This window comes from Notechis scutatus, chromosome Z (genome assembly GCF_049901735.1).
Source record: "Notechis scutatus isolate UNSWTSFEM ecotype Mainland chromosome Z, rNotScu1.2, whole genome shotgun sequence".
Taxonomy (NCBI): domain Eukaryota; kingdom Metazoa; phylum Chordata; class Lepidosauria; order Squamata; family Elapidae; genus Notechis; species Notechis scutatus.
The window spans coordinates 91,391,028-91,535,206 of NC_142025.1; the positions used below are offsets into that span (position 1 = coordinate 91,391,028).

General features: G+C 37.5%; 2 protein-coding genes and 1 long non-coding RNA gene across 13 annotated transcripts; 2 read left to right on the plus strand and 1 right to left on the minus strand.

Annotated features, from left to right (window-relative positions):
* Positions 1 to 1,554: 1,554 nt before the first annotated feature.
* Positions 1,555 to 36,923, minus strand: MED1 (mediator complex subunit 1). Its single transcript, XM_026679738.2, has 17 exons — positions 36,605 to 36,923; positions 32,119 to 32,228; positions 31,655 to 31,733; positions 30,311 to 30,365; positions 29,198 to 29,330; positions 28,867 to 28,895; positions 26,570 to 26,641; positions 26,083 to 26,157; positions 25,016 to 25,089; positions 19,949 to 20,038; positions 16,527 to 16,638; positions 16,183 to 16,307; positions 15,158 to 15,282; positions 12,029 to 12,230; positions 9,615 to 9,710; positions 9,179 to 9,284; positions 1,555 to 7,445 (listed from the first exon to the last, which is right to left on the minus strand). Exons 1-17 carry the CDS (start codon positions 36,630 to 36,632, stop codon positions 4,184 to 4,186), a joined length of 4,773 nt encoding a protein of 1,590 aa, XP_026535523.1. The 5' UTR covers positions 36,633 to 36,923; the 3' UTR covers positions 1,555 to 4,183.
* A 731-nt stretch (positions 36,924 to 37,654) lies between these two features.
* CDK12 (cyclin dependent kinase 12) lies at positions 37,655 to 116,597 on the plus strand. 11 transcript variants are annotated; one of them, XR_015745672.1, is made up of 17 exons: positions 37,655 to 39,810; positions 48,475 to 49,344; positions 51,565 to 51,741; positions 54,851 to 54,990; positions 57,167 to 57,337; positions 57,886 to 58,075; positions 59,127 to 59,183; positions 59,904 to 60,005; positions 60,517 to 60,594; positions 62,276 to 62,392; positions 64,661 to 64,792; positions 65,418 to 65,632; positions 68,389 to 68,850; positions 78,910 to 78,992; positions 79,171 to 79,263; positions 114,107 to 114,229; positions 116,466 to 116,597. XR_015745672.1 is itself a non-coding variant. In XM_087945716.1 (16 exons), the coding sequence occupies exons 1-16, from the start codon at positions 38,759 to 38,761 to the stop codon at positions 100,250 to 100,252; spliced, it is 3,990 nt and encodes a 1,329-aa protein (XP_087801842.1). In that variant the 5' UTR covers positions 37,655 to 38,758; the 3' UTR covers positions 100,253 to 100,339. The 11 variants fall into 11 exon arrangements, 8 of the variants coding, with proteins under 8 accessions (XP_087801842.1, XP_026535489.2, XP_087801839.1 ...); XR_015745673.1 differs by lacking the exon at positions 78,910 to 78,992; XM_087945716.1 differs by lacking the exons at positions 114,107 to 114,229; positions 116,466 to 116,597 and adding an exon at positions 100,202 to 100,339.
* Positions 116,598 to 127,866: 11,269 nt separating this feature from the next.
* Positions 127,867 to 135,220, plus strand: LOC148128991 (uncharacterized). The gene is made up of 3 exons (XR_015745675.1): positions 127,867 to 128,063; positions 131,662 to 132,843; positions 133,977 to 135,220. It is a non-coding gene; the product is annotated as an uncharacterized LOC148128991 (long non-coding RNA).
* Positions 135,221 to 144,179: the final 8,959 nt, after the last annotated feature.

Genomic DNA, 144,179 nt, shown 5'->3' on the forward strand with positions numbered 1-144,179 from the left:
ATGAATCTAGGCACTAAATTAGAAAATATCATAACAACAATTTACAACACACAGCAGGCTAACATCTTAACAAATGGGGAACACACAGGTCCAATAAAAATAGAAAAAGGTGTTAGACAGGGCTGCCCTCTCTCACCTCTTCTCTTTATATTCGCTCTAGAAACACTTTTAACACGTATTAGGCAAAATCCCGAAATTAAAGGATTGAAAATTAAAACAGAAGAATACAAATTACAAGCGTTTGACGATGATATGGTCTTCTTTTTGGAAGAACCAATAGAAAAAAGGATACAAATTGATAAAAGAATTAGAACAATTCAGCACAGTAGCAGGACTTAAAATCAATAGAAAAAAAACAAAATTAATGACCAAAAACTTAACAGAAGACCAGAAAAAAGAATGAGGTAAGTATGGGAATACAGGTAACAAAGAAAGTCAAATATTTAGGAATATGGCTAACACCACAATGTAAAACACTCAAAGAGAATAACTATGACAAATTGTTGCAACAAGTAAAGAAAGATTTAGAATCTTGGAGCAGGTTGCAACTTTCACTATTGGGCAGGATTGCTTCTATCAAAATGAATATTTTGCCAAAATTCTTATACCTATTTCAGACAATTCCAATTAAATTGCATAAATTTTTTTCCGAAGAACTAAATAAGATAACACTCAAATTCATTTGGTAAGGAAAGAAAGCTAGAATTAACGTAAAGGCATTACAGGATCTGAAGAGCAGAGGGGGATTAGCACTTCCAAACTGGGAACTATATTATACGGCAGCTACTTTATTATGGTTAAAAGATTGGGTGAACTTACTTAACAAAAGAACACTATTATTAGAAGGTCACGATTTGCAGAGAGGTTGGCACGCCTTCTTGTGGGATGTGGGGAAACCCAATCAGTCATATTTTCATAGACACCTAATTAGAGATTCACTACTAACCAATTGGAAAAAAGTACGGAAAAAACACTACTTAAAAGTACCGATTTGGCTGTCGACAATGGAGGCAATGGTTCATCCCAACAATTTGGACATCACAAAAATGATTAAATACAAAGACTTATTAGATTCACAAGGAAAACTGAAAACATGACAAGAATTACAAGAGCGAGGATTTAAAATTGACCAGTGGGTATACCTCCAAATCCATAGTAGATATAAAAAAGATAACAAGCGGACAAATCAAATAAATAAATAAAAATAAATAAAACTAATAATGAAGTCTTCAGGAACAAAAGAGCAAAAATGAAGGAACAAAAAAAGGATAGACAAATGGTTTTTACTGCATTAAATCTTATGTTATTGCCATGAAACCCCCCCCCCCCCAAAATAATCAAAGGAAGTAGCATTTGCAATTATATTGTGTACAATTATTGATGGGGATAAGAATTATTACACTATTACACTACAATTATTTACACTTTCCAGTTAATTTTAGATATTATAGTTATGTCAGGATTTCAAGACTTTCCAAAATAGCATTTAATAATCAGAATTTCCTCCGCATAGAAAATGATATTAAAAATGCAATAATCAAAACGAGGCAAATATTTCTACCAAACAAATTTATTTATATGTAAAACCCAACATATAGTTTAAAATACTTTTCAAGAAGCTAAAACATTACTATACAATATATTCCTTAACCACCTGTCATGGGAAGCAGGCTTTATACAAATTGTTCATACAGTGAAAGTAAAAGTCATATATTTACATGAAAAAAAAGCAATCTGTAAGATGCTGCAATTGAGATTTAAACATGTAGCTCTCCTCTTAATTTCTTAATGTTTGGTTTGACAATACTGAGGGATTTGAAATATTGTGAATAAGTAAATTCTTTTGAAAATTATTCTTTTTAATCATGTGATAGCAAACTCTAGAGTTAACACATTGGTTCAATCTAACATATACAAAAGAAAAAAAGAAAATCCTATTATGTGCCACATGTTTGGGCAACTCAATATATAAGGGGAATATATGACTCTGACAGCATACTGGTTTTAATGCCAACTGATAAAATGGATCTAGAGCCAATACTGTTATATCTTCACTGAAAGACAGACACAATAATATTTAAAGCACTGGTCCCCAACCTTTCTGGCTTTGAGGACAGGCAGTGGCGACAATGTTTCTCTGCAAGCAGCGCAGCAAGTGCACTTGTGTGCAGGTCCACCACTTGTGCATGTGGAGCTGGTCTTGCTTGCACACTGCTTGTGAAGCCCAGTTACAAACAGGCTGGGGGCCGGGGGTTGGAGATCCTGATTTAAAGAACCGGTGTATTTATGTTTGCTTATTACCATTGATATTTTCAAAAATTCTTGCAAATGACAGAGAATCTCTATTCTCTATATATGATACTATGTCTGGAATTATAGCAAGCTTTTCATGAAGCTTTGCTTTTGAAAATCCTATGCTGCTGTTATTTAGAACTTTGCATTTCAATTAAAAATACTATAGAAATTGAACACATGACAACCTGACCAATAAAAAATTGCATGTCTGTAATATGGTGCTATATAAGGAATATCAGTTAAATAATTCTTACTATTTCATAGATTTTGTGTGCAATTCAATTAACCACCTGTAAGGACACAATAATGTAACTTGCTCTAAATTTGAAAAACAAGAAAGCAAGAATGCAATACAAAGAAAGTACAGTTAGTGTTATCTCCATTGTATCTTAGAGCAGCATTATCCAAGCTGGCACTGCCAGAAGTGTAAGGCTAAGCTATCAGATTTCTTAATTAGCTGACTGGAAATGTAAGGATTTATATTTTGTAGGATACCAGATTAAATGAAAGCTGCCTCATATTTCATTAATAAACAGAATCCAAGAATAGATAGACTAACCAGATAATACCTTGTAAAAAAAACAATTTATTTAGAATGCATAGTCCTAAGGCCACAGTTTAATCTATCAGTACAGATATGGCCATATACTGCCATTGCCTAATCCAGATGCATATAGAGTGCTGAGCTGTGCAATTTTTCAAAATACTGGGCAAATGTTAGTGTTAAAATATAAAAGACAGGAAGTATTGATTGGTAAACAGATGCATATGTAATATTGGAAGTCTATGGAGTCTCAGTTCATTTCCTATGACAAAATATAACAGTGCAAACAAGGGTGCTTTTCCTAGATGCTTTCAATGTTATTCCGCTAACATGAAAGGAGGTAATGAGCTGGCCAAACTCTTGGGAACTAACACAACTCTTTAAAATACTGTACTATTGACTCCTGTTATATGATCAAGAACATTACATTTCTAGAGTGGCTTATACATCAAAGAGGACTCATATTATCTCAGTATATGTTAAAAAAATATACTCATTGAAGCAAACGGACATGATGCTTACTATTAGAAGTCTCTCCTTTGTAGTTTGTATATACATACAAAATTAAACAGACCAGAAGTATTTAAATTCTGTGTTCAAGAGTTTCTAAAACCATCCCTTTCTGCTTCTCATCAAATGATAATCTTTACTGTGTAACTGTTACACAGAAAACAGACATAAAATTCAACACAGATACTCTTTAAAAATTCAGTTTTATAATACGAAGAGAAAGTCAAATTACCTTATAGGTATAACACACACATATATATCAAAATACTTCACCCTTTTGGATGAGTGCCAAAGTTGGTGCTATCTGTAAATTTTTATCAGATTGGGTGTTTTTTTTCTTAAAAAGAAATGTATCAGCACCTAAAAGAACTAGAGAAATATCAGGCACTAAATTCCTTCCAATAATCTGTTAATGAAAATCTCTACCCAATATGAATAATAAAAACCAAGCTCTAAATATTTAAAAAAGGATTAAAATTAAGCACCAAATAGAAATATAAAAAGTGGTGCAATGAAGATCTATTTCTACTAAAAAGGTAATGTTCATCCTCTGCCTAAAGGAATGCAATCTTGTGAACAAGTGACAGATTTATAACCAAACAGGGTTTTTTTTTGTGGCAGAGGCTCTTGGTAGACAGGTTTCCAATATAGATAGATGTGTCTCTCTCTCTCCGTGTATCTCTCTCTCTCTCTCTCTCATACACATACACACACACACACCTCATTAGCTGTCCAAATCAGGTTTGATTTACTTGAACCCATGCTCACATTTTAAATTTATTAAAAAAAAAAACATAAATTAAAGATATCACACGACACAATTTACAAATATTCTCAATTCCTTATCAGGGCAACATCCATGAGATCATCATCTTCTTCCCCAATTAAGAAATCAGGGCTGGGCCTAGATGGTCTATCTGATGTAAGGATGGCACTGCTTGTCATAGACAGGGACTGTTCTGAAGAGATGGGAGATTTAGACCAGCTTTCTGGCTTTATGTTGTGAGATTTCTTTTTGTCTCTCTCTTTGTCACGATCCCTGTCACGGTCTTTATCTTTCAGTTTCTTCTTTTCCTTTTTGTGTTTTTTATGCTTTTCTGAGCTATATTCTGGAAGAGGCCTAACTCCATCATCAGAGCTGGGGCTATTCTGATAGGATTTTTCTGCTATAGATGATCCAGATTCACTCTCACTGTCAATATTTTGGGGTGTATATGCAGGTGACTTACTGTGGCTAGGAGAACAGCGCTCATGTTTTGGAGTTGATCCACTTATCAGGGGTGATCCATAATTTTTGGAAGATGACATCTGAGGCCTTAAGCCATCCCCACTTCCTTCCCCAGGTTTCTGCAAGGTAACTTTGGCTTTAATACTAGGAGAACCGCCATCATGTTTACTGATGATGATTTTGGCCACTCCAGTGCTTCCAACACTCTTTGAATCAGATGCTTTCTTGGAAGATTCAGTGGAACCTCCTGAAGCAGGGACTTTGGATTTCTCCTTGTCACTTCGTTCTCGTTTCCCCTGCAATTCATTTCCTGACAGATTGTGCTTAGAGGACATGGAGTGGCCTGATGAACTGGAATTCTGGACCATCTGTCCATCCACTGAATCTTCCCCTGTGGGGCCACTAGTGACAACCCCATGTTTGAGTTTGTCAATGACAGCAGTCAGAGATGGCTTTTTGTTTCGGCTTGGAGACTTGCCTTTGGAACTCCCATGTTGATTCTGAGATGAAGACATGGAAGAGCTGCCAGATGAAAAGGAAGATGAAGATCCCATTGAAGAATTTGAAGGAGGAGGCTTCTGGGATATGGAACTGGAAGATCCCATCCCTGAAGATGACTTCATGCTTGAACTTGATCCTGTCCCAGGAATGTGTGAACCTCCAGAACCGGAACTAATAGGGGACTTTGCTTTAGATGACGGGGGAGTACCTGGAACAGGTTTCATCGGAGAGGCCAGCTTGTCAGAACCGCCCGAGGGTCTAGAATGAGAAGGAGAAATGTTTGGTTTACTCATGGAAGGGTTCATAAGCGATGAAGGCTTCCCTTGAGGTTTGATCTTGGTACCTCCAGAGCCGCTGCTGAGGCCGTGTTTTGAGATGGGGGAGGACCCGGGCTTGCCCACTGATTGGGTGGAGCTTTTGGACTGACCTGAACCAGAGCTGCCTTGGCCTGAGTAGAGGCTGCCGCTCATCTTGGACCCCGAAGACCCATCCGACTTGCTGCTCTTTATTTTGCCTGACGTCGAGGAGGAAGACGAAGAGGATGACGATGACGAGGAGGACGAAGAAGAGGAGGAGGAATGACTGTGATGACTTTTGCTGCTCAAAGAAGAGACTGAGCCACTGCTTGTGTACTGCCCATGGGAAGGTTTGCCAACAGTCACTGTTCCCTTGGGAATCTGGATGGTGATTTTAGGGATGGGAGGAGTAGCTACCCCAGGGGGTGTTTGAGACCTGCCTGAACTTCCAGGAGATTTTGAGCCACCTGTGCTTGCTGGTGGGGTGAAAGGTCTGGTGGATGTACTATGAGAAGGAGATTTGCCTTCTGGCTCTACCTTCCTCCGCTTCTGGACCTTTTCTTTACTCTTTCCATCACTGGATGGGGTGCGATTGCGTTTTCCACCCTTGCCATCCAGCCCAGGGCCCATTAAAGAACTCCCAGTTCCATTACCCTCTTTGACCCGCTTCTGTGATTTTTCTTTCCCCAATTCTCCCATACTCAGTAAGGGGCTCTGGCTTCCACTATGATGTTCCAATACATCAGAGGCTCCCAGAGCCTTGCTGGTAGCAGTGATAATACTAAAGTCGACTGTGTCCGCTTGGCTGCTTGCCTTGAACTTACTCTCCCCTCCATCTCCCCCCAGTACTTGCACACCCAGAGTACTTATCGTTTGTGGTGCAAAGCCCTTGAAGTCATCAGCGTCTCCGCTCTGGCTGCTATCATCAAAATAGTCTTCTCCAAAACCGCTTTGGCTCTGGCTGTTCAGGAGATCAGGATTGAAGTCAACTCCATCTGGGAAGAACTGATTTGAAGAGTCACTATTTGGGCTCACAGTAGCATCAGCAATCAAATCAGCTGGATCAGTGTATGGGTTTTCACTGTTATTTGACTGAAAAACATCTGGATCAAAAAGGGCACTTTGTGAATGCCCAGAACTGGATGAGTCCCTTATTGGTGTCCCAATAGGAGGACAATCTTCATTGGTATTCGGCAGTTTGGATGCTTCTTCTGCTATGTCAGAAAGAATATCTGTAACATCAGCACCAATGCTGTCTGAACTGGAGAGCCGGACCATTCTCTGAATACTGGGTTGGGCATGAGGTATAGATTGTGGATAAGTTGTTGGAGGGGTGCTGCACTGACTGGGTGCTGGAGTAATATGAGGAGTATCTAAAGTGTCAGTGGTCATATTGACATCAAATATGGGGTTCTGGGAATCAACATCCATAGAAAACAGCTCTCTCTGAAAGTCATCTTCAGTTTGATGCTTTGGTTTATCCACTAGCACACGTGATTTTTTCTTTTTTTGCTTATTGCCCCCTGGTCCCATTTCCATCCTTGGAGAGCCAGAAGAAGAGTTCTGTCTCTCAAGTGGACTGCTTCCATAAAGAGTTGAGAAATCTTGAGCAGCATTGTCCTTCAAAAGATTCATAAGCATTGGATGATTTTTGGTGTTGCTTGCAGGAGATGACACAGGGGGAGGTGTGTGGTGTGGAGGAGTGGGACTGGAGCCAATAGTAGAGCCTACATTTCCTGTGATTTGTAGCAAACTTGTAAGAATGGGGTTCTGAGACACTTTGCTGAAGTCCTCCCCATGTCCCACTGAATCATGCCGATCTTTGATGCCCATGCTCATACTGAATAAAGTGGAGATGGGGCCACCAGGGAAAGTACTGGTTGGGGTGGTGGTGCCACTCATTGGGTTGTTGCCAGTAGTCATGCCATATCCTGGGCTGCTTGCAGGAGGCAGATTCTTCTTCACCATGTCTTCAACTGTCTCAGCAATGAGGGACAAAGCTGGTGTGTCTGCTTGGATTGTCTCTGCCTTCCTCCTTATCGCTCTCATAGTCACAGGAATTGACATGCACCTGCAAGATACAATGTTGTAAAAAGCACATTTAGTCCTACTATTTAATAATTTTCTCAGAAAAGCACAACTACTCTTATCACAAAAGATGTCAACAACGGTAGGTCTAACTATACATTTTTTAACCAAATATAATTCAAGTTCAGATGCTTTATGAATAGTATACACACTTAACTTTTTCTTCTTTAGAACATGGTTGCCAATTGCCCAAATTTTGATCATGTGATTGTAGGGTTACTACGATAGTCATAAATGTGAAAACTGATTGTAGGTCATTTATTTCTATGCTGTTGAATATAGAATTGTCACTAAATGAATGGTTGTAAAGAACTATATGTACTTTAACTCTCCATATTGTTTCTGATTCAAAGAAAGATGTAAATCTTCCAGCCTTATCCCTACGGGGAATATAACAACATAATTGCCACAATTCTTGGTTCTCGCAGGCAATTAGACAAAAATATAATAAATGTATTCCCTAGCTTTAAAATAAGTTGGCTAATCCTGAATGAGAAAAAAATATGGGATATCAAGATCTCATGGGTTATACGCATTTTCTTCTACATAAAAGTGATTATATCTGATTAGGTTCATAGGTATGTTATAGGCAGTCTTCAACTTACAACCATTCATTTGGTGATTGTTCAAAGTTCCAATGGCACTAAAAATATGACTTATGACCATTTTTCACATTTATGACCTATGTAGCATTCCCATGGTCATGTGATCAAAATTCGGACACTTGGCAACTGGTTCATATTGGTTGGTTGCAGTGTCCTAGGGTCATGTGATCATCTTTTGCGACCTTCTGACAAGTTAAGTCAAAGAAAGATAGATTCATTTTATAATCATGTTACTAACTTAACTGCAATGATTCACTTAACAATTGTGGCAAGAAAGGTCGTAAAATGGAACAAAACTCACTTAACAACTATATCACTTAGCAACAGAAATTTTGGGCTCAGTTGTGTTCGTAAGTCAAGGACTACCTGTACACTATCATATACTGGACAAGCTAGTGGCCCAATTCATACATACTTTGAAGCCATAAACTACTGCTTGCAAACTATGTTGCCTGGATTTACTATGTGAAGCCATAACAAAATGAAGTACATTATATCTTAATATATATGAATTTAGCCAATCTTGTTATACAGCTGTGATGGCGAACCTATGGCACAAGTGCCGGAAGTAGCACGCAGAACCACTTCTGCTGCCGCCACGCGAGAGGTTACCCGGAAGAGCCCCACTGTGCATGCGTATGTGCGCCGCCGCCCAATAGCTGATTGTCGGGTATCTGGCGCGCATGCGTGGGGAGCAGGGGGTGCGCGGAAGACACACATACATGCAGAGACGCATGGCACGTAGGGAGATCGCACTTGCATATGCAGAGATACACGGCGTGTGTGGGGTGTGTGTGTGTCGTGTGCATGCACGGGGGAGCATGCATTGCCTTCTGGTCGCGCATGCGCAATTTTCGGCACAGGAACCGAAAAAGGTTAGCCACCACTGTTATATAGCTTTGAAAAAATTAGGCAAAGTAAATTCAGAATAATGTTGCATAGAGGGAAGCTTTTTTGCTATTGGAGTAGCATCGAAAAATAGCAGTGTATCAAACAGGAAAATAATAAAGAAGGATTTATGGAGAAAGCTATTTGAATATATCTCTGAATAATCACTTTTATATTTTACTGGTTTCAAGTCTTCAGTTTTCTTTTGTTTAAGCAGACATACCTTTGAACAACCTTTGCAATGAAATCATCTGTACAGATGAGTGCATCAGAAAGCCCTTTATACAATTTGCAGTTCACATGGGTAGAATCTTGTACATCCATTACCACTGAAAGACAGAATTCATAAACAGAATGTTACTGAAAATAATTCAATTTTCAACCAATGCCAGTTTATTTTTTTATTTGTATCCTGCCTTTATTATTTTTTCAAGTAACTCAAGGCAGCAAACATATCCAACATACCTTCCTCCTCCAATTTCTCCCTTAACAACCTTGTGAGATGAGTTGAGCCCAGTTACCCAGTTGGCTTTTATAGCTAAGGTGGAACTAGAACTCACGGCCACTGCTTTCTAGTCTAGTGCTTTAGCCACTAGACCAAACTGACTCTCAGTTTATACATATATTTTGCCCCAAACCTCCTCCTTCCTGCAACTCACCACAAACTAAGGAGTCATTAACAGGATGCTGAAAAGATACACTGAAGCAGGAGTCAGAAAGGGGGCAGACCTCAAACTGCAGGATGCCAGGGGAATCTGAAAAAAGGACACAACTTTGTAATATAGCCAAAAGAAAAATATTTGTTTTAAGTAGGGATATCAATAAGCCTTTGAAGGTCTAGAGAACACTATTCACTTATAATGGAAGTCAAGGAACTAAGAGACATTAATGTTTTTATTTGCAACTTATTTATGACATGGGAAAATTGATTTGAAGGCAAGGTCAGATAATTTGTTGTCCCCATTAAAAAAACATAGAGAGGTAAACCGGGAGCCTTTAAATTTGATTTAATAAAAGATCTTCCCAAATAGAATTTGTGTTAGGGAATGACAGAACCATATTGCTGACAGAACTTTAACTGGTGTTAACTGTTGTTTGCTTGTTGAGATCTGAAAAACTGAAAATCTTTGCACTGTTTATTATTTTAATTGACCCTACAATGATTTTTTTTCCTCCCGTAGACAGAACTCAGCTAACTAGGATTTAGTGATTTATTCAGGCTCACTTATTCCAATGGAACTTATTTCTGAGCATCCACTTTTAGAATTAAATGCTTTTTTTTTTTTTTTCAAATGCTCCTTTCTTTAGAGGTTTGCACATTTATTTATCTCCCTTTCTGATAGGCTGCTTTGTCCCTGGCATAGAACAAAACTGCTTAGTTCATTGATTCATCATAGCTGCCTAAATCATATTTGTTATGTGTTTATAAACTACTATATATTTTATTGCCATTTTTAGGCTTTTATTACTTTGTACTCTGCCTGTTCCTATTGAATTTAGTTGCTCTTGGAAACAATATGCAAATGAAAGTGAAATATATATTTAATCTTGATAGAAGAAACATTCCTGATGATAAAGAGACAGCTAGTATTTTTAAAAACAATTCTGAAATGAAGTCTCTTTGAGAATGAAAGAGGTATCTGTAGGAGTATTGCAACTGTTTTTTCTGCTGTTTGCTCTTACCTGAGATTCTCATTTATATATTAGCCAAGATCAAGGTCAATGTGAGACTGACAAGAGTTGCAGTGTAAAAATATCCTAACCACCACATGTTGCCATTTGTAACTTAACCTATCTCACAGATTTGCTGCAAGTCTATAGTGAAAAAAAATCTTACATTCACCAATCTGGATTCCTTGGAGGAGACATAACAAATTCTCCTAATTGTAATCTGATTTCGTTTATCTTACTTTTAATATTTCCTCAAAGTATCTAACATATTCTGTACTCGTTTCATGCCTCTAGCAAAGACATAAACATACTATGTTGGGAGAATACTAATATATTAAATTTAATAGAAAATTAGTTTTAAATTCAACATGGCTGAATTCAAAATCATGACTGAAATTCCTTCTAATAATATTGTCTAAAGGCACGATGTCAATACTGTTCTGATCTTACCCAATTTTTTGTAAAAAAGAAATTTTTAGCTACAAAATATATTTAGTTTCATCTGGAAAAAAATAAGTCTAAAAATCGAATTTATGTCTGCTTGTACTAATCCTGTACTTTAAAATTTTCAAGTACTTTTGAGTTGCATGTTGCCAAATCAAATCAAACAACCAAATAAAGTCTATAAATCCAATATTGGAACTTGTCTTTCTTTCAGATAGATATACAACCTACTATAATTCTTGAGACGAAAGATGCGCAATAGCATGTAAATACAGATAATACATTACAGGTAGTCCTTGACTTATGCCCACAAGTTAACTAAAATTTCTGTTGTTAAGCAAAACAGTTAAGTGAGTTCCCCCCCATTTTATGATCTTTCGACAGACGTTTTAGGTGAATCACTGCATTTGTTAGTAACATGGTTAAATGTACTTGACTTCCCCAGATTGACTTTGCTTGTCAGGAGGGCACAAAAGGTGATCACATGACCTTGGGACACTGCAACTGTCATAAATGTGAATCAGGTGCCTGTGTCTGAATTTTGATCAAGTGACCATGGGGATGCTGCAACAGTTGTAAGTGTGAAAAATGGTCATAAGTCACTTTCTTCAGTGTAGTTATACCTTTGAATTGTTACTAAATGAACTGAAGTAAGTTGAGGACTATCTGTACTGGATATAACAGCATCACAACATGTTTATTAGAAATGTATGTTGACTAGCAGAATGACAGATGCAGAAGTAAAGCATACTTGCATCTTCTATTTTTCTGGAACAATCTGTAAAATAAGCAGGCATGATTTTTTAAAGTGGCTTATTAAACAAAAATAATATTTATGTTTAAATCAGTGTGTGTGTGTGTGTGTGTGTGTGTGTTCGTAACTTGACAATGCCAGTAACAAAGGTGCCTTTTAAAAGCTCTTTGGATGCTTCCTTTTTAAAGAAGCAGTAGTACTCACCTTCTTTTAAAACAGTTCGCTTGACACAGCTGCCTATTAGTGTATTGTAGGCCACCTGATGCCTGATCATACTGAGAATGAGAGGCACTCGACTAGGATGGTGGAAAGCAATCTTATTAAGCAGTGTTCCTTGAAGGCTTCGTCCATCTGGCAATGGGGCATCTTTGTTGAGGAAATAACAATGCTGTTGTCCTGGCAAGGCCTGGAATTTGAAATACATGAACACATATACATAAAGCAGGGGGGAATATTACAAAGCAAATGCCTTTATAAGGAGTAGCCTTACAAAGGTGAACTGAATCACCTTTTAAGGCAAAAGTTTATTGATTATGTGACACAAAGTTGTTTCAATTCCTAGTGACAATATAGATACGGTAGATTTTATCCAGGGGAAAGTTATACTTTTAAAAATATTTATACTGTTTCCCAAAATTCAAAGTATCTTACGAAGAAAATATACCAAACTAATCATATTGGGACCATTCAGATACTTAGCATGCATCGTTTACAATATCTAATATCTGTATGTGTTTACTGGAGTAAAGGAGATGTGTTCCAATAGTGAACTACCTAATCCTGGAATGTATATAGTAACAAACTTTTTTTCCTTTTAATAACATGGGACAAAATAATAACAGTGAAAGCATCCTTTCTAAATTCAGCAAATATTCCACTCATATCAATCTTAGATATCAGTATCAATTATTGGGGATGATTACAAAAATTCTAATTTAAAATTACCTGCAAAAGATGGCAAAAGACTGCTTTAATCCACATTTGACCACTTTGTTTAGGCAACCTTACAGAGTTTACTTATGGTATGTTCTTATACAGTACAAGGATAACATTCTGATTTATTACTTTTTATAGACATTTAAAAATAAAATTAACACCTAATATATTAAATGTTAACAGACTCTTCCGGGAAAAAATTGATATAGATATAATGCTTTAAATCCAACAGAGTTAAGAAAATGTTTTTTTCTAGGTTTGCCCATGACATAAAGGAATTATTACCCTTTAATTTCCATCCCAGGTAAATAATGTGACATCAAAAAATGATATACTTTTTAATTGTAATTTAGATTGTATACTACTTATCTGGCAAGAAAAAGGCTTATTAAAAAATAAGGTTCAACTAAGTATTGTAAACAGAATTTGGCACATTATAAATGAAGAACCAAACTTTTTTTTTTAATCTTAAAAGACATCTAAGAGTTACAAGCTTTCAAAATGGCTGTTGACAGAAGTGACAAAGAGAGGACGTTAGAATAAAACCCCCTAAAACAGAAAGTGGAAGATGGTTTATAGAATCCCTTGGAAATTTATAGAAATACAACATAAAAATGCATGGCTTGAATTAAAAAAAAAAAGATATTGTAGGATAAGTTTTCTTATCTTCGTTATGTCAATGTTATATCATAGTATTATAACAAGAAAATGTTATGTCAACAAGAATGTGATGAAGGAAGAAAAAAAAATGTCCTTAACGGTTTCTATTTTCTTGTAACTATTCCCATTTGGAAAGCATATTTTCTCTATATTGCTTGAGCACTGAAGGTCTTTAAAATGCAGAAATATGTTACAGACCTACTGATCTTTGTTCCCTGGAATAGAAAACCTAACTGGTAACATCTGTAATAGTATGAAATTGAAACTACCATTCAAAGAGGGTAGTGTATATAATGCTCTCTAGATACTTCCCAGGTACATAAAATAGATAATTCTGTGGATTAAGAAAAAAGCAAATAAAATACAAAACAAACTATCACAAAGGTACTTTTTAAAGAGACAACTGGACTTTCTGGTTTTTCTTTGAAGACATTTCCCTTCTCATCCAAGAAGCTTCTTCAAAGAAGTGAAACGTCTTCAAAGAAAAACTAGAAAGTCCAGTTGCCTTTTTGAAAAAGCATCTTTGGGACAACCATGACCTGGATGACTGAGAATCTCCATAGACACAAAACAAACTCTTATCTTAAAAAAAAAAAGGATTTTTCAGATATGCTCTGAACCACCAAAATGGAGGCATTATTATTCTTTCACATAAAAATGGACAGTATAGAGAAATTCACAATTAGCCCCATATACATCAATGAGAAGAAACCCTACTGAATTCTATGGAGCTTACTCCAAGGGAAGGATAATATATGTGGGTATATGCATATTTATTTATTTATTTATATTTATGTAGTGTATATTGGAATGTATATTGGAGGTGGTGTCCCTCTGAGTGCTGTAAAGAACAAAATTTCATTTTAATTTATGCTGATTAGTGTGTATTTAAAGTGACAATAAAGTTATTCTAACACTACTTCTAAATAGGCATATTTAGAATAACTTAAGAAGATTAATTCACAGAATGGTGAAAATAAAAGGAAAAAAGAAAAAGAGAGAAGATAGGAAAAGAAATTAGCCTACAGGCAGTCCCTGGGTTATGTCCATTTGTTTAACATCATTCAAAATGATGACTGCACTGAAAGAATGGACTTACAACAGGTCATCAAAGTTATGGCCACTGCAGCATTCCTAGTCATGTGATCAAAACTGAGTGCTTAGTGACTGATCCACATTTAAAATTATTGCAGCATCCTGTGGTCACGTTTTCTTGCCCTGTGCAAAATGCCTACATTTCAACTCCCCCTCCCATCAGCCTACTCCCCCAATCTATGACCTTGGCCTGCAAGCATGGTCAAGATAAGAGGCTGCTGTATTCTGCTGCTGTACACCCATCCACCCCAATGCTATGAAAGGTGGCCAAAAGGGCAGACAGTTTGAAGTCCTAGCTAGCCTAACAACTGCATGGTCCTAGCCTAACAATCACAAGCTGAATTGGCAGAGCTGCCTTTGCTAAGTGCCATAGTTATGTGATGTTTTCCTTAACTTTGCTTAGTGGTGGAAATTCTGGTCCCAATTAGGATTGTAACCTGTAGATTGACTGTACTTGAATCTCAAATCAAAATATGATTTATCAGTTAAATAGTAAGGAAATTCTCAGTTTAAAGTTAAAGACATTACATAATAAAACACAACTATATTTATAGCACTATGTATTAACATTGTTCTGGTTTTCAGAAAATTCTATACTTAGAACTTGCCTAGTTCATATGTTACTCTCTCTTGATAACTTACAGCATAAAAGCGCATGGTGTGGTGCAATGGACAAGGATCTTCCTCCTCCTCCTTGGATAGCTCAAACTGTGTGATGAGCTCATATAATGGGACATATGTTGGAGGAGTGTCAAACAGCGGGATGCCTAGAAATAATAAGAAAATATTATCAGCCCCAGAGATTTAACTAAAGAACAGCTGTTATTACATTGCAGTTGAGGGAATATTGCATTGTTTAGTGCAATTCTGCAGTTTCTCCAAGGAGGGAGACTGCATTATGGAATTGCCATAATTATCTTCCCAGACACCACAAATATTTAATACACAAATACATTCCCATTTGGCAACTGGAAGTCAAGGATTGTATCATTACTTACATAATAAAGCCAACCTAAAAATTAACATGGTCCACAGAGAGAGTACCACTCTTGGGAGATAAAAAGGTATAATCATCAAAACCTGTGCCTTTCCCCAATCAAATTTTTCCTCATTCATCTCCCAACATGTTAATTAAGTATTTTAGAATAATATCTCTGGTTTGAATTGGAGGCTGAAGGTGTACTTGTAGAACTACAGGAGAGCTAAAATAGTTGTGAATAATCAAATTTATATTTTAAAATATATATAAATTTTGTTTTGTCCGCATAGGAGGAAGAAAAAGGGATAAAGTATTGAAAGTAGCTATGGGTAACTTGCAAGGGCAGGGGAAAATGAGTGGGGAGAGCAAAGAAAAAGATGAAGCATATTTATTACCACAAAACTCTGTGCAACCTTACTCTGAGATGCTACCCTTTCCCAGACTATGATATATTTCCATGTTTATTTATAATGACAAATATACAACATTTGCTTGGCTTAAAAAAATAGAATTTCAGCAGCAGAAATTAGGATTGCTTCTAATTAGGTTCATGGAAAAGTCTTGTGAAAAAGAATAAGAATGCATTTTTAAAAAGCTACTTTGCTGCCATCTAATGACAGAAGGTACCACTGAAAAAAATACATTAATGTCCACAAAATTCTTGCAAGAATTTATCAAACGTTATTACCAGTGCAGTTCTGAAGTTTCTGAATGAAAGCCTGTGAAACAGGAACAGGTTTTGGAAATTTCAAAAAGAAGCAAGCTGGAAAATCAACACTATTGGCACTGGTAACTGAGGAGAATGAGGGCGTCCTGAAAAAAAAGAAAAGAAAAAAATATTTGATAATCAGATTGTTTTTAGTGACCGAAGACCACAGAAGAGATGATTGATTACATGTGTAGGGAAAGAGCATCTTAACTCACTATTTTATTCATTAAAAAGAATATAATGGGAAATGTGCAAAAAAAGGGACCAAAATGACCTTGTCCTATAGAACATTAATGAGCATTCAAGTGTTGCTTTTTTCTTACCCTTTGTTATCAACAGGGTGAGTCCCCATAATCAGAGGGGCAATTGGAAGTTTATTCATAGTTAAGGTTCCCTCAATTGTAACACATACATTCATGCCTAGGTAACGAGGAACTGAAAGGAAAGGAGAAAAAGGTACAATTTTTCAAACAGTTTAATGCTAGACACTACATAACTTGTGATCAACATAATGCACTGTTATACAGAAAACAGATTTGTGATCGATGTTCTTTTGATAATGGAGGGCATTCTTGAGTGAGTAATGACTTTTAACATCCCAAAGGCTGCTGTATACAAATTAAGACCTGCCCACTGCAGGCAAGCTTTAAATCCTGTGTTCTCCCATGAACTGGAAGTACAATTTCTTTTTATGGCAGATTCTTGATATATGTTCTTTTACTGGAAGTCAGGAGCCTGTACATTTAATAAATAATGCCTTTTTCCTACTTATTCTCAAAGTTTTAAGCATCATTGGCAAATTTGTAAGGTTGTATGGGATTCTCCAAGCCTGCTCTCACAACCCAAGAGTTTATTTAAAACCAAACATTCCAGCTATGTCCTTTCTAGGGTTCTTACCCTGTCAACGATGTCATTTAAAGATATCTATTAGGCTCTGAAAATAGGAACAAATGTCACTGACGCACTCCTTCCAGTTTTCAGAGTTTAAGAAAGGGACTCTAACCACAGAACAGTTTCTCATATATTAAAGCATATACATTCTTTTTGCTTTAGTATCTGTAATGGAATCAACAATCTACTTGAAGGGAATATGGGCATGAGTAGCAAGAGATGGTGGCAAAATGAAGGGCAATGATTTATGTTTGGGCCTTGGCCATTTACTCTTTAATAACTGTCCAAATTAACTTGAAAATTAACTGGCAGCAATTTAACATGTAAGATTATCTCACCTAAGACTTTCTTGAATGCCAGTATTGTGCTTCATCCAGAGGTGGGATTCAAAAAATTTAGCAACCAGTTCTCTGCCGAGTTGCTGGGTGGGCATGGCCAATGGTGGGCATAGCTTAGCCAGGCTCCTACACCATGGCGGAGGTGGGGGTGCATTTTCACCCTCCCCGGGCTCCGGAGGCTTTCCTCGAGTCTCTGGGAGGGCAAAAACAGCCTCCCTGGGCTCTGGAGGCCCTCTTCCGTAAGACTGTTTTTCGCCCTCCCTGAGCCTCTGTGCGGGCCCTGTACTTACCTGGGATCCAAAACAGGCTGCTTGGGGACTCCTGGGAGGGGAGGGGCCAGCCAGGGATGGGATTTCACTGAAACTGCCTTAAAATTAGCTACCAGTTCAGTATGGGTTCACCCAAATTGAGGCAAACTGGTAGCAGCCCACCCCGGCTCCATCTCAATATAAATCATGCATTTGACACTGAATGAAGAAATTCAAGATCATTTTTAACTTTTAAAGAGGTATCTCTGATTCAAAGTCCTCTCTGGGATTCTGTGTAAAAGATATATTTCAGAAGTTCAGTGCATTTGTTTGGTAAGGCAATAACTTGCATTGCAAAGGGGGAAAGATTTTCACAATCTTTGTTCCCCAAATATTTTGGGAGGTGTAATACTGTTTAAGAGATCAATGCATCCCACAGGAGCCTCTATGATTGTTGGTTCAACCTCTGCTTTTGGTGAAAGGTGATTGTGTTTGCATATCCTTCTCATCTTGAATTATGTATTCTTATGTGTCTGCATGTTTTTTTCCAAATAACTAAACATTTTCTCTATCACTTCAATTTAATCCTTTCTCACTTTGTTTATATATTTTTCATTCTCTTTTTCCATCCTCCATGTCACATTTTTTGTTGGAAGACAATGATTTTTCATTTGTACGTACATTTTACTTAATCATTAATAATTTCTCCAGAATAATCCCTGTAGAAAATAATTCATTGCTTACTACTTTTTTGCTCCGTAAACTATTTTAAACGAAATATCAATTTTATATCTGCCTTCTTCTTGGCTTTTATCTATTTCAATGCTCCTCCAATTTTATTTTGTGTGTGTGTGTGTGTGTGTTTGTGTGTTATTCAGCTTTGTTTGGGTATTTTCCTACGTCATTATAGTTGTGCTTTTAAAGTTGTAGCAACGTTTCGGCAGAATCTCATCTGCCATCATCAGGCTTCTGTATTGTGTTTGTCTGTGAGTCAGGCTTTCACAGCTGTTTCTGTTTTAAATTTGGTGCTAGCCTATTGCTGTACCAGAATGGTTTTTTCTTCATCCTGATTGGTTGGGAGTCTTGGTCTGTGTTTATTGGTCTTGGAGTTTGCTGTGTTCTGCTTGATTGGTGTTTCTAATATCTTCTGTCTGTTTTGTAGCCTTTTTTTGTCTTGATTGGCTGGCAACATTGTGTTTCCTGTATTGGAGGCTTTTAGTGTGACTTGGCTTCAGGTAAACAGACGGCTATCATTTATTAGGAAGCTAGGTTTCATCTGGGTGCCAGCAGTAGGCTAGCACCAAATTTAAAACAGAAAGGGCTGTGAAAGCTTGACTCACAGACAAACACAATACACAAGCCCGATGATGGCAGATGAGATTCTGCCGAAATGTCGCTACAACTTTAAAAGCACAACTGTAATGATGTGGGAAAATACCCGAACAAAGCTGAATACCATACATATAAATACTTGTGAAAACTTAAGATATATGGATGTGTCCTCTTGTCAAATTGCATTGGCAAAGGGTTACAATATGGTTATTGGGTTAGTTATTGGGTTGCTGCAATCAAAACACCATGGAACTCATAAATCCTGGAAGTTCTATTAAATTTTGTACACTTTATAAATGTGATTAAATATTTATGTTTTTTCTTTGCTAGACTATGAGCAAGCAGAGTTATTCTAGTTATTCTGAAAATCAGAAATGAGTTGGAACAAGTTATCTCTATGAAGAGAGCACAGCACTTCAGGCTATTTCTCAGGTTGAGGATATATCTGTGATCCAGGTAGCACAGTCATTTCACAGTCCCATCACTTAGACCAGGTGTGTCCAACCCATCTCCCATGGCCCAAGTGCAACCCTGGTCAGCTAGCAATGTGGCCCCACAAGATCATAAACTATATGGTTTATATACATTAACTATATTATAGACTGTATATGTGGCCCAAGACAATTCCTCTTCACCCAGTGTGGCCCAGGCAAATCAAAAGATTGGACACCCATGATTTAAACTTTGAGTTTCATAATGCATTAATTTTATCAATAATTATCACATAATGGCTGCAAGAGGCCTCTACAAGTTTTTTTATTTGAGTTCTTTACTTTAGCTATCTTTATTAAATATGAATACTGCATACCTAAGTGTTAATCTGCCTTACTGCTATTAAGGATATTCAAAGAGAAGATTTAAAACAATCCAGCATCCTAGAATGCCCAATTCAGAAAATCAGTGCATGATGGCCAATACTATGCAAGAATAACATACCATTATTCTCATTCAGAATGATGGGAGCTCCAGTGCCTTCTTCAAATAAATCATAAGGAGAAACATAATACTTCAGATTCATCAGGTGACCTGAAATAAGCAGGTTTTTTTTAATGGAAAAACAAGAATAGAAGAGTAAAAAAACAAGTAAGAAGAGTAAAAAAAATCAAGTCTAAATGTTGATCTGAATATATAAGTTAATCTGTTCAATTAGAACAAGAATCTCCAAACTGGCTGGGGAATTCTGGGAGTTGAAGTCCATATGTCTTAAAGTGGCCAGATTTGAAGACCCCAGAATTAAAGTTATTTATTAAATTTCCATCTCAATTAATGACTCAATTCCAAAAACTATAAAAACAATAAAAATAAAAAGCATTTAAAACAATAAGTTATTATTTTATTTATTTAAAATATGATTTGATTTATGCATTTAGCTTACCCAGCAGTTATTCAATACTTTGGAACTAAAGGTGAAAAAATGATTTGAAAATTGAAACGTAATACTGCCTGTCTTTCTTTGAGAGTTGGGTTGCATGCATGTTTAATAGTATTAATATTACTATGGTTATTCTTGCAGTTAGCCAGATGTGTACAGTTGGATTTGGGATTTCCCAAGGACTGGGTTAGGCAGATGTTGTTTGATGATGTTAAAGATATTGTCGCAGGATGCAAGCTGTTTCAAGTAAAACTATCTTTTGCAATTGGCTGGTAGTGATTTTGCCAATGCTGTTGGTGTTCAAGTAGTGTTCCAGTTAATTTTATTACTTTCTTCTTCATTTTACTTCTATTTGCAGATCTTTGTATTATTTTAGGATTTTTTGCAGTTCTTTCTTTCTCTTCTGTTCTGCTGTCTCCAGGTACTGCTCTGCCCATTATCCAGATTACTATTATTGTTAATCCTACGATCCTGCAGCTGCTGGAATCCCAAAAACCAGTGTATTTGGCTGTAGGCAGGAATTACATTTGTACCAGATTGAAAGTTTTTTATTGTTGTCAGAAAAGGAATTTGTTCTGGGGAAGAAATTAGCAAGCTAAAGATGGCTCCATGTAAAGGAGAACTGAAAATCAGGACAGAATGAAGAGGCCGTGACTAGACCAGGTCTTTGATAGTATTTTCCATATAAGGGAGAGGATTTGAGATTGCTCACAAGTCAGCTGCTTCTTGTGAGAAGACCAAAAGATAGTGGACTCTGGCAGATTTTGAGGTCTCAGAATGAGGGAATAAGCATCTCAGTAAAACTCAGTTAATACCTCGAAAGGACAAGTTCATATACTTCCTTTTCTAATCACTTTTGAAAATTGCTTGTTAACTAATTTGCATCTATTAGCAACCTTGGGATAAATACATTTCATTATACTGGGTAAGTTTACTGCAATCCTTGACAATAGAAATTTTAACCATAAGTTTATTTTTCTTTGAATAAATAGCAAAAGAATAATTAGACTATTATTTTGGAAAGTGACAAATGTATTAAAAGTCCAGATAAATTTGAAAATAAGATTTTGGAATTAATTATAAAGAATCCTTCCTGTGGAAAAATGCTTTGGTTTGATTTGTTTTTACAAAAAAAGCATAATAGTTTATAAATTAGACACCAGAGGAAAATAAATACTATAATTAAAGGACCAAACCTCTAAAACTTAACTTACGATTACAGAATTAAACAACTATTTTAAAATTGGACATACTGAAGGATATGTTTGAACAATGGACTCACAATTTAATTTTAATAGTGTCTTCAACTATAGCTAGATCAGTGGTGGCAAACCTTTTTTGGCTCCCGTCCCGATAATTGCGTGTGCGCGCTCGTGCGCTCACGTGCCAGCACCCAGAAGGCAATGTGTGCTGGCCCCACCCCACCTTCGCATGCCGCACGTCTGCACATACGCATGTGATCCCCTTGCCGCGCGCCTGCGTGCTCGATTCCCCCGCTGTGCACCATGCATCTCTGTGCCTGCGTGCGTGATTCCCCACCATGCGCCATGTGTCTGCACATGCAATCACCCCCCACGCTCTGCTCATCTCTGCGCATGTGCACGTGTCTCCCGCACACGTGCACCAAATACTCAAAAATCAGCTGTCAGCCGGCAGCAGCACGCATGCATGCGCAGTGGGGCTCTTCCAGGTGAGCTCTCATGTGCCAGGGAAAATGGCTCTGCGTGCCACTTCCAGCACATGTGCCATAGGTTCGCCATCACAGAGCTAGATAGTGTTAAAAACCTTATGGAAGAGCAACAACTTCTACTTAACAAGATCAAGAATGAGTTGAAAGTGGATTAAAAAATGACATGCTGCAGGAATGACAGGGAAAAAGATGTTACACTGGATATATAAAAGAAATGAGCTAGTCTTAATAATTAAAAGAGATATACAAACACAAACCAAGAGAGTAATTTGGAGAATTTTATTATATTGTTTGTACAAAAGGCTTGTTAAAATTTTGAACTTGTGAGAAAACGTAGAGAAAAAAAATGAAAAGAAATCAAGTTGTACAACTTTATTTGAAGGGACTAAAGATCAGAGTTGTTAAAAGTAAAAGGAAATGATATAAAGTTGGTTTGTTTGATCAAGGTTAAAATAGATATGTTGTTATTTCTGGTAAACCTTAATGGACTTTTGCTGACAATAAGACTAGAATGATGAAGCTTTATGAATTCATTTAAGACTGCAAAATAATTTTCTCGAATGTACAGGTTGATTATAATATGCACTTTATGTGCATTTTCTATAGTATTTTTGCTGGCAGTTTTTGAGATCCGTATTTTACCTGTAATGCACTACGGATTCAACCGCATTGGCTGAGCTAAGCAAGGCTGGCAGTCAGAGCAGAGTCCGCAATTGTCTATGGCTTTACTCCGAGCTCCTCATTGGAGGGTCCCAATCAGGACCGGAACCATCTTGTAGGGGTGATGAAGAAAGGGGGACTGCCTGGCAGGTCAAGGGGAGCCGCATCTCCTCTCCCCAGTAAGGAAAACCCCCTCCAAAGATGAGCTGCAGCGATAGCCTAAAATGGCTACCATAAAGACGGGAGGCAGTCTGGAAAACTAAGACTGTGCTGGAGCGGAGAAGTAGTGAATGGTGTGTGGACTGGGTGATAATACTGCAAATTTTAAGGTAACCCCGTTAAACAAACAGAAAAGAATTCTCATAAAGAATTGTGTTAGCTGCGATTGGAAAGTGAGAAAACTGGAAAATGCAAGGAATTTACTTTTTTGGGAAAAGAAAAAAATTAAAACAGAAACAACTCAGAAGAAAACTTTTACAAAAAAAGAACATAAAATTGGAACTGGTGATTGGACAGGATTTGGCATGAAAAAGGCATTAATTAAAATGCTGAAATTGATTATTTAAAAAAGAAAATAACAGCTAATATTTGGAAAATTGGTGAAGTTAATAAAAGTGTAAAGAAATGGGGGGTGGGGGGGAGAGGGAAGGGTGGAAAGTGAAAACTGGATTAATATCGCCATCTGTTGACAAAAGAAAAATCCTGCAGATCCCTTTAAGCTAAAGACTTAATTAAAGTGTGAATTTAAAAGGAATTTAAAGTGTGAATTTAAAAGGAATTTAAAGTGTGAATTTAAAAGGAATTTAAAGTGTGAATTTAAAAGGAATTTAAAGTGTGAATTTAAAAGACCCCAGTAAGTTGAAATATTAAAACCAAACAGCGAAGGAATATATGAAGATATTACCCCTGGAACTATTGGTTATTTTATCTTGGAACTCTTTAAAAAGTAATAGACTTATTAAAATTGGGAAATAAAGACTTGAGAACATCGACTTTAAAAATTAAAGAAAGATGCTGGTTTAAATAAAATAAAAACTACAGGACAATCTACAGGTAATTGGATACAACAAGCAAAATAAAGATGAGTGAAATATGTAAAGAAAGAAGGTTGGAATTGCAACCTGCAAATGAAATGATGAATAGAATTTTGGACTTATGTACTAAAATACAGAGCACAGAGGAAAATCCAGAATGGCGATGCAAGCAACAGAATACAGAAGGGGGAGGAGTTAGATAAAAGAGAAACCAGCGAAACAAACCAAAGGAAACAACAAACAACACAAAAGAACAAAAAGGAAATTAAATCTAAGATGTTAATGATTGATGTAATAAAGGGGAGAACAATTTGAAAGTTAAACAACAGGAAAGGAAATTACAGAAAGAAGATCAGGAGAGGATGGGGAAAAAATTGATAACTATCAAAAAAAAAAAAAAACCCAGTAGAAAATAATAGAGGAAGGAGGAACGACTAAGAGAAAGGGCCAAAACATGATAGAGAATGGAAAGCAAGCTAAGAGATGAACTAGCATAGTAAAGAGTGTTTGAGATGATGGTTAACGATGGAAATGATGGGGATTCCACATGAAGGGGTATGTTAGTAGTTAAAATATATAAATATAGATTTTGAGGAATTTGGAATTAATAATTTCTTATAGAAATATTATTAAACATATATAAATAACAATCATAAGAATAAGGATTAACAATTTAATTGGAACAGTTATGAAAATAATATCTTAGGAGTATTATATAAGTGTCTATGGAAGATGTAAGAAATTAATATGTAATATGGGGAAGGAAATATGTGGAATCTGACAGAGAACACACACATATATTATATGACAGTATTTTTAATGGATTATATAATTTGTTACTTATCTGTATAAGATAATGAGGTATGTGAACATAGCATAGGGTAATAAAAAAAATGATTATATTGTTATTAGTTTATATAATTGGCCAAATGAAAATAAGATGGAAAATATAAAATTTGTGTAAATGTGATGAAGTTAGAGGGAAGAGTGTGCATGAAATAGATATATAATGATGGCAAAAGTAATATTAAAAGGGGGATAAAATATTTGATAATATAAGAACAAAATTAGGTAATAGTAATTTCACAATTTGTTTTAAATAATCAGGAATCAACCATTTTGGAAATTATTTACAAAAAGAATCATTGCACCATTAATTGGTTTATATTTGTCTATTTGTCTATCTGTCTATCTACCTACTTAATTTATATAAAATAGAAAATGACTAGTAAAAAAACACTTCCTACCACCACTTCTAGGAGTGAGATAGCCCACACTGCCATGGAGAATTTTGTCCAAGGGGCTTGCATTTGTGGCTTGCCTATAAGCAGATAGAAAACAAAAACAAATTTCTAGGCATTCATGATACAAAAGACATATCATAAGTATGTTCAATCAGAAATTAATTCTGTAAAATTCAACAATATAAATTTGGACAAGACTACAATCTAATCCTTTAAATGAGATCCTCTCCTCCCCTGCCATGAAATCTATGTGGATAAACAGGCAGGATCATTGGATATCTATTACTGAATTTGGGAAACACAGTTCAGTTTTGTTCCAGCAACTGTTTTCTTAATCTCACACATCCCCTATTCAAAGCTTTGGAACTCATCTTTTAAACCATGTTTAGAATCTTAGATCTATCATACATATACAGTTCTTTAAATTATTATATATATAGTAAAAATAATAACCAAAAAATTACAACTACAATAAATCTAACAAAACAGGATAAGAAACTAACATAATAAAGAAGAAAGGAAAAAGATTTGACAAAATATGTAGTATGTTGACAAACTTTCAAGTTATAGTAAACTGGCATTTGCAATCTTTCTAAGCTCAGTGCTTTCTAACAGCAATCACAATGGATGAAGTTGTGGCAGCTTTTTTGGATATTTCTATGGATTGATTTGCTAACAAAAATATTTTTTCTCTTCAGATCAATAACTCTTCAGGTTAAGAGAAGAGTTCTGGTTTAATTTAAACACTGTGTAGAGTATAAAGGTCAGCATAATAAAGACATGGGATATGATCTCTATAGCCTTGTCTAAATACAGATGTAGGCACTCCATCTTCCTCCATTACCATCAAAGGTAAAAGGCTGAAACTTTTAAAAAGTGAACACTCTCCTATGCAGAACAGAAAGAATATTGGTGAAACAACATGATGCACAAATATTTTATTTATCTATTGTTCAAATAGGATTAAAGCCAGTTCTTTCTAAGCCCACTTGCACTCCCTGGGTACTTGTTTTTCTTTTTTAAAAAAATTAGAACTAAATCCTGGGTTCATTGCGGTAAACTGTTCTTACCAATACATTCCTGCCATCTTTGAAAGATCAAGCTCCAAGGACTGTAGAGCCAAATACATTTTAGTTTTCAATTTGCTGAAAGGAAAAGAAAAAACTTGTTTTAAACATTTTATACAAAAAAAGAAATTCCCCACTCTATAAGAATTAGCTAAAGATTTTAGAATCAGACAATGCTTTCAATTCTCTGTCAAAGAGAAGATGCTCTACAATGTTTTACGTTAAAACACCTCCCATAATGTGTAATGCCATGTTTGCAATCTGTTCTTAGTTGCTTAGGTGGGATTGATGTTATAGAAATTAGATAAGTAAATCAATTTTATATCCAGTGTTCTGCAATTCTCCCTATCCTGATATTGTGTTATCCCTTGCTGCAGTCAGTCTCAGTTGACTCATGACAGAATAGGATAATTATTTATAAAACAACTTGTAATACAAAAACTGCTTTCTATTTCTCCGTTAAGAAACTATGATTTAATGGAATACTTACTTGTCACCTGGCACTTTATATAGATTGACAAGACCCTTAAGATGCTTGGAAAATTCATTGAAGTTTCTCTCTCTAGGAAAGAAGAAAATCCTTTGAAGCCAGCATTCTATTTAGAATATTTGTAAGAAGGAAGGGGAGAAGTGACAGTTTTGATATTGCTGGCTCTTAATCTTCCCGTGTAGCATCCTGCTTGGAACAATTATACCCTTAATGTGCATTGTATACTTTTCAGAGATACTCTTATATCACCCATGAATCTTTCTGGATTGTTTTTTTACCTCTGTAGCAGAGGATTCTTGATGTGTTTCTCAAAGCCTTAATTTCTAACCTTCAAAAAGAAACAAACCTTTATAAAGAATAATACAAGAAATAAAGACATTTTCATAACTCTACATCCTTGAAGGACATAATAACATCCTGTTAGAATGCAGAATTAAGATAGTCTTCAGTTTCTTCTTTCAAATGTCCCTATTTTAAATACCGAATTAATATTTCCAGCCCATACTGTACAATTATTCAGTTCTATCTATCTCATTCACAGCATAAACCTTTTTTAAGTCTACCAATTTTTCATTACAATTTCCTATTCACTCTTAATAATTCTGTGAAATACTACAGTGGAGGTCACATTTGCCTGAACAAGGCCATGGTGCCCATCATTCATAAGTACAGCTTTGGAGCCATAGGAAATCTGACTGCTGGCCAGTCTTAAAGGCAAATAAACTAGTCTGCATTAGCTAGCTCATTCTTTGATTATCTGACTGACAGGGACAAAATCACTGGTTTGCTGTTGTTAATGAGAGCAATTTGCAGAAAACTATTGGAAAGGAATGGAGACTGTTTGTGTATAAATAAAGGTTTTGAAAAGATTGCCCCAGGGGTGGGATTCTACCAGTTCGCACCTATTCACTAGAACCAGTTGTTAACATTCTAAGCCAGCGGTCGCCAACCGGTGGGCCGTGAGAAAATTTTGGTGGGCCGCAGAGAAATCTTACCCCCAGACCACCCCCACAAAGCAATTAATCCAGGCTGCACAGAAACACAAGGCTGCTCAGCCCACATGGCCCGCGGGAACCCTCCCCACCCACTCAATCCTTACCCATCAAGCTTGTCTGCTAAGTTGCTATTTTTCCTTTTTCCGATCATCATCTGTTCTGCTGTGGCGGGATATTTAGATTAGCTAGGAGGCAGGAAATGGTTGGATTTCTTGCTTTCTAGCTAAGCACAGCCGAACCTGCCTTAGGACTGAAGGTTTGCTTGCAAGCAAATTCAGTGCAGACTCATGGCAAGCAAATTTGAGAGACTGGGCTAGCCAATGGCAGATAGATAGATCTCTGAATGAATCTGTGATTCTGTGAGCAACTCAATCTGCCTGCTTTGCCTGATTTTGGGTAAAAGTTGCTCTTTTTTTAATAAAAAATTCAATATTTATATAAATATTTATAATATTTACACAAGCTATGCCCAGCCAGTCACATGACCACCAAGCCAAACCCACAAATTAGGCCACGCCCACAGAACCGGTTAGCGGTCCCTGGGATCTAAAATTATGAGTTTGGTGGTCCCTGAGGTCCAAAAGGTTGGTGACCCCTGTTCTAAGCAGTTCGGAGAACCAGTTGCTAAAAGAAATTACTGGCCTAATCCTGTAAGGAAGGCAGGAAGGAAACATTCTGATGTTGCTTACAGAAACTGCCTCTCTGTTAACTCTTATTCCATTCTTGGCAGGACTAGATTTCCTGTCTCAGGAACATCTCTGGAGTTTTTTTCCCCTCCTTTGCTGGTACTTTGCTTGTGTGGAGTGTTCATTCAAAGTTACAATGGCACTGAAAGAAGTGGCTTACGACCATTTTTCACGCTTATGACTGTTGCAGCATCCCCACAGTCATGAGAAGCCAGGTGAGGAGAATGCGTGCCTCGATGTGAGTGATATTAAGTTGGCCACACCCAGCCAATAACATGACCACCAAGCCATGTCCACCCAGTCACATGACCACCAAGCCACGCCCACCACCTAAGCTACAGCCACAGAACCAGTTGTTAAAAAATTTGAATCCCACCCCTGGATTGCCCTCATATTTAGTATAAACTGTATCACCTTTCCTTATGGTGCCCTAAAGGATTACAGCATGAACAAACCTGGGTATTTTAAAAGATTAACCCAGAAGTTGGAGAAGGCCAACTGATAAACCTGAGAGCTGAGATCAAAAAGCAGTTGATAAAACGATAATTCAGCTGTTAGAAAACATACAGCTAGGAAAGGATGATATAGCCAGTGAATAAAAGAACACAGTACTGACCTTAGATTCTGTACCAGCTCTGGACAGCTCTGGAGGGGGGGAGAAAGGATAACATATAAACTACAAATTATTGGGAATACAATAGCATTTCCTTAAAGCAAAATAAATCACATAAAGATTAACATGGGATTTGGAGACGTCCTCAAATGCATAAAAATTTCTTTTTTTAAAATGAAAATTTTGTGATTTCCATGGATATTATAAAAGAAATCTAACTCAAGGAGGGAAAAAGCCTGGCAAATACTGGCTTAGTGTAATATACGTTATATAAATGCATGTTATAAATCAACATAAATATTAAAAAATTACTTAGCCATTACACTCTACATACCACTGGGTTTTCTCCATGATGTGCCACCTTGACATCACGCAGTTGTCCTGTAGTATCCAAGTGGACTTCCACATAGAACATATCAGATGTTATATAGCATTCAGTGCCATTTGCACTAAGATGAGATCCAAGACTTTTGTAAAGGGGAAAATTATGTCAAAAAATGTATAAGATTATATAACTTTACCAAATTTCATCAAGACCTTATACATACTTATACTTGCTAGTAATTTACTCAATACTTCATCAACTCCTTGATTTATACCAAACTAGAAAAGTAGCTTCTCATATCTGAAACTAAGTGCCGCCCACCCAAATTTTCACTTTTATTTCCTCAAAACAATGTTAAACTATTATGAAAATATATAAAAATGTATAATGCCGGCCAAAGAGAGCTATGAAAGCTAAGGAGTAGTATGTCATTAGAATAGAATTATTTCAAACTTGCTTTCAAATACAGTATAATGATAAATATTTAAGAACTATTCTGCTTCTATCAATTTATGGAAAATTACATTTTAATCCACTCATAAAATAATTAATACAATTCAGATCACAGAGGTCCACAATAGCAAGCTATGCACTGCACTATGGTCCTTAATAACAGTTGAGATTTGCGCTTGGATCAAGACATTTGTTACACTCCATGTACTGCATAACCAAAGGAAACTATGTTTCCTGCAAAAGAATTGAACTTGAAACTGCTTACCAGTAGAAATGTGTGTTTTTGTAGTATATCAAAGAGACAATTAGATTAGCATCAGAGGGGGTATTCAGCAGGTTCTCTCCAGTTCTAGAGAACTGGTAGCGGAAATTTTGAGTAGTTCAGAGAACCGACAAATACCACCTCTGACTGGCCCCACCCCCATCTATTCACTGCCTCCCGGGTCCCAGCTTTTGGCTGGGTCTTCTTTTGTTGCCCTGCACAGGAAAATGGAGCTGGAAAGCAGGTTAGTGGGGTGGGGAGGGAATGGGGATTTTACAGTAACCTTTCCCTGCCATGCTCACCAAGCCACGCCACGCCCACAGAATCGGTAGTAAAAAAATTTGAGTCCCACCACTTATTCTTTTAAATTAACTAGGTAAAACCTGTAAAAGAAATAAATAACTCACCCATTTTGTCTAGCAATGGACTCTAAGCGATCTGTCATAGCAGGCAGAGATGACACTAGGAAGAGAGTTTAATTAGATCCAGTCTTCTGTCAACTTTAGTTTCTCCATATAAATGGTAAATTGAATCTTCACTTTTTAGATTAAATTTTACAATTTCTTTTGTGTGGCATTAAGTTTTTCTATTTTTCTCCTATGGTGGTTCACCCCAAAGGCTTGGGGTAAGAGGACTAAGGATTTTATTGCCCAAGAAAAATGTCTTATTTTTCTAAAGCAAAAGACTGGTAAGAGACATCAAAACATGATAACAGCAGCACTGTGTATATATTATTATTATTATTTAGCAAGAAGTAGGGAATGGTAGTATCTGTTTTAAAAACAGTAGATGAAACCATGTAGATGAAAATAGCAGAATCTTGTGTTTTTTCATTCCATTCATTTTCTGGACTGCTTTTCTCTTTAACCACATGTGAATAGCCAAAATAGTTGGAAGAAAAGCAGAGAAACATGATAAGGGAACTTTTGCATGTCTGATTCAAGTATCCTAATTCAGCATCATAACTTCTTGTTTTAAGCATTTTAATTTATTATATATCACTGTATGCTATGTAACATTGACTTCATTGCTGTTGATATGTATCATTCTAAATCAACTTCCCCATGTTAACAAATCAAGAAACAGACTCCAATTAATATGCTGCCTTGGAACTAAATCTATTTCCTCAAACAAGATTTGGATTATGACCCCACTACAGCTCTCTCAAATTGTTGGTCAAGCATTAAATCAAAAAGTGTACTTTCTTTCCAATCACAAACAGAGGAAAAATAGCTCTATTGTTTTAACTCTATGCTTCTTGATACAAAAAGTCTTTAACTCCTCTAACTGTGCTATGAAGGATAGAGTTGGGGGCAGAGGCTTAACTTTGCACCTATTAACCAGCTTAAGTTCTAACTGGCAACAGTATAGAAGCAAGAGAAACAAACATGCCTGTGCAACTGCTTGCTGGTTCTGAGTGGAGAGAAAAAGAAAAAGCACTGACACATTAGTAATGTGGCATTTTGTACATTAATATGCAAAATATGTCTGCTGATTAACCTAATAAAACATAAAGATACAGATTGCAGGAAATCATTATGTGCACAGATTTATCATCAATCTATAAGTCCTTAGGAATATGACATAAAAGTATTGTTACACAAAAAAGAGTCAATAAATACTGTGAGTTTCTTTTGAATAAATGCTGTAAACAAAGCATTAAAATATTCTTAATGATAATTCTTATAAACCAATGAGTATTTTTTAAAAATTAAATATTTAATATATATGTTTTTGACATAACCACCAACCTTTTAAAGCCTTCTGCAAAGTTTCTAAGCAAGTGATGAGATTCTGATGACCTCCAGAATTCATGACAATTCGTTTTTCCTACATTCAAAAGAAATAGGAGAAAATATTTCATGTCATATTTAATAGTAAAATGAAAGAGAATTAAGATATTAATACATTTAATATATATGTTCTATAGCTACAGAAAATGGAGATTTGAACAAGCTGTATTTTATCATCACAAAGAAAACAAGAAAAGAGAGATATGGATTATATCAACACAATGGACCAATGGTAGTTTAGAATTGTCTTATGGAATGATAGATTGTGACAATTGTTATTCAAATTTAAGTTAATTCTAATTAGTATTTTCTAAGATCTGAAATAGTTGCTCAATGAGACTATCAATAGACTATCAATTAATTCACAGGGGATGATAGCAAAAGTCTAAAAAACAAATTAATTTAAGTCTATTAATCCTTACCATAACTTGTCTAACAAGCTTCATGGTTTCTGTCCAAGGTCTACTGTTGGGATTAAACTTGACATGAAGTCTTTCCAGAAGGGAACTCATCTTATTCAGTTTCTCTGATTCTATAAGCAAAATCACAAGTCATGTGTAATTTATCTTTAATTTTCACCAAAGCTTTGGCAAGGGAGAGTAAGAACCCTTGCTTCATTACACTTGTCATCTTTTATCTTTATCTTTTAACTGATTTTAATTTCTTTGATTGCTGTGTGCTGCCCAGAGTTGTTAAAATATGGGAGGTATACACATTTGATAAGTTATTATTATTGAAACTCAGAAAATTAGATTCAGGTTTTCTGCACAGAAAAACAGCTTACAGAAGATGACCATGACCTATATTCAGTGTTCATTTTAGGTTGTGGTTATAAATACTTTTTCCCCAATTTCTGATTTACAGATTTAGAAGGGCTGACTAACAAACCACTATTCTGCAATGTTTATTTTGCAGAGCAAAGAGCATCATGTAAATAATCACCAAACCCAGGGTGGAATTCTCCCGGTTTGGGTGAACCCTTTGTTCTGACAATCAGCTGGCTCCGAACTGGTTCACTCTGACGAGCATGTGGGGGCCTGCCCACCTGCCCCTGCTATTTATGTCTTTTTATTAGAGCACAACTGATTCGCATGGCAGAGCAGTTTGCTGTGCCTCAGCTGTTTTCTTCAGCTACATTTGAAAGTTAGTATTAGCTTTTTTCAGTGTAGAGCAAAGCGCACGGTCACCGAACCAGTTGTTATACCGGTTGAATCGCACCCCTGACCAAACCTAATTGAACAGGTATACACCTGTGAAGAAAACTACCAATGCTTATTTTACCATTAATTCTCAACATTGCATTAATGAAAGATAAAATTTTCTAGGCTAATAATATAATGAAGTGGCCTCAAACAAAAGATTAGGTTGAAAGAAAAGCAAATCAAGTCTCAAAACCTTTGAAAATCCTTCCCACAGATCTATTACATCCCTAAAATATTTCAGAAGATCAGGACCTTGTTATCTATTGTTGCAGGGGAAATTTCAAAATGGTTGGTAAAGTTTTCAGAAGAATTTTCTCTTATAGACTTCATCATAATGTAATTTTTAGAGAAGATAGGAATGCATAAGTTCAGCAGACAACATCATAACTAAAACTATTCAATATGCATCATTAGTTGTACATCATTTACCTTTCTCTCTGGAAATATTTCAAATTCTGAGCAAATTCTAGAAAACAAATTTGCTAACAGCAAATTTTTAATTATTATACACAGCTGTAGAACTCTGTTTCTCTACGATCTCGTTTCTGTATACTAAAACCCTATAATCTTCAATTCCAAAATGATACATCATAGTGCATTTTTTAAATTAAGTACCTAAAATCTACTAAAGAATGTATACAAAATTCAAGACCATTATTCTCATATGACTGAATTTTAAAGGATCTTCAAGTCAGTTGTATTAGCAAACATATGGCTGCTGCAGCATTGCTAGAGTCAAGTGATCATGTTTTTTGATACTCCCTGTCAGTTTTCCATAAGGGAGCTCCTACTCCCACTGCTTTTTTGTCCATTCTGTTTCTCTGTTTAGATAAAAAAATACTTTTGAAAAGATGCCCAACAGTCATGGGTTGTTCAGTTTCTGCTAAAATTCTACATTCTAATTGTTAGATTGACTTGGATATTATATCACTTAAAATCCATTACACATATAGTTGCTGGATGCCAAATTAAAGTGTTTCTTAACCAAATAAGAAATTTGGCTGCTAATTTGATTTTGTTTGCAATCAAGCAACGGTTCATCTACTAGACATTAATTAGCACCTGCTTTCTATACAAACTGATATTGTTTCTCTCTCCAGCTTTTACCTAACTGAACTTTCCAGGTAATTCTCAATTTACAATAATTTGTTTAGTGACAAAGTTACAACAGTACTGAAAATAGTGACTTATGACTGTTTTCACACATCTGTTGAATCATTCTCATGGTGACATGATCAAAATTCAGAAGCTTAGCACCTGGGATGTATTTATGATGATTGCAGTGTCCCTGGTTCATGTAATCACCTTTTGCGATCTTCTGACAAGAAAAGTCAATGGGAAAGACAGATTCACGTAACATGTTACTACCTTAACAACTGCACTGATTCACTTAACAAGCCAGAAAGGTCATAAATTGGGGCAAAACTCATTTAACTGTGGTTTTAAGTCAAGGACTATTTGTGCAGTCTGTGCCAACCACCCCATCCAAAGAAAACAAAATCAAATCACAATACCAAGCTATGTTGTTCAGGCAAAATAGAAGATAGAAAGAGCTTCTTGTAGAAGCCACAAAAATCTAGTTTATTCAGAACAGAGGGCATAGGAAGAAATAGTAAACACTGCATTAGAATCTGCTATATATATATAGGCTTCAAAATCTGTTGACACAATGACAGATTTCCCTATTTTAATTAAGCCAACTGATTCTTTCCTTTCCTGCCTATCGGCTTAGATACTTAATATTCAATATTATGGACAGATCTGAAATATGTGGATCTTTGTCTATGGAGATTCTCAGTCATCCAGGTCATGGTTACCTCAAAGGTGCTTTTTCAAGAGGCAACCAACATCGTTTTTCTTTGAAGATATTAAGGAGCTCATCCCAGCTCCTTTAGCTCTGACTAGATGGAGAGAGAATGGAAGGATTTATATTCCTTGTAGACAGCTGGTCATTTAGGAGCCCCAGGTGGCACAGTGATTAGAGTGCAGTACTGCAAGCTACTCCTACTGCAATTTGGCAGATTGAGACCCACCAGGCTCAAGGTTGACTCAGCCTTCCATCCTTCTGAGGTGGGTAAAATGAGGACCCAGATTGTTGGGGGCAATAGGCTGACTCTGTAAACCACTCAGAGAGGGCTGTAAAAAGCACTGTGAAGCAGTATATAAGTCTAAGCGCTATTGCTATTTGCATTCTTTTAGAGAGTTGTTGAGGCCATTTGGAGGTTAATCTGTGTCCTTGGGGTCACCTGAGTAGTGCAAATGGGTATGGAGCCTCTTAGAACTAATGAAAGAACTATGTTGTAGACTGGAGATAAATGCCGTATTCCTCCCCCTCTGTTGAGAGGTCTGTTCAACTGCTCAAAACTGGCCCTATATCAAAACTGAACAGCCTTTGCTCAATAGAGGGTGTTAGGGTCCAAATGGTCTTAACAACTCTCTGAAAGAATGCAAATTCTGTCTGCAAGGAATATAAATCCTTCCATTTCCCTTCTGTCCAGTCAGTTGAAGAAGCTTTTTAGATAAGAAGCGAGACATCTTCAAAGAAAAACAAAGTCAAGTTGCCTCTTGAAAAAGACCTTTGGGCATGTGGATCTTGGATTTTTATTAATGTATAACTAACTATACATTACAAAATTCTTCACTTTATTATGTGCTATATTATGTGCTATATTCACAGCATAAGAAACAAGGAGAAAAGGAAGCAACAGGACTCCTACTGCCTCAATTTAGAAGATCTGACCACTTCATGAGAAAGTTTATTCCAATACTTGACATCTCTTTACAGCCAGGAATTTCTCCTGATATCTATTCTGAACTCCTTCTTTGAAAATGTAAGATATTGGTTGTGGTTCTGCCTTCTCAGGCAATAAGTTTGCTCTTTTTTTTTTTCCCATGGCAAGTCTTCAAATATTAGAAGTCTTCAAATATTTGAAGACTACTTTTCCATCTCCCCTAAGTCATCTTTTAAGGTAAACACACACAGATTCTCTAATATTTCTTCATAAAGCTTGGACTCCAGATTCTCACTACCTTGATAGACCTCTTCAAACTTGCTTTAATTTGTTTCAGTCTTTTTTGAATTGTACCGCCCCAAAATGGACACCAAATTCCAACCGAGGTCGCATTAGGGCAATGGCTGTTAATGTGTTACCCAACTGTCTTTTCAGCAGTTGCCCTCAGGTTGTCGCTCATGCCCAAATCGCTTTTGTAAAATGCTGCAAAACGAAACCTCCTTTCCGTTTTCTTACCCGCCCCAATACAACTACCAATTTTCTACAAAAGCATCTTCTTGGAGCTCTATCCGAAATTGACAAAAATTTCTCAGAACTCGCCTTTCTTTCCGAAACCCCCAAATCGATCCCTCCTGCACGGTTATTGCGATTACCACCGCCGCAACGGCAATCCCCTATTGAGCACTTGGTAAAGGGATCTTCCCATCTGATCAGAGGGCCTTCGTGACTCCTACATTGCAGGTTAATTCTGCCAGTTGGAGTCTCACCGGCTCAATGCTATCTCTGCCCCTCCATCCTTCCGAGGCCGGTAAAATGAGGTCCCAGTTTGGGGCAATTATGCTGACGCTTAGAGAGTGATGTAAAGCACTATGGGGTGGTACATAAGTCTTTCGTGTTATTGCTACGTCCCTAAAGATTCTGCCACGGAGGAGGAGAGCAAGCGCTTTTTGGCAGCCCGAAGCCCCATCACTCACCCTCGGTGTTGCCCTGAACTGCCTTCATCCCTCTGATGATGGTGGGGGGGTAAGGGGGTAAGCGACCCTGCTGCTTTCCCCCATGTAGAGACTCGAGTTGCCCCTGCCAGCCAGACAAGCCCTCTCCCTTGGTGAGAAAAGGGCGGGCCCAGCAAAAGCAGCCTCCCTCAGTCCCGACTACTGCAAAGCAACCGCCATCCCACCCATCCCCGCCGCGCGAGACCTCCCTGCTCCTCCTCTCCGGGCTCGAAACAGACAAATGTAGAGCAGGAAGTCATGCGAGAATCCCGCATGGCAGCCAGTGCAAAGGCAGGAAGGCTAGTAATTCTCGCGATATTTAAAATCGCCTCTATCTCCGTCTCCCTTTCCCCCGCCTGTGCTATCGAATTCCTCATTGAAGGAGCGACTTCTTTAAACATGCATAAATGGCCGCTTTTTTATTTTCATTTGTTTTTCAAGTACAGTATGCTTTTCAATAAATGTCATTCTTTTTCCCTCACGTCTGATCCTGGCAGGATGTTCTTTCCAAGTTTCTTAATAAGCATGCATTGAGAGAAAAAGGCAAGGGGGGCGCCATTTCTAAATCAAATTGTTTTTATTCCCGAGGAAATTCATCACGTTTTTGTGAAAAAACAAAAATGTCCGCAATTGACTTGTGATAAAGTTTAATATACTCCATAGCAGAAAATTAGAATGGTCTAGGATCGTATAAAAGCGTTACAACACATCTAAACTACGTTTTTTCTCCCCACTGTTGAGAGGAAAAATGACTGCCAGAAAGCAAACTCCCTCTTCTTTTTCGGTCTTCTAGGTTTTTCAAAAAGAAATGTTTAATTAATAGTGCATTTTAATCTTTAACCGTCCATGCTTTGGGGGAGGGAAACCCCAAACCCAGATCCCGCGAGATCATAGCAGCAACTCTCGTCTAAGAAACCCCCCCAGCAGGTCAGAAACCAGAATAACCTCCGTCCCATCTCTGATCTCTGGGCGGGCGTCGCGAGACTTCGCAAAACTCGGCCTGTGCGGGAGCGCCTGCGCCTGCGTGAGAATAAATACACGCGCACGCAGGCGCGTGTTCTCGCGGTATTTGGAGAAATAGGAGCTGGTAGAGAGGAGTTGGGGGAAAGGAACCTCCGAGGTATACCAAAAGAAGCCACGGCGTCGGCGGCTCAGAGGACGACAACGTGGGCGATTATTTTTTCGTATTCTCGCGAGAATTGGTGGCTAACCTTCCCTCCTCACTATCCTGCCTTCCTCTTCCCTTCCCCTCCCCCCCAATCTGGAAACAGCGCCGTTTCGGTCTGGGAAGTAGGTAAAAAAAGATGGGAATTTTAACTTGGGGAACTCACTAGAGGTTCAGGTTGAGGAAGGGGTGTCCCCTTAGTAGAGGCTCTTGGGTTGGTCACGGGCCTCCGGGATTTGCTCGGTGAGCGAGGCCCCGGGGCGGGCTGGAAGTGTATATAGTCAGCCTCTCAGGAAGTTAAGGAAATAGCAAATAAATTCAGTCCCTACTTTCATTTTGTAGGGACGTTGGGACCTTTAGTTAGTGGCAAGGCAACCTCGACCCAAGGCAGTCCGCTGTTTAAGTACTTTGAGAGACTACTCTTGGGTGGGGGGCTTTTTCAAAAACCTTGAAGTGACTGGTCTCCAGAACTTACTTACTTTTTTGGCGTTTGTAAAGTTCAGCTTCTTACCTATTTACAAACTGGGTTTTCCCTTTAACCAATCCTTTTGAACAATTAATACCCTAAAAGTGGGAGTTAATTTAGACTTGGAGTAAAGGAAGAGCATGTTCTTGCTCAGGGTTTAAAACATCGTCTCTTCCTTTCCTATATGTGAAGTGTGAGACCAGAGGATATTTTGATATTTTGGAGAATATTTCCTCCAGGTGAAAGGCAGCTCAACTCAGTTTCAGATCTATTTCCTTAAGTAGCTTCTTTAGCTTCTTTCAATTACATTCTGCGTGTAATTGCAGAATCAGGTATTCTTAGAGTAACCACATTTATCCTGATAAAGAGACCAAGGGTGGGTTGAATGTAGGACATAGCTAACAAAAGAAAAAGTAGCCCTTCCATTGTAGGGGGAGGGGCTTAAAGAGTAGAATTTGGGGTTTTTGGAGGATTCCTCCCTCTTTTCAAGCACAGTGGAGAAGGAATGCCAAACCCGGAGAGACATGGCGGCAAGAAGGATACGGGAGGTGGGGGGTCTTTGCATCAAGATGCAGTGTCCGGTAGCTCAAACAGCCGAGAAAGGCATCGACTCTCCAAGCATAAAAGACACAGATCCAGGCATTCCAAAGATTCGCCGTTGGGGTCCCAAGAAGGAGGAGCACCTCTTGGCAGCATGATCAAGCCATTGGTAGAATATGACGATATCAGCTCTGATTCTGACACTTTCTCAGATGAAGCAGTCCTCAAGTTGGAACGCAGAGAAAATGATGAGAGAAAAGGAACATCAGACAAGACTGATAGACTACATAGACATCGCCATCATCAACACAGGCGTGTCCGTGAGTTGATGAAAAGTAAGCTGGGAGACGAGAAGAAAATGGACAGAAACCAAGAGTCCTCGGGCAAGTTGAGTTCTAGTAAAGACAGACTATCTGGTACTTCCAAAAGACTACAGGAGGAGAATGATGACCACTCATCTAAATCATTCAAGAGCAGTAGCAAAGAGTCCCGTGCAGCCAAACTGCATAAGGAGAAGTCTAGAAAAGAACGGGAGGCAAAATCTGGCCACAAGGATCACAGTAAAAGTCATCGGAAAAGAGATGCCCCTAAAAGTTACAAGTCATTGGACAGTCCAAAGCGGAAATCCAGAAGCCCACACCGTAAATGGTCAGATAGTCCAAAACAAGATGACAGTCCCTCAGGTGCATCCTATTCACAGGACTATGACAACAGCCCTCCACGCTCACATACATCCAGTAACTATGATTCATATAAGAAGAGTCCTAGTGTATCCTCACGACGACCATCAGTCAGCCCTCCATATAAGGAACCTGCTGCCTACCAATCCAGTATGCGTTCTCCCAGTCCTTATGGCAAGAGACAGCGGTCGGTCAGTCCATACAACAGGAGGCGCTCATCCAGTTATGAAAGAGGAAGTGGATCATACAGTGGAAGATCTCCCAGTCCATTCAATCGAAGGCGCTCCAGCAGTCCTTTTGTTTCCAAGCGGTCTCTGAGTCGTAGTCCTGTTTCCAGGTACTGGTCTTCATACTTATATCAGAATCGTTGAGCCTCCTAAGTAAAATGTAACTAAAGGGAATAAAGTCCAAGAATTGTTATTGTCTCTTGGAACAAATTTTTTTATATTCATCTGATTCAGTAGGGTAATCTTTCTCACCATGATGCGGCCCTATGTGTTGAATTATATTATTTTAAGATAGCATGCTTATGCTCCTGAGAATGGAGTTGGAGCCTAACACATGTGGCTTAAAGCAGGATGATTTAAGGTACAAACTTGTTTTTCAGTCTTCCAAATTATTGTACCCTAAGTAATAGTTTCTATCTTATTGGAGAATGAAGTTGAAAAAAAGCCAGGACAGCCAGTATAACACTGAACTGATGGGGAATCAAGCTAAACCATGATATGAAATAGAATCATATAATATGAAAACTTAGTGCCAGTGAGCACTGGTCTTGCATATTTTTCAACATATCTTTGGTTTAATTTGTCATGTCATCAAAACTTGGCAAACTAGAATCAATGATCAAATCATGATTGGCATGAACTACAGCATTAAAGATGGATGACATTACATTATAGTTAGTGTAGATGGATAGCTTCTGTGCCAGGTGTGTAAGCAAGAAACAGCTGCCAAGATTTACTGTTAATTGCTTTCATTGTGCTATAGTCAGATGTATAAATGTAATCAGAAATTTCTGAAAACTAAAACTGCAACTTAATTCATTCTCATGATATATATTATGGTTTTTCAGTTTTTATGAAATTAAAAAACTGGAAGTGATGACAGAATGGGCTTAGTAAATACGTAAACCAGTGTTGCAAGGAACTTTCTTCTTTAGCAAATTGAACTCAATTCAAAGAAAATGAACTATATTTAATATACCATTTCAATATAGAGTTTGAATTATCAGGTTTTATCAGCCTTCATGATTTTTCATATAGTGTGATAGTTATATCACAATGATTTTACTGGACCTTTCTTAAGTAGGGATAGATATTTTGTTCATACGTGTTTAGAAAAACAACAGTTATGTGCTCAAAAATCATCTTTGATTTCATCTTCTGATATTTATGAATGCTATATAGGAATATATAGGAATTTTAGCTATATATAGTATAGCTAAAATATTCATATTATTCCTTTGAACTGTAATATTAACAACTAATTATTGAAACCTAAAAGCAGAAAGGAACTTAGAAAATAGTCCTCTTTCCTATCAACATTTATCATTGATTCTAAGCTTTATACTGATCATTTACTTTAAATAAGGCCAGGAGGGCCTTTGCACAACTGTGGGTTGTGCACTAGTTATGTCCTTTCCTGGACCAATGGTTCCTACTCAAAGTCACTTATGCCCTGGTCATTTCCTGTCTTGATTATTGCAATGTGCAATGCGCTCTACATGGGGCTGCCCTTGAAGAGCATCCGGAAGCTCCAGTTGGTGCAAACTGCAGGGGCCTGCATGGTTTTGTCCAGACCCCAATATGCACATGTTTCACCTCTCCTGTGGGAGCTGCATTGCTTGCCGATTTGCTTCTGGGTGCAATTCAAGGTGCTGGTTGTCACCTTTAAAGCCCTTCATGGCTTGGGACCAGATTATCTGAGGGAACACCTGTGGCCGGTCAAATCTACCTGACCCATTAGAACGGGGAGGCAGGGAATGCTGCGGGTCCCATCCCTGAGGGAGATATACCTGGTGGGACCCAAAAGAAGGGCCTTCTCGGTGGTGGCTCTCTCTCTCTGGAACATCATTCCCCCAGAGATTAGAATGGCCCCCTCTTCCAGAAGGCACTGAAGACCTGGTTCTGCCAGCGGGTCTGAGAAACCCAGAACGGGATGGAGCCCATTAAATGGCTTGTGTGATCTGCTGTCGTCAGGGCGGAGGGTGGGAGCTGGGTGATTTTTTATTTTTTCCAGATTTTGTTCTATTGTACTTTATTAACCTATTTGATTCCTTTTGTTAGTTTTTATTATTTTTTAATTTTAAATATCGTTTTACATTCTGTAAGCCGCCTCGAGTCACCATAAATAAATAAATAAATAAATAAATGTCTGGAGTTGGTAATACTGGTTATCACTGGGCATTACATCGTTAACATTTCCATGGATAAGATTCTATAATTTTTTGTTAACGCTTTTTAATGCAGAATCTTGGCGTTCAAGTAGGAGTATTTTCAGTGAAGCAGCTAGCATTCTAGCAGAGCTAAACAATAATCTTATCACATTATTTTGAAGATTCACAGAACTCTCCTCTTCCTGTTGTGAATTCTGGATGTGTTCTGTCCCAGCCGAAGTTTACCAAAGCAAACATAGATAAACTCCAAAACTGAAACGTTCACAGCTTTATTCCACAAATAACCCTCTTTGTAGATAACAGATGGCTTGCAGCCAATTAGTCCAATAAATCAGAGTCTGTAATCATCACACTAACTCCTTCGAACTTTTGCCTTTTGCAAAGGCAAAATCAGTTTGAAACCATACTTATATTCCCTAGAGGGAGGGGCCATTAATTAGCATTCTTACTCCCGAGTTGCCTGTGCTGTTCTTCCATGAATCATCCTGCTCTCACTCACACCCAGCACAGGCTTCTCGGGAACGTCCACCTGATTGCTGCTGGCAAACCACAACAGGATGGTCTTCATGAATTGTGTGTCTCACAGCTTCATTCTGCTCTCTATAATGAGATAGTTAATGAACATGAGAGAAAGTATATAATCATTAACATAAGGCACTTTATATGACTGAAATGTTGTCAAGCAAATATTACTAGGCAAGCTTCTCACCAAGTGTGAAAGAAAAACTGATGAACCCTATATTTGGTGGCTGCATTTTGAATCCAATATTTTTTGTTCCTATTGTTAAGATGGTCAGTACTTCAACTCTTGGCAATTACTTTTAAATAATGGACAAATGGAGCTGGTGTTTCTGTTGATTATGAGCCAAATATCAGCAAAGCATCTCCATGTCTATTGAGAAAGGATTGGTTAATATGTGTAAACATTTTGTCATCTAACTCACGTTCATAAGTTTAGAAAACTTATGAAAGTGACCTGGTTGAGTCTTTATGATATGTGGAGTAAATGGGTTTGAGCTGAACAAACAGTAAGTATTGTATATTTAAATATGTAAAACTGCAAGGAAACATCTATCTCATTCCTGTTCATTTTTTATATTCTCTTTTATTTATAAACTTTACAAAGCTTTGGTGTTCTAGTTTGCCAACTCTTTTTCCCATTCACCTACATATGTTGGGTTCTGAAATTCTTTTTTTTTTTTAAAGACAAATTTTATTAGTTTTACGAAACAATACACAAACAATCAAGGCATAATAACATAAAAGATCTTTTCTAAGAAAACCAATAGAACATACAAAATAGTTCCAAATTGTAATATTTACGTTATCTGTTCAACTTCGTATCTTATCCCAACTTCTCCTTTTCATTCTATTATCCAAATTATATTTCTTGCTAATTAGAATTTTATTGCCTTTCAAAAACAATACACAAACATACAAAACATAAAACATAAAAAACATAAAACATCTTTTCTGAAAGCTGCTTGATCCCGGGTTAAAACTCTTCGCACAGACACAAATTCAAAAATCATATTTACTTTATATATCATTCCATATCTTATTACCATTTTCAATTTTCTATATAGCTTCTTCCCTTCTTTATCTTTCTTATTTTTATTTTATTTATCTTATCTCAATTCAATTCATAATACTTATCATTCTTTGTCTGTTCTATTTCCGGCTATCCATTCATCTTTTCTCTTTAAATATACTTCTCCTGTACACTGATTGGAGTGACGCTTTGACTCTTTCCCCTAACTTAATAATACTTAATATAACACTTAATTTATATTGGGATTCTGTTTAGTACATTCTAAAATTACACAATAAATTTTATGAGAAAAACAAAAAACAAAATAAAAGCATATAAAACCACTATCAATACCATTAAAAAGCTAATCATATATATTGATACTCATTTATATCTTAAACATTTTACTCTAAATACACATATAAAAACACAATCTTATGTACCTTCCAGAATCCCTTTTTCAATTAGATTTACCCATTGTCTCTAAATAAGTTTTGTTTCTTTAAATCTTGCTTCCCACCATTAAGGCTTCTCATCCCCTCCTTTCTCTCTTGCTTATTTTTCTCCTTGCCCTTTTACCCCTTTGTCTCTCCTCCTCCCTTTTCTTCTTCTGCTTACCCCCTTTCTGTTGTTTTCTAACCTTGTATCCACCTTACATCTCATTTTTCTCTTTTTTGATTGTTTTTTCAAACCTTAAAATCCCCTTTTTCTTTTCCTCTTTCTCCTCCCCAAAAGGAACCCATTGTTCATCAAAGATGGTTTCTTCTTCTTCTTTGTCCCAGTCATCCTGCTGCGTAGTCAATTTTTCATAAGTGCATACCGCCATTTCTAGAAATTGAAAAAGAGTGGCCAAAGTATCTTTTCCATCTTCTTTTTTATATTTTTGATATTCAATTTTTAGTTCATCCACAAGCAATGCCATCGTGAGGAGAAAAACTTTTTCCAAAACAACCACCCAAGTATTTTTAATCAAGAATAATTCCAAAAAGTTCCAAAGAATCCAAATAAACTATTTCTTTTAATACTTTTTCTTTCTTTCTTGTATTTCTCTTTCTGGGGTTACTGTTTAATCAAAAAGTTCCAATTAAGATATATCTTTCTTTGAAGTTCTAGGCAATCTCCTCCTTTTTCAAATTCTGCTCCAATTTATTTATTTTTTCCTCTCCCTTCCCACTTACAACAACAATTTTCCTTTAATTGTTCAGAAATCCATACCTCCAATACAGGTTTTCCGATTTCTTAAGTTGTTAAATCCAGTGTCCAGGAATCCTTTATCCCTTGGCTTTATATGAGGTGGGAGAGTGAAGAAAAAAAAAACTTTCCCTTGACAGCTTTCTCCGCCGCTTTCCAATCTTCTTAGGGATACAATGTATCTTTCAGGCAATTCAAGCAATTCAGTTTCCAGGGTATTTAAAAGTTGTTATTCTCCCGCCTCAGCCAGCACTTTCACTTCTCCTGTTTCTTCTTTCTCCTTCTTCCTCCAGCACAATCTTATCCAGCTGCCGGCTTCTTTGTGGCAGCCATTGCTGACCGCCGCTCCACCGCCTTGAGAAAAGGAGGTTATGCCGGTGGGGAGGGGGTCTGCGATACCCCCAAACCTCTCTCCGGATCCTCCCTATCTTCGGCTGCCTCTACAGCCTTATCCTCCAGACCCGTCAGGATCGGAGGCACCAAGACGGCTAGCGCAACAGGGATCGCGCAGGATCGCGAATCCCCGCCGCCGCCGAAGCCTGGTAAACCGGAAGTCCCGGGTTCTGAAATTCTTGACCTATTTTTAACTCACTTTCTCCACTAGAGTCTTTTATAAAAAAAGATGCCCTTCCTCTAAACTTCATATTAACTGAGAATGGCTTCTTTAATGTTTGGTACAATACACTATAGAATGAGGTGTCTGTAGCAAGTTCAAGAGCAAATTCTCAAGTTGGATTCTTAAATAAGCAGGATTGGCAGACTGCTAACTTGGAGAATGGGATATGGGTCACTAGAGCTCAAATATCCTGTAAAGGATTTTGTTGCAGATTTATTTTGATGACCTCAATTTTGGGAATATTGTAGGATATTGTGATATTAGGCATAAGCAGAGAACACAACAAGCCAGGAATCTTATCTAAAAGATCCCTTTAGGGAGGTAGTTAAGAAAGAACCAAGTGTAAAGGAAAAAAATTAACTATTAACTGAAAAAGTTAGGCCAGACAAGGAAACTGAGCCTGAGTACATGGAGCATACTGCCATCTGATCTACAGCTACCATACTTGTGAATCAACAAAGCAAGGACTTTGGGGGGCTAAAAGGGGTCCTAAAATCCATTCACTTTTTGGTGCCAGACTTGGTGGCTTCTGTCCCTCTAGCTCTAGTTAGTGCCTGTCAGCCTAGTTGAAGAAAGCTTGGGTAATTGTGTATGTGTGTGTATGAGAGCAAATGTTTATGTAACTCATAAAGTTCTCTTGTTTTAAATTCACAGTCTCTCTGTATTTCAAAAAACCCTTGTGCCTCAGTATTTGGATAAAAGTGATTTGTGTGTGTGTCCCTAATTATTTCCCAGCTATTGATCAGGAATGTGTATGTTGTCTGCTTTAATTGTATCTACCTGAAAAACTCAGATAGAAAGAAAGTAAGGGGGACCTACAAGTTGTATCCTGTGAATGAGTGACCATAAGCTAAATCTGGGAGTGCTCTCTTGGAGTGTATGAAAAACCAGAGAATGCTGTATGTTGCCTTACCTGGAAGTGTGCCCTGAAGAATATTTAATATTTATTTGTGATTGGTTCACATATCACTTAACTTTGTGGTTTGGATTATAATTAATTGTACTGTGGTAAAATTAGGCCATCATAGCTTTTAAAACAAACGCTACAGCTTGATGTGTGAACTCAGCCAGTGAGTGCATTCCATGGGAGTAACCATTTTTTAGCCAAAAAAACTCTTATTATTTAACTCCTGTTGGATAATTTGTGTTTTCTAGGAATGACAAAACAATCGCAAGGAGAGAATCCCGCTTTTGGTTAGTTACATTTAAGAAATTAACTTGAATGTTATTCAAGAAAGAATATTCATTCCCCTTTGGTCTTAATAGAGATCTGCCTTTATATTTCCAGAATAACATCAGTAAAATTGCTTTACTATACCCAAGAGTACAACTACCTCTTTTCCTATTGGAAGTCATAAAAACTTTGCTTAAAGTAGCAAATAAGGACTAATTGATAGCTTATTCAAAACTTGAAAGAAAATTGGAATAATTGGCCTAAGGCTGCAGCCATATTGATTAGTGATGCTCTTTTCTCAATCATGTTTAATTAGTTACCCTTATTGGCTTTGTGGACTACTTACTGCTGTGTCTGGCCTCTTTCATGGCCTAATTTATTTTTCAGCTTAATTTAAATCAAAGGTACTTGTCATAAACAACTGTTTGTACAATCTTGCATATATAATGATCCAGGCAACTGGATTTCTAAAAATTAGTTTTCAAGTCTTGGATAGCTATATTATGTTAAAATGAACATATTAAAGATTTTAAAATAACTAAAATGTTTGAATATAAACAATATATAAATATGGACCAAATTCCACACTTTGTAGCACTGATGATGTTACCTAGTTGGGTAATGAAAAGTCTGCAAGCAAATAACCAAGCTCAGATAGTATCAGGAACTCCAAAGTTCATCCCTAACTACATGTTTCCTTTCTGGTAACTTTTAAATAATCTTAAAATAAAGGGGTAGCTTTTAATATATTTCACTGATTTTTTTTTAAAAAGTAAGGAGGCAGGTAACATTTACATTTCAAACTTACTGTATATTCTAAATTTTAGATTAGTAACCTACACTGCAAAGACCTGAAGTACTTCAGTTACACTTCAGGATTACATACATCTCAGCTTCCTATAATTAACTGCAGAAATTGCTTTCAAATCTTAGTATTTTGTTGGAGTGTTTTGGATTAGGAATGATTTAGATAAGATTACTAATCTGTTGAGATCTGATTCTTAGAACAGTTTTGTCCAGTAACATTAGAATTGAGATACCTCAATGTTAGGGAAGGATTAGGAAAAACTAAGAACCAGCATATGGATTTCTGACACTTACTGAGTTTTGGTCTTAGCAGTTCTTTTAATTTAAAAATTTTTTAATTATAACTTTTCAGAAGCTGTAGATAGGGCAATGACCTAGGTTGGACTAAAAAAAAAGCTATTAGCTCACAGTCACACAACAACCTTCTATGGCTGCACTGTAGTGGAAAACACATAGCCTATGTTGAATAACAATTGAAAATTTACTTCCTTTCTGATCTGGCCAGTGAACTCTCAGTCCTCTTGGTAGGAAAGAAAAGGTAACTTCAGTGAGGCTATTTTCTGATTACATAAATATTTAAGGGCATCTTGGGAGAGTAACCACCAATATGAGAAAGTGAAATTTGAAAGCAATGCTGACCCAAGCAAAGGCAGCTCAGCTTCCTTCCCTGCCATCTGTCAGTTAGAGCACTTTAAAGAAAAACATAGTAAATATTAAAAATGTCTGTCTTGTTTTGTGCAGGGAGTGTATATCTTTGTTTTTGCACATGCAAACGGTGATATATCATGGTTTCTAGATTCCAAGCAAAAGTTCTAAATATATGCAGGTTAAAATGTTTGGCCCCTTTTATTTTAACATGTGGTACTATAAAGATTGTTGAATTATGTTATATGTGAGTGGAAGCTGCAATTTCAGCCTATGCACATAAAGCGAGTCCAAGAAAAAAACAGAGAAACCTGTAGCAAGTTCAGGAATGTACTGGAGCTTTAAGGATCATGGTCGGTATCTATAAATAGTGTAGGTTTTGAAATAGCTAAACCATGGCCTATTTTAACCATGGTCTGATGAATAAATCAGCTGGGTTCATGTAGCATTTAAACATGGTTTACAAACTGCAGTGACACGGTTCACATATCTTGTAATCTCAAAAGAAACATTGTGTAATAGAAACACAGAACATAAATTATTGAGCTAACTTCTTGAGAGCTAGAGGTTTACTTTTATATAAAAGTATGGCAGTTGAGATGCTTTTGGATTCTGATTTATTCTATTTTGTTTTCACAGGAAGCCCAAGAAATCCCGAAGCAGAAGTCCCACTTATTCAAGGCATTCTTCATCTCATAACAAAAAGCAGAGAACTGGGTCTCGCAGTCGCCATTCCAGTATCTCACCTGCTCGGCTACCACTGACTTCCAGTTTAGGAGCTGAGCTGAGTAGGAAGAAAAAGGAGAGGGCTGCAGCCGCAGCCGCTGCAGCAAAAATTGACGGAAGGGAGATCAAGGACTCGTCTAGCTTGGTGTCTAGAAAAGAAAATAATTTAGCTGAAGTAAAAGAGTCTGTAATCGATGTCAGGAAGGCAAAAATGGCTAAGCCTGAAAAATGTCCTCATGATCTGGTGACAGTAAATACTCTACAGCACAGTACAGAGATGAAAACGACTCCTGAGCCTGTCAAAACAAAGACAGAAAATTCTGAAAAGAAACGTCCTCCTTTGGTTAAAGACTCAAAAACTGAGGGAACAAAAGATATGAAACTTGTTATAGCAAAGGAGGAAATTGTGACTCCAAAAGAAATAGAGACATCTGAGCAAGAGGTCCAACCTCCTTTGCCTTCTGTAAAGTCACTCCCTCCTTTACCCTCATCATCCCCACCTCCTCAGATTCCTCCACCTTTGCCTCCTTTGCCTCCATTGCCAGTTGTTCCCCCTCTGCCATCTGCCCAGTCATCTACTATTCAAAGCCCTGCTTTAGTTCCTCTGCCATTTTCTGCCCTTTCTAAAACATCCTTGACTTCTCAGGCTAACTCCCAGTCCACCATGCAATCTTTCTCAAAGGGACATGGTTCTGTGACCATAGCTGTTCCTCACCTGAAAACATCAACGTTGCCGCCACTCCCTTTGCCACCAATTTTGCCTGGGGAAGATGAGTTGGAAAGGTAAGGTTTGTAGACACTGCTATTCTACAGAGGCCTGTTAGCGTAATATATTATTTCACTCAGTTCTGATGGAAGATTGGTATCTGAAAACTGTTGAGCTGGTGCAGTAAATTCTGCAGTCAGTAGAATTTGCAGTAATAGTAACCTGCTTGCTGCCTTTGCAACCTTGAAGTTCTAGTAATGTCGACAGGAATGGGAATTTCTTGCAGGATATGAAAGATGTACCTTCTTAATAGAAAATAACTTGGATAGGGCTTTATCTGAAATGCAAGCAATGTATTGCTGGTCAGAATAATTTTAGACTTAAATGACTTGCTTGATAATGCTACTGTTTTCAGTATTTATTCTTGCCTTGCAGTACTTTTTATGAACATAACTCTGAATTCATGACTAGAAAATTTTTAAATGGGCGAGCAATGTGCTTTTTGACCCATTGTTCCCTCTAAATAGTCAATGTGTATTGATTTATTTTGTTACCAGTATTTGATTGCTATATTTGTAGATAGGAATGGTGATCTTAAATCAGATATTTATTTTTTGGGGTAGTGGGGGTGGTAAAGTATAACTTGGCCATCTTGGTTGCTGTCTTCATTTACCTTCTTGCTGGACATGTTACCCTGTTTTCATGTGTCTCGCATACAGAAGATGATGGGAGGATTTCAAGACCAAGATTTACTATGCCTGTGACCTAATTTTTCTCAGCTACATTATAGTTTCACATTATTTCCACTTTCTTTTAATTTGAGCCTTTTCTCCAGAGTCAAATATTCATCATGCTGTAGGGAATTTATAACTAATAAATATAATAGTGATAGCACAATATTTAGATTTCTGGGGATGCAGAGCTGGATTTTTATGTTCCTTTGTAATCTTGAATGGTGCAGCATGACTAGGTTCTGTCTGATGAACCTAAAGTAATTCTAGACAGAAATGTATATCTTGTCTGTGTATTATTAATATTATTTTAGAAATAGTGCTTAAAATAATTTTATTTTTTGCTTCAAAAGTTCTTTGGAAGAAAGACACTGTAAAAAAATAGCAAGCATAGTGAACTGTTGCACGAAAAGAGACATTGTCAATTTCTAGTATTTGGGTTTAATGCCTACTGTTTTTGTAAGTATTGTGTTGGAATATGACACAGAACCCAAATTTCCATCTAAAAAAAGGCAATTCTATCCACCAATTTACCATCTTGAGAATTATGCAGCAGAAGTTTGGAAAGCAAATAACTTTCTTCCAGCTAGGTTCCAGCTAGGTTACTTCGGAAACTATCAGTTGTTTTTAAGACTCTAGCTGGTTTGATTTCAAGGAATTTGTTTTCCTAATTTCAAATCTAGCAAACAGTTTTAATTCTCAAGTTTGTTTGTATTCTATGTTTGGCAAGGGCTGTAGACTTTGAAAGTGTATAAAGAAAAGTTATTATGAGAGTTTTGTTACATCTTTGCTGGTAGAGTTGGACATTATTGATACTATACTGCTAATTTTCCACATGTCAGTCAGCATATAGCACTATCTCTATAACTAATAATTATGGAGGCAGTACATCATAATACCCAGGAATTGTAAAAGAATGGATGACAAACACTAATCTATAGAGAGAATGCTATTTTAAAGTGTTCATTTACAAAACTGTAGTTAGTATAAATCTTACATGTAGACAGTTTTCTATGTATTTCTGGTAATCTAAGAGTGTTTTGCCATAGCAAGTCGTGGGGATATTTCAAATCCTCACTTCAGCATTAATAAAGTTAGTTAATTTTTTACTAATTAAAAGGGGCAGATAGCTGCTTTAAGGAAAAAAAAAAACATAGTCAACCTTGGCCTGGAGTTCATAGATCCTTTCAAGCAATGATGTTTGAGTAGAATGGTGGGCATGGAGGAAGAAGGTACTTAAAATGTGTGTGGCTAAGAAAAAAATAACAATTTTGATTTCAATGTAGTTAAATTAGTTATTGTGTTCTTTTATTTTTACTTCCATTGAATTAAAAGTGATACATTTTCTAAACCCCAGAATTTTGAAATTTCAGCTGTATATCAGATATTGAGCTTCAATGCTAAAATGGTGCAACATCGGTTACATTGATTCCCTCTAATACTTCTATTAGTAACTCTATAATTGTAGCAGCTGAATTATATCCATGTGTGTTAAACCTTGGAGATGTGGAACAGTGATCAGCTTCTGAATAGTTCATAACACTTTTCTTTTCTCTGGTGCTTTAGTCCAAAGGAAATTCTTCCTCTGAAGTCTGTGAAGAAAGAGAAAGAACAGAGACCACGACACTTGCTTACAGACCTCCCACTTCCTCCAGAGCTTCTTGGTGGAGACCCTTCACCGCCGGAGTCTCCAGAACCAAAGCCAGCCACACCACCTCAGCAGTCATTAAGAAAGAGACCAAAGTAAGAACTAAATATACTTTATTTGATGGCATTTGTTCAAAGTACTTTATTTCTTTAGGTTAACATTGAGGATTGGCAAAAAAGAATAAATTGGGTGGTTTATAGACCTAAGCCAAACCACCTTTCATGTTGTGCTATGACATATAGCAAAGCTAATATAATATAATATTCTCATAATTCTAGATTTAGTTTTGATTAGTACTGGTAAATATAACACTTGTATTTCCAATTGAAACACAATCCATTTTGAAAAGGATAGAAATGGAAAATTAGGGAATCTTAAAATGCAGATTCAGTTCATAGTGCATGGAAGATAAAATTTGATCTTCAGCTTGTTATCCATGGGTGCCAGTGTATCCGACAACATCTCCCTTAGAATTTGCCCGACTTCATGCCTATCTAGTTATTTTATAGTCTAAAATAAAAGTTAAGTATATTGCAAAGCATCACTTTCAAATATGATTTGTATTTCTATTAATGCATTGGATTTCACATAAATCTTAGAAATATTATTGAAAATAAAATGGCATATGGATTTAGCTAGAGCTTTGTTTCTAAATATCTCGCCAGAAAAAAAAAAAAAAGATAAAATAACTGTCCTGTTTGGATGGAAAATGGCTTATTTTTAGCATTATGGAAGCATTTTTAACTCTTGATGAACTCTGTCATTATTATAAAGGAATAATATGCTCTGTATAATTTTATACGAAAATTGCAATTGGATTTTGTTTCCCTGAGTTAAAGCCTTTACAGATCTGTAAAGCCTACACACTTGAAATTTGGCACGTATGTTCCTCTTGGCTTCTAGGTGCTCACGAAGAAAGGATTTTTCGAAATGACCATCAGAGCATTACTGCTTCGTATATTATTAATAACATGCTGTGATGCTAAAGGGTTCTATTCCCCCTCCCCACCTGAAGAGAAATCTGTTCCAAATGCAAAACACAAGCAGAGGAGAGGAGTTTCAATTTCAGTTTTAGTTTCAAGCACCAAGCAGCTTTAGTACAGAACAGTTGAGCCCATGCCCAGGCTCCTTGCTGTCTCCTTCTTGTTCAGACAGCAAATACAGCAAATTCAGTTTCCAAACAGCCCTCAACTCTCACACACAATGACAGGATATTAGCCAGATAAATACCGATGGATGCTGGTAGGCAGAGGCAGAATTTTCCCTCCTATTTTCCTCCCCAAAAGCTAAGTCTGACCACGAAGCATGGATATTAAGCTAATATATAGATAAAATTTTTAAAGAATTTTGATTATGATAAAATCTAATATAAACTAAACTTAAAGTAAGATAATAGAATAGAAAAAAGTAAAAGTTGTAAGAAAAAAGATAAATAGAAAAGTAAGAATATAATAAAGAAAAAATATAAAGAAATGACTTCCAAACAAGTGTAAACAAACTTAGTGACTTTTACCTATAAGGTGACAAACATTTATGCTTTAATTCCATATACCATCTCTTAACTGTAAACAAATCCATAAATACCATATTTTCTACTAGGAGAAAGTCCATAAATGGTTGCCAGAAGTAACAACATACCTTGTTTAACCTTGATCAAATAAAGCAACTTTATATTCCTTCCTTTTACTTCTAACAGTCTTATTCTTTAATTCATCATATTGTATGATTTGATTTCATTTCTTTTTCTGTCCCATCACCCAGGGTTTTCCAAGTCTCTAACAAGTCTCTTTTGTAAATCCAGTAGAAAAAATATATACTCAGACCACTTTCTTGTTTTGTCATTTGTATTTTTGTATGTTAAAACACCAGCCAGTTTCTAATGTAGGTCCAGTGAAACATCCTTTTCTGGGTCATTCTCTTGACCTGTTAGTTGTAAATCCATTTTTGATTCCATCTCTGTTTTGCTAGATAAAATTTGTTCTTTTCTGCATCTATCATTTACTCAATAATAATTTTTGGACATAGTCTATCCACACTATTATCAGATTCCATTCTTCAAAAGTCTTCTTCATTATTTTTATAAGGTTTTACATCATTTTACGGACTTGTAATTCTTTTCTTTATCTAAAAATTTTAGCCATATATTAAAAGTGTTTCAGTTATTAGACATCTTCAGATGCTTCAGTGATATTATAATTGCTTATATTTCTCTTCTTCCAGAGTTGCTAGCTGATGAAATGATTACTATTTTTCATTAATAAACACTGATTTTTTAAAAAAAACTAACCAAAAATATATCAATGATAATTAAAGGAATTACATATAGCAGTAATTAAAAAATAGAGAGGAAAAAAGAAAAAAATGTAGGAAAATAGAAAAAAAAATCTATATGGTAATATAAAATAAATTCAATTCTTAAATTTATTATTAAATCCATAGGAAACTAGCTTGTCATTGTTAAAGTATAAGTACATTTCAAAAATTGACAAAAACCCCATATTTCACTTCACTCCTTAACATCAGGAATATAAATGTGTCTTTCCATCTACATGAAATAATTCCATATATGTATAAGTGATAATAATACAGATGTCTATATAATTATCCATAATAGTCTTGTACTTAATTAAGCCAGAATTCTTCATAAAATATCAAATTCCATAATTTAGACTTATCTTAGGACTATGAAACATAAAATGTCTTCAAATTTTTTACAACATAGGGTGAGAAATCTGAAATTGATGACCGCTTGACAGTGCCGTTACTCAGATATTATACTGAACTGTGATGTTATGTTTTTTATTTTGATTTAGGAAAGTAAGTGAATCATTGTGGTTTGTAAACAATGGTTACTATTTAATCATGAATTAATCTTGCCAATTGTTGTTTATTTAATAAATCTGTTAAATAAGCCATTATTCCAGTCTGAATCTGGACTATACAGTTTAATACTTAATTTCATTTAGTACTGTAATCTGCCTACCTGGAAAATTAAGTTTGATCTTCTTTGAGTTTCTGAGAAAAAGAGTGGCTCATATTTATAATAAATAAGTTAGGTATTACAGCATTTCTGATATACACTTTATATGACATACACACACAGAGATCTGAGTAGGATGATCATAAAACATTTATGAAACAGTTTTGTCTTAGAATTACACATTTTAACAATTCTTCTGTTTCTCTCCCCCCAATCTCTTCCAGAATCTGTTGCCCTCGTTATGGTGAGAGGAGACAGACAGAAAGTGAATGGGGAAAGCGCTGTGTGGACAAATTTGATATTATTGGTATTATTGGTGAGGGAACATATGGGCAAGTGTACAAAGCCAAGGACAAGGATACAGGTAAATATAAAAACATGGATTATTTTTAACTTTCTTTTCCTGAGCATGTGTGTATATATATGTAGTGTGTATACATAAACATTATATATATATATATATATATATATATATATATATATATATATATGCGTGTGTGTGTGTTTTCTTAAGTTTTCGCAGGTACTTAACATGTATGCTGAATGCCATATATATATATATATATATATATATATATATATATATATATATATATATATATATATATATGTATATGTATATGTATATGTATATGTATATGTATATGTATGTATGTATGTATATATGTATATATGTATATATGTATATGTACATGTACATGTACATGTACATATATATACACACACATACACATACACACACATATACATATATAAATATATACGTATGTTATGATCCAGGTCACCTTTGCAGAGATGGACTACGATAGAGTTCTTTATTGCTCTGTTAAATTCCACAACAAACAAAAAATGGCCAGTAAGGCTTCACCCCACACTTCCCTGAAGGCAGCTACCCAGTCCAACAAACAAAAGCCAATAAGCAATGAAATCAATTTGCAAAGGCAGAGAGGAAATCCAAAGACTAGGTGCAAGGTTCAGGTCCACAAGAGTCAAAGTCCATAGAGCAAGGCAGGTCCACAAGGCAAAAGGCACAAGGCAAGAGACAAGCTGAAACAAGTCAAGGCTTTTTTTCAAAGCTGGAGGAGTGTAAGACAAAGCAAACAATTGTTCCTGACAAAGAGTCTCCCCTGGCTTCTGCTTAAGTCAACCCATGTATTCCTTGTGAGAAGGGGTGAGGTGGCCTTCTTCCAAGCAACCTTTCAGACCTTTGAACTTCCCTCCTCTCTGCTCTGTGTCCTCGGGACAAGGGGGAGACAGCTGTTTCTCATCAGAGGGGATCTGTTGCCTCTCAACATCACTTTCTGCAGTCAATCACTGGGCCATATCTGTGAGGGCAGGCAGCTCTCTGTCCCATCTACCGTCTCCCCCACTGCCTGAGGGACCTGGGACAGCATTGTACTCAGCCTGGCCTCTCCAAACATTGCAAGGAATGTCATCATGCAGGCAGTCCTGGTTCCGTCTCTCTCTCCTCTGAATAATATACCACCACCCCACACATATATATGAGTGAGAGGAGAGAGAGCTATTTATTGACACAGATGATTTTTTATTATTTTCATTATAAAAGTGTGACTTCTTCTGTAAATAGAGGAACAAATGATCTATACAAGTTAGTCCTTGGCTTGAAACCAAAATATGTCATGGGATCATCATTTGTAACCTTCCCAGTTGGCTTCTGACACGCAGAATTAATATAGGAAGCCAGCTTTGCTTAACAACTGCAGTGATACACTCAGCAACTGCGGCAAAAAAGTCATAAAATGGGGCACAGGTTACTTAACAACTGTCTTGCTTAGCAATAGAAATTTTGAGCTTAATTGTGGTTATAAGTAGAGGTTTATTTGTAATAGTTGGTAACAATAATCTAAAGATAAACTGGTTGCCCTTTTAGTCTCAATGGCAAGTAATTCAAAATACCTGTTATGGGATTAATTCCAAGTATGGAAATGAAGAAAGGTTCTGAAATATACATCTAATATCCCCAACATTGTTATGATAAAAAGTTTTCATTGTACCTACAGTCACAATTCAGATTGGAATTTTGGTCAGAAGTTGTAGCAATTGTAAGTCAAGGTACCACATGACTATATTTTATAACTGTTTTTATAGTAATATTATTTAAAAAAAAATTGCCAATAAATTTTATAAGTAAATAAATTTTATAAATAATGCAAATTACCATGTTGTTAAACAAATTACATGGTCTTTAAGCAAATCCATTCTTCTGAATGGGCATTTTTTGCTGGAAACTGACAAAAATGTCACAAATTGTGGTCATGTGATCACAGGATTGGTCATGTGACCACAGAGAATGTGAGTGTGGCTGTCATAGTTTTGAGAACAGGTCGTAAATAATTTTTTCCCAAGTCTATTATAACTGAATGGTCATTAAGTGGTTGGTCCTAAATCGCAGACCAGTTGTATTGACGTTGTCTACTCAGATAAGTGACAAACAGGGACATGTTTCAGGAAGATCCTATTTTTCATTTCTCTTGTTTTGTTTGACCATTATTACTTTTATAATTTGCTGTATTTGACAGGTGAATTGGTAGCTTTGAAAAAAGTAAGGCTGGACAATGAAAAGGAAGGCTTCCCTATTACAGCTATCCGTGAAATCAAGATTCTCAGACAGTTGATTCATCGGAGTGTTGTCAACATGAAGGAAATTGTTACAGACAAACAAGATGCACTGGATTTCAAGAAGGACAAAGGTATTCATTGTCAAAGAAGATTGTTTGGAAATAGGTTGTGAGATTATGACCTGCATTTCAAATTAACTGGCTTATTTAGCAGTAATAAACATCCTCTGTACATTTAAAAATGTGTTGTGAGGAGGTATATTTTAATTTTGTCTAGAATATTAAAATACCAGTGGCTTACTTTATAACAAACATCTGGGTAAGAAGATTCCTATTCACCTTGAGGATCTTTGTGAAATTTTGAGAGGAATTCTGTGCTGTGTAAGATAATCAGGTTCTTCAATAATAGGTATTAATAAATAATATTGCTATTCTTAGGATTTAGAATTTCTTTACAATTTAGATATGCAGACCCAATTGTCAATAATGAATACTAAGTGAAATGGAACATTAAACAATTTAGAATCCTTTTTGCTGAGAGCACAATTTATGGCATTACATTTTCCTACTTACGGCATAATATACTTTAGAATATTCCCAGGGTATTTGATGTGCTAAATGTTCATATTTTAATTCTTAAATAAAAATAGTGGTGTTTGGTTTTTTTAATCTTCTGGTAGGTGCCTTTTATCTTGTATTTGAATATATGGACCATGACCTCATGGGATTGCTAGAATCTGGGTTGGTGCATTTCTCAGAGGACCATATCAAATCATTCATGAAGCAGTTGATGGAGGGACTGGACTATTGTCACAAAAAAAACTTTCTTCATCGAGATATCAAATGTTCCAACATCTTATTAAACAACAGGTAATGATGTAAATTTATTTTGTATTAGATGACTTTGTATGGGAATTGAATAATTATTTTCTCAATGTTGTATCTAGTATGTTTAAAAAATGTCTGTTGTATTCTTACCCTTCCTGAGATATGAGGAAGATGCTTTGCTCTGTATTCTTTTGCCTGCTCTAGTAATAATTTGAAAGCAAAAATTTACTTATTAATGTACTAGTATCATGAAACAAATTTCTAATGGAGATCTATCTGACTATCATTGTTCCATCAAGTAAAACATCTTTTATATATACCGCTGTTTGTTCATTTGAGTTACATATATTTTGCCATAATAACAATAGCTGGCTGCCATTTCTGTTAAAGAATCATGCCACCTAGGGTCATTTTTTGTGAAATAGGCTAGATAAATTATAATAAAAAGCTGCTAGTTTTCTATCAGAATGAATCTTTCTTATTATGGTGACACCAGATCCAATCTAGTTCATCTATATGACTTCATATATACATTTTCACAGCAAAGGGGGATTTGTCATGAATATTTGTCTTATTTAATATATTTTAATCTGATCTCACCCAGAGAACTCTTCCAAACATACTGCATTCCCATTGGATTCATACTCTCATTATGGAAATAATTCAGAGAGGAAAAAAGGCCAAGGGCAGCTGATCTCAGCAGACCTATTGGATCTGGTCCTCATATTTTAAAAATTCTGAGGCTTTTATTAATTACCTTCCATTACTATTGTAACACTCCCCCTGGTGCATATTTAGCCCTCTATTACACCAAGGGGGAACTGATCAATGAACTGATGAATAACTTGAAAATGTATTTCCGTGCATTGTTGCTGCCCCCAGACTTCTATAAGAATAGATTATGTAGTTGAAAAATAGATTATATCTATAAATTTGTAGGATAATTTTGTAGGGAATCTCTTCTGTAGGAGATTTCTATGTCTTGAAAGTGTGACTTACAGGTACCTGCTGCAAATTCAGTAATTCTTGTTTATGCAATGTTGCTCTTTTGTGTAAAATGTTACTAAGGGGTCATAATTATTTTTTATTGCAGTGGGCAGATCAAGCTGGCAGACTTTGGTCTTGCCCGACTTTACAGTTCAGAAGAAAGGTAAGATGTTTAAGAGGAGCATAGGCATGACTTTAGATATTTTACATGTAATACACCTGGATGGGTTGCTGTGCAAACCCTATTGAATTCAATTGCAAACAAATATGTAGGCATTATCTTTGTTGTCTCTCTTTTTGAGTTAGTGGTATTAGTGAGAGAGCTGATTGCACTGTCTTTGCCTGTTTTTAATCTTCTTGGTTATGCCTTGGACTTAGAACTAAATTTATAGTTCATTTATAATCCACTTTAATCTTAAACTTACTGAAGCCATTAAGTGAATTCTTTTGAGCTTTAGATCCCTGACAATAAAAGCAACGATTTTACTAATTTTGTTTACAATTTATCAGAGAGAAAGCATTGACCTATCTTTTTTTTTTAATCAATGAAAGTATCCTGTTTGAACACCTGATAGATGATGATTTCTTTGTAGAGAGGGGAATGAGATCAGAGGCAGTTTATTTCTTGTTGTCTCTGAACTGTGATATGCAGGTATCTGCATATCACAAAAATGTGTTCTGCAACTGTATCTTGATCACTTTTCATCATGAATGTTTCAGGCTGGACTTGAGGGTGATTTTAAATGAAATTTGTAAATTTAAAATTCTGCTTAAATAATCAATAGCCATTCTGTTGATTGTACCATCCAATATATTTCTGTTTACATTGATTTTTACAGAATTATTGCATCTAAATGTATTTTATAATTGTTTTCTCACTTAGCCGTCCATATACCAATAAAGTCATTACATTATGGTATCGACCACCAGAATTGCTGCTAGGCGAGGAGCGTTACACACCAGCTATAGATGTTTGGAGCTGTGGGTAAGCCAGTGACTCTTCCATGCTTTGGTTTCTGACTTAAACTTGTGGTTACTACCTACAGTGGTTCATACCTCAAGCTTTAAGCATTGTGCAGCTGAAATTCTATTTAGGTTTGATCTTCCTTAAATAATATGATAAATCTAAATTTTTGCTGTTTCTTTAGGACAGTAGCCACAAGCACATGCAAGAGCTCATTTCTAAAAAAAGCCTTCAGGTTTTTGTATTTAAGATATTCTATTGTTCCTTTTTATAAATGTGAACTAAAACATTACCATTGTTCATGGCAATAATTTTCTTCAGAAGAAAATATGAAGATCTCTCTCTCACACAAGGCAATGGGAAATGCTGCTCGGTAAATACAGATAGGTCCTTTGCATGCACCTTTCATTGGCAATTTGCTAGATATCTAATAAGATCCTTAGGCAACCAAGATAAGCTTGCCATCTCTCCCTCCCCCCAAATACTCCAGTTTATGCTATTGGTGTTTTAGCTTGTTCTGTTTTCTTCCTAGCTGCATCCTTGGGGAACTGTTCACAAAGAAACCTGTTTTTCAAGCTAATCTTGAGTTGTCCCAGCTTGAATTAATCAGGTAAAGCATTCTATGAATGATAGAAAGGAGATCGGGCATAGGGAGTAGTTTGTGTATTCTGCCTTGGCTGTGCCAGCAGTTGTCATATTTTGTAGAATTGCAAGCAATTATATTAGGTACAGATCAGATCTATAAACAGTATGTACCAGCTGATTGCTCATGTTAGAAATGTACGTAGATGCCAAAATAAATGCTTTTCTTGAGTTTTTGAAGTTATGTAACTATATCTTATATTATGAGTCTTTATCTCCAGTCTGGTAATCCACTCTTCAGGAGATAGGAACCCAGACTTCTGTATATGCAGCTTAGCTATAATTTTGAATTGTGATTCTAATGATGCCGTTAGATTACCAGAAACTGGCATTTAGACTCCCTTTAGATACCATACAAAGTTGGGAAAGAGGCCAGGGCGGAAAAGAATCGCTATGTGACTTATTTAGCTGGTCAACATCTGCTAATCCTTGAGAAAAAAAATGTTTGCAGTTTCATCAGCTGCAAAGTCTTCTCTCAAGTAACTTAATCCTTGTTAGGAATTTTTCTAAAATCTGAAATCCATTGCCTGGGCCCAGAGTCGCCTTATTGGTGAGATGGACAGCATTTGAGTTAAATAAATAAATACATTTTTATTATTCATCTACAAGTGTCTTCTTTAGCTAATCTTAATCATGGCTTGCCTCACCCATGCTGGCAGAGGGGCCATACTGTAGATCTTGTCAGCCAAGGAATTTCAGCTGACAGGATCCAGGAGAAGAGCTCTCTGGATATTTCAAAAGTACCTCAAGACCCTGCCAGATGGCTTGGGAACCCAATGTGGGAGCTCCATACTGGATTCAGTAGATAAAACTCAATGCCACCTCCCCCCCCCCCCATGCGTTTGGTTCCCTTCTATGCTATCTTGTCTCATTAATTGTATCTGTTAAATCTTTTTATTTTCTGTGTTTTTATAATTGATAATTTTAATGTTTTTTCAATGTTTTTTATGTTATAAGCCACCCAGAGTTGTTGGATATGAGATGGAGGGCAAATAAATGTAATCAATCAATCATCTCTGCTTGTCAGAATGTTCAGTTTGCTACTGTATGTAGCAAACTCATTTCTGTGGTTCTTTAAATACTACCAAAAAAAGATAGGCTCTTCTTCATATGTCTTCTGCATTTAGAGATCATTCATGGAAATTTCACTCCTGCTGCCCAAATTATATTTCATTTTATTTTCTCTGATGTTCTTTTTATTTCAGTTTTAAAGTCCATGCCAATAACTATTAATGAATCCTTTGAGATATTTCAAATAAAATTTGAGTTTAATTAGACAGAATTGAAAATCATTTATGTATACTCTGTGAATTTCCTCTTTAAAAATTAGTAGAGAGAGGGAGAGAGAGAGAGAGAGAGAGAGAGAGAGAGAGAGAGAGAGAGAGAGAGAGAGAGAGAGAGAGAGAGAGAGAGAGAGACAAAATCACCCAGCTAGATCTTGCAATATCCTACTTTCTAGGCCAGCACATTAAGCCACTATGCCAAAGGATATTGGTTTCTATATTGCATAATGGGGAAAGGTGATATCCAAGTGTTGGTAATGTATTATTTGGAGTTGGATGGGTAATTTGAACATAACCATAAAACTCAGTGATTTCAAGTATTATGTTTATTGAGAAATTCAAAACTGTATTTATATTTCCTTGCAGCCGTCTTTGTGGGAGCCCGTGTCCAGCTGCGTGGCCAGATGTCATCAAACTTCCCTACTTCAACACCATGAAACCTAAGAAGCAATATCGTAGGCGCCTGCGGGAGGAGTTTTCTTTGTAAGTTGGCATACTTTGGATGAGAGCATAGCATTGTATGCAGTATGTCGTCATGTTTAGTATAATGATAAAGCACAATATCTAATTTTTTATTTCTATATGCGGTCTCTGTGAATATGATATAATATAGTGGTGCAGAGGCTATCCACTTGTCTTCCTAAAAAAGCTTGCTCAAGTTCCTCCCTTTCAGAAAACAGGTTAAGGTAGGCTGGACTCACAGTCTCCTGGTTTCTAGATCAATTTTTGGGGATGGAAAAGAGAGAAGGATGAAATTGTTGACCACTATGTCTCATGTAGGCTTACTGCAGTTGTAGATAATTTTATTTGGCCCCATGTATATTGTTAATTGTATTGGATTTTAGATACCTGTGAACTCCCAGGGTCTGTAAAATATTCATGGGCCTAAAGTCACAAACTTCTAGTGGATTCTAAATGAGAATTAGGAGAGGACATGGGGACATTTACCTGTTGCAGCTGTTAACTGCATTCAGTAGTGTCCAATAAGTGTCTTGGATAAAGGGGGAGGAGTGATTACTTACTGCCAGCATACAGAAAAAATACAATTTGTTTTTTTTCCCCATACTTGAGAAGACTTTGCACTCAAGAGCATCCATTCTTAGGCAATTCATGGTTGGGCAAATAGATGAAATTAAAATATGCTACAAGATTTCATTTCAGGGTTTGGGACTCCTAGTACTTTGTTATTAGTACTGTTTTTTAAATAAATAATTTGTTCTGATATTATTGTGGTATTTATTCATCTCAGTTGTGTTTTGATTTGAATGGAGAAGGCATGTGGATATGAGTAAATATACATGTGGATATGAGTAAATATATTTGCTGCCAAATTCCCAAAGCATTTTCTCTTTTGTCAGCACATAGATTGGTACATTCATTTGAATTACTATGTATGCCACAACCATGTACATTTGATGGAAATGAATGAAGGCATAATTATTTGTTTAGTCAGCAGAGAGCGTTAGATCCATGTCCCGAGGCAGTAGGCTTTAAGCAAGGAAAGAAATGAGCAAATCCATACATGTGGCCTCAATTTTTAGTGATTTAATCCCAACACAACTGATGCCAGTTTAAGATCATCCCATCCGTTCTTCCAGAGCTGGTATATTAGACTGATTTTTAAATGAACATATGGAGATGACTAATATGAAATCAAATTTGTCCATCTAATCCAGAAACATCTGCTTTGACTAGTAACAGTTCTTCAGGCAAACATTTTACCTAAGCACAAATTTATCAGAATCATGCACCTGCAAGTATCACATTGCAGTATAGATAGTCCTCGATTCACAACAATTAATTTAATGACCACTCAAAGTTACATAGCAACACTGAAAAAAGTGACCTATGCCCATTTTTCACATTTAGAATCCTTTCAGCATCCCCATGGTCATGTGATCAAAATTCAGATGCTTGGCAACTGACTCATATTTATGATGATTGCAGTGTCCTGGGGTCATGTAATCATCTTTTGCGACCTTCAGACAAGCAAAATCAATGGGGAAGCCAGATTGACTTAACAACTAAGTTACTAACTTTTTAACGACTGCAGTGATTCACTTAACAACTATGGCAAGAAAGATCGTAAAATGGAGTAAAATTCACTTAACAACTCTCACTTAGCAACATAATTTTTGGGCTCAGTTGTGGTCACAAGTCAAGGACTATCTGTATGAAAGACAGATGTGTATCCATATTCAGTGAACAAGTTCTTTCCCATAGGCTTGACACCAAAGGGCTCATTCTGACCTACCTTTCACGGAGTGCTGCCCTCTAAAAATACGGTTCTGCAGGTGTCAGTTGAATTTACTGGCAAAAGCATAAGGCAGACAAGGACTATGTTGGTGTTTCACAGGTTCCCTGAAGTACATTTTGGAATATTATTCATAGTTGGAAAGAGCCTTGGAGGCACAAAATACATAGTTATATGCTATAGATTGGCCACACCTGGTAAAACTTGAAAACTTTGTCTTAAATATTTGAAAATTATGTCAAGTAATTTGACTTCTGAAATTTTATAGTGCTATATTTTACCATTTAATTTTTTAAGCTTAAATTAATTTAAATGTTGATTTTATATGTTGTTTATATTTTAATTACATTGTACATTACACAGGTCCCCTCCTTGAAAAAGGTGGGTGATTAAGAAATAGGAAATTTATTTATTTATATATAAATATAAATATATAACAGTGCTGATTATTGTGGCAACTCTGGCCTCTCCTCCCCATATTTTTTCTCATCTTCTAGCATTCCTTCTGCTGCCCTTGACTTGCTAGACCATATGCTAACACTGGACCCCAATAAACGATGTACAGCAGAGCAAGCCTTGCAGAGTGATTTCCTAAAGGATGTTGATATCAGCAAGATGGATCCTCCAGAGTAAGTATCCTGCTAAAGGAAAAAGAAGCCCATCCTTGGTTTACAAGCTAGTCCAAATTTGGAGGATAGCTTAGAATTGCCTACCTTGTACTTCAGTCCTGATATCTACTTTTTCTTTGTACATGCAAAGGCTGCTGGCATCCTCTTTATTCCTATGATATGTCTGCACGTAGCCACCTCCCACATTTGGGGGGGGGGGTGTCAAGGTCTTTGTGGAATCTGTTGGAGCTACAGATAGATGAGGCAAGGAGAAAATTGTCTAATCCAAGAAAAAATAGACATGTCTAGATTCAAGCCACATTTTTTCTGTAACTCCAAATTTTATTTACTGAAATGGCCCTTGATATATATACCCTAAGCTTTAAAAAAGTAGTAGTGCAATTCTTGTGGCTTCTATATAGCTTTAAAGCCTTTTGTGAAATCTAAGTTTATTCTTCCTCTCATTCACTCACTCCAAATGACCTCCCTTTTGACTTATATAAGAGTTTCTAACACATGAGAAAGGAGTTTTGCGTTGGACTATTGGGGTAATGAGAGAAATACCAATAATCTAATATTAGAATTTTTATTTTAATTGTTTGCCCTTGCCATTATTGTCTCTAATGTTTATGTATTGTCTTTCTAGCCTCCCTCGTTGGCAGGATTGTCATGAACTCTGGAGCAAGAAACGCCGGCGGCAACGGCAAAGTGGGATTGCGGTCGAGGAACCTCTCTTAGCAAAGGTTTCCCGGAAGGACACAGCCTCTGTAATAAGCACTGAAGCTATCAAGAATCATAGCAGCCCAATGCCCCCCCAGTCTGCTCAGATCAAAACACAACCTTGTGCTGGAGACTCATTTGGTTAGTGCATAACCTAGGAAAATCCTTCAAAATTTAATTAATTGGCAGGATTTTTTGCATCCTTACGTATTTGGAAATTCAACTTTCCAAACTGACTTAGAGGTACTTAGAATAGTGGTGTGTACTTTTTAAAAACACCATATGCATGTTAATAATAGTAATTAGTAATACATTCTTTATAGCCAATTTTGATTAGACATTTCTTAGCTTTATTCCACCTTAATTAAAGTTTCTGGGTAGTTTTTGGAAATTTATACAATAATAATAATTTATTAAACTTGTAGGCCACCTAGTGGTCAACGATCTTGGGTAGCTCACAACAATCAAACAAAGAAATTATAATAAAATTAATAAAAGAGAAAATATAATATTAAAAAAATGGCAAGCACAATGAAGCAAGGGGTCTTACTCTCCCTTGAGAAAGCAAGGGTAAAGAGCCAGTAAATTTGTTGGATTTCAGTTTAGCAGTTTTTTGATGGAAATCTTTTTACCATTTTACATGTGGATAAATTCCCATTCACATATGTATATAATAAATAATATGCATATAATGCATCATGTATTAACTTCAATCAATAGTATTTGTTTTTCAGACAGAGTTTACTTGTGCCTGTTCAGGAACTAGGTCTCTCCTCTACGTTTTTATTAAACATATCTAATAAGTGTATTTTGGGAATGCTGTGGCTCTGTGGTTAAAGAGACTGAGCTTATCAGCTGGGAATCTAACAGCCCAGCTTTCAGACCTAAGTGCTGTGCAATGGGGTGAGTTCCCTTACTTGCCCCAGCTCCTGCCCACCTAACAGTTTCAAAGCATACAAATGCAAATAAATAAAGAGGTACCACTTTGGTGGGAAGGTAACAGCATCCCCTGCCCCTTGATGTAGTGATACTGGCCACATGACCATTGGAAGTGTCTTTGGACAATGCTGGCTCCCTCGGCCAAGAAACAGAGATGAGCACTGCCCTGTAGAATCAGACATGATTGGATAGGGGATACCTTTACCTTTTATCTTTACCTTATTAGACATTTCAGATAAATATATGTAAACAAAGAAGGGGAAAAAGGGACAAAAAAGTAAGCAAGGGATTTACAAATGTCTTAGAGATGATAATTTTCCAGAATATAATTAACTGATTGTGAATAATAGAATACATTATATCATTTTAAAAGCTTGAACATCAGTTTTAATCTCTAAGCAAAGCATACATATCTAGAAACATAGTCAATGCAATACACTGGAGCCTTGGGTCACGAACGATCCTGTTCGTGACCAGATTGCGTGGTGAACAAAAAATCCACCCAATTTTTGAATCTGGTCATGATTCAAAAATCAGGTGGCGAACAAAATCGGTGCGGAAAGATTCCTTTTCCACACTGATTTCCCCTTTGCCGTTTTTTTGGGGGTCCACACATGCGCAGATGGTCGTGCTTCCAGTCCCAACCAAATTGGGTTGTGACCGTAGTCCTGGAACTGATTACAGTTGTGACCCAAGGCTCCACTGTATAAATCATAAAATGAAATTTGTGAATCTCAGTAAATTCAGTCCATATTATTAGAAGTTACTCTGCTTTAGAAGTCCTATGAAATTACAATATAGACTTTGCAGTCCTACTGATCATTGACAGTATTTTATTAATAAAATTATGCTGAGTTATTTAAATTTTGCATGTGATAGAATCTATATTGAATTATAATTGAAGAATCCAGTTTGAATTAAAATCTGTGTCAGATTTACTTTTGAGATACACATTATTTTAGTCGTTGAGGCACACTTCTACAATTAATTAACCATTCAAGGGCTGTTGAAGTATCCAGTCCTAATGTCTCTTCTGTTCCTTACTCGGTGTATCACTGACTTCAAAGATTTATTTAGTATATCTTCTCATCCAATGACCTGGTTGCAAGTCACACTAAAAACAGTCCTGCAGACTTGAACAAAGAACAGATTATAAATAACTAAAAGGCTGCTTTTTGCTCTCAGTTTAGAATATCTTTCCAAAAGACTAATGCGTTAATAGTTTCTGAAGAGTTCCAGTAAAGTTAACAGGTTCATTTTTCTGTCTTTTCTGACTTCTATCATCTACACACTAAACTGAGCTAAATTCTGGAATCTGAAAACAGATGGGGCAAATGCACCGAGGAAGCTGAGGCTGCAATTCCAATAGGCAGTAGTGCAAATTAGCAGGTGTATAAAACTGGATCAAACAGAGGAATTTCCTTAATAGTGTAGCCATATACAATAAAGGTGAAATGTGTGCTTTCCAGTTGTACAGTCTAGACTGATCCCCCAAATTAGTGAATGTCAGTTTTCCTGAACTTCAGTTTTTATAATCTCCAGCTAATAACATGAAGGCTAAGTTCCAGGTGACTAGAGGATACCAGACTGAGAAATGTTTCCATAGATTCAGCTCCGCAAATACAATCCATCCTGGTATGTGAGATGAGAAACTGGGCTTATATGATAGTTCTCCCTCTAGCATTTTGAATGAGTCTCCTACTAGTATTTTGAATTGCTCTGGTTAACTTTTCTGTTTGCCCCTCTGTACACACCCTATGTCCTTAGACTGTTGTGTCATTTACTATTCTTACATTAAATAATTTTAAAAATTATTTTTTGAAGGAAAAGAGGAGAATAACACTAAATGTGTCTATAAGTAAGACGTACAGTTACATATAGACACTTTCCTGGTCTACTTTTTCTAAGGTCTTCTTGCTTCTTTTTCTGTTCCCTGTTGCCTTCCTTCATGTTTTCAGCAGGTCTTGGTGACATCACACAACAGCTGAATCAGAGTGAGCTGGCTGTCTTACTGAACTTGTTGCAGAGCCAGACAGACCTAAGTGTTCCACAGATGGCCCAACTACTCAACATTCATTCAAACCCTGAGATGCAACAACAGCTAGAGGCCCTTAACCAGTCTATCAATGCACTCACTGAAGCCACCACCACCACCATTCAACTGCAGGATTCCCAGAAAGTGCCTGAAGAGGAAACAGCTGTTGAGGAACCACCCCCGCCAGCCCATCCCTCTGAGGAACAACCCACTCCCGAAGCAGCAGGCACTCAGGGAGACATGCAAAGCGTTCTGGCAGTTTTGCTGAGCCAGCTAATTAAAACCCAAGAGCCTGCAACAAATACAGAGCAGAATAGCAGTGAGAAGAACAGTGATCTACAGGGGCAACGGAAAACCCCCACTTTGCCTCAGGAGGAAACTGCAGGTAAATAATTGTGACACCCCCTTGCTCCTAGGACTTAAGGGGGAAAATTATATGGGTCTTTCCATGTGGTAAATAAAAAACACTTTGAATATTCTTTAACCAAGCCTGGTAGTCGTCTCTGAGTGTGTGTGGAATCTGGCAACAGTTTTGGGTTCCTGAAAATACTCGTCATAAGACCTTGAGCAAGTTGTGTACTCTTGGCCCTAGTTTCTCTCGTGAAAGAATTTTTAGGATGTAAGGCTGGGAAGTCTTGGCATGTACCTTATTCAATTGAGAAGTGATTGCTCAGATATTCTCTCATATCAGTTTTCATGCACATGGAAGCTAGTATGGTACTGAGAAGGCTAGATCATAGTCCTCCTCATTATTGCCCTAGCTTTGTGCTTAGAAACCTTACATTTAGTCTTTAGAATGTTAAGAAGACTAAAGCCTATAATTAATGTTACTCTAATTAAATCTTTAAGTCCTTTATGAAGGTGAACTTAAAATAGTTGCTGATCTGTGCTGAGGAAATGAGTTCTAAAGAAGTCTGTTCTACAAATGAGAGGACACAGATTCTCCCACTGAGGCCTACCCCATCATCTCACCCTTCTTATGAAAGAAACTATCACAGTCTAAACTGAAGTAGAAATTCCAGGTGCTTATTCTGAACTAGGCCAATATTGGTGGGGAGGGTCCATTCTTATCAGCTTCAATGGTTTGGGATATCTGATACCTTATCTATGGGGAGAATCCCTACATTTTACCAAAATGGAAATGAGCAGCATATTGCTTGGTCTCTTGCAAAATTGAATCATTATACATTTCTTTCTTTTGGGTATTCCATATGGGTTTTGATTATGGGAAGGGCTATTGTATATTCTATATGGAATTTTGTTGTTTATATGATATTCTTCATAGTGAAAATAATATTTTCATTTGTTTAAAGGAGTGTATTTAGCTGCTTTATTTTCAGAGATAGTATTTGAAAATATGTGGGCCATGACTGCTGAAATTTAAGAAGATGAAGGAGAGGTTCAGCACCATTTTTTCTGGGAGGCAACTTCAGTACCCTGCCTAGATCTTTGTAACTAACTATGAAATCAGATGTATAATAAACAGTAAAAGCCAGAAATGATTATCTTGTACATGGGTCCCAGGAATTTAGACTAAGTTTGATGCAGAAATTTACTTTTCTTTGGTTTACCTCTTTTTAAAAAAGTTTTAAAGCACACACAGCTATTTCATACCTAGTACTATTACCCTGACTGGCTCTCAAAGATCTCAGAAGGAGAATTTTTGAGTCCTGCAGTATGCAATCCTTTTTATGTCCGATAATTTGAAAGTTATTTTATTCAAATATAATGTTCTCTTCCCTAAATGTTCCCACTTCCTTTATATCTCTCTCTGAAATGTTTAATGTTTGTTCACATGTACTTATGAGATGGTGTTTAAAAGAAGTAACCATTCCACAGCCTGTCCTCACATTCTCCCACCAGAGAAGAGACCCCCTGAGCCTCCTGGACCACCACCGCTGCCACCACCCAATCTGGCTGAAGAGAACAACTCTAATGCAGCTCAGGAGTTGAATCCGGCTATGACAGCCACTCTCCTCCAACTTTTATCCCAGCAAGAGGCAGGGCTGCTGAGCCACCCAAAGCAGGAACCCCAAGTTGAGAAACCCTCCTCGGAATACACCAAGTCACAAACTTCATCCAGGACTTACGGCACCGACGGGCCCGAGGGCTGCAACTTTGATGTTGATGAAAGAAATTCCATCCAGACTTTAACAGAGACATCATCCCCAACTGCGGAGAAAAGTAGCACCTTCCTGGGTTCCACAAGCCACATCAGGGAGTCCAGCAGTTACCAGAGCACAGGATCAGTTCAGTTCCCTGGGGACCAGGACCTCCGTTTCACCCGAGTCCCCTTAGCGATACATTCTGCTATTGGGCAGTCCTTCATCAAAACTGAGGGGAGTAACAATACACTGGTACACTCAGAGGCCAACATTCATAACTACAATGAGGTGGGAGTAACAAATTCAAGTGACACAGGAACAAGCCACACGTGGGGAAGCCCAGTCCAGTCCACTGCATACGGGAAAGCATTTCGTGGGCAGAATAGAGTACCTCCAAGAGGAGGAAGAGGGGTACCTTATTAAAATGACTGAAGAGATGGCATGAGGGGGGTAGTGTTTACTTTCTTATTGTCTTGACCTCAGAGCAATTAGCTTGATGGGCAAACTATTGACCACCTACTATAGAAATGGTTGATTTTTCCCCCCCCCCCCCTTTTGCTCACTGGGCTGCTCTGTTTCTTTCCCCTCAGGGCTTTAGAATGAAAATTCTTTAGCCTTTTTGTGACATCATTCCATCCCCCAAAATCTATTGATTTGGGTTTGGTGTGATAAGTTTTGTTACATTGACAGGGGGGCGGGGGGGAGGGAAAAGAAGGAAAGATTTCTTAAAGAATAAATTGGAGACATGAATTGAATGTGATTGTATGACTTGCGCTGTTATTTTTGACAGCCCACTGAAGATCTGGATGAGATGAATCAGTGTCTTGGTCTATGTTTTTTTTGCAGAATAAAGTCTTAGAATGAGCTGTACTATTTCAATAGCAGGTAGAGAAATCCATATGTGGAGTAAGAGATAGAAATTTTCCCTTTTGTAGGTAGAAAATTCAGCATATTATGAAGAGAAATATTAGCCCAACATCCCCTTGGCTGTATTAATCATCTTTCTAAAGCCAAGACTGCACTTTCTGGGAAGAAGAATGCTTGAAAAGTGCAGTTCAGCATCATCAGTCACTCAACCAGCTCATTCTACGGCTCATGTAGATCTAATCTCAGTATTGCAAAGTCCATACATGTTTTGTTTTTCTCTTGCCGCCTTGAATTTCAAGATTTGTCAGATGGTGCCTACATGCCTTTTATACTGAATTAGAAAAAAAAAAAAACTGCTTATGTTATGTAAGTCTTGGGATATTTTCCCTCTTCTTAGTTATTGTTTCTTTATATGAAAAGGCAGGAGGCTACATTCTTCCAAGGGTAAGCTGTTCCCTGGTTTACTGTGAAAAGCTATGTGCGGTTATACTTACTTCCAAACCTTAGCTGAACTAAGTTTCTGTAGTGAGTCCACTGAGTAGTGGATGGAATGATTTTTTTTTAAATTTTCTCTCTTAAGAATGGCAAGTGTCTTTTTGTTGAAGTTCATACAGCCTGAGTGAATGGCTAAAATAAAATAAAAACCAAAAACTTTGTAATTCTTAAATTCTTGGGGTGGAGGGTATTTAATACTAAAATGAAGGAAACCTGAATAGGTTTATTTTTTTCTCAGTCTTTAAAAGATAAGTGTTGATATCTCTTATATGATAAAACACTGTTTTCAGTGTTTGAGAAGACTTTTTGAAACATTCCTCAATAAAATGAGGGTACTTACTTATTTTTAATTCTATTTTTTATTTTTTGTTTTAGTAGTATCACTCATACTGATTAATTTTCAATTTCAATTTTTTTTATTCCTCTCCCCCATGTAGATCTTTGTGAAACATTGCACTGAAGACTATAATGCTCCAAGATTTCAAAATACAGAATTATGGAGAGACATAATTTCTTAGTAACATGGCTCCACTTCCTCCCACTTCCAATTCTTTTAAATGAGGGTTTTCAAAGAGAGAAGCATGCTAGAAATTGAAAAGCATTGCGAATTTTGATAGTTGCTATAGATCATTAAAAAAAAACCTGCTTTCAAATTATAGCGAAGAAAAACTGCAATATTTGGGGAAGCACATTGCTGCTGAATATACTTTAAACATGATGAGGGAGTGATGTCATAATTGAAATTGAAACAAAGGGATGAGGGGGAATCATTAAGTATAGTAATGTGCCACCTTATATTAGAAAAATACTGTTTTCTTTGTTCTGCAAAGTGTAGAAAGTTTGCAAAATTCCAAGTGTAAATTTTGTGTGTACTTTAAAATCTTCAGTTCGTACTTAATGTGCAAAAAAAAAAAAGTATTATATGTGCAGAATATGGTAAATAAAAGGGAGGGTTTTCTCTCTCTGATCCCCCTCCTTTATTATGCATTTTTCTTGATGTTTTTTATGTTAGCAAGCTTAAATTGTCCTGGTATCCCAATTATGCCTTTGCTGTTCTCCATCCTTCCATATTCCTTCTATCCTTTCTTTTGTCTAAAGACAGAATTATCATTTAGCCATATGGCCATTCATTTTCTCTTGTATTCACCTGAAAGAATTTGAGCATCACAGATACAATTACCTGCTTCAAGATTTTTTCCCTACCATTGGACATGAAAGACCAGACTAGGGACAGATTATCATGGAGAAAATGTGATTTAGAATTGATATCAACTTGAAGGCACAAACCAGAATTATGCAGCATTTTGGATTCCAAAAGAAGTATTTGCTTCAGAAAAATAACTTTTTTCCTGAGATTTTGCAGTTGCCCTCTAGTATTACTCTGTGATCCTGGGAAAAAATGTATTTGGTTAAAGAAGTGCTGCCATGTATGCACACTTACGCATTTCAAAGCACTTTTTAAAAACCTTTGAATTAGAAGCATAGCACAACTACTGTAGATAATTAACTTCAAGTGAAGAATTTGCTGTTGCAAATTGATTTGGAGGATAATTTTTCTTCTTTTAGAAGGGAGTCTTTTCAACACCCTCTTTTTCATGCTTTGTCCTATGCAGAACAGGCTTATAGATTTTGCAGAATACTAGTACCTAGTTCAGTACAGTGAATGAAATAGGGAATTGCTTTGAATTTTAGTACAATTAAGGATACATTGGGAGGGAATTGAGAAAATGTTCACTCTAGTTCTGGAATCCTCAACAACTACTGTATCTTATATACATGGTTACCTTGGTTTTTTTTTTTTTAAATACGTGATTGCCTTGTTCATTTTTAACATCTTTCATCATTGAACCATATTAAGATTTCTGAATTAGTGCTATTCACCCAAGATGTAAATTGAGTTCACCTAAGACCATTACTTTATTCTACACCCCACCTTCTCCTTTCTGTAGGATGGTGTCCTGATCTTAATTGCCATGATTTCTTTTAAAGAGTGCTCTCTGTATTCTTAAGGAATTATAATATCCAATTAACTTGGGTGAAACTTCAGGACCTTTTTTTAAAAATGTTACTAAGTGCTAGGGGATAGAAGAAGGTATAAATATGTAGGACAACTTTGGGGAGAGGGAAAGGTCAGTATTAAATATTTGATTAGCATAAATCCCTAATTTGGAATTTCAGATGCTTCCTGCTGACTTATAACCACAATGGAGCTCAAAATGTCTGTTGCTAAGAGTGAGAGTTGTTAAGTAAATTTTGCCTCATTTTATGACCTTTCTTGCCACAGTCGTTAAATGTATCAATGCAGTTGTTAAGTGAATCTGGCTTCGCAAAGGAAGATCACGTGACCCCCAGAACATTGCAACCATCATAAATACATGCTAGCTGCCAAGTGGTTGGATTTTGATCACATGACCAAGAGGATGCTGCAACGGTCATAATTTTGAAAAATGGTCATGTCACTTTTTTCAGTGCCGTTGTAACTTCGAATGGTCATTAAATAACTGTTGTAAGTCGAGGACTACCTGTACTTCTTCGCAAATAATTACTTGCATATATGAAGGAGCCATCACATACTAAGTACCTTCATTCTTGGATTTAATACTTTTCAAAATAGTTGGAAAATTAACACATACATACCTTTTGACAAAATAATATGGCAGAATACCTCTAATAAAATAGTAATTATGTTTATCAAAGCTGAAGTTTTCTTGTCTGTTACAATTTCAGAACTACAGTACTCCTGTAACAGAACCTTAGCTTTTCTTATCAAGTACATTAGCAATAGCACTTTCAAGGATCGTTGTAAAACTACTTACAACATTTTCTACAAAACACACACACATCCCCAAGAAAAGGGAGGAAAAATAGTGATTCATCATGCTAGTACTAGCCTGGTAGGTTTAAGACTATCTATTTTTGGTATTGGAAAAATGCAACAAAAACGAGTTGCTGCCTGCAAATTCCAGTGTACAAAGATGAGAGTACGTGTATCTGTAATCTGGCAAATTAATTGAAATTTCAGATCAGGGATGTCAGGGCAGGTCTTCTCTAAAGGTCAGTCAGTTCACTACATATTCCTATGCAATATGTAGATACAGTACATGCGAATAATAGATTGTTTTCCAACTCTGTTCAAAGCAAATGCAAGACACAGACCTGGAGAATATCAAGTGTGAACAGCATCTGAGATCTTAAAAATATATTGTGCTCATCTGAGAAAGGGTTGCTCAAGGATGAAAAATGAGGGAAAAACAAAATTGAAATATCAGTGCTACTAGTACTGATCTGTGCCTCTGTCCTGTAAGTTTTTTGTTATTCTATTTGTAAATCTTCATGGTCCATCATTTACCTGTAACTCCTATTATTGCAGTGCAAGCAGTACATAACAAAAAGCTCATAACTTCAAGAGTAAAGAATGCAAGCTACATTGAGGCCTTGATCCTGTTTAAATACTCCAGTGGTGGTTGATTAATTGCCTTTACAGTTTCAGTATTATAAAGCATATTTGCAACTCATGAACAAGAGCCCTTTGTGGGCTGTATATAAAAATTCTGCACAGAAAAATAATAATCAGATTAGTCTAAACCATATGGTTGAAACAGTGTTGGCGTATTTTGCTTTTCATCAGTTTCAATTGTATGGTTTCCATTTTGCTAGTCAGAAGAGCACAGGATGGCATTATTTCCCCTTGCTAGTTAGTGGAAATCTTGTTCAAAAACTCTTGTCTCTTTTGAAATGTCAAGCTATGGCCATCTCTCATATATATCTCTAAAGCCATTTTAAAAATCATCAAAAAAGGAGAAAGATATAGTGTGGGGTGGGTGGGCAGATTTACATAGAGCAGTTCTGTGTGTATCCACTTCAAAATATTTTGCCTGTATAAGTACAGGTTGCTTTTATTTGTTTAGAATTCACAAATTCCATCAGTTCTGACAGTTTCTAATTTATACAGGAAGTCCTTGACTTACCACCAAAATTGAGCCCAAGTTTCCTTAGCTAAGCAAGACAGCTGTTAAATGAATTTTGCCCCATTGTATGACCTTTCTTGCCACAACTGTAGAAGAATCACTGCTACTTTTATTAAGTGAATCTGCTTTCCCATTGATTTTGCTTGTCAGAAAAGTCACAAAAAGTGATCACATATGCCTAGGACACTAGCTATCATAAATACATGCTAACTTTCAACCATTCAAATTTTGATCTCCTGGGCACAGGGATACTGAAAGTGTGAAAACTGGACAAAAGTCACTTTTTCAGTGCCACTGTAACTTCAGAGTGTCATTAAATGAATGGTTCTAACTTGAGGACTATCTGTATAGCACAATCATATATGTCTTTGGATAGAAGGCACATTGAATTTAATAGAATTCCAGCCTTTGATCTGCAGATTTGGGAATACTAAAATGCAATTAGCATTTTAGTAGCAGTTAATACACTGCAAACTAATTCACAATATTTAAATGTCTCCATTGAAATACCAAACAGAATATTTAGAAAACTGAAATGCAGAAGTTAATCTAGCTATTTGAGTATATGACATTTCTTTTTGTGGTTGCATATATTCAAATAGCTAGATTAGGAACATGCTCTTAATTATAGAAAAACAGTTTCAAGAAGTCTCAAATCTGCATTCATTAGTTTAATTCCACGGAAAGCCATTCCAGTACCTTTCACATCTTATCACTCTACAATAATACTCAGTTGCTGGTAACCCAGCACCCTGCTATTTCTGCTTCAGTGTTGGGTCATTATGGCTATTATATACTTATATTTCATAAGCAAATTTACTTCAAATTTCCTGCTATCAAATTTGCTTCCTTTTTATAGGCTTATAGTAAAGAAAGCTATATGCTGTACATTCTGTACTTTTCTGAATGGTCTTCAAACAATATTTCATTTTTAAGGCTCAGATTTCCATGATATACCCCACATGCTCATGTGCACACACATTTGTATATGTGGATATCTCTATGTAGATATATAAACATACAAATATAAATAGCAGAATGTCATTTGTCCTTTGCTATTATATGTAGAATTATTTTTATAGGAAGTGGGCAATATAGGGATTCATGTATTTCCAATAGAAGAGAATATAGCTCAGGGTTGAACTGTGGAGTCCTTGGTGTTCTCTGAGCTTTGTTTGCTTGGAAACATTTCATTACCCAACTAGGTAACATTAATGTACATCATCAAAGCACTGGTGATGTTACCTATCAGGTAAAGAAACACCTGCAAGAAAACTAGCAAGCTCAGGGAGCATCAAAGCCTCCATAGTAATGAAGTCAGCACTTCAACTTTCCATGGACTTAGCTGACATCAACAAATTATTGTCATTTATAGATTTGAACTGCAAAACTAATATAGCTGTAATGAAACTATAAAGCACACTAACAACATGAGGCATCAAATAAAAGATTAACCAGTTCCTCTTTTTAAATACGCATTTCAACATTAATTACACATAGACTTCTTTCTTCTCCTGTTTGATAGAATGTCTATCCAACTCCCTCTAAGAAGATGGCTTCTGTGTTCCTTGTCTTTTCTGCATAGGTATATGTGATTGTTTCTTCTCAAAAGACTAGAATAATTTATTTCTCCATGATATAAACATGGGTGAAAGTAGGGCCTATTTGGTGGTAGTGATAAAGACATTGGTATGCGTACTTGTGTTTGTGCTATGAAGCCATTTTTCCTGCAGTATACTATAGTGACAGAGTACACTCATAAACTTAATTGTACAGGGAAAATCCATATTTCTATACAGAACAGGCCCCAATTTTAAAATAAACAGGTTCAGCTCCACAATCTATCATATTTGGATGAAAAAACATGTTTATTTGGTCAGTTTCCATCTTGACACCTATACCACATTACTCCAAATCTTGTATGCTTTGTATTTTGGGAGCATCAGTTCAATAATTTCCAACTAGAATTGGATTGTTGTTATGAGAGAGATAACCCACCATATCTGAAGGGCACCAGGCTAGGGAATGGTATCTCAAGTCCAAAGAGCAATCCTCCCCATCACTCAAATAAACTGGTTCATCTCCAGTATTTCAGATATGAAGATAAGCACAATCCCTTAAAGATATGTGAACAAATAAGGTATAATTTGTTCAACAGAAATTGCTTTTAGATTTAAAGGGTTTTGTAGAGAAGACAATATATGTACCACATTTAAGAATGTTATACAGGTTTGTAAGTGGGCCTAATAATCATATGTCCCTTTATTCCACTCCCTTTTTTAAAGGCACAATTCTGTTAACAGTCCTAATAGACCACATAAATGTACTGATTTTGCCCCCAGAATGAAGTTTGCCTAAACAAACACGTATATCTGTTTCTGTTACACATATGTGTATTGCTTGAGAGTTGTATACTTAGTGCTGCCAGTACACGAGGACTAACTTCACTAACAAGTATGAAAGTGTTATTTCATACTTAGGCCAACTTATTTGCACATCTAAATCAAGCAAACCTGGGACCTTCCAGTGCCAAGTTCCATGTGTGATTCAGCCAACCTATGGCACCTTAAGTTTTCTATAGACATAGAATTTGCAGGGATTTAGTTCAGAATGCTTTGCCCATTAGAATTCAAGCACTTGTTACTGATGTTTGACTGCAAACTGATGTACAAATCTGAATGTTTATAGAAGTTAATAGTTCTGATCTCTGCAGTAGAAAATTATTTACAGTATCACAGCTCTATAAAACTTAGTATTTATGTTTCTGATCTTTTTAATAATACAAAGCAATGACATTTCAGTAATAGACTGCAGTCATTAAGGTTTGCTTGTATTGTTCTTTGCGACAACTGGCTAACAAATATCCAACTGACTGGGAGGTGGAGCCTTGGAGCAAGGGGTGGAGCATGCTAGCATAGAAAAAAAAATATGACCTGGCTTTTTTGAGCCAAATATAAAAATATTAATATGGTCCTTGGTTTTGACCCCTTACTCTGAGATTTCTCTTAGAGACCAGGGAAGGAGGTTCAGATCTTGAAATTTCTGACCAGACCCTGAAGGCTGAAAGAACACAGCTTGTGGAAGGCCTCCAAGTGAGTTTTTGGTGAACTTTGCCTGAAATTGGAACTAGGTTGAGCAAATATCTGGATGGGTGGAAGGGTGGCTGGATCCTAAATCATGCTTTTAATCATTATGCTACATGAGTTCTCTTGACTGCATCTATTTGAATTAAATAGCTTTAATAACAAAAAAATATTTTCCCAACTACAGGTTAAATTCTGGATATTGGTTAAAAGAGGTCTACTTTCAGCCCAGGAAACAGCCCAGGAAGCATGCTCTTCAGGAAGAGGAAAACCAAAGTTTGTAAGTAATTGCATTGGATAAGCTATTATCCCCAATATATTACTTCTCAATATTACCTACAGTGATTACTGCATTAGCTCCACATCAGTGAGATTTTATTTTTCTGCCTTGCCACACTTTCTGGATTATTGATGGTATTTTGGTATAGAAAGGTCCCTTAGCTGAGTCAATAATTCTAGGTCAAGCTGTTGAGGCCAGTTTTTTTTTTTAATAATGCTTTTTGCACCAGTCACATACTGAACTAAACAAAATAAGTTGCAGTCTTTTTCTGCAGTTCCATGCTATGTCTCCTAAATTAACATCTTTTGAACCGGGTTGTTCTTTGAAACTAGTACTGGTGGCTCTGTCAGGGATTCCCTGTAATCCATATATATAAAAGTGAAATACCACTCGTGCATCATCACAACATCTCCAGAACTGTAAAGCCTACAAACTTGAAATTTGGCACATATGTTCCTCTTTGCTTCTAGGTGCTCACTAAGAAAGGATTCTTTTGAAATGACCATCAGAGTATTAGCATTTCCTATATTATTATTATTATTAACACGCTCTGATGCTAAGGAGTTCTACTCTCCCTCCCCACCTGAAAAGAAATCTGTTCCAAATGCAAAACACAAGCAGAGGAGAGGAATTTCAGTTTCAGTTTCACAGCACCAAGCAGCTTTAGTACAGAACAGTTGAGTACAGAGCCACTCCCAGGCTCCTTGCTGTCTCCTCCTTGCTCAGACAGCAGATACTGTTTCAGTTTCTAAACAGCCCTCAACTCTCTCACACACTGACAGGATGCTAGCCAGATGAATACCGATGGATGCTGGTAGGCAGAAGCAGAATTTTTTCCCCTTATTTTCCTCCCCAAAAGCTAAGCCTGACCACATAGTTTCTTAGTGAAGCACGGGTATCGAGCTAGTATACAATATATAATTGCAACATCTGTCATCAATGCAGATGAAACATCCATAGTAAAAATTAAGTAACTTAATGATATAAAGTATGATCATTCATAGAATATTGCACCCATCGCCCACAAACAGACAAACCTCCCCACAGTAATATAGTTTCTCTGGTTTTGGGTCTCTGAACTGAAACATTATGGTTTCATCACACATATACCAGGATCCTATAGCTTGTTTAGCAACCGAACTTTAAAAGAACCGCCAGGGCCACGCCAGAGGCGAGGCAACAGCAGTGCTGCTTCCTGGCCGGCGGGTCCGGTGGAGAGAGCCCGAAGCCACCCGTCCTTTCCACCCCTCACCCAGCCCGTCCCCGTCCCCACGCATCTCCAAACGTGCCAGCAGCTCCAAACGCTGCTGCGGCATGGGCATTGGGCAGAGGCGCTCACTCGGCGGGGCTCAGCTCGGAGGAGGACGCTGTGCAGGCCGTTGCCTTGCCTCCCTGTCCACGGATGGGTGGGCACTATCACTGCCTCAGGCGGCCTCTCCTGGTCGCCCCTTCGGGTTCGGGCTGGAGGGACTTGTGAAGGAATCCAAGGCCGGGTTGGCCCGGCTCTTTTGCTTGGCAGGCGGGTGCGCACCCGTGGCTCGCTTTCCTGGCTCTGCCCAGCCCGCACGGCTCTGGCGGGATGAGCGGAGGGTCCGGCGGGGAGGCGCTCACTGCCTTGGCGAGAGCTCCACCGCCAGGCAGGAAGGACCGCCTGTCAGCTGTGCTGGGCGCCCCAGGTGAAGCTCCTCGCGCTCTGCCTGGCGCCAGGCAGGGATGGTGGCTGGGCGCTTCTCCCGGGTGGGCCGATCCTGCACTGCAGCCCCGGGAAATTCGCCTCCCACGTGGGGTTGGGTTGCCCTCTTGGGCAGGGAGTCTTTGTCGTACCGGTAGTAGGGCGTTGTTTTTAAAAGAATTGGCTTTGCCTTCGAAGGCGAAGGGAAGGCGGCGACAGGAGCGCCTGAAGCCGAGTGTCTCCGCCGGGCTCCGGTTGCAGGGGGGAGCCCTGGCTGGCTGCACATGGCTGTGCCAAATGTGGCGTTGCTCTAAATGCCGCGGCAGCACGGGGAGAAGGGAAAGCAACGGTGGTGGAAGGTTTCCCAATACAAAGTGCCCCACCAACGCCGAGGTCAACATCCAGGCTGTCGCGCCCGCCTGCCCGAGGATGCAAGGGGGATTAAGTCACCTCAAAAGACGAGCCCAGCTGCTGGGTCAAAAAATAAGCCCCGCCTTATTTTGTGAGAAACACGGTAGATTAGATAAATCCCATCAGTATATATCATAGTATCATAGTTTCAAAACCAACATTTTGTAAAAGAAAGAGCAAGAGTAGCTCAGCACTGTCCCTGCATTTGCCCTTCCAGATGGTACAGAAATGCCATGTTCCAATTCCCAATCTAAATAATATTATTCAAAGCATATTAAAGTCCTGTGTGAAGAATGTGTTCATTCTCAGTCATAGGCAGATAGAGACATGCGAAGATGTCATGCATTCCAGACATTTCTCAGTGTCTGCCTGATAGAAGAGAGCATTTTGGAAGAATAGTGCTTAGTGTTGGAACCATTTCAGCATTCGGCAGAGAAGAGAAGTGGTAAATATCCTGATGTTTTCTGGATGTTTTGAACTGTAATTCTCAGAAACCTGTACCATGCTGACTGGGGCCAATAGTCCACATTTGAACAACTTCCTGTTGGTCAGTAGAGCTAGAGAGATGAAATTAAAGTAGGAATTTAGATCTACAGGACTTATCTCAGCCCCGTGCACTAATTGGAATTTCCTTCCTTCCTTCCTTCCTTCCTTCCTTCCTTCCTTCCTTCCTTCCTTCCTTCCTTCCTTCCTTCCTTCTTTATAAATTATTTATTGGACTTTTAAAAGAAAATATCTAAATAAGTACAAAAAATATGAAAAAAGAGTAAAAGAAATACAAATAAGTAAACCAGGGATTTTAAAATATCAAGGTTATAACTTTCTACTATCCTATTGATTAGTTGTAAATAGTTAAATATGTTTTAAATATTATATCACATCAAATATTAGCAATCATCTGTCACCTTGGCTCAAGACTCATGATTTAATTGGGGTATGCTGGAATCCTGACATCATCATTAAACTTAAGCTACAAAGGAATATCAAGAGCCACAATCAACACAATATAAATTATAGAACAGAATTCTGTATTGTAATGAATTCAGTCTACATTATTAAAACTTTATTTTGATTTAGGTATCTCATAAAACTGAAATATAGATATTATGCACAAATCCAATCTTTTATATTGTGCCAATTTATGTATTAAATTATAATCTAAGAATTGTTACCAGTTTGAATTGTTTAGTTTACTTTATTGTCATTGCACCTCACACAACAAAATCAAACACCATCTTCAGTGCACATCATGACCATGAAAATAAACACAAACACACATCCTTCACCCTCCACATATTGAACCGAAAACCCCCGACACCGCACCAACACTGCACTATACAGCAGAATTCAAAAGAGCTACTGCCCTGGGATAGAAGCTGTTTTTCAGCCTATTTGTCCTTGTTTTTATTATTCTGTAACATCTGCCAGATGGTAATAGTTCAAAAAAAAAAAAAAGGTGCCCAGGATGAGATGGATCTTTGAGGATGTTTTGAACTTTTTTAAGGCAGTGGGAGAGCTATTAAGCTCTTCCAAAGAGGGGAGAAGGCAACCAATGATCTTCTGGGCAATGATGTTAACTCTCTGGAGTGCTTTCCTATCTGCCACTGTGCAATTGGCAAGACATACAGAGGTGCAGTAAGTTAAGATACTCTCTATGGTACAGCGGTAGAAGGTCACCAGCAGTTTTTCATTCATTTGTTGTTTTCTGAGAAGTCTCAGGTAGTATAATCTCTCCTGGGCCCTTTTGACCAGGGCTGCAATGTGGGCACCCCAGGTCAGGTCCTCTTTTATAGTAACACCCAGAAACTTAAAACTGGCCACTTGCTCCACTCGGTCTCCATTGAGAAGCAAGGGCTGGATGTCTGATCTGTTCCTTCTATAGTCCACTATAAGCTCCTTGGTCTTATTGGTGTTGAGGACCAAGTTATTGTCTCCAGACAACGAAAGCAGTCGGTCCACCTCATCTCGGTAGAGAGGAGTCCCACCACTATTATATCATCTAATACAAAGACTGTGCTGATCAGTTGGCTGGAGTCTTTACCAGGATCTTCAATCAGTCTTTACCAGAATCTTCAATAATTGAAATCTCTCTCAAATTTGCTTTTAAGGTGTCAATATATTCTAGACATTGAAACTTATTTTCGCAACTTAGCCATTGAGATCAGGTTACTTTTTCAATACAAAACACATAGTAATGTAGTATTCTTGTAGCAGTTGTTATACGTAAAGACAATTCAATGTGCTTTATGAGAATGTATATGGTTTGATAAAGTTTGGTATAACCAGGAGTGGGATTCAAATTTCTTAACATCCGGTTCTGTGGGCATGGCTTACTTTATGGGTGTGGCTTGGTGGTCATGTAACTGGCTGGGTGTGGCTTGGTGGTCACATGACCAGCTGGGCGTGGCTTGGTGGTCATGTGATTGGGTGGGTGTGGCCAACTCAGCACTATTTCTTTGCCCTAAACACTGTTTTACAGTAAGTATAATCCAAAACAAAAGATAGTTTATTATGTCATGCCTTTAATGCTTAAATAAACATAAAACTAGATTTTGTTACAACAAAGTTTTAAAATATTAATAAAAAACTATTACATAATACTTTACAAAAACAATAAAACTGTTATTTAAAGTGTTGCCAACTTGCTTTTTTATTGGTGTCTCACTTGCAGTTTTCTTTTGTTTTACATGAGCATCATCAGCTATGTGATGTGCTCGCAACCATTTTTTTACTATAGGAACAGGGTTTCATTCTTGCAGAGGTAGGTCAATTAGATTAATAGTCAGTAGATTAGTTACATTGGAAAATGTTAGGTGACTTCTCCTCTCCTCTCTTTTTCATTTGTGAAAAACCCCTTTCCACTTCTGCTGAACTTACTGCAATTGGCCTGACAATATCTCTAGCTTTTTTAGTGCTGTCTTTTAACACATTTTCTATAAAATCTTGATAATCATTAATATTAATTTCATAATGGAAAATTTCACCAAATGCAACCAATTGTTTTTCAGCTGCTTTCCATGGAACCACCACTTCTTTCAATGTTCCAGTAATCTGGCTGCAAAAATTGAGAAATGTTAATTTATCAGTGTCTTGATATTGGCTACTTGTTTTTAAATGTTCGCAATCTATCATTCTTTTCTTTAAATTAGTTACAATGCTTTCTAAAAGTCTTTCCTGAGGAAGTCCCACAAATCTATGATTTTGTACAAAATTTATATTTTTGAAGGTTTCTGAAGTAATTAATCCATCAACCTTTTTCCATTCTAAGCATTTCAAATTATTTAATTGGTCTTATCACAAGTTTTTCAGCCTTTATCATGTCTACATTTTTCACTTGCAGTGCATTAGAAAGAAGAGATATTTCATGCAGGATGTCAATCATCAATGCCAAATCAGTGATAAAATATGTATTTTCAAGATGGGCAGCCATACCTCAGTATTTTTTATTTGAACAAAAAAACTGATGTAGCACTGGATAAGCATGCCACATAACTAGGGTTGACCTTAAACGACAGGCAGCCCATCTTGGTCCAAAAACTCTACCAATCATTATAATTTCAATCTCAAGTTGTTCGGATATTTTGTTAAGTTCAAATTTTTTCTAAGAGATGCTTGTTGCACCTCTTTACTCTTCCCTGCTGGCTCAACTTGGAAATTTTTCCATTGCTTTCCTGTGTGAACACTTTTTTCTTTTGTTGTAATCTCAATTTTTTTTTTACAATACTTGCAGCCTAATTTTTTTCTGGGAAACTTCCAGTCCATCATATTTCTCCTTAAAATTGGTGTACTGCTGCAATGTCCAGCAGTCAGGAAGATTGATTTCAATGTCCGACTCAGTTCTTTCAGTAGTTGATGTGCTCCTTCCCCAGGCTGGAGTGTAAATGATGTGCTGCTTTCCCCAGGTTGGAGTGTAGTTGATGTGCTGTGCTCCAACGGTTGTGGTTGTGACTCTGTTGTATCTCCTTTTGTTTTCTTACTGAAGAAAGCAGCCAAACTCATTTGCCTTTTCATCCTGGTAAGGTACTGCAAAAAAAAAAAAATACAATAATGTTGTGGTTTGGATTCTGTTGTTGTAAGTTGAGTGGTGAAGGCTGGCAAGCGAAGAAAGTGGGTGAGGCACTGAGATCAGTAATATTCTGTTACTTTTAAGAGTGTCTGACACTATAGTTAGTGAGTGTTTAAAAGATGTTATGGAAGAAGAACAAGTTTCACCAGACAAGAATGAGATGGAACTGAAAGTGGATTTGAAAATAACAGTCTATAAAAAAAATATTACACTGTGCATATAAAAGAATGGCTGATATTTAATAATTACAGTTAATTAATTGAAAACTAAACACTTAAAATGGAAATATAATTAACAAGCCAAGGGAGTTTGTTTTTTTGTGTCACAGTGGCACAAAAATCTTTCCTGGCCAAGACTACTTACCTGGACCAACAGTCCCTAATGGAATGCTCTCTCTATAGCAGAGAGAGAGAAGCCAGGGGAAGCCATGTTTAGTTGCCTAAGCTTTTTAGATTTTCATCTCAAAAATGTACTGAAGCTTTTTACAGTCTTACACAGATATATATGGTACAAAAAAAGATATAGTACAAAATAATCTAAGATAGTGATGGCTAACCCTTTTGGGCTCCTGTGCTGAAAACTGTGCTCGTGCTCAGTGTTCACGTGCCAGCACTCAGAAGGCAATGCATGCAGGGCCCCCCACAGCCTCTGCGCATGTGCGCATGACCCCCCCGTGCACGTCATGCACCTCTGCGCATGCACACGCATCTCCCCGCCCCCCATGCATGCACGCCAGATACCTGACAATCAGCTGGCGGGCGGGCAGTGCACATGCATGCGCAGTGGGGCTCTTCCAGGCAACCTCTCGCGTGCCGGCAGAAGTGGCTCTGTGTGCCACTTCTAGCACACATGCCATAGGTTCGCCATCACGGGTCTAGAAAGTTAGATTAATAATGAAACTCATAGACACATTCACAGAGCAATACTGAATTCTTTTTCTGAAATCTATTCAGGAATATATGAATTAGGTTCAGTATTGGGCTCAGCTTGTACTCAAGTCAAGTAGCTATTCAAGAGTATCTAGTGTCATGGTTAGAAAAAATGGTAAAGCAACATACAGATTTAAATTTTAAAATCAGAAATATTATTGTTGGTGCCCACATAAATAAATGGAATAAAATACATATTTAATTTTACATGTTTTAATAGCGGCTAGAATTATGTTTGCACAATGGATGAAAATGTAATTTAAAAAATATTACAATGTGCAGAAATGGATAGATTAGAAGAACACTTAAAATTAAGAAGGCTTTGAATACTTGTGATTTGTTTTCAATGGCTAACATAAACAGAAGTTAGAAATCTAAAAGTATAAAAGAAAAGACCAAATATATAAAGAAAGTTAACTAAAATGGAGAAACTATTTACTCATTATTAATATTACATTATTGTCATTATCATTATACAAAATTAACTGTACCCAACTGTACTAATATCGATTTTATATGCTTCTTAAAAAGAAAGTGGTTAGAGATAAGAGATAGAAATTAAGCAAAGAACGATCATTGCTATGTATGAATTAAATACAAAGAGGGTTGATTATTATAAACATGTTGATATGATTAACAGAATTATAAATAAGCCAATACTAAGCGAAATTTAGTTGAAATTACTGTAACCTGTTGATACTTCTGTTGGTTTTTCCTTTGCTTTTTCCTAAATGATATTCCTTGCCTGACAATACAATGCTATTTATTTATAAAACAAAACAGATACTCTCTCTCCCTCTCCCTCTCCCTTCCTCCCTCCCTCCCTCTCTGTATATGTATGTATGTATGTGTGTATGTATGTGAATGGTATTCAGCTTTGTTCGGGTATTTTCCCACGTCATTATAGTTGTGCTTTTAAAGTTGTAGCAATGTTTCGGCAGAATCTCATCTGCCATCATCAGGCTTCTGTACTGTGTTCATCTGTGAGTCAGACTTTTACAGTTGTTTCAGTTTTAAATTTGGGGCTAGCCTACTGCTGTGCCAGAATGGTTTTTTCTTCATCCTGATTGGTTAGGAGTCTTGGTCTGTGTTTATTGGTCTTGGAGTTTGCTGTATTCTGTTTGATTGGTGTTTCTAATATCTTCTGTCTGTTTTGTGGCTTTTTTGTGTGTCTTGATTGGCTGGCAACATTGTGTTCCTGTATTGGAGGCTTTTAGTGCAGCTTGGCTCCGAGTAAATGGGCGGCTATCATTTGTTAGGAAGCTAGGTTTCATCTGGGTGCCTGGTTGGGGTGTGTTTGAGCTGGAGGTATCAGGGTGGTTCTGTTTGTGCCCAAGTGTTTGCCTGGCTTGTGGTGTGGAGATTTTTTTGTTAGTGAGTGCAGGCTTCCAAATAATTGACAGTCTGGTGGAATCATCTCTTCTATTCATGCTTTGAGGTCTTTTTTCAATCTCTATGGCTTCTCTGATAATTCTGTGGTTGGGGTTTTCTATAGTGGCTAGGGTTTTGGTGCCATTGAAGTTGATGCTATGACCTTGGCTTTCATGTGTTGGACTAGTGAGGAAGTGTGTTCCAGCTTTTTTTTACTGCATTTTTGTGTTCATCCAGGTGGGTACTTATTCTTCTATTGGTCTGTCCAATGTATGTGGCTGGGCATGATGCACAGGGGACTTCATATATGCCTTGGTTTTCCAGGTCAATTTTATCTTTGGGGTTTCTAAGGATGGCTGCTGTTTTTCTGTCTGTTTTGAAGGCAGTCTTGATGTGATGTCTGTGTAGTATCTTACTGATTTTGTCTGTAGTATCTCTTATGTAGGGCAGGACAGCTGTTCCATAGGTCTGTTCATCCTCTAGGTCTCCATTATGCATCATGCCCAGCCACATACATTGGACAGACCAATAGAAGAATAAGTACCCACCTGGATGAACACAAAAATGCAGTAAAAAAGCTGGAACACACTTCCTCACTAGTCCAACACATGAAAGCCACACGTCATAGCATCAACTTCAATGGCACCAAAACCCTAGCCACTATAGAAAACCCCAGCCACAGAATTATCAGAGAAGCCATAGAGCTGTGGTGGGCAATTAATTTCTGTCGGGGGCCACATGGAAAATCAAATCTGCGTTCGAGGGCCGAACCAATTTTATAAAAGGCCATTATAAAGGGCCCATTATAAAATGCAGCAAATTATATATAAGAAAAAGTAACACCGCGGCTGCTCCTGCTACTACTTTTCACGCTTTCCAAACACGAGTCCCAGGAGAGAACAACCAGCAAACTGCGCTCAGGGGCATCCAAGCCCACCTAAAGCTAGGCCACTGCTGGTGGAGCCTTGCCCTGCCTTGGTGCCTCGTTTCCCGGCTCGGCGGTCCTTCTTGGGTGGCACTTTAAAAGCCCTCCTCCTCGCGTACGCGCCCGACGAGCCGCTCACCACGATGGCGGCTCCCAGCACCCGAGCAACTTCCCAGCAACTTGCGGCTTGCTTTTTCCTCACGGGCGCTCGCGCCTGGCCCCGAGCCGTGCAGCGGAGGGGAAACCCGGAGCGCCGCCAGGTCGCTCCTCCAAGCAGCCCGCCCGCCCACCAGGCGGAACCCTTCCCGCCCTTGGCGGGAAGACGCTCTTGCCTGCTGAGGCCTTTGCAAAGTTTAAGCCTGGAAGCCCTGGAAAAAAAAGGGGGATCGGCGGGGCTCACCTTCGGAGAGGTCCTCTATGCACTTGAAGGTGATTTTGAACTGGAAGGGGTTGTAGAAAGGCGAAGGGTTGTCCAGCACCACGACGTTGTTCACCTGAACCTTGCCATATTGGGCGGAGGGGAGGGGAGGGGTGGGGAAGGAAGCGCGGGAGAGGACCCGCAAACAATAGTCGGAGCGTGTTCCTCCTGGCGCCCGGGAAAGTGCCTCGCGCAGGAGACGACACGCCGGCCAGGGATGGAGAGGCGAGTTAGGAAACTGCGCGCGCTGGCCTCCCGTCTGCTGCTCCTCCGCCTTCGGCAGAAGCATCGGCCGGGTGGGCGCTGGCGTTGTGTGCCTCTTTCTTTCTTTTCCTACCCCGAGAGCTCCGCTGTTTTGCAGCTTTGGGGGCCACGCGGGGAGAGGACCCGCAAACAATAGTCGGAGCGTGTTCCTCCTGGCACTCCGGGAAAGTGCCTCGCGCGGGAGACGCGCCGCCAGGGATGGAGAGGCGAGTTAGGAAACTTCACCGCTGGCTCTCCCGTCTGCTGCTCCCACCACCTTCGGCGGAGGCATCGGGCCGGGTGGGCACTGGCGTTGTGTGCCTCTCTTCTTTCGCTCCTACCCCGAGAGTGCTCCACGCTGTTTTGCAGCTTTGGGGACCACGCGGGAGAGGACCCGCAAACAATAGTTGGAGCGTGTTCCTCCTGGCGCCTGGGAAAGTGCCTCATGCGGGAGACGTACGCTGGCCAGGGATGGAGAGGCAAGTTAGGAAACTTCGCCACTGGCTCTCCTGTCTGCTGCTCCCGCCGCCTTCGGTGGAGGCATCAGCCGGGCGGGCGCTGGCGTTGTGTGCCTCTCTCTTTCTTTCCTACTCCCGAGAGCGCCCGCGCTGTTTTGCAGCTTTGGGGGCCACGCGCGCAGGGCAATACGCCACGCCCAGCGATTTTTTTTCAGAGGCGAGCCGGATTAGACAGACCAACGGGCCGGATGTGGCCCGCGGGCCGTAGTTTGCCCACCCCTGCCATAGAGATTGAAAAAAGACCTGAAAGCATGAATAGAACAGATGATTCCACCAGACTGTCAATTATTTGGAAGCCTGCACTCACTAACAAAAAAATCTCCACACCACAAGCCAGGCAAACACCTGGGCACAAACAGATCCCCACTGATACCTCCAGCTCGAACACACCCCAACCAGGCACCCAGATGGAACCTATGATAGCCGCCCATTTACTCGGAGCCAAGCTGCACTAAAAGCCTCCAATACAGGAACATAATGTTGCCAGCCAATCAAGACACACAAAAAAGCCACAAAACAGACAGAAGATATTAGAAACACCAATCAAGCAGAACACAGCAAACTCCAAGACCAATAAACACAGACCAAGACTCCCAACCAATCAGGATGAAGAAAAAACCATTCTGGCACAGCAGTAGGCTAGCCCCAAATTTAAAACTGAAACAACTGTAAAAGTCTGACTCACAGACGACCACAGTACAGAAGCCTGATGATGGCAGATGGGATTCTGCCGAAATGTTGCTACAACTTGTAAAAGCACAACTATAATGACGTGGGAAAATACCCGAACAAAGCTGAATACCATACATGGGTACCCATTTGGGGCAGCCTATTGCTGTGCCAGAATGGTTTTTTTCTTCATCCTGATTGGTTGGGAGTCTTGGTCTGTGTTTATTGGTCTCGGAGTTTGCTGTGTTCTGCTTTGATTGGTGTCTCTAATATCTTCTGTCTGTTTTTTGGCTCTTTTTGTATCTTGATTGGCTGGCAGCATTGTGTTACTTTATTGAGGTCTTTAGTGCAGCTTGGCTTTGGGTAAATGGACGGCTATCATTAGTTAGGAAGCTGGGTTTCATCTGGGTGCCTGGTTGGGATGTGTTTGAGCTGGAGGTATCAGGGGATCTGTTTGTGCCCAGGTGTTTGCCTGGCTTGTGGTGTGAGATTTTTTTGTTTGTGAGTGCAGGCTTCCAAATGATTGACAGCCTGGTGGAATCATCTCTTCTGTTCATGCTTTCTGGTCTTTTTTCAATCTCTATGGCTTCTCTGATGATTCTGTGGCTGGAATTTTCTATAGTGGCTAGGGTTTTGGTGCCATTGAAGTTGATGCTATGACCTGTGGCTTCCATGTGTTGGACTAGTGAGGAAGTGTGTTCCAGCTTTTTGACTGCATTTTTGTGTTCATCCAGGCGGGTGCTTATTCTTCTATTGGTCTGTCCAATGTATGTGGCCGGGCATGATGCACAAGGGACTTCGTATATGCCTTGGTTTTCCAGGTCAATTTTGTCTTTGGGGTTTCTGAGGATGGCTGCTATTTTTCTGTCTGTTTTGAAGGCAGTCTTGATGTGGTGTCTGTATAGTATTTTACTAATTTTGTCTGTAGTGCCTCTTATGTAGGGCAGGACAGCTGTTCCATAGGTCTGTTCATCTTCTGGGTCTCTATTATGTCTCAGTGTGTTTTTGTGGATGTTGGTGATTTTGCTTTTGTGGAAGCCGCTGGCTGTCAATATTTTAGTCAGGGTGCATAGTTCAGTCTTAATGTGTGTCTTGTCTGCCAGGCGTTTGGTTCTAGTAATTAGTGTTTTAGCCACGGAGTTTATCTGTGCTGGTGGTGGTGGGATTGGGCGTTGAGGTAGCGGTTGGTGTGTGTTTTCTTCTGGTATATGGTGTGTCCTAGTGTGCCATCTGTTTTTTTGTAGATTAGTACATCTAGGAATGGTAGTTGTTTGTTTGTTTCTGTTTCCATGGTGAACTTGATTTTGGGGTGTGCGCTGTTTAGGTGTGTTAGGAAATTGTTTAGGTTTTCTTGTCCATGGGGCCAAATCACGAATGTGTCATCGATGTATCTTAACCATAGTTTGGGTTTGAGGATGGCATTGGCCAGGGCTCTGATTCGAATTCTTCCATGAACAGGTTTGCAATGACAGGTGACAGTGGTGATCCCATGGGAGCTCCTTCTATTTGTTTGTATCTTTGTCCTTTGTATATGAAATATGTGTTGGTTAAGCAGTGTTCTGTTAGTTCCATGAGGTGTTTAGCTGGTTGGTATTTATTTTTGATGATTTCAAGGGTCTCTTTTATCGGGACTTGAGTGAATAGTGAAACCACGCCAAAACTTACAAGCAGATCTTCTTGCTCCACGTGTAGATCTTTGATCATTTCCAAGAAGTGGTATGAGTTTTGTACATGAGAAGCTGCTGTTTCAGCATGGGGCTGTAGCTCTTTGCTAGGTGTTTAGCTAGGTTTTGTAGTGGTGCTCCTCTGGAGCTGACTATGGGTCTGAGAGGTATGCCTTCTTTGTGTATTTTTGGGAGGCCGTATAGTTTGGGGCATCTGGAAGATTTCTCTCTGGGTATGATCGTGTGTTGGATCTCTTTGCTTATGTGGCTGGTTATAATTTTCTTCTTGGTTAATTTTTCCAGATATGTGGTTGGGTCTGTGTTTATGGGTTTGTATGTGGAGTCTTGAAGTAGGTCTGTCAATTTTGTTTCATAGTCTTTTCTGTCCATTACTACAGTGGCATTCCCTTTATCTGCTGGGAGGATGATTATGCTGCTGTCTCTTTTCAGGGTTTGTAGCGCTTTAATTTCATTTTGCTGTAAGTTGCTTTTTGGTGGTTTGCTTGTGCATAGGATGTTGGTAACTTGGTGTCTTATTTTATCAGCTTCATCTGTATTTAATTTAATTAGGCTGGATTCTACTGCACATATGATGGATTCTGTGGGGATTTTTTGGGGTGCTATAGCATAATTGAATCCTTTGGTTAGGACTTCTGTTTCTGTTTTGGTGAGTTCTCTGTTGGAAACATTGTACACTAATTGTTTCAGGTGTTGTTGTGAGTTGTTGGGGGTTTTCTTGTCATGTTCTAATTTCTTTAATTTTTTCAAGAGCTTTGCCTGTTTGTAAGTGCTTGAAGATTCAGCTCTCCAAGTTGTGAGTTGTTTTATCTTGTCCCAAAGTAGAGGGTGGATTTTGCTGCTCAATTCCAGGTGTAGTGCTAGCAAATCTTTGTTTAACTGATCTAATTGGAATCTCTTACTGTGGAGCTCGTTCCCTTAGTAGAGCCATTTCAGTTCTTTTCAGGATACGCTTTAGTGGCTGCTGTGCTTTGATGAAATTTTAATTTGAAGCAGGTTGGTGTAGTATTGTTATCCTGCAGCTGCGTGAGGAATTGGAGGTCACATAGTATTCCTGCTCTTTTAATTTCCAGTTTCTCGTAGGTTTTGATCTGGCTGTTTAATCCCTCCCCATAGAGGTTTGATATTTGTTTTCTTAAGTTTTCGGGTACTTACATGTATGGCCTTCAGCTTTGTTCGGGTATTTTCTGCAGAGATAACAATACTACACCAACCTGCTTCAAATTAAAATTTCATCAAAGCACAGCAGCCACTAAACCAGGCACCCAGATGAAACCCAGCTTCCTAACTAATGATAGCCGTCCATTTACCCGAAGCCAAGCTGCACTAAAGACCTCCAATAAAGTAACACAATGCTGCCAGCCAATCAAGATACAAAAAGAGCCAAAAAACAGACAGAAGATATTAGAGACACCAATCAAGCAGAACACAGCAAACTCCGAGACCAATAAACACAGACCAAGACTCCCAACCAATCAGGATGAAGAAAAAACCATTCTGGCACAGCAATAGGCTGCCCCAAATTTAAATCTGAAACCACTGTAAAAGTCTGACTCACAGACGGACACAATACAGAAGCCTGATGATGGCAGATGAGATTCTGCTGAAACGTTGCTACAACTTTAAAAGCACAACTATAATGACGTGGGAAAATACCCGAACAAAGCTGAAGGCTATATATATATATATATATATATATATATATATATATATATATATATATATATATATATATATATATATATATATATATATATATATATTTGGTTATTCGGGTTTTCTCCCGCGTAAGATTGGAAGTATCTAGGCAACGTTTTGATGAAGTCTCATTCATCATCTTCAGGCTTCTGTCTTCAGCTCTGTGCTTCTCAGAGTGATGTGAGCTTGCAGCTGCTTCTTCCTTTTAACTGCTAGTGGGGGTGTGACTTGATTGGTTGGGGGCTTGGCTGTGTTCTGATTGGGTGGGGTGTGTGTTCTCATTGGTTGGGGGTTTGGCTGTGTTCTGATTGGTTGGGGGGTTGGCCATGTTCTGATTGGCTGGAGGTGTGTTCTGTTCAGGTGGGGGCTTGGTTGTGCTCAGGTTGGTCTTAGTTACTGGGGGAGCCCCCAACCAATCAAGTCACACCCCCACTAGCAGTTAAAAGGAAGAAGCAGCTGCAAGCTCACATCACTCAGAAGCACAGAGCTGAAGACAGAAGCCTGAAGATGATGAATGAGACTTCATCGAAACGTTGCCTAGATACTTCCAATCTTACGCGGGAGAAAACCCGAATAACCAAAGATCCACATACAAATACCATGAGAACCTCAGAAAACAAATATAAATATAAATATAAATATAAATATATAATATATATATATATATATATATATATATATATATATATATATATATATATATATTATATATATATATATATATATATATATATATATATATATATATAATACACACACACACACACATATATATATACACATACACACACACACATATATATATAACTATTATTGTTACATATTGATACTTCTGTTTGTTTCTCCTTTGCTTTTATAATCTTTTATAATTTTTAGTGTATGTTTTGTTTTTAATCATTGATAAAAACAAAACAGATACTAAAAAAATAAATACATAAATAAGTAAAAAATAGCAACTTACCAAAATTTAGGTGAAGGCACAATGCAGGTACGTCTGAGTCAACTGGAGAGCTTGCTGTGGCAAGGGCGGCCCAGGAGTCAGCACTCGACCAGGGCTGGTGGCGGCAGCAGGAGGAGGTAGGCCACTGGTGGGGCTTGCTGCTTGCCTCCTCACTCACCAATTGGTGGTAGAAGACCAGGCAGCAATGGTGGACTGTGGGCGGGTGAAGATGATGGCCAGGAGAAGATGGCAGCCGGGTGAGGCAGGCAGCTAGGGCAGCTGGGTGGCCCGGGATTCATCGGGACTCAACGGGGGCTGGCGGTGGCAGTAGATAGGTGACGGGGCTTGCTTGGAGTTTCACTCATGCAGAGTTCAGATCAGGCAGGCAGGGCCATGGGCGGCGGAAGGCAGGCAGCGATGGCTGGCTGGCTGCTGCAGGAAGCGATGGCAGGTGGGAGAATGCAGGCAGCGGTGGTGCACATGCGAGATAAGGAATGACTGAGCGGGGCGGGGCGAATGGGGTAGAATGCAGGCATTGATGCTGTGCATGTGCAATAAGGAGTAACTGGGCAGGGAGGGAAGGGGCCTGGCCAGCCAGTGGCCTGATTTGCTTGTTCTCCAAACTGCACAGAATTGCAACAACTGGTTCTACCCAACCGGTCCGAACCAGTAGAATCCCATCCCTGGGTATAAGAATATAAAAAGTTGAAATGAGAATTCAGTTTTTAAATTTTGCTTCATTCTAGTATGAATTGTTATCCAGAATTGTTGAGCTTAATGTTGTTGTTATCATCAGTTCTGAATAACTGCTCATTTCAATTCCATCAACTTTTAAAATAATGAATTGTCCCTTTTAGTAATCAAACTGGGTGATACATTAACAATAGCTTGCTTTATATCAATTCTCTCTGAATACATTTTTGCAGTAGGTTAACATTCTTCTTCCATTGAAATTCCAGTTGTTGCATCTCTATTACTGCATCCATTTAAGCCATTTGGTAACTGCATTATCAAGAGATACAGGTCTCTCTGAAAACTATCTTAACCTGCTAGTATTGTAATACAGTTTAATGTTTGAAGCCATTAATCCACTTCATTCTTTTGAGGCCTGCAGAATTTTGAATTTAATTTATTGGCACACATGTATGCCAATCATATCTTATTATCAATATATACTGGACCTATCAGGAATAAAATAAAATATTTTATGAATAAAATATTAGTTTTGATGGCTGCAGTTCTACTTAGCCTAGTGAAATCTATTTTTTCCCCATCTGGAAATATGTGTTGTATTTTTTCTCATGCTGTAGGCAGTTATTTTTATATAAATACTGATTATTTTTGGTCATACAAAGTCCTAAGTATTTAATCTTTTTAACAGCAATGTTAAAACTCATTTCTATGTTCAGAAACTGCTTTTCTTCCTCTGCTAAATTTCATGTCAACATTTGAGGTTTTTTTCTTTATTAGACCCACAAGCTGACATAAGTCCTTATTGCTGTATGCACTTCATTAAGAGGACTAAAGAGTGTTTTGCTTTGGTAACTGTAAATGTAATTTTGTTATCAATTTTAATGGATGTTTTTGAGTTTTTAATTTAAAATTTCAGGAATTTTCCTGATGTTCTATATTTTCTTTGCTAACAGTTCTAATGCTAATAAAAAAATAAGGAGGGCAAAAAAGGGGCAACAATGTTTTGTTCCCTTTGGTGTGTTCTCTTGTTGTGTTAAAAATTATTTATTATTATCTTGGCTTTCTGTTCTTTATAAATGCTGCGTATCCATTTTTTAAAATGAGTGCCCTAATCCAGGATTAGCTTTTTCCACATATACATAGATAAATATAAAGAGAGACACAATATATCATATACACAGGATGAGATTCTACCAGTTCACACCTATTCACTAGAACCGATTGTTAGCATTCTAGGCAGTTCGGAGAACCGGTTGTTAGAAGAAATTACTGGCCTAATCCGGTAAGGAAGGAAGGAAGGAAACATTCTGGTGTTGCTTTCAGAAACTGCCTCTCCATTAACCCTTATTACATTCTTGGCAGGACTAGACTTCCTGTCTCTGGAACTTCTCTGGAGTTTTTTTTTCCTCCTTTTGCTGGTACTTTGCTTGTGTGTAGTGACCATTCAAAGTTACAATGGCACTGAAAAAAGTGACTTATGACTGTTTTACACACTTATGACTGTTGTAGCATCCCCACAGTCACAAGAGGCCAGGTGAGGAGATGTGTGCCTCGATATGAGTGATGTTGAGTTGGCCATGCCCAGCCAATAACATGACCACCAAGCCATGTCCACCCAGTCACATGACCACCAAGCCATGCCCACCAACTAAGCCATGCCCACAGAACCGGTTGTTAAAAAATTTGAATCTCACCCCTGCATATACATGCACATGTATACATACTATTAGTTACAAAAATTAGCTCTCAGCAATTCATTTGACACTAGTTCTAATTCAATACATAATTTGTTGTCGTTTGTTTTAACAAACAATAACAGAATCTTTCTGATTCTTGAAAAAAACATTGTCATAAGTATAAAAGATTGTCAAGACAACAAATACAAGAAACCCTTTAAAAGTAAATGCTGTAAGATATTAGTTTTAAAAGCATAAGTTTTAAAAATCAGAAACTGGTATGTTCAATTCTGATTTTTAAATTTAACATACAGCATATTGTTCATATTACAGGTATACCCCACCCTACAACCATTTGTTTATTGACTGGCCAAAGGGACAACAGCACTGAAAAAAGGGGACTTTATGATTGGTTTTCACACAACCATTGCAGCATCCCCATAATCGTGTGATCAAAATTCTGGTACTTAGTAACTGGTGTGTATTTGTGACAATTGTGCTATCCCAGGGTTAAGGGATCACTATTTGTATCCTTCCCAGCCAGCTTCCAACAAGCAAAGTCAACAAAGAAAGCCAGATTTGCTTAATAACTGTCCACTTAGTAACTAAAGTGATTAAAAACTGTGACAAAAAAAAATCGTAAAATGGGGCACAATTGCCTTGCTTAGTAATTGAATTTTGAGTGGAGGGATATGTGTGAGTGTTTTAAATAAACAGTGTAGAATCTTTCTAATAATTTTAAAATTATATATGCTTTATCATCCAAAATATAAAGGGTAAAGCAATAAATTATTATAAATCAATCAAAATATTAATGCAGTATCAAACATTATATTTGTTGACAATGAGATGCATTTTTTTCTGATTGTCTTATTGCCAACCACCTCTAAAAACTACTGAAACTGCATAGTTTGTATGTTGGGTTTTCTGAACAAACAATATCTTGATGAAGAGGTTGTTCCACAGTGAGAAGACCCTTTTCATGCCAATTACTAAAAATCATAAATGGGTCATGGCTGAACATCTAGACCAGACAAGACTAGGTAGGCTATATGGATGGAAGAACTTTTTCATAGGAATATATTTGTTTTAAATTTTATGTTTGTAATCCCTCCATTCTTGTTGATCTGTCTATGAGTTGTATTTTTTATTAAAACATGCTGTGTTCTACTTATCTCAACTCAATTTCCCTTAAACGCTTACAATTTTTGTCTTGGAAAGGCATAGGGGAAGACAGGACAGGAGGGGAAGGAAGGAAAATCTAAACTGATTTTTATTTAACATAATTCCCTTTTGAACCATTTAAACTTCATTTTAAGGTTTAAGGCCATGATAACTTAGGAAAAAGCTCTTTAGTGTCCCCCTTCTATTGATATCTGAAGCATCTGCTTATTTAATGGTTAATCCAAGGTTCCCTTTTTTCTGGAATATTTTCCTCCATATCTTCTGGCCAAACCAATTTATTTGCACTCGGATTTTTGTGGCTTTTCTCCCCACATCAAACTAGATCTTATTATGTTCAGTTTTCAGAATTATTTGGTTGACAAATGCATGGAATCTTAAGTTTCTTTGTATACTTTCTGCTCTAACTTTAGTGTTAATGATTGACACTAGATGGCACACTAATCAAAGGCAAGAAATGATACAGATGTACATTTTTTCCTTCCCAGTTCAGCTCCTGAAAACCCCATGTGTCTATGTGTGTGTTTTTTGTGTATATATGAAAGAAGGAGAGTTTATGCATGTTTGTGGAATGATATTAATTCTCATCAAGTTTTTTGATATAAGGAACGCTACAGTGGAGACAGAGGAAGGAAAGAGTAAAACCAATTTTATCACTGTTTTCTATCTTTTATTCAAAATAAGTGGCTTATCAGGAGCTCTTCAGTCACAATAGTTTAAGGATGGAGTTTTGAAATAATATATCCAAATCATTTTTGGATTCTCCCTGCTGCCATTCACATATCTCCCAAATTCACCCAAATTTGTTAAGGATTTAGTCAGATCAGAGCCACATCCATAATTTATACTTCTGTCCTAAATCCAATTAGAGAGTCAATATAATAGAGGGGATACAGAGTGAGATTATTGGACAGTGGGATTACAGATAGACCTTCCTTAAAAACTGCCTTGTTTAGTAACCATTCATAATCTGAACAGTGATGCAAAGGTAACTTCATTACCGGTTCTTGCATTTACGACCTTCACGGGCCTAAAAGCAAAGAAAACCCAAAGTAAAAATCATAAGAACAGTCATGGATTCACTCAGCAAATGCTAAATGCAAAGTCACTTAGCAAATGCTTTGCAAAGTGAATGCAGGTTGCTGGTCACAGTTAGGGGTGACAAAATGAGGACTACCTATACAGCAATGTTATTACCATTTAGGTTATTAAAAGTTACTAAAAGAGTGATGGTTTTTTTTTTTTTTTTTGCATAGAACCAAAAAATGACTTCATTAGATGGTTCCCTTGAATCAGCGATTTCAAGCTGATTACATAGCAATGATAGAGTTAGGTCTGAGCTGATGAACTAATGATGTTCCTGTGAGTGGTCTTTATCAATCCAGATCAATCCAGCTCTATCAGTAAAATATTTGCCATTTGTGCAGCTCAGGACTATGAAACTTGTAGGATTCCAGTTAGGCTTCTTTGAACTCCCATCTCCCATTAGCTATAACCATAGTAGTTTTATTCGTTAGATTTATATTCTGGTTTTCAATCCAGAAGTCCGTGAGACTTCATTTTGACAACTGCCTAATTATATGGTATGGCCTGAGACAGAATTGGATTTAAAAAAAAAAATTTTTTTTAGTAAAATATTTTTACAATGATAAAAGACAAACATGCAGTATATATTTATAGAAAAGAAAAGAGTGAAGGAAGATATAAAACAAGTGAAAAAAGAAAAAAAGAAAAGAAAAAAATGAACATAGAAAGAAATAACTTCTAATCTTTACAGCAGTTACAAGCAAATTTATCATTTATCCTATCTCTTTAAGATTGCATCATAATTCTTTCCATATTCAGCCTTTTTCAGGTGGATCTTCTGTAATCTCTGAATCCAGTGCAAGAATTTAATATCATCACGTCATCATGCATTGTGATCATAGTTGATGAAAGCTGTCACAAATTGTGAAGAGACCCAATCTTTGGAAAGACATAATTTCCCAATTTATATTCAGTTTATCACCGATGATTCTGCTCTTTGTCCTCACCTTAAGAGTTGACATTCATCAGCAGTGATGCTGGTAGTAATTGCTTACAATTGCATACAATGTTGCCCCTTATACTGCTGAAGATCTTTAAAAATATTTAAAGATATTCTTTTAAATATCTTTAAAGATTTTGTCATGCTGTGCTTCTTAATCTGCTGGCTCTTTCAGAATGGCCACCATTCTGTTTTAACTTTGTTTTTAATATTTGTTATTGATAGTTATAGCTATAAATTTTATTCATTTAAAAATGGTTTATTTGATAGAAAAGTGGAAAAGAAATACTTCAAACTTTAAAAATGAATGAATAATTTATATTTCTGAGAAGTTATAAAAAAGAGAAATGCTGTATAAATTAAATATAAAAGTATGCTACATAATTAAAAGGCAAGACTGAACAACAAAAAGTAACTGTAGAAAATATTGTTATGTAATAAATTAAATGCAGATCTTTAAAGATGGGTCATTGGCTGATTTCTTCTTAATGCCAATTGGCATTTTTCTTTTAGACACAAGAGGGCAGCTCATGCCAACAAAACTTCCAAACAGTTCCTCAGGAAGTTCTGGCATCTCATTTTTGGATCATCATGGCTTGTTAACTCCATTGGACCCCTCTTTTGGTTTCATTTCCTTTTGCCATTTTGAGGAAGGGAGATATCTGCAGCTAAAAAAGTCTGAATACAGAGACAAAAAAGATTTTTGGAGAATCATTATGTATTTGAAGTCATTCTTCCTTGTTCACAAAGAGAGAGAGAGAGAGAGAGAGAGAGAGAGAGAGAAGAAAGAAAGAAAGAAAGAAAGAAAGAAAGAAAGAAAGAAAGAAAGAAAGAAGAAAGAAAGAAAGAAAGAAAGAAAGAAAGAAAGAAAGAAAGAAAGAAAGAAAGAAAAAGAAAAAATGTTTCTTTGTTTCTGCTGCACATGAGAATAATACCTTTCCCACTTTCCTAGTTTTACATTAAAGAAAATCCAAACTGGCCAAACAACAACTCCAATTATTCTCCAGCGTATGGAGAGCAATATGTTTGCATGTCAGCTGATTATATAGAGTGCCATGTTCACAGCATATGGGTTGGGTTCACATCAGCTAAGTCCAAGCCAAACAAAACACATTATGGCTTAAAATGCTATGTGAACACTCTCTTTAACTAAAACAAAACAGAAATAGACAGGTCCTTGCCACTTACAGAGCTTATAAACTAAAATTAGCTATCGGAATAGTAACAAATTGAGAGCAAGAGAGTTAATGGATCAATGTAACAAAATTGAATAAAATGTACTTAATATTTCTATCCTTATATTCAGCAAAACATGTGTAGAGCCTGTGGCGGTCAAAATGGGGAGTGTTGCCCATAGCAGCTTTTCTGCTAAGTATTTGCTGTGCCCAGCCTCTTCCAAATTTTTTCATGTAGAATTACATGATTTAAAATAAATAGTCCTTGTTGTTTTGAGGATCACAATTGCAACTGCATCCAGTTAAACCCAAATACAAACCAACACAGCACGATGAACACCTGAAATTGAAAGGGACAAGTGAAACTAGATGAAGTATGGATTCTAATGGGAATAAAAAGAGTTCCTTCAGGTTGAAAATCCTCTATTTTGTACCCAGATGGATCTCACCTATTATGTTTGTTTCTGCTGCAATCTAGCCCTTCCATCTCTCTCTGAATTAATCATATTGACCAATGTTTTAATCTCCATTAGGATTCTTTTTGTCCTTGTATTCTTATTCTGGTGGCTCAGACATAAAAGATTAAAAGTTATAGCAATAAAATAGACTTAAACTAATTTTAAAGCCGTTCTTTTTTTAAAAAAAAAACAGGAGTTCCAAGATTAGTAAAATGTAGGAAAAGTATTGTTTTTCATGTAATATTTTCAGTATGTCCACCAGACAATAATTCTCTCAGATTCCAAAGGACAAAAATAATAAATTTCAGAATATTGAAAATTGTACAAGTTTGAAGTGAAAGCCCAAACGGTATGTCTTTGGAAAATATTTTAATTTTGAAAAATCTCACAAAGCTGAGAAAGCTATGGAAAAAAGAAATTGAAGTAATTTTTAAAAAAACAACCATTGGAATTCATACTATGAAGATAAGAGTAAGGAGACTTTGGGTTGTCTAGTATAACTGAACATGGCAGCTTCATTCAACGTAACCATTGGTGAACCACCCTTAGGACTCCAGTTCAACAATATTTGTCAAACATTCTCTCCTTGTCTGGGCTAGTGTTTGAGCTTTGGTGAATATTAAGAATGAGGTTTAAGATACTCAGGATTGTATCTCAACAATTCAAATACAATCTCAAAATTCGACTTACTTCTATGTAAATGATCACAACTTAAAATAACAAAAGTGCCAGATTGGTGCCATAGTTACGGTGCTGAATTAGAACCTGGAAGATGGTATATTAACCTCTGCTCAGTTTGACACTCCCTGGGTGCTTCTGGGTGGAATTGAAGGTGTTGCTTTTCACTTAAGAAGAGCTTCAGGGCATGGGGTTGGTTATTTTCAGGATCACCTCTTTTGGGTTGTTTCTGCCTATCCTTCCAGATCCAACAGGAAGGGCCTTTCATTTAAAAGAGTATCATCTAATGACCCTAGCGTGCCTGATAGTCAAGAAGTTAGATACTCCATAGAGAGGTTTTTGTTGAGTACTGTATTTGGGTTTACCCTCAGTGACTTCTGTAGATTTTTATTCTTGTATCAGCATTGTTTTTATTTTATTTTTTATGTGTGTGCTAACTGCTCATAGTTGCATTTGCAAGATGGGAAGCCATATAAATTAGTTAAATTTAAAAAATTGAATAAAAATTGGTATCATGAGTATCACAGAAATGCAAATAATTTCCACCTTTCTTCAGAATAGAATATGAGGTCTATGGCTTCAGCACACACAATATAATAACACTAACTCCTTTTTTACGATCCTGTAATCCCTTAATTTGGGGTAGAATCAGGGTAACTGGATGAAGCTAAGTGTTTACTGACCCGATGCCCTTCCTGATGCCATGCGGAGTTCATAGCGGATATTTTTTCTTTGCGCCCCAGAAGAGAAACCTTTAGGATTGAATTCTCAACCTTACAAGTGGGAGGCAAGCATATTCCCCACTAGGCCACCATGCTACTCAATACAATAAACAACTATTGCCAAAATATGTAGTGAAGATATAAGGGTACAAACTATCTATTCTACGTTAAATACAGACCAATCCTTATCTATTTTATGTTGTGGTTAGCTGGCAGCAGGTGCGGACAGTGGAGGAGAGCGAGGACTCGGATGAGGGGCCGGGACCATCAGGGAGTAACCTGTTGCCTTCAGGGATTGTGGGAGCTGGCAGCAGTGGTGAGGAGGTTCCTAAGGAGCCTGTACCAAGTGTGCTTGAGCGCAGGATGATTCATAGAAGAGAACAGCTGGAGCAGCACAGGCGATTTAGGAGTAAGGATGCAACGTAAGGGCCCCTCCCTCCAGGGAATATAAGCCTGGTTTCAAAAGGTTTTTGCTTTTGCAGAAAGCAAAAACGTTCTAAGGTCTCAGCATTGTGTGTAGAGACTCTGGCAAGGCTTTTCTGGTTGGACTAATTGGCTGCAAGCCATCTTTTATCTACAAAGAAGTTATTTGTAGATTTAAGCTGAGAAGGTTTGAGTTGCTGCGTTTGTTTGAGATTTTCTTGCTGGTAACAGGGTTGGGTCAGAACACTTTAAAGATAAGGATTCCTAAGAGCACTTCCCTCCAAATGAGCTTGTACAGAGACCTCCTGGTCACTATCATACTATTATTTTGCCAATGGGCTTTCTTTTCTCTTTCTGCAGGAATGAGAGGTCTGCAAATCTTTTAAGGCTTTTTAACATTCTAAAAACGGGTTGGGACAAAATAAAAGAGCATTGGATTTAATTTAATTATAGTTTTGTTAAAAAATAAATATACGTAGGATAATTTTCTATGTCATTTTCTCCTTTTAACCTCTTAAATAAAATAATGATTCTCTTGAATAAAAGCTGTAAGCTATTGGTATGGATGCCGGAGTTCACTAGAGTTTCATAGCAGGGATTGAAAGGAAGTCCTGCAGCCACCAGGCTTGACCTAGATGAATTTCCCCCCCCTAAAAGGGCACATTTTAGAGGAAAAATCTGCCATGATAATGATAAGACTTGATAGCTAGGAAGAGATCTCCATCTGCACAGGATCAAAATGCTTACCAGGCAACCAGAGGAAATCAAGGATGTTGTTTTCTGTCAAACTATTTGATGAATTTTAGGCCCCATGTTGTATGAGAAGCATTAGGAGGACATGGATCAAATAGTGTGATACTTAAAGAGTTATCCATGAATCATAGGGACTATTGGCTTAGCATCAATTCTTGGACCTGACTTGTATATTCCCTACTCCAATATAAATACTTGAGATGTCTCCTTAGTGTTTGAATCATGGTTGTGAGGGAAAGAAGGGGAAGATACTTAATGTACTGTGAGCAGAAATTCAATGTTTTTATCCTTACTATATCTAGCCAAAAATTGCTATCCATCCTCTAAAATAGTAGCTAAAGATTGCTACAAAAAGTGTTAGGGTTTCCTTCTCTGCTCCTTGATGTAATTTATAAATCTAATCTTTTAATATATGGCTGATGGGAAACTGCAGTCTGCATAAACTCCTGTTTTGGGATCCAGCCAAGACTTACTCTTAGTTTCTGCAAGGAAAAACCAGTTTCTCTTTCCCTCCACAAATTAGCTTTGCCCTTGGAGTGAGGTGGGGGCAAACACCAAGCTCTCACCTTCCTCATCCTCCTAACCTCACCCTCCCCTTCCCCAATTCCACTATCCCACCTTCCCTGCCAAGATGGCTTGATTAAAAAGCCGCTGCTGCTGGAATAGCTGCACAGCTGGTGATCCTGTCAGCACCCCTGAGCAGAAAGTCGCTGAAGATTAAAATCTCCAATTAGCAGGAATGTGAAGTCGGCAAGAAATACGGCAGATTCCAAAACTAAAACGGAACACTTTTGAATAAACTACCCCATTTCTTGGCCATTGCAAGATTTTTCTGATTTGTTCTGTCTTGCTCCACACTCCTCCATTCAATATCACTTTCAGAAGGAATACTTTTGTTGTCACACTTGTCTGACAAGAAAAGCTCAATTTTCAGCCCAAGAATCTTTTTTCAGTGTTACTGTCTCAACTTCTGAAATATAAAATGCCAGCCTTATGTTTGATTGAAATTTGGTCATTTTTAGATACTGTAGTTAAGAGTTATACTTCTAGCTATCCTTGAAAGGCATTTAAAAATATTGTTCCTGGCTCAATCCAACATAATTTAATTTCAGTATATAATTGATCAACACCAGTTAATCTGAATTATTTGTATATTATCCATGACCAAGAAAAATATTTATAGAATTTATGAATTATATTATTTTAAATAGGAATACATGAAATAATTCCCATTATATTCATTGCCTTCTTTTAGAAAAGTATGGGTTGGATCATAGCATTAGATGTCATGCTATCTGCTAACACATAACTATGAGCCAGATCTTAGAAAGAACCCATGAAAAATGTTTACATCATTATGTGACAAAATGATTGATATTGATGTAGAACTAACTTGTTGAAATATTCATTTGGTTCCATATACTTTCCCTTACCTCAGCATTAGTAAAAGATAAGGTTATTGAATTGTTGCTTTTAACAGGAGACAAATGCATCACCAGTTTGGCGAAAGGTCGATATTTTGCAATTGTACCACTACAAGAAGGGTAAAATTAGCATTGTTGACTAAATCAGTATTCAGAGATTCCATATTTTGCCTGTCTTTTGCTCGTCACTTCTATACTGTATTTCGATTATTGTTATTAAAATAAGCATGAGATGCAATACTCATCTGTCAGGGATATTAGCGGTCTGGGGAATTGATTCCTGTTACAGAAACCAGACAGAGAAAAATAATTTAAGCTTCCTTGATCTCCCCCTATCCCCAATCCAACTCTGAGTTCTCAAAAACTGATTGTGAAACTCCTATAACTGGATTCTGTGACCTGGGAGAAGACAGAACTGAAGTAAAACCAGTCCAATGTAGTTAAGAAAGAGGAAGGCTGCTAAAATGGGCAAAAGAAGTGTGGGAGGCAGTGGCCAAACTGCAAAGGAGAAATTGAAATTAGGATCACCCTTTAAAATGGATAGCCAAAACTTTGTATGCAGGCCTCCATTCCACAGACTTATTTTTTAAATGATTCTGTTGTTTGGCTTAGCAAACTCTCTGTCTACTAGATAAGCTTTTCTTCCCCCTAGTTTCATTTGGTATTTGGGAGAAAGCAAGCATAAAAATGGGGCAGGACGCAGCTGACAAACTATAATAATGCCAACCATTGGCTATGGAAATCAGCCTGCCACATCTCTTTTGCATATGCACACACAGCAACATACACTCACAGCACAACCCGAACAGACTGGCATGGCCTATGTTGGCACAGGTTCAGAGAGCTCTCCTGTAGCCTCTCTCTGCATCTTGTTCAATTCGAAGCACAGATGAGCCAATCGAAGCAGGAGGGGGAGGGAGCTCGTATGGCACGTCCTCACCTGCCATTTAATTGGATGTATTTTTAATTAATAGCACCTCAGGGACTGACATGAGACACAGTCGGTCTTTGAATAGGGACTGGGGAGGAATTGGGGAATGTGCAAGGATTGGACCGCAGGGTGCGCTTAGCGGGCAAACACTGCCATCAATCAAGGACCACTTTGGGCTGTTTGGATGGAACACAGCATAAAGGGAAACGGGTAGAGTGTGGATGTGATGTGTGTGTAGGACAGGCAAGGAATCAAAGAGAATAATTTGCTTTCCCTACTTCTAAGGATGAGCCCTGGCCAGTGGGAAGAAATCTCTAGGGGCAAGGCAGGAATTTCAGGATAGATACATTGAGACAGGTTTACAGCAACTTGTTTTTACTTTGGCCTTAAAAAAAAATGAGATTTTTATGTATCCATACAGTAGTTTCCATATCTTCCTTCTGTGTTTGAGAATACACGCAGCTAGGCTCAAAGGTCTTTTCATGGCAGTATGTATTAATAATGTTTCATGTGTCTGCGTATAATTGTGTGTAATAAAAGAGGATCTACCAGAAGAGGCCAACCTCTCTTTGAAGCAAAGATATGGATTCCCTTTGGGATCTATTCCCATGGCCAGTAGTAGGCAATTTTTCTGCAGTTAGGATAGAAGATACTTTTATGGCTCCCAGGATTTCTGGGCTAGAAGAAGCCCAATGTTTGGCATATTGTTATGGACATTTAAGGATCAAATTGGTACATGAAACACCTCCACTTAAATACCCCCCCCCAAAGGGACAAAGTGACTAATTTGGGGAGAAAATATAAGCCTGAAACTTATACTCACGCGCCCTTCCCTCCCCCACTTCACTCTCTCATACACTTAGTGACTCTCTGTATAAAGGCCACAAATGCAGGGAGGGACCACATTGTATGGCTCACACATTTTAGGTAAACTAACCCTAATGTACTCCTTTGGCAGGCACTCTTGATGTATAAGGCCTTTTGATGATTTATACAGTTCGCTAGAAATGTGTACAACCAATAAAGTAACCGAAGAAATAGGTCGGGGGTGGGGGTGGGGAGGATGACAGTCTGCCTCCCTCAGGCTTCACTTGGCAAGCTGTCCTCCAGAGCTCATTTCAAAGTTGTTACAGGAGCTGCCCTTCCCAAACACACCTGCTGTTTGGGGGGAGAGACAGGAGGAACCAAAAATAAGGTAGGAAATGAACAGCCCTATGCCAATTTGGATCTGCCCTCACCAGTGGCCAGTTTTGACTGAGTTCATTAGCATGCAGGTTTTAGCTGACCAAGGGGACATATGAGGAAAATATAAAAAATGTAAAACAAGAATTCAAATCTTCAATCTACTGTGTGTATAGATTTTATTGTTATGGTGTGCTTTTGAATGTGTTTTACATATATTTTATTAGCTGTCTAGAGAGTGAAGTAGTAATTCCAAAATGAAATACAGTAAATAGATAATTTCTGAAGAGTTGTTGCCTTTGGCAGATAATTGTTGAAGATAGAGGACACCTTGTTGGGGAAGAGTTTATTCCATATTCAAGATTAACCTACCAGTTGCATTTTCTGGCAAGTTTAGAACTCTGTCTAGTTATCGGGGTTTCCCTGAGTGAAATCTAGGGAGGCCACCCAATATTTTCTGGAAACACAAGCTATTGATTCTCCTAATTTGCTATATAACTAAAGCTAAAACATGGGATGAGATAGAGTAGAGTAGATAAATAATTATTTTTTCCTTTCTGCATTTGTTTCCTTTCTAGGAACAAATGTTTCATTGGGCAAAGAACTGGCTAGATCACGACTTTTTACCTAATCAGATGGCAACTTTTTTGGTTGAAGGGTGTAGAATCTAACATTTGCACTGGTTCTTCAAATAAAATACGATTGGCTGGTAGACACAGGTACATCATATTTCCCTTTTTTTGCCTGTCCTATCCCTTCTCCCCAAAGTTAGTACTTCAAAATTTCACTGCCTCTGTTGAAAGGAAGAATAGCAAGGCTGGGCAGAATTGAAACCTCTGGAAATGAATGCACAGCTGGTGCTGCTCTCTTCCTGCTCAGCTGCACCAGCCTCCCTTTGCCTTCTGGCGAGTCCCCAGTTGGCGGTGGGGGGAGGGGGTGGTAGGGGGAAGGAGGGGAGGATGGGCTCATGCTAGTAAAGATGATGGTTTCTGCGGTGATGCGCCAGGGCAGCTGCCCTGCAAAAGGAGAGAGGGGAGGGAGAGTCAGGTGCTTGTGGATTTAATGTAGGCCACTCATTAATATTTAGTGTCATTGGAAGAAAGTGCAAATGTGTGGCAGGGAGATTTCATCTAGCTTGGTCTACACCGCCTCCTCTGCATTGGAATGTGTTTACCCAGGCAGACATTTCGGGGTACCAGATGCTAGGCCCAAAAAGCCTCTGGAGATTTATTTGGCCTGAAGAATTAAAGCTGCTATGGTCCTCTGAAATTTATTTTACTTCAAGACTGGATGGTTGCATGCCCTAAACCTTCCTATCTGAAGGAAAACTACTAAACTCAAAAACGTATCAAATAAAGAAACATTTCTCCCCTCCCCTCTCCAGCAATTTCTGAGGTATTAAGAACCATTTCTTTGGTGGTGTGTTTTTTATAGTAGCACTGGCGCATAAGACTGGCCATCTATTATTACCAAATTTTTCAAAAATAAATTCAAAAATAAATTTGGACAGTGTAGAAAAATAGACTGGAATTTATGTTAGTCAGTAGATTCAGGTTTTAAACTTAAAGAATATAATATGTTTACTACAACTTAAAAAGGCAATTTAGCAAAAAATGCTCTTGGATCCTTCAGGGAATGTTTTAAAAAGATTGGCTCTCATCATATTTATGCTGCAGATGTAATAAATATAAAGATACTTTGGTGCATATCTTACAGAAATGTCCACTTGTAATTGACTAAATATTATGACTATGGTAAACCAAGTTCTTTGAAGCCATGTAAAGGTTAAAATGTTAATCTTTGCTTGATTATAGTTTCCAAATTTGGATTCTTTCCCTCTATGAAGAAATCTGGATAAACTTGGATCTGAAGCTCCACATGGTAGCTTAATGGAGTTTGTTTACTCTGAGACTTTGAATCAGCTTTGCACTGATGGGAAGGCAAGATCAGAAAATATGACTGCATATGCTGTTGCTTTAATTCACTGTTAAAAATTGAATCACAACATGCAAAAATAGAAAATTAACATAACATAATTTCAGTTGTCTGATGTCTATCTATTTTGTCTACTTATCTACCTACTTACCTTTGGGCTATTATATATCTATACTAAAAATAGGTATTTAGGTATTTTGCTTTGTTAACCTTGACTTCCTACTTTATTTTAAAGTTTTCTTTTCCATGTTTAAATTTATTTGAGCTATTTCTCCTTTGTTTTTGTTTTGTATTTTATATAGTTTAGTATATTATTTTTGCATTTTTGTATTTCTTCTTTCATTTTATACCATATACACATTTCTTTTTTTAAATACAGTTCTTCTTAAATACAGTTCTATAGTATCAGTATAGTTTTGATACCATCAATCATGGTATCCTTCTGTATTGGTTCCGAGAATGGGAGTGGGCAGCGTAATATTGTCCTCCTCCCTGCAGGGTTGATGAGTGGTAAGAGGTCTAACCCCTGGATACTACTTTGTGGGGTGCCACAAGGTTGGTACTTTCTCCTCACTATTTAACATCTAATAAAGCTCCTGGGTGAGGTCATCTAGCACCTTGAGGTGAGATATCATTGGTATGCTCAGCTTTGTATCTTCATTCCAGACTGGGTAAGTGATGATATGGAAATTATGTCTCAGTGTTTGGAGTCTGGGGGCCTGGATGCGGAGTAATAACCTTCAACTCAATGTCTCAGTCATCCGGGTCATGGTTGTCCCAAATGCTGTTCAAAAAATAACTGGGCTTTCTTGTTTATTTTTTATTTTTTGGAAACGTTTCACTTCTTATCCAAGAAGCTTTTTCAGGGACTTCAGCTCAACCCAAGCAAGACCATATGACTTTGAGCATTGGGGCCTTTTGGTTTTGAGGCCTTCTATCCTTGGTTCTGGATGGATGGCACTGCTGCAAAGCCAGATGCAATCTAGTGGCCTCCTGAACTCACATCTCTCAAAGAGCAGGTGGTGGCCTTAGCTAAGAGGGCCTTTGCACACCTTTGTGTTGTGCATCATTTGCACGTGTTCCTGGACCAAGATAATCTCACTTTTAATTATGCCCTCATTAGCTTCTGATGGATTATTGCAACACATTGGATTGCTCTTGAGGAGCATTTGGAAGGTTCAGCTGGTGCAAAATTGATTGTGTCAGTTATTCAGTACAGGTGAAATATCATTCTGCAAGTTGCATTGACTGCCAGTTTGCTTCTAAGTTAAAGTTGGTAATTATCTTTAAATCCCTAGAGGCTTGGGCCAGGTTATTTTTATGGGGCTGACTCTTCCCAGTTGTCTCTACCATCCTATCCAAAATAGCATAAAGAACATGCTGCACTAGGAGTGTTGGCTGGCCGAGCCCCATAGGATAACTTTTTCTGCTATAGTACATAGCTACCCTCTGGAATATTATCCCTCAAGAAATTTGGTTGGCTCCACTAGCATGAGGGCAACTAATGCCATCCAGTAGTGACCTCCATTCTCTCTTTCTCCCCCTCCCCTCTCCCCCCCTCGTTTCTCCCTCCCTCCAAGGCTTGCCAGATTATTCATTCTTGTAAGGCAAATAATATCAAGAATAGTTTCTCCCTCCCTCATAATAAAAATACAGCAATAAATTAAATACCATTAATTAACTATTTATTGCCTTTACCACTACCACTCCCATCAGCTAACTGAAGGAAAACATTTTCTCTGTCAAATGATAGGGTCAGCCTTGGCCTAATATTATAATTACAATACAATACAATACAATATTTTACTTTATTTTCAGTACTAGAATTAAGAAGAATTTTTCTTTGTAAATTCTGTTTCGAAGTTAGAGATGAACTGGGTACATGAATACAAATAATAGGATTTAGGCAGATGGACTCTATGTTAAATTGTAAAATCTACAGGAGACCTTAGTGATCTGTACCCCAAAACTAACAGAATATTTTGCACAAATGATTATTGTGATCAATCCTAATTACATGGAAACTTCCAATCAAATTTAAGCCAGTGTGAGTGAAAGGCTTCTGCAGATTTCCTGCTTCAGTGCTGAAGGTCAAGACATCCAATGGACATGAGAGGTTCTGGCCTCTTATCTATGTTGTTCCTGGCTATTAAAATCCCATAATATGTATACTATAATAATTAAAATTGTCATCTAGAATGATTTCTGACATTTAACTGAAGATGTTGTGTCTATTCCCAAAATCTTATTTTGCATGTTCAGAAAACCTAAGAAAACACAAGAGTAGAGAGATACATTGCCACTTGGGCAGAGAGGTGAATATATGAACTTGTGTAGTCAATACATTTAGATATGTGATATGGCCAGTCTTTACATTCCTTTTCTGAGATGAAAGTGTTATAGCCACATGCTCTATCCAGATATTTACACCATATGCACTATTTGCATGAAGTCTTTGTGTGAGGCATCCAGTATATACATTATACGCAATGCAAACAGCATTCTTTATTTATATAACAGTACTGATCCCTTGTAGATTGTCACAGTCTATTGCACATTTAGTTATTACTATATGAATCAGATCTTTTCAGCTGGAAAGGGCAGCTCTTTAGAAGCTGAATGCTAGTGTTAGAAGATGCTAAACACAAGCAGTATAATCCCTAATAAGATTTTTTATCTGCAAATATATGAATGAATAGACATCTGGGGAGAAAAGTGAAAACTCAGACTGACAAGTGAATAAGGGTATAGGGAGAAAAATGACTTGAATGACAAAAAAAATTTCCACATAAAGTGTGGCATAGGTGACTTGACTCATCTTTGCAAGCCAGTTCTGATTATTTTGCCCTAAATGTGTTTTTCTACAGATTCTTGGCTCGTGGCAAACTATATGATGATTTTGATAGGCTAATGAGAAAAAGAACTTTAGGTGATGCCTTTCTCCCGAGGTTTGATTCTCCTGACTCCAAATCCATGACAGTATAACTGACTCAGGACTGCCACAGGCAAATCAGTTGGCACCCCAGGCCAGAAACCTGCTTCTCCTCTCAGGATTTTTTTTTTTTTTTTTTTTAACTTTGATCTTTTGATGAACCTCTGAAAACCTTGAATGCACCAGGAAAAAAAAGTGATTTGGTGGCGCAATTTGATTTCCAAACACCTGTTATGTAGGTTAAAATGAGCAGGAATGTGCAATAACTAGCAAAAATATTTCATGTAGAAATATATCCATCAGTCCAGTGTGTTTTATGGGCATGACTTTGCTTGGAAACAGCGGAGGAAACTGTTCTAGGCAACAAGACAAACCTTGGAAGATTAAAAGACGAAGAAAGCAAAGCGAAGCCAGCTAGCTTGGGTGAAGGAGAAGAATGCAAGAATTGAAATTGGCAGGCCTAAACTGTCGATCAATCTGATCTAATCATCAATGGATGATTGTTTTAGATGGACAGGGGAATAGATAGGGATACCTAGAATAGAAATTACACTTCCTGGGACAAACACTGACATCTGCTGTAGAGAAGAGAAGGTCAGTTGTCCTCCATCCATGACCTGCTAGGTATGTGAGTGTGCACGTGTATCTGGGTGATAAGAGAAAGTACACAAAACATAAGTGGAAAAAGTAATAAAGAAAAAGGGAAGGGAAGAAAATGTGTGGGCAAATATAAGTAATTATCACAACTTAGCCATAGATGTGGCTATTGAAGGTGATATTAAAGGTTTAGTAAGTGTGTTAAAGAGAGAACCTGGGGTTTGAAACAAAATCTGAAGAATGAGAAAAATGGCACCACATTTAAAATTCCCAAAGGAGTTTGTGACTTCAGGGGTAGTAGTCAAAAAGGGCAGAATGAAGTTTTTGAGGATGATAATCCTTTAACAATTCCTTTCGTTTGGTTAACCATCCTGAGATTGGTTGAGCCCAGAGGGTAACTGTGCATTAGGCCAGAAATGCAGGAGTTTAGCAGGCTACGTAATTCCCTTGTGCATCTGAAGCCTCTTTCACGGCATAGCCATTGCTTCATTGACCATCTTCTTCTTTTTTGTAGTTTTTCTCTCATGGCTGTCTATTTAGAAGAAATGGAAAGAAGCAGATTGACATCACCAGCATGTAGAGATGAACAACTCTCTTCTATCTTTATCCTGGCATACATCTCTATAAGTGAATGGAAGTGAGCATATCTGTAAATAAATATGTATATGACCATGGGTTCAAATTTTATATGTACAAAAGCAGGGGTCGCCAACCTTTTGGACCTCAGGGACCACCAAACTCACAATTTTAAATCCCGGGGACCACTAATATGTATTTTGATTGACGGTGGCTTGCTGATGGTGGCTTGCTGGGAGAGAGAGAGAGAGACATCTAATCTAACCTCCCTCCCTCTCTCTCCCTCCCTCCCTCCCTCCCTCTCTCTCTCTCTCTCACTCACATACACACACACAAACACACAGAGGCAGGGGTGGGATTCAAATTTAACTGGTTCTGTGGGCATGGCCTAATTTGTGTGTGTGGCTTGGTCATGTGACTGGCTGTGCATGGCTTGTATGGAAATAGTATAAATATTTATGTAAATATTGATTTTTTTATTAAAAAAAGAGCAACTTTTACCCAAAATCAGGCAAACCAGGCAGGCAGATTGAGTTGCTCACAGAAGCACGGATTCACTCAGAGATCTGTCTTTCTGCCATCGGCTACCTGAATCATTCACATAAAATTTGCTTGCAAACAAACCCATAAAATTTGCTAGCAAGCAAACTCACAAAATTAACTCACAACACACCATGTATGTAAATATTGAACTTTTTATTTAAAAAAAGAGCAACTTTTACCTAAAATCAGGCAGAGCAGGCAGGCAGATTGAATTGCTCACAGAATCACAGATTCACTTAGAGATCTGTGTTTCTGCCAACGGCTACCTGAGTCTGCACTGAAAAATAGAAGCTTTAGTCCTAAGGAAGGTTCAGCTCTTTTTTAAAATTAGCTAGAAAGCAGGAACTCCAACAATTTCCTGCTTTCTAGCTAATCTAAATCTCCCAGCACAGCAGAACAGCTGATGGTGGGGGGAAAAAGGAAAAATAGCAACTTAGCAGGCAAGTTTGCCAGATAAGGAGTGAATGGGCGGGAAGGTTCCTGCGGGCCATGTGGGCGGCACAGCCTGGATTAATTGCTCTGGGGGGTACTCTGGGGATGACATTTGTCAGCAGATCACCAAAATTTTCTCACAGACCACCGGTTGGCAACCACTGTACTAAAGCACAATAAGAATGCGGCTTAAGCATTATTATTAAAACTATTTCAGAAGATATTTATTATAAATACACTTCATTTTTAGACTATAAATAAATTACAATGTTTTCTCTGGCTAATAAGTTGCACTAATCCACTAAAAATTTGCTTGAGTGATAAAAGTGTTCTCAATTAATAAGCGAAATTGGTTTTTGTTAAATATCATAAAATAGTAACATGTTTTTAAAATGTGACACCCCCCTACTTTTTTCTGATCCTTTGTAAAAGTAATTTTAAAAACTTTTAAATGTGGATTAAAAACTAACACAAACTAATTGGTAGTAAGCATGGGGGCGGGGGGAGCCTAAGATATAAGAAAAGAAAAAAGTTAAGAAAAATAGAAATGAAGGGAAAAAGTATAAAGAAGTTGTTTCCAATATTCTTTGTAACAATTATAAGCACAAATAGATCTTAACATTTCTTTCTAAAGTTACATATTACTCTTCTTTTTCTAACCTGTGTAATCGTCAAAATCATAAGTCAAAAGTTCCTTTTTTCATTTTTACAAAAATGTCCTTAATAGGTTTCTAGTCAGCATTAAATGTAAATAACTTTTTTCTAATCAATGAAACTAAATTATCTATTTTATTAAAATATTTCAATTTCACCAACAATTCTTCCATAGGAATTGCATATGCATCTCTGTGCATATAATTATTTTGCTGCTGTGACCATATCCTGGAATAATCTTTTATGTTTCCCCCCCCTAATTGTATATCAATTAATTCTAAGAAGAAAAGTTCTGCCTTTAGTTGAATATTAATTTTTAAAGTCCTCTATAATAAAATATGTATTTGGATGCAATTTTTTAGCTTTTTTAACATGATAAAACTTTACTTAATGTTACTCACATTTCCAACATGGGCTTGAAATGGCTTTATACAATTTATATAATTTCTCTGGCATCATGTACCTACAATACATATTTTATAAAAATTCTCTTTGAGATAACAAAATAGCAGAGTTGAATGGACGAATTTCAACCCTATTACAATCAAATTTCTAAACCCACTTTATCATACATTCTTTAAGGTATTCTCCCTCTATTTCAAATTTTAACAAAACTTTGTACATTTTAGCAATTACATTTTCACCATCAATACACAATTGTGTTTCAGATTTTTATACACTCCATAGCCTCTGTGGTGCAGTGGTTAGAGTGCAGTACTGCGAGGTACTTCTGCTGCAGCCAGCTGCCTGCAATTTGGCAGATTGAATCCCACCAGGCTCAGCCTTCCATCCTTCCGAGGTGGGTAAAATGGGGACCCAAATTGTTGGGGGTAATATGCTGACTCTGTAAACTGCTTAGAGAGGGTTGTAAAGCACTATAAAGCGGTATATAAGTCTAAGTGCTATTGCTATAAGTTACTTTATTCATTTTAAATCTTTCTGATAATTGTAAATGGAAAACCATTGATAATTATATCCTTCTGCTATTAATTATTCTCTTCATTTGATTTTAAATTCCCTTTGATAATTTTCCAATAGGTCCTGGTACATCAAACATTTATCTTTATCTGTCATTTCTATAATATAGTTCCTAAGCTGAGATCCATAAAGTTATTTTTTGGGCATAACCTGGGTTTATATCTTCTCTATATTTTCAACATAGTATGTGTAATAAAATGATTTTTGAAATCCACATTAACCATAAATATCCATAGTATCTAAATTTCAGGTGATTTAACTGTAAAAAGTCTCAATTCTTTCATCCAGACCAAACAAAAAGCAGCAAAATAGAATTTTAAATCTGGTAAACCCAATCCTCCTTTTTCCCATGCATGTTTTAACATTTTATATATCTTTTTTTTCTTTGTCATGTAAATTTAGGGACATCTTTTTGCCATTGTTTGGATGTTATATCTGTTGTTAAAAGAGGTATTGTTTGAAACAAAAACATTCTTGGCAAACATTCATTTTTATCACAGAAATTATCCAAGTGACAGTTTAAAATTCTTGCATTTTAACATGTCTTTCTTAATTTCAGTCCATTTCTTAACATAATTATATTGAAATAACATATAATTTATATTTGTCATATCAATATTCGGGTATCTTATTTTTTTTTCTCAGCAGTTTTTCTGTATCAGTTCTATTTTATCTTCTGGTTTCATGTTGTTTGGTTAACATCTTTGTCTTCTGGTTATTAATTGTGAAAACCTGCTAATATACTAAAGTCCTTTAAATTTCCATCAACGTTTCTACTCTCTTTCCTAATCCAGGGGAAAAAAGGTTCTTCTAAAAATGAGTCTAATGCATCTTCTGAAGGGATATAATCCCTATTCCTCATAAGCAATTTCATTCCTATGAAAATTAAATTGATTGATGAAGCAGTTGATTAACTGACTGTTCAGCTTTACTCTGAAGTAAGTTTGACTGAATTAAATGGAACTTACTATCCCAGAATAGAATATAGGATTGCAACCTAACATTTCTTAAACTAGAGGGCATCCTTCAGAGCTCTTTTAAATAAGATTTTACTCATTTTATTCATTTTAAAATAATACATTTTCAATCTTTCCTCTCTCTGTCTCTGTCTCTCTATCTCGGTCTCTATCTCTCTTTTAACAGAGATTGCAAGTGAAATTTGATTTAAAAATGTTCACTAACACAAGTTAAATGTTTCTGCTTCAACTTAAAGTACAGGTGAAATTTTTTTGTGTTGGTGGTCTTCATTTGGAGACAAAGTGTTATCCTTCTCATTGCAAATGCTCAGGGCATTTGTGCTTGATTTCCACAATGTACTATAATAGGATTTTAAAAATTAGTCATATTATTGGGAGAACCCAACTTTTCTCTTAGCATGCTGTCTGATATCATGATATGGTTAAAGCACAGTATGGTTTTTCTACTTAGATATAACATTTTATACAATACCTTCCACTATATTTTGTTAACTTGGATTTAGATTTATTTAGATTTAAACTTAGTCTTTTTGTGCCATTTTGATTGATCCTAGTAAAAGTAGTGCCTAAACTAAAAATTATTGATTTGGCCTTTTTATGTATATAAGCCAGGTTCTTGGGTAACTGGCTCAAATCAAAATTGTTATTTTCCAAGCAGGATTCTCATACAGTTTTCTTTAGCAGGATTTATTGAAGGGATGAGGTTACAAGAATTTCAACAACTGAACTATTTCCAATTTATCCTCTGATATATTAAGGCAGATATTCATTTGATTTCTTTCTAACAGTTTTCCTGTGCTCAGGCAAGGAGACAAGCCTTTTCGGTAATAATAGAGATGTTTGCAATGGGTTGCTTATGTAATAGTCTCCTAAATCTTTATTAACCTAGGGACAAAACATTACAGTGTACTTTGTATAAACATACATGTATATGTACATGTCAATGTGATTTTTACAAGGATTGATAGCTGACTCTTACATATTTATTTATTTAGGAGATTTATATTGCCACCTATTCGCACATGGCAACTCAAGTCGACTTACATCTTATACTGACAGCGAGAAAGCAATAAATTCTCTTCAACATATACTTTTAAAAAATATTTTTATTAAAATATTTTTATAAAAATTTTAAAAGCTGCAGAACCATAGAAGAAGAAATAAAAAGGTCATAAAAGGATAAAAGAAAAAGTGAAGAATAACATACAATATAACAATAAGAAAGATATCTCATTTTTATAAATGTTATGTTCGTAACTCCTGCAAAAAAGATCAGAAGTTGCTTCTCTTTAGCATTCAAGATAGACCACTAATAGTCACTGCTCAGCCCACAATCTTCCGAATGCTACACTTGCTGCAGTAAGATCTGTGCAAGTCTATCATTTCTATTAGTTAGCATTCATCAGCCTCTCTTTTGCTCTTGGGACACATTATTTCTGTCGGGTTTCTGCCTGTTTTTATGAGCCTGGTGGACTTACCTACTTGTATTGGCAGGAATCCTAGTAGCACTGACCATTAACTAGCAAGTGCCACTGTTTAAATTTCCCATCTTGTCCACAAGCAATGCTGCTTGATTCAGTAGCATTTTGGGCATGTGCTGCTTAGAACACTAAGGTTCAGATATTGGGAACAGTGAACATAACGGTGCCAAGCATTGTTACAACCCTATATGACATATTTATTTATTTATTTGATTTGATTTGTCAATTGTTTACAAGATAATAAGTATAAGTGTATACATAGTTGTGAATACATGAGATGGGTACATATAAGAAAAATAAAAGAATAGAGAAACAATAGGACAGGGACGGTAGGCACGTTGGTGCGCTTATGCACGCCCCCTACAGACCTCTTAGGAAAGGGGTGAGGTCAATGGTAGACAGTCTAAGGCAGGGGTCCCCAACCGCCGGTCCAGCGGACCGGTACCGGGCAGCGGAACAAGCCTTACCGGGCCGCTGGTTGCTGGCGCCGCCATCTTTTTTGGTAAAAAAGCAATTTTTCATCAAAAAGATGGCGGCGCCAGCGTTCGGTGAGCTTTTCGGGTAGAAAGCCATTTCTACCCGAAAAAGCTCACCAAGCGCTAAGCGCCGCCATTTTTGGCGAAAAATCACTTCGATGACGTCACCGGAAGTGATTTTCGTCAAAAAAGATGGCGGCGCCAGCTGACGCCGGAACCGGCGCGGCGCCCAGCTGACGCCGGAACTGGGCCGCGGCGTCGAAAAGGTTGGGGATCCCTGGTCTAAGGTTAAAGTTTTTGGGGTTTGGGGAAGAAACTACAGAGTCGGGTAGAGTATTCCAGACATTGACTACTCTATTGCTGAAGTCGTATTTCCTGCAATCAAGTTTGGTGCGGTTTACTTTGAGTTTGTATCTGTTGTGTGCTCTTGTATATGATAGAGATACATATATGATATATATATATATATATATATATATATATATATATATATATATATATATATATATATATATATACATATATGATATATATATATATATATATATATATATATATATATATATATATATATATATATATATATATATATATATATATATATATATATATATACGATAGAGACTACAGAATAGTTTAAGGATCCTTCTTTATGACTTATCTCTCCTTTCTTGTCTAAGTATGGGGTCAGCTTAGCTTGGCCTCACAATCCATGTCTGTGTGTAAGGGTGTGTTTGTGCCTGCCAATTTATTAACATTATTCCAACATTGTGATGCAGCAGGAGTAAAGGAAGCAGATGCTCCTTGGTTGTAGTCTTTATTGTTACCTAGAGACAAGCTACTGGCATCTTCCCAGCTATTCCCCCCACCCACCCCCAATTCTCCTAACTCAGTTCCCTCTGCACTCTGCAAAAGGAAATTTATGGTATGCCCACACCATGTGTTAACTCCTTCCGTCTTTGGCAAAGAAGCAACCAACCAGGATGTAATTTGTACCAAGGCTATCTAGCACTTTAACCTCGGCATCTGTTTTTAATGCCAAAGGTCTGAGGTAATATGCTGGCCTTGATATTTCTGAGCATACAGAAAATACCTTCCCTCTCCCCTTCAAGAAAGCTGAAGCCATTTATTTTTTTATTTTTTTATTTATTTGATTTGCCAATTGTTTACAAGATAATAAGTATAAATGTATACATAGTTGTGAATACATGAAATGGGTACATATAAGAAAAATAAAAGAATAAGAGAAACAATAGGACAGGGACGGTAGGCACGTTGGTGCGCTTATGCACGTTATTTCCCCACCATCTCTGCAGTTCAGCAAGGGGGAAGCTACTGTTTGGTGAAGAGCACGTACTTTGCATGTAGAAACTTCCAGGTCCCATCTCAGCATTTAAAGTTATGACATCTGAAAGAGCTGGATGGCAAGAATGACTTTTCCCAAGGCCATGAAAAAGCAATGCCTTTCAGAAGGAATAGACTGGACAAAGTGGTGATTTGGTTCTTTATTTGTTTATTGTGTAAGCAGAGCTATCTCAGCGAATTCTGGACTATGAAGAATAGTCATTTAAACTCCAGGCATTTACCTGACAGAACACAATTCTACAAAATTAAGTTGCAGGTTGAGAAACAATGTATTCAGGAAGGAGAGAAAATTGTACCACAAATGATCACCAAATAATCTCTTTCCTTTAAAATACATTGTAATCTAAAGCCATGGTTGCTGCTTTAAACAACATTTTGGGCTATATTGTCCCCTATTCCACTTATCAAGATGTTAGGTATCTTGAGAGAAAAATATGAGATATGTGATTTGTTGATGTGGTTGATGATGATTGCGTAAGCTTATATGGGTCGAACATGTGTATATTTCGGTCCAAGACTTAATTGTCCTTTAAATGCCATTGTGTTTCATTTTTTCTTTTTTCAGAATGTGAAAATCCAATTCTGTAGTGTCTGGCAGCCTTCCTGTTTTGTCTGCCAACTAAAACCCTGGATGTTTGCCCTTAAATGCTGTCTTGATTTTACAAGACACTATTTCTTATTTGCCCCTTACCATAACATGAACATGCCTCAGTGACACATCTTTCTGCTGTAGTCTCATGACCCTGCATTTGTCTCATCCTCAGCCCATTCTTGAGGCAAATGAAGATTTTCCTTTGTTGCTCTATTAGTGTTTTTCTTATGGTCATTTGGTTGCTGAGGTGATTTAAGATGCTATCCAGTTATCCTAAGTACTTTTGATCTTTATAGTGCTGACACAAACATCCTCTCTGGTTCTCCATAGCCATTTTGGTTAGGCAGAAATGATGGGGTATATCGCTTCTCCGAAGGCATAACTCTGGGCAGTACTTTTTCATTGAGCTTATGAGGTCTTACGTGAGCTTATTATGAATATGGGCTTAGCATTCTTTTGAAAGCACATTAGAGCTACTTTTTAAACACTGGTTTAGCATTCTTTTGAAAGAGTTCAGTGCTTCAAGAGTTTGGTGTTGATCTAAACTAGAAGGAAAGGCAAATGTTTCCATCATGCAGCATGATTGGAAGGTGGAGGGAGAGAGAGAGAAAGAGAGAGAGAGAGAGAGAGAGAGAGAGAGATCCCTCTTATTACATGATCTCCCTTCTAGCATCTTTATTTCATTTATATCCTGCCTTTATTATTTTTATAAATAACTCAAAGTGGCAAACATACCTAATACTCTTTCCTCCTCCTAATTTCTCCACAATGGGAGATGAGTTGGGCTAAGAGAGAGTATCTGGCCCAAAGTCACTAGCTGGCTTTTGTGTCTAAAGTGGGACTACAACGCACAGTCTCCTGGTTTCTAGCCTGGTGTCTACTAGACCAAACTGGCCATTACTGCTCGCCATTAGTCAGGCAACTTGAATGTTAGCTGAACCCACTGTCTATCTCTCTAAAGAGGAGTGTCAAACTCAAGGCCCGGGGGCCAAATTCAGACTGTGGAGTACTTAGATCTGCCCGCAGGCCCGCCCTGGAAACAGCAAAGGACTGGCCTGTGGTCCCTTTGCCAGCAAAAATGGAGCTCGAGGCCCATGTGCAGCCCTCCAGGGCTTCATTTTTGGCTATGACTGCCTCCTACAGCCCTCTGCCAACAAAAACGGAGCTCAGGGAGGGCCATGTGCAGCCCTCCCGGGCTCTATTTTCATCTGCAACAGCCCCCTGCAGTCTTCTGCCAGTGAAAATGGAGTTCAGGTGGGCCACGTGCGGCCTCCCCGATCTCCTTTTTCACTGGCAGAGGGCTGCAGGAGGCCATCGCGGCCAAAAACGGAGCCTTGATGAGTGACGTTGAGTTGGCCATGCCTACCTTAATCATACACCCCAGTCCACCCTGATGTGGCCCTCAATAAAATCGAGTTTGACACCCCTGCTCTAAAGCTTGATTGGTTCTTATTTTTCTCAGTAGAAACTGACAATTGGTTAGAAAATAATGAAAATCAAGGCAATCCACTAATCACTTGTCATGCATTAAATAAGTTAAGGGCAGCACAATTTGTCAGCCTCATTACCATGGCAGAATAGGGATTAGCAATGGAATCAGCAGAGTTTATGCTGCCATACTTTTCTATCAGTTTAAGGACTGGTGGACAGCAGCTTAATGTCAATATGTGGAAAAGTTCAGGGAAGCATTGGAGTGCCATGGAAACCCTTCTAGAAATTTGCAGCTCTAGAAATCACTTGGATATCGGACTTCAAATCCATTCTTTCAGTATTTCCTAGGTGATCTGGAAGGCATTGTGTGAGAGTTGAGCTAGAATAAAGTGAACAGAGAAGATATAACTGGAAAAGAAATGCAAAGAGAGTTGAGAGAAAGTCTACACAATTAGATGAGGAACCTCATCTAAATGTGCCATTAGTTTTCATGGCATCCTGTTCCTTACATAGTGGCAGTAAAAGCTGCATAGGAATGAAGAAGCATGCCATCTTGTACAGCTATGGAATTTTTCAGCATGGGCAACTTTCCTAAATAAATGAACAATCCATAGAATTATTTTCATTTCACCTAGTATGTATTGTAACTTGATTGTATTCTGTACTATATTTGCATGGGGATGTCTCTGCCCTAGATATGTAGATAAAAATCTGTAAGTTGCTACAGTGCTGAAAGACATAGAGAATATTTGAAGGCTTAAACTAACGTTGCTTGGAAAATAATATTGTCTATGTGGTACATCAGTATCTCTTATGTCTGTATATTAGGGCTGCTGAATGCTCTGGAATCAATTCTAAGAAAGCATTTCAGAGCATGAATATTACAGGCAACTGCCAAGGGCAAAGAAAATATGTCTGTTTTAAAGAGTTTTAGACAGATGGTATGTTTGAGCCCTTGTTCCTTTTTAAAAAAAATCTAATCCAAAGATTATTCAATCCTAAAATCTGTATTTATATTTTTCAAATCCTTCTGAGTTGTAAAAGGCTGTTGGGAAGCTGGGAAAATAATGGGAAGATTTTAGGCATAAACAACTGACAGAGAGGACAGGAGTTCATTATTAGCTTATGTCATAAATGACAGCCGAATCCAGGTTGTAAAAATCCAGGAAGAAGAGATCAAAAGCATTCAGAGACTCCATCTTTATGTAGTAACTAATAAATGAGGGCAGGAAGTTCCTATCATAACTTCCAATAATCTGTACATTACCCCTTATTGTTGCATTAAAACTTCATGTCTGTCAGAATCTTGAATCATACATTGAGGTAGAGAACTTGGTGCAGATATACTAGTAGCCATTACTGTGTATTCTGTCCTGAGCTTCCTTCATTCACAGAATAGCACACCACAGTGGTTTTTATAAAAGAAGAGCAGTTCTAATTCCAAATAGTTGCAGGGCAAAGGAGATTTCTTCTCCTGGTCAGCAATATTATAGGAATCTAAAAATGACTTCATCTGAGTGGTAGTGTCTCAGATGTAACCAGTTACCTAGAGTTGTACAGCAGTTGTAAATGCATGGCACTCCATCGTTTAAAAATAAGGTCCACACAGACAATACTTGCCAAAAACTGGTGGCTGGTTGGCAACTACATTCCCAGAAGGCACAGGTTGGAAAACGTTGCTTTTCAGCTATAATTTAGGTGTGGTAACTCTTCATTCCTTGCAATTTGCACAAGTGGCGTGCAGGCACATACTGTTTACTCAGCCATATGGTGTAGCACAAGCAGTCAAGACTTCCCTGCATGCAAATGCTCCAGAAATGATTCAGAAATGCATTTCTCAGCTTTTCATTAAAGTAAGTGTTTTTTTAGGCGTCTGTTGAAAATGAAGGGGAGAAATCCAGCTGTATCCTTTTTTTTAAAAGGCTGACATGGTACCCTGAAAAAGAAGGGCTGCTTTAATGAATAGCAGAGAGGTGCTGTGTTCATGCATTTCTGAAGCATTGTTTCTGAATAGTTTTTGAATACAGCCTCTCTCTATAGATGAATAGTGATAGATAGGTAAGATAGATAGATAGATAGATAGATAGATAGATAGATAGATAGATAGATAGATAGATAGATAGATAGATAGACAGACTGACTGACTGACTGACTGACTGAATGACTTTTATAAGCAAGTATTTTTCTATATATGACTATAAATAAGAATATCATATGCTTAAACATCTACTTTTGTAAATATGCATTCTCTTCTTAATCCCACTAGTTTATTTTTAAACTTTTTGTATGATTGGTGTTTTTGGACTTTTAAAATGCTTATTATTGTTGATAATTTAAATAATTAATTCATTTTATTTTAATGCATTAATCAATCTTTTATGACCTATCTAGTGTTTTAAGCTATACTGTAAATTGAGATATGCACATGCACAAATACAAATAGTCTATTATATAGCATGCAACAACCAGTATGAAATTTCTTTTAATAGAAATACTGGGGTTTTTATTCTTTCTTTAGCCACACTATTTCTATCAATGTAGGGATTGGTAGAAGAAAGTAATTCAGTGCAAATTGGTTCATTAATATGCTAACAGGTAGGTATATATATGGAATTTTGTTCATGTCAAAAACATATTTGATTGTTTCAATAATTGACTGTAAAAATATGCCTCCTCTCTGTAATATTACTGATAACCCCCACAGCTTCATACTCATGGCATTTTTATAATTTATAGCACAGCATGAGTTCTAATTTAATATAAATCCTTCTCTGGATTTATTATCTAATAAATGGATGGCCAGTTTTGGATGTACAAATAAAGCTGAAATGCCTGCTCTCTTTGAAAAGAGAGCAATGGAAACATACTAGTATTATGCACTGAACTTTTTTATGATGATCAGCTTCTGAACATCATGATTAAGAATAGCTATCTACTGAAGCATTGCATATGTATCTTAGCAAGAAGAGCCTTCTCTCAGTCCCATGTATTCTTTTTTATCAATCCATTCCAACAGGAAATCTTTGGACCCTCTCAGCTGGATTTGGCCTTAGGTGTCCATCCCAATAGCCTTATTCTGATATACAAGATAACTTTATTGTCATTTTTTTTTAAATTTATTGTCACATGAATACATGATGTACATGGTATTCATCTGAAACTATCAGGATTTTGTGCTTCCCTTGGTAGGTTTCCAATCTTACTCCTACTAATCTTCTCCAAGCTCACGTCTTCTAGATGTATTGGAATAAAACTCTCATGGTTTTATTTCAGTTGGGGGGACCATGAAACATCTCTAGATGTTTTCCCAACTGCAGGCTGGGTAAAGCTGTTTTATTACACCACAGAATCTTAGGTTCAATTTCTTTCTGGGAATCTTTCTTATTTGGGCTGATTAGCAATAGCTAGAATGAAACAAACAACAAGCAATTCTCAATTTAAAAAAGGAGAGTAACAATATTTTGCCGCAATCAAGATAGTGTAATATAATTGAATTTTTGTCATATTAAAAATCATATGCAGTCATTGAATAATTAATTGTTTTAAAGTAAAATCATACATATGGGCAGACCTTTTTTTCTTCTGAATACTTGCTTTCATTAAAAATAGAATGATGCAATGGCTAGACTCCACCCTGTGACCTATCAAGCTACTCCCTAGATATCTTCAGGGCTCCATACGGTACTTAGATTATTGACTAGAACCTCTTCCAATTTTTTAAAATAATTTTTGTTCTGTGGGTCTGTAATTCTGGGGACTCTAATTTAGAGTATCCACATGCACCATTGTTTTAAGCTAACAATGCTCAATCTTTATCAGTTATTCTTCTTTCCTCCTTTTTCCCCCTTTCTTTCTCTCTTCTCTCCCCCTCCTTCTCTCTCTCAGCAAGTTTTTATGTGATTACAAGCACTGCATGGTAATTAGTGCTAAACTCATTTGCACAACTACAGTTAATTGGCTACAACAATTAATTAATGTGTTGGAAATTTGGCACCAGAATAAAAAAAAAGTTTTTTTTTCATCAAACAAAAGACAGAAGTTAAAAAAGAGAGATGGACAGACGGAAAGGCAAATTGACTGCACTTGGATTGCCCTCATAGCTCCCTCCTCTAGCAAAAATACATTGTTGTTTCCAAACTACAGAGTCCTTCAAACTTTTGTTTGATGTTTGTCACTTTAAATTCTTTAGCTATTTATTTTTGACTCTTCTACCCTTTATCGCCTCCCTTTTTAATTCATTCGTTTATTTTATATTTCCTTTTCCTCTCTCTTTTTTTTTACAACTTAAGCAAACTCATCTCACTGATAAAATATAGCATGACTAATGAGTGGAGCATGTAGAAATCATTGGGAGAATGTCCTTGGAAGACGAATGCATTTTCAGCAGAATAATTAACTTAATTAACAAATTCACATGCATATTCATCAGGCTATTAATGTCTTCTCAGCTCAGCTTGATGAACATTGCGGTAATAACAATCTCATTTGCATACTGCATTCTACTGCTATCCAAAAAAAAAAAAAAAAAAATTAAGCAACATACACAAACACACAGAAAAGAACACACTTTCAGCACCTTTTCTCTTCCCATCTTCCCATCACATCATGCATTTGCATGTTTATATGTTTAGAATGAAGTTTGTTGATTTCAACGTGGTCTGTGAAGCTGGAACATGCATAAGTAGTCAACTGTATTTCATGTATGTGATGTGTGTGTGTTTGAACTTTCACTATGCCTGTCTCTCTCTATCTTTCCAATCTCTCCCTAGGGAAGCCTTGGCACGGGTTCCAACTTTTTCTTCACTCTTCCCCCGCTGCCAAGCGGCGTCAACACAAAATTGCCATTTTCCCCAGCTCTCTATGGAGCAATCTTGAAAAGCAGTAAGGTGTGACGCCGAAGGACTGCCAACTCGGCAGCAGTGCCTGCGGAAAAACCGCAGAATGGAAGCAGAGAAATAGGATGGTGGTGGGTGCTGTTTTTTTTTTTTCCTACTGGCGCGTGGAGTGATTGGGAGGAGGGGTGGCAAAGAAGGGGGGTTGAAAGAGGAAAAAATAACGTAGCAGCTGTCGGCCTAATTCCACTAACACTCTGCTTGTGGTCATATTAGAAAAACAGATTATACTCCTTTGTGGCACTCATTTATTCCTGACATACGTTAACATTCTATATCTTAATTCTGCCTGCCTTTAGTTCGACCAGTGGACTTTGGGGCCAGGTTTTTTCCCCCATGAAATATATTGAGGAATATGGAAAGCAAAAGGAAATACTTGTTCTTCTTCTGTCATAATACTTCATAAACCATTTGACAATTCATTTGATAATAAGGGTTCCGAATAGGCAACTGTCAGGACTATCTTATCTAAATGCACTTCACTTATCCAACTCATTTGAATATGGTTGTGATAATCCCAAGCTTTGATGGGAGATAGTTATGGATAAAAGTCCCTGATGGTTACAAGTGGCTACAGGCAATTTCCCCCATTTCTGCCCTACAGATGTATTTGGGCTGCAACTCCCAGAATTTCTAATGTTGGAAATATTCCTGAATGCCCTTACTTCAGGGCAGGGCTATTGACTTATGATCTGAAATTGCTCAAGGCTTGGATGGGGGGCCAGTTTAGAAGCCAACACAGGCCATCCTGGACTTCAGTTTGAGAGGACGGCTGGATGTAGAAAAATGCAATAAATACATGACTCACAAATGGATCCAAGTCAAAAGTACAGTTCATGAAAACACCTCTGGATAAAGTATCAAGCATAAGCTGGGTGTACACTTTGATGCACAATGGATAGGTGAAGAACCTTATCCAACTCACCCGATTTCCTCAGTATATTTCAAAGTACTAAGTTTGCCAATGGTTGTATTAAAATCATGCTGCCCCTAAAGCAAAATGCTACTGTCCCAAGATAAATCCTGTCTCTGTCTACAGTCCCCACTCGTTTTTATACCAAGCAGCAGAATACCTCTGTGTATGTGCGCCCATTTGATGGGATTCAATTTAAGAGGAAAATGTTTTGACCTTTCATGGGTCTTTCCCCTCACCTTTTCCTCAATAAATAAATCTCCCTGTTCTGACGAAGTGGCCCAGAGGACAAAATTCTGATCATGTCATATTCATTGCAGAATACCTTATGCCACCAGACCTGAAATTCTAGACCTAGAAAACCTAGAACTACGCCACCTTAGGTCCAATCTAAGTATAGTATATAAAATCATACATTGCAATGTCCTACCTATCAACGAATACTTCAGCTTCAACCATAACAATACAAGAGCAAACAATAGATACAAACTCAAGGTTAACCGCACCAAACTTGATTGCAGGAAATACGACTTCAGCAACAGAGTGGTCAATGTCTGGAATACTCTACCTGACTCTGTGGTTTCTTCCCCAAACCCCAAAAACTTTAACCTTAGACTGTCTACTAGTGACCTCACCCCTTTCCTAAGAGGTCTGTAGGGGGTGTGCATAAGCGCACCAACATGCCTACCGTCCCTGTCCTATTGTTTCTTTTATTTTTCTTATATGTATTCATTTCATGTATTCATAACTATGTTTATAGTTATACCTGTTACCATATAATCGCTTGACAAAATAAATAAATAAAATAAAAATAAAATAAATGTCAAGCAGCCTAATAATCCTAGAGCATGCAGGCCCATACTCAACCCAAATCATGTGCTTCTTGGCACTCTCTTCTTATTCTCTGATAAGAGTGTCTGCTTTAGTTTCTCCTATGATGTTTTAAAATAAGCATAGTTCATAATCAGAGGTGGAAAGTAATAGGAAACGAAGCTTTTGAAGTGGATGCAACTTCTTTCTATTTGCTCACTCACTCACTAACTGACCACCTCACCTTCTTCCATCTTCACCAGTTTTATAGGCAGTTCTCGTTTAGCAAGCACTAGTGGGACCGGCAAGTTGCTCGTTTGATTTAAATTGTTGCTAAATGAATCTGCGATTGTGCTTACAATCTCACTTCAGCTTTCCTTTGCTTTATATATCTGCAAAGTTTGATCACAGAGTTCTTTTTCATCAATACCACCGCTAAATGAGGCAATGGCTAAACAAGGACTAACAGTATTTACCTCCTGAGGCATGTGTGCCTTCAGCTTTCTTCTCCCTCTTGCTTCCTAAAACATTGACAATGGTTTCTTCTGACACCAGATAAGATCCATTCCAAATTGAACCAGAAGTTTCCTGCACTTACTTTAAAACAACTTCATTTCCCCTTTTAGTACACTTAGAACCCCCATACCTCATTTGCACACCTCATGAGGCATTTCTTTTTCCTTGTTGCAAAAGGAGAGGGAAGGGAGAATTTCACAAACAGATATGTATTCAGATATATGAAAATACAATAACTCACACATACACACCCTACTCCTAGGTTATTTTACAGGAATTGGGACTGAATAACATGTATTGCTTATGGAAGAAATGTCTGGCAAGACCTGGGTCTGAATTTCATGAAGCTCCATGAGACAGCTGAAAATTTCTGTTTAAATTGCTACTCTTTTGTTTCATCAGTGCATTTAGCCTTTTACATAGGAGAACAGATCTCTGCTCAGCTCAGCTTACAATTTGCAAGGTGGATCCAAATATACAGAAGGGAGGCGGGGTTGTTTGCTTCTTGTTCATAATCAAGTGATCAGGATCATATTTGAATGGCCTTTTGACAGTAACCCAAGACAGTGTGTGACTCTGAATGAATTGCATATATATATAGTGAATAGATGTTTAAACTGTGGATGTTTTAGAGCCAGCTAAAACCCTAACAGCTGCATTGCTCATGGGAAATTTAACATGATGTGTGCGTGCATGTGTGTATTTCATAGCTAAGTTATTAGGGTGAACAGATATATCTTTCTCCCAAATATTTGCTATTGCAGAGTCCAATTCATTTAGATCTTATTTTCCAATACTATAATGCCCTCTTGTATTAAGAAAGATGAAGAAAGATTTCTAAATACAATAACTGGGGATTCCACATTTCCATATGTACAGTCTGATTCCAGCTTACTTGATACGTGCCTCTCTCCTTCCTTATGTGTACAATTCAGAATCTCTACTGTGCATTTTTTTTTCTTTTTCCCAGAGATCTTGTTACCCTTTAAGAGAAGCCAATAGATCCCTCCCTATTTAATAAACAGCAAAGTATCAAGTGAAGGCCCTCTGATATCTCATGGCAAACATGGATCTCCAGGGTTCAGTGTTGGCTAGAATATTAAATGATGTGTTGTTTTGCAGTGCAAACAATGTTGAAAGAGCATTACAAAGATTCTGGGAGTTTACTTTTTAGTGTTATTAATGCAACTTTCTGTTTAGATTAATTATTGGATATTACATATTTATAAGCTACCTTGCACTTTGTGGAAGAAAATATACATATTGCTAGCAAATGAATAAAGAAATAGTTTCTTAGGTAACAATCTGAATTATTCTCAAATATGCTTCCTCCACTTGGGGAAATCCAAGACTTCTTTGCTGCCATCTAGTGGTTGTCTTGATTTATGCATCTCAAATCCAGTAGAACTACAGCTATATTTCTTCTTTTTCAGTCTCTTCAAATGTGCTCCCTGATGGATCATGGCAAAGCTGTTTATGTGACCTCAAATCTCCCCCCGTCTCAACTTCCCACCATTTTGAACTGTAGAATAAGCTCTACAAAGTTCTGATTACTATGTTAACAAGAAAAACCATCAGAAAAAAGAAAATCCCAGCTTTGCCCAAATATGTGATACAGCCTGACTCCATTACTTACCCACTGTGGCTGCATTCCCTCTCCCCAAATAATAGGTGAGCCTCAGCCTTAGCTCTGACCTAAGTGATTTGTAAATACATACATCAACAACTAGCACAGAAAATAGATGCCCTGCAGTTTGCATACCATTTTTTTTAAAACAAAGCATCATAAGTTATTATTTCCCAGATCCACTACACGCAGGTGTGATGCTTCACTGCCATTTTCTAATTCTATCTTATGGAGCTGATGCAGTGAGGTGTTTTTTTTTCAAAAACAAAAAACAAAAAACAGTATTTGGGGCATGCCTTACATAATTATGCAGAAAGGCTCAGAAAGACCTTTGTGCCCAGCTTTGAGGGTGATACTCAATTCTGGGCAACTTTTCCAAGCACATTTCCCCGTCAGGTTGCCAGCACACTGCATTCTCTGATTGTCCTGTGCCGAGACCTGTTGCTTAGCAACAATCAGTACATTCATCTTTAATAAATTGCTGGCACCATGATGGCCAAGACTATAGGGAGGGGGAGAGTGGAGAGTTTGATTTGGGTGACTTTTTTTTTTTTTTTAAGGGAACACCATGTGGTTTGAAAAAAATGAAAGGGGAAGAAAAGATTAAAACATTTTAAAAATGCAATCTGTTGACACGGACTAGCCCAGATTGAGTCAGCCCATAGATGAGAATAAGCTTTCACTAGCTGCACGAGAACAGCTACTCACAAACTTGTGATATGTGAATTGTGCATATGTATAAAAGTGGGATGGAGGTGTGATGCTCCAGACTGCGTTTCACATTTGGAATGGCAACTGCCAAGAAAGTGTTGTGGTGGGTACTGGCCACGAAACCAAGCAGCAGAAAGCCAACATTAAAAGACCGAAATAGTGTTTACTAGCAAATATACCTGCTTCAGCAGCTCAGTCCAGAGAATATGATAAAATCTACATGGAAGAAATGCTGAATGAGAGAATCATAGAACCAAAGCTGGAAGAGATCATGTAAGTGAGTGCGTCCCAAACCTGGGTAAATTACTCAAAAGTTGGATAAAAGTGTTTTTTCTTTGGATAATGATATCCAAACCAATTACCCATCACAACTGGGACATTTAAATTGACTTAAAGATTGAATTAAAATATCCATTACATGCAGGTGTATTCAAGAACCTCCCAAATATTCCTATTAAGTAAAACATTGGTGAAATTACCAATGGAAATTTGTTGAAATGACAGTAAATATCATTCAATGATATTGTTTTTACAATACAGGTGGTCTTTGAGTTTGACCATTTGTTAAATGACCATTCAAGTGATGATATTACTGAAAGAAGGGACTTAAGACTGGTCCTCAAAGTTCAATCTCTCTCTCTCTCTCTCTCTCTCTCCCTCCCTCCCTCCCTCCCTCCCTCCATTTTGAATCTTCCTTCTATAACTTAAGAACATTATTCTATATTCGGCAGCCTGAGACACTACAGTATAGAGTATATTCTTTTCTGTGGCACCCCTTTACGGTCTTGAAATCATTCATTCATTCATTTGACTTGTGTCCCACCTACATTTGGTACAATACTCTTGCATCCTACTTTCTCACAACAACAATGCTGTGAGGTGGGGTGTGCTAAAAGAGACTGGCCCAAAGTTATCTAGCTGTTTTCCATCTCCCCAGCCCTCATTTTTCCTCAAGACCAAATATGCCTGTTTCCTCAGTCTGTCCCAGTAAGGCTTATTTCCTAGTTCTCTCATTATTCTCACTACCCATCTCTGCATATGTGCGGTTTCTCTGATTTTTTTCTTTAAAAATTGTGCCCAGAATTGGATTTTATGCTTATGTTGGGTTCTGACCAATGATAAATATATAATGCAAGTATTTATTTCCATGATTTGAAAGTTATACTTCTTATGATGTAATCTAAAATTGTTTGCCATTTTAATCAGAAATAGGAGGAGGGGTGTATATTAAGTGTGTTTGATGCTTTGAGTTATTTTTAAAAAAATAATAAAGGCAGGATAAAAATAAATAAATATAACATTACAATGACGCTCTTATTTAGCCTGCTACATAAGCAATCATGTTTTTTTTCTTTATCTTATATCTTTATTTCATATCTTGCTGCTATTAGTCAAACTCCTCCTTTTCAGGAAAGAACAGAAAGAAGTTCATGCAAATCATCATCCATTTTAGATTTGAAGTCTGCCAATTTGGAAGAAGAAACATCAACTCAACTTGACTTCTCCATAACACTGGCATCTGCATGTGCACATTTTGGTGTCTATTTTTATAACAAGGCAAACCAAAAAATCATTTTTTTTTTGAAAATAGAAACACTTATTATAGAAAGATTGAACGCTAATTGCTGAGAACAACAGTTTATTTTTGAGCAAACTCTGATCTTGACATCTTGTCTTTTTAACTCTTGATTGTACTTTGGACTGTTCCCTTGAATTTGTATTTGTATTTTTTTCACTTTAATGATGTTAACCCTATTTAGCTCTTTAAATTCATATTTGGCAGCTAATATTTTCTAGATGGTTCATGACATCTTCTGGATTAGACCTTGGACTTTGCTAAATCCAGTAGACACAGTACAATTATCCCTAGTAAAAAAAACTGTAGAAGGAGATATTGTTCACATGTTGCTTGCTGATGATTTATGAGCAAAGTAGAGGTGACTGAGTTCAAACAGCTAAACCAGAAGTCATGGTTTACAAACAGATTTCATGTACTAGGTTAAGGCACAAATTTGGAGGGAAAAATCACATTATAGCTTAATAATTTGAGAAGCCAGTCTGTGTCTGATTTAGACGTAAACAGCTGTTGGAGCTTAAATAGACCACAGACCTAGAAGCCGTGTTCTGGTTTGATGTAATCTAGTTTTATCTATATAAATATTAGAGAAGCGCCACAGTAATTTTGTATTGGCCTCTTTGTTACGAAATAGACTGCTGAGTGTATTACAGAATGTGTTACATGTTCCTCTTCCTATAAGGGAATGTAGGTTGAAACCGTAAAGGAGAATCATGTTTTAAATTTTCAATGCTAGTTGGAGATAAAAGGAGATAATGCTCTACACAAGGATACCAATTTTCATGCTGGTATCTCAGTGTTTTATTACTGATGTGTATCTAATGCTAGAACTTATTTATTTGCTTTGCAAGTCTTATCCCGACCATTTGCCACTTTACCTTTACTCTGTGGGTTTTGAAAAGGGGTTTGGGGGGGCACTTCCATGTAGCCTGTCAGTTCTCCCTGATAACTCCATGGTTTATTCGAGTCTGGCTTAATGTTTTATGTAAATTCAGCTTCTAGATGTGTGCACCATAGTTTATGGTTATGTTGTAACCAGCTAGTTATTTCCTATTCAATAAACTATAGTTAGGATGAAGCAACTGTGTCTTACTGGAATATGTAAACTCCAAGCTTTACATTAGATGATTTTTTTTTCATGCCACACAGGTTGATAATTATGATGACTGTTGTTTTTAATTAGCTATTTTATTTGCATTATGTAGTTCAATTGGATTCTAAAGGTGGCATATATACAAATGTTCTAAATTACATAAGTAATCATCAAAATTATTTCAATTACAGACAAACAAAAACAAAAACCTGTAAATGAAATAACAAATGAGCTAGCTAAACCAAAGACCTCCTTTTGTTCAATCAACTGCTTGTTGAGTACCATAGTAAGGATAATATTGTTTTCATAGTTTTATAGTTAGTTTTTTATAGTGTTATAGTTCAATTGCCAAAAATTAATTAAATATTTTAAAAAGAACATAGGAGAGATTTGCACAGATGAAGACAGAATGGCAGATTTCTCAATAATTTTTTTCTATAAAAGTCCAAACTACATGTTTTAATTAAACTTGCTTACAATTACAACACAGGTATAAGCATAAGGATATTGCAACAAAGACAGAGGAGCATTACATTTAAAAATATATATTTAAAGATAAACTCATTTTTTAAGTAATGTGAAATGTTGCCCAATTGAAAGAGGAGACCAATGAACTAACAACAAAACTTAGAGCAGGTCCCTCAATTACTGTCTGGATTTAAATCTTTTGGCTTTATATGCCGTTGTTCAAATAACTGTGGCTAAATGGAATGTTATGAATGTATGCTTCTCTCTGGCTGAGTTTGTGCCATAATCATGGTTATGTATGTTTTTACATACATCTTAAGAGGAGCATTATACTTTAACATGGTCAGTTTAAAAAGCTCGTGTAATGAATTAGGATTTGATGTTGATCTTATTCCAGTCGTATAAGAAACATCAGGTTAGAGTTCCCCAATAAGAATACAAGGAAGGTCTCACATGATGCACACTGTGATTAGGGCCGGAAGAAATGTTCATAAAAGAAGTCTGTAGATAGTGGTCCTCATCATGGGCTTTGTAAAACTTGACTTATTATTAAACCATGGACAAATATTTCAAATGAGGCCACTGATTCAAAAGTTCTTTGACTTGTGTGCATAAAGTTAATTTATATGGAGGCTGTGCCATATGTAAATAGATGTTACTTTTAATTCCCATTGTTTTAATACTTAATAAAATAGATGACAAAATAATATGCCACTTTCTCTAGTATTCTTGGTATACATTATAATAAACAAAGCAACATTGAGTAATATTATGTGCTCAAATCCCAATATTTCCTAGATCATGTACAGGTTCATAACGATAAACTGATTTTATGCAGAAAGAGAGAGAGAGAGAAAGCAGCCATTTATGGAAAGAACTAATTTCAAATAAATGCTTTTTCCTAAATAAAATTAAATGAAAGATTCATCTGAAAGATGGATAGGTGAATGAAAAAGGGAGAACCTAAGCTATATTGAAGATTAAGGTAGAAAATCTATAAGGCATATTGCTCCCTGGTATTAACACAGCTCGGAAACAGATTTTCCTACATGTGAAATTAATGGGATATACAGAAGAACACTAAAAAGAAATTCACTCCAGGGCTTAAGGTGCTATATTACGAATGAGGAAACCTGAGTTCTAGCCCTGCCCTAGGCACAAGGTCATATTACGATGGCCTTGAGACACTCACTTTCTCTCAGCCCTAGTAAATCATTTCCAGAAAATACTGCATTGAAAACTGCACGAACTAGCCCCAGGAGTCAAGACTGACTTAAAGGCTAAAAAAAAAAAAAAAATTAAGAGTACTACATATCTTTGCCATGTAATATTTCAGCTTCACATTGATTCATCATGGAGCAACCTCCTTTTGAAAAACATTTAAATGTGTGAGAATGTGGGAAAACATGGTATAACATTCAGAAGAATGTGCCAAGGAGGATAAGAAAAACAAAGTAAGGAAGCTATGTGAAGTTTAAAAGACTGCAAATATTTCAGATCTTATATTCTCTCATCTGTCTATTAAAATTAAACCTAAGTGTATCTGTCTGAAATTTACACAGAAATGGCAACAGAAGAGGACACAGATGAGGAACTCTCTCAATAGTCTAGCAATCATGGCCAATGGTGGAAAAATACTGTGAAATATACTTAAGCAAATTCTGAATAGAGATAATGTAGATGTGCATGCCTAAGCAAAATAAAGCCAAAATGATGAAACATACATTGTGACATCATAATGTAACCTGTGTCCCATCGCACTTTCATTGTAAGGTTGCCTACGTATATAAAATATGGAGGTTCAATCATGACATTTCAAAGCACATTTTGTCTCTTGCGCCCTTTGTTCCTTGTGAATGCCTATGTGGAGAGAATCTCCTCCCCTGAAATAAAGCATTGGGTATGGGGATGCACAGGGATACATCACAGTGCATTTATGCAACATACGTCACCTACAGATATACATGTATTTTCCCCCATGCATACAGCTACCTTAAGGAAGATGGCCACACGACATGGCTTTTAAGTGATCTTTGATGGCTTCCATATTTTTGTGCTTGAAGATATTAATTACTGTTGTTACAAGCAGGGACTTTTAGGCCGAGGTAGTTCACACTGGGCCAGGTATTCCATGAATACACACGGCATGTGAGTCAGGGTATAGTTGTATTTTAATTCATGAAAAGCATCAAGGGAAAGTTTTTCCTTCAGTGTCACTTAATCCAGGGGTCCCCAACCACCGGTCCGCGGACCGGGACCGGTCCGCGGAACAACTCCCTACCGGGCCACGGCTTGCTGGCGCCGCCATCTTTTCATGAAAAGTGCTTCCGGTGAGCTTTTCCGGGTAGAAAGCTCACCGGAAGCACGTTTTCATCAAAAAAGATGGCGGCGCCAGCACTCGTGAGCTTTTCCGGGTAGAAAGCTCACCGGAAGCATGTTTTCATCAAAAATAGATGGCGGCGCCAGCACTTCGTGAGCTTTTCCGGGTAGAAATGGCTTTCTACCCGGAAAAGCTCACCGAGTGCAGTGCCGCCATCTTGATGAAAAAGTGCTTCGGTGAGGTCACCGGAAGCACTTTTTCATCAAAAAAGATGGCGGCGCCCAGCTGATGCCGGTACCGGGCCGCAGCGCCCAGCTGATGCCGGTACCGGGCGCGGCGCCAAAAAGGTTGGGGATCACTGACTTAATCAACATCTGAATCAATTTCTGAATGAATAAACATACAGTGAGTTGCAGTTGAGTCAACAGACTATCCCTGATCTAGTTTTCTCCATTAGCCTTCTCAACTTAGTGTCCACCAGATATCCTGGAGCAACTGTGAGAGTTGCAGTCCAAGAACATTTGGAAGAAATCGGGATAGAAAAGACTAAATTGCACACTATTCTTTAATCACCTCAGGACTCAAGCAGATTCAATGGGGGTTATTTCATGTACTTAAAACCAGATCACTTAGATTCTTGTAGCAAGAATGGGTGAGGTTCACTTTAACTGAAAACTTTGTCTTGTAGATATAAACAACAAGGTTCCCCCCATTCCTATAAGTGTTGTCCTTCTCTCCCAAAACATCACCCCAGGAAGGGGAGAGAACAATGATTGTTGGGAAGAAAAGCAGACCAATGATTCTTCTACCTTCCTCCTCCTTGGATGCTCCTTATGATTTTTAAACACCCTCGTTTCATTGTGAAGAAACAAATCTGACACTTGTATTTAACTGGGCCTGCAGATAGTGCTCTCTCCAATTGTTGATAGTCAGTCCACACATTCAGTTGTCTGTCATCGAGTGCGTTATGGTTGCAGATAAAGAAATTGTAATGCCGCTATATAAATAACGCCAACATGAATTTGTTCCTTTCTTGTAAGAAGTAGTGTCCGCGAGGAGCGATAAAATGTCGATAAGGAACAGCCTAATTGTGAACAGCTAATTTAAAGGCCTGCTATTTTATAAGACTGTGGAGTGGGGCACTCTGCCCATGTGCAGAATCAGTCTGTTTTGATCACTTGGGTATAAGCTAGCTGTAGCCTATCTCCAAGAGAATATCTCCAGTTTAGTAATACTGTACTTCAAAGCATGGCAACTTAGTATTCACTTCCCTTAGAACGATCAACCTGAAGAAGGCTAAGCGTGGTAAATTCTTGCCACGTTCCTTGCCTGCTGGATCTCGGGCGGGGTGGGGGAGAAGCAAGGGGAAAGATGTGCTATTATTGTTAGCGTTTGACTGGGTCCCTTCTGTGCCTTGCCATTCATTTAAAATTCTGATTTAAAAACCAAAAGAGGCTCTTTAAAATTTCCACATTAGCATGCCGTTTGTATGTTAGGCCAAGATGCTCAGGGATGCTTTTTGGCAGAAGTCGCCCTCTGACAGCTTTTGCCAGCAATAAAACAACACATGAATTTAAAAAAAAAAGTCAGGAGCTTTTTAACAATTTCTTCCCCTCCCCGATAGGCAGAAACAAGGTGATACAGGTCCCAAGCAGTGGATGAGGGCATTTAAGGCCTGGAATTCAGGTTATTATCCCTGTTTTTGGCCAGGAAAGATAAGAATCTCTAGTTCTGCTATGGAATGTTACATTTAGAAACAACGGGAAAGGGGCAATCTGTATCAAAGAGACACTGCTCTGCTCCTCACAAACAAACAATCCCCCCTCCGCCGCCTTGGCAGCCTTCGTTCCCTCCTTCCTTCCCTCCGTCCCTTGGGGAATCGCTTGCTTCTTCATAAGGACAGATGTCTCTTTTGATGAGGACACAAGGATTTGGCTGGCTTCCTGGACCAGCCCAACTTCATTAATGGGCTTTTGCGCAGCTTGGGAACAGGTGGGGTCGGAGAGCGAGCATTTTCCATAAAATGTCGTGCCATATAAAATACGATAGTACCAGCAGATGAGACGCCGACAGCAGGATAGGAATGGAGGGGGGAGGGAAGAAAGGTGGAGAAAGGTGGAGAAAGGTGTTTCTCTCCGTGCAGACAAACACAAGTGATCAAATGTTTTCACAAAGTGAGAACACACAGTACACTACATCTTCTCCCATTGCTGTTTTATGGGATTTACTAAATACATACATCTTCTCTCAGCATCTGATACCCCAGATAAGAATTAGGATTACTCCATGGCAGCTGGATAATTTTAGACCATAGAGTGTCACTGTGCAGGGATCCTCAAAGAGCCATGCACACTAGGCAACCAAGGGAGGGGAGAGCAGAATTATGGGATGGACGTGATGAAAATTCACTTTTGGCCCTGTGGCTCAGCTGCACTCCAGGGATCTGCATGCCACCTTTCAAATGTTAAGTCCAAGCATTTCATGTTCGGAAGCCAAAAAGCAAAGCTGAATTCTGTGAAATGTTACATTATAAATGTATGCATCATTTTGCGTAGCATCTTCTACAATATTTGTGATTTTTAATCAATGATTTTGCTTCTGATCTGATGCCCATGGCAAATGCTAAGTGCAATGGTTAAAGCATCAGGCTAGAATTGGGAGATCAGGCAATTGAGTGATTTCCGGCCACTGACTGTCTGTCAGTCCTAGGAAGGTGACAATAGCGAACCATTTCAGAAATCTTTCTGAGAAAATTGCAGGAACTTATTTAGGCAGTCAGCAGGAATCAAAATTGATTCAAAGTACCATTCCTTGTAAAAACATGGGATGGGGACCTAGAAAATATTCATCAACTCTCCCTCAACTTTCTAGATTTCACTAACTGGAGGGTTGGGATTTTTTTTTAAGTGCCTTTGAGTCAACTCTTCAACTCCTGGCAACTAGTTCTGAAGTTTTCCTGACAAGATATTTTTGAAGTGATTTGTCATTTACTTTTTTCCTGGGACTGAAAGAGAGTGAGTGGCCCAAGGTCACCCAGTTGCAGTGGTGGGATTAAAAAAAGTTTTACCACTGGTTCGGTGGGTGTGGCTTGGTGGGCACGCTTTGTGCATGTGCACACACTATGCATGCATGCACGCGCCAAACACGCGCTGTGCACAGGTGCAGAGGTGTTCCAACTCACCTCCTGCAAGCCTGCACTCCCCCGGTTGCTTCAGCGGCTGCTGTGAAGCACTCTGCTGTGCCGCACAAAGTAGCTGCGCTTCAAAAGCAGAGGATAAAGGTAAGTGAGCCCGGGCCCAATAGCAGAGCACGGCTGCTCATTGCCGGTAGCTCAGCCAAACTGGGCTGAACCAGTAGAGTACCACCACTGCCCAGTTGGCTTGGTGACTAAGATGGGAATAAATCTCACAGTCCCGTGGTTTTTAGCCTAATACCTTAATCATTATACTATGTCAAATTTTTATTTATTTATTTATTTATTTGATTTGATTTGCCAATTGTTTACAAGATAATAAGTATAAGTGTATACATAGTTGTGAATACATGAAAAGGGTACATATAAGAAAAATAAAAGAATAAGAGAAACAATAGGACAGGGACAGTAGGCACGATGGTGCGCTTATGCACGCCCCCTACAGACCTCTTAGGAAAGGGGTGAGGTCAATAGTAGACAGTCTAAGGTTAAAGTTTTGTCTCCAAATGGTTGCTTCCACATTGACAATAATTTTATATTTGAGAAAATACGAAATTGAAAAACTTGAGAAAGTGTAGAGGTTGAGAAAGTTGCATTTGGGAAGAACAGCTAGAAAGTAAGAAGACAGAAAGATGTGCTTGCAAAGCAGTATTCTGCTTTCAAATGCCTGTTCTGTGGAAATTCCCTGTAGCTTTCTACCGTACACTCATTTAGCATTCTTCTGGCCATTGAATGAAATATGGCAATTCTGTTCGTTCTCTTTCATGTTTGGATCCAATCTGCAAAGGTTGTGCCATTCTATGAACACTTTGCTTTATTGACGAAGCAAAGTTGAGCCATCAGCTTAAGATGCCCACCTGGTAATCAGTCAGTTTGTAATAGAATGGAGCACTGAGACTCCTTTGTTCCATGGAAACATTGAATATTAAGGGCAATTAGCACCTGTGGTCCAGGGGGCAGGGAAGGTGTAAAGAGGAAAGCAGTATAATATCTCATTTAAAAAACGAGATCTTAAAGTGAAATCTGGTGTCACCATAAGAAAACCATATTATCTTTCAAAGATGAAAATCGGTACAACTTCCACTCCAGTTCTAAGTGTGGAAGGGCGTGCAAAATAGATTGCAGCAATAAAGATCAGACCATGATGCTTTATTAATTTTAAATACATCAGATGTTTTCTTAGTTTATGATTCATGGATGAGGCTACCAAACAATGTGCCAAGTGGAATTCTTTGATCTGTATAAATTATGCATATTGAATGGCCTTTTATATTTTTGCATAGACTGCTGTGCAAATTTTATTATTTTGCCTAACAATCCAGATTTATTCAGGTTTTATATGTTTATTCATATTTACATTCTGCAATGTTTCTGCCATGGAATTCAGGATGATGTACTTAACGATCCCACACACTAATAAAATATGGTTAGCTTCATGTACTCTCTGCCCATGTTTTGGTAAGTACAAGTAAGGTACAAGAAGCCATGCCGATCACTGAAATCTGCCTCTCTCTTGACATCAGGGAAAATTTTACCGAGCCACTGCTCTTCATCATGAGATTTCACCAGTCACAGCCTGCACATTTTTCAACTAATTATTCAGGGACTCATTATGTCCAATTCAATTTCCTTTATATATTCCTCCACTTCAACACTGCCTAGGCATCTCTGGTTATAACCGGTGCAAAACCCAATGAATGGCCCATTACCTTGGCAGCCTAACTCTGCTCTGGCATAAGTCACTTTGATGCCCAAGGTAGAATGGCAAATAGTTTCCCATCTCCAATTTAGAGTGCAGACTACATGTCCACTCTGTTCATTCTGGTACCTGAGGCAAAAGTCCATCAAGCATACACTCTCAACTTGGCCATGCAAATTAATAAACCAGATAACTAACACTGCTGCCTCTCCTTCAGATTGCCTCACATTTATTTATTTATTATTTTATTTTATTTGTTTATTTATTGTTGTCAATTGCTTACAAGATAATAGGTATAAGTAAAAACATAGTTATGAATACATGGATACATTGCCAATCTACCATTGGGTAACTCCAAAGAAAATTCATAGCTATGGCTTTTATTCTTTGATTATGCTTGTCCTGATTTGGTGTAAGCATACCATTCAAAGAATTAATTACATTCATAATTATTTAATTAATTAATTACATTCATTTGTAATTAATTATTTTTAAAAACATATTTCACTTAAAGGAAACAAATGACATCCTCCTTGAGTGACTGCTATACCATTTCATGAAAATATATTTTCCATTTCCCCCCAATATTTCTGAGTCTATTTTAAATTTTTATAAATTTATAAAATTTGGGCACTATCTAGACCCAGTGGGCTTTTGTCAAGTTCATGCAAGGTATAGGGGCATGCTATAGCCTTATAATAATAAAGGGGGAAATTAGATTTCACTACAGACTAAACTCAAATCAAAACATAGGCAAAATGGTTCATGGTAAGTATTCTGCTGTCATTGCTAAGATATCTCAGTGTGATTGTCTGTGTGTGATATATTCCTTCAAATGATGGGAAAGCAAAGGAGGTAAGATTGCATTTCAGGTCTTACATTGTTTAAGAAATTATAGTAAGCTACATAAAAGTAATTTAAAAACTGACAACATTTTCATATATGGCTGTAAGGATCTATCTCAAGTCTTTGTCCCAGTTGTATCTCTTTTCATTGTAGATCTTACATTGTTTAGGAAGTTACAATGAGATTATTTGTTTGTCTAACCCTGACTCTATGAGATTAGGAATCAATAAAATAACCACAATAATAATAAAAAACAAGTGAGAAGTTTAAAGCCCAAGTAAATGAAAGTTCCCAATTACTATTTTCACATATGTATCTTAAATAAATAACCTATATTATAGCTGAATTCAATAGCCTGATCTTACAACATACTAATCTAATGCCAGGCTAGCATTATCCAATCCCATTTCTGTCTTGT

Coding starts and splice junctions, on each gene's coding strand:
- MED1 (XM_026679738.2), bottom strand. CDS start 36,632: ATGAAGGCAGTTCAGGGCAACACCGAGG. Junction 31,734..32,118: donor AGCTTGTTAGACAAGTTATG/GTAAGGATTAAT, acceptor TTTTGAATGTAG/GAAAAACGAATTGTCATGAA. Junction 15,283..16,182: donor GAAACTTCAGAACTGCACTG/GTAATAACGTTT, acceptor TATTATTTCTAG/GCATCCCGCTGTTTGACACT.
- CDK12 (XM_026679704.2), top strand. CDS start 38,759: ATGCCAAACCCGGAGAGACATGGCGGCAAGAAGGATACGGGAGGTGGG. Junction 57,338..57,885: donor GGATTTCAAGAAGGACAAAG/GTATTCATTGTC, acceptor ATCTTCTGGTAG/GTGCCTTTTATCTTGTATTT. Junction 60,006..60,516: donor ATAGATGTTTGGAGCTGTGG/GTAAGCCAGTGA, acceptor TTTTCTTCCTAG/CTGCATCCTTGGGGAACTGT.